General features: G+C 41.1%; 2 protein-coding genes across 2 annotated transcripts in view; one reads left to right on the forward strand and one right to left on the reverse strand.

The window, feature by feature from the left end:
- Positions 1 to 3,336: 3,336 nt before the first annotated feature.
- Positions 3,337 to 88,986, reverse strand: LOC108892788 (protein TANC2). Its single transcript, XM_018690507.2, has 8 exons — positions 88,875 to 88,986; positions 69,094 to 69,198; positions 40,298 to 40,369; positions 37,510 to 37,689; positions 15,817 to 15,933; positions 9,571 to 9,719; positions 4,668 to 4,851; positions 3,337 to 3,661 (listed from the first exon to the last, which is right to left on the reverse strand). The coding sequence occupies exons 2-8, from the start codon at positions 69,158 to 69,160 to the stop codon at positions 3,372 to 3,374; spliced, it is 1,059 nt and encodes a 352-aa protein (XP_018546023.1). The 5' UTR covers positions 69,161 to 69,198; positions 88,875 to 88,986; the 3' UTR covers positions 3,337 to 3,371.
- A 17,646-nt stretch (positions 88,987 to 106,632) lies between these two features.
- LOC108886868 (probable E3 ubiquitin-protein ligase MARCHF10) overlaps positions 106,633 to 126,115 on the forward strand; it is a 52,330-nt gene continuing 32,847 nt past the window's right edge. The window contains exon 1 of the mRNA XM_051066335.1: positions 106,633 to 106,653. The gene's annotated coding sequence lies outside the window, so the exon portion shown is untranslated. The remainder of the gene's footprint in view (positions 106,654 to 126,115) is intronic.

Consider the following 126,115-nt stretch of genomic DNA (forward strand, 5'->3'; position numbering starts at 1 on the left):
CACACACACACACACAAAGACCAGCTGGGCTGCCGTCCAGAGCCAGTCACAGTATCAGCCGGGGAGCCGACTAGTCATCTCAGATATGAGGTGGATGCTGGTGCTCTAAACGCTTCAGCATTCTTCTCACATCTACCCGAGAGATAACCTGAGATAATAAATAATGGAGGTCCTGGTATTTAAACAATAATATTTCCGGGTATTACACCAAGTATATAAGCAGAGGCGGGACCAGGAACAAAAAGGAAATCAGGAAAAGATGATAGAAAAGGAAATCAATGACACTTGTCCGCCCCCCAAAGTGAAAAATATCATCTCAGGTGAGCAGTTATCTTAATTTAGTGAATTCAGAGACGACAGGGTGAAAATCTCAGAGTGTCTTTTATATCCTTTAAGTCTTTGTATGAGTAGAGAGGAATCCCACAATCCCCAGGCAGTTACATAAGCTGGTGCATATAGATCCTCCAACATTACAATATCTTAAAGGGTCAGTTTACCCAAATTACACCCTCCCTCACTATCAGTGGTATTTTGACATTTAGTAGTTCAAGTATTTGCAGAGGCTGAGATATCAGTGTCTGATATTTGTAATACAATGGAGGAGTACTGAACTTCTCTGCCACCAGAAAGGGTCCCTACGAAAGCTATTAAAAGAGAGATTTATGGATTATCCACTGTACAAAAGTGCTGGAAAGACAGGTTTTCTCATAACAGTGAACATCGTAAAATCCAGATTTTCTGTTTATCTGTGTCAGGAGCAAAACACTCAGATGGATATTCTCAAACCTAGACAAATAAAACCATAACTGTTTACATAGCTAGACACGACTAGAATTTTGTTTTTTATTTGGGCGAAACAACCCTTTAAACGTAGCCAGTTTACAGCTCAGTACTGATGGTTGTGTTCGGAGTTGGCCTGGCTCATAATGTAATCACATCTCAACCAAGTGTTAATGCAATCTGTGTAGCATGACCATATGCTTAATAAAAAAAACTGCCCTGTGAGTAAAAACCTCTGCCTCTGACTGCAAGCGTCAGCAACCCCAGGAAAAACTATAAATTTTCCCCTGCAAAAAGTGATTAAACGGCTTATAAGTCAGGATACCTACTCAATATTACTTTTTAAGTCATCTTCCACGATTTCCCTAACTTAAACATTACATACATCTCTGGAGTACCCCTTTCTATTTCCATTTTTTAGGGATAATAGAACTATATAAGCCAGGTGAGCCTCTGCTCTTCTTGTACTTACTTGTTCACAATTTTTCACTGAATAAAAAAAATCTAATTCCTGATGGGCAATAAAGATTCATTTTTAAATTCTAGCACTATGAAGGCAGAGAGAAAAGAAATACTCTGTCTTGGTTACTGCTTCCTCCATATCCATCTTCAGCTCTACCAACGCACTGCCTTCATTAGGTAATAGAGTAGCCCCCCTCCCTGCTCGTTTTCCTCCCCAGTCGCCTTCTGCTCTCGCTCCATATCTTTCTCCCTCTCCCTCTCTCCCTCTCTCTCTCTCTCTCTCTCTGCACATCAAAGTGAGTCTCTCTGTCACTCTGGGGGATAGAAACGGTTAATGCCTGGGGCTTTGATGTTCCACTGCTGTGTGAGCCCAGCCAATCCTCAGCCTGTGCTTGCCTCCCATCCCTACATCATCTAATAATTCTTTGTGGAGGAGAGAGAGAGAGAGAGAGAGAGAGATTATGAAACTCTCTTTCACTCCTCTTCCACATATATCCATCTCCCTCTACTCAATATGGAATTCCTGTTCCTGACAAATACAAATACTGTCAGAAAAATCATCTTTTTCTTTTCTTTTTTTTGTAAATCGTTCTCTTGCTGCCTCTCCCTCTCCCTCTTTATTTTATTTTTTGCATCATCTGCAGCTTATAGTATGTCTTTTAAGCAGTCTCCAGCTCACTCACTCTCCTTTGAAGGTCTGGGTATTGAGGGGCGGAGATGAGATCGAGGGTGAGTCTCTAAACCCGGCAGAGTCGCTGCGCTGCCAGACAGCAGTGTCAAACAGAAGAACATGACCAGCATAAAGAGAGGGTCGTAGCTGCAGCGACGGGCCTTGTCTGGCATATTACAGTGTTTAGTGAAATATATATGCACGACTACAGTATGTGCACACACACTTTTTTCCAGTGGGAGTGGGAGAAGTGCATAATAGAGCTCATCGTCTGTAACAGCCTCTCTGATGATGAGAACAATAATACAATCAGGCCCATTAGGACTGCCTCAGTGTTATGAAACTGACATTTTTCCTGATATATTTACTGTTACTTTTGGGAGCGTTTTTGAGGCAGCTGCGGCCTACAATAACAAACACACATCAATGAGACCTCTGTCAGCAATACAAATGCCAGCTTTCCTATGTGATATTCTTCCAGCCGCAGTACGTTCTTCTGCTGAAGCTGTTTTTTCCCCCCCCAGACTGTATTATTCTGCTCTGTGGTTTTCATAGTTTAACAAAATACCACCGCGGATTTGCAGCTACCCCCAAAATTTCAACATAACCCCATGAAATTTAGAAAACAAGAGCTGTTTCCTCAGTAAATAATTAAAAACATGCTATAAAAAATTACAACAAACTGAATCAAATCAAACCACAACTGAGCTCTTTCCGAGACCACTTTCAGATTTTAGGAAGTTTAAGCTGATTTATCCCAGATTTGCAGGAGAAAATGTGGTCTGGAGCTTTGGGATCTGTGCTAATGTTTGTTCACAGAATATCCGGTAATATGAGCAGTTTGCAGATTAAATGTTTGCCTCCTGACATCCTAATAATTTACAAAAATATGCGATATTTGTAGGTAGAAATCTGAACAGTTATATCACTGCTAATCGCAAATGGGAGACAAGGAAAGGAGGGGGATTTTAATGTAGTGTCTGGAATGAAACAAAAGGGTACATGGGTTCTTTTGCCTCTCAGCATCTAAAAATAATCTATCAGCCTTATATGGCACACTTGTTGGTTCTTGCCCATAAACATTTTAACCCTGCAAAAGTCACTGTGCGTGAGGTTCGACTTGCTCTTCCAAAATACAAATATATTCCTCTGCTCTTTCCAAAAGTGTTTCATTGTTGCATTTGTGATCACGAGAGTAACACAAACGGACACAGTAGAATTCAAAGGGAGGGATCACAGTTCATCTGGGAAGAAAACAGGCAAGGAGAGAAAGCTTGAAAGGAGTGAAGAGGGAGCACTAAAGGAGTCAGAAATAGGGTGTAACATGACTGAACACGAGCAGTTCAATCCAATTTTGCCAGAAAAAGTACTCCATCTTGGCAGAATTTGTATACTGCATGCCCATGCACTGGAAAATAACCTTATTCCTGGCTCCCCAGACAAACTGTTGCATCCTTTTCTACTTTCGTGGGAGAGGGAGGGAGAGAGGAAGGGACTCACCAGCCACAGAGTTAGGGCGGGGCATGAGGTACAGAGGGATGGAGTGGGCAGAGTGGGAGGACATGCTCTCCAGGTTGCGCTCAGGGATTTTGTTGAGGCTGTAGGTGGAGGCTGTCATGTTTTCATCCACCCTGTACAGGAACGAATCCATGCCTGATTTCTGGGACTGCCACAGTTTGAGGTTCGCCCGGGAGCCCTCGCCGTATTTGCCGCCTCGCTCCATGTTCTCGGAATAGCTGGTCAGAGTGGCTGCAACAGAAAGAACGACACCGTCTTTATACACAACCGTAACACTGAACTCTCCTCCCATCACCTTACCCAACCCATCTGCTTTTACACCCTGTTTACTGTCATTCTGGATCAGTCTGGGGTTTGTTGATGTGCTGCTTCCCTCATCAAACTGCAGGCGTTCACCATTGTTGCCAGGAAACAATGAATGCACCTGTCTTTGACATAACGCGAAGAGCTTCATTTCAGTGAGCATCTTATCTCTCCTGTTCTCTCGCTAACAATCTGGGAAAGCCGCAGCTGATGTCAACATGACATGAGCACTTGAGTCATCTTCCATTGGGGGTACAGACTACTTGAAACTGATCACAGACCTAGTGGAGTGGAGTCAGGTACGGTTTTTGGTTCTCACCCAGGTTTGAAAAAAACTAATTTAAAAAAAGAAAAAAAACATTTAGCTTCACAATTATAGACACAAGATTTCAACTAAACAATGGCTCTCAGGTGTGGTCCGACTGACTGTCACACACTTTTATCCGTCAGGAATCCCAGACTTTGAAGCTGCCTGCTTAAGCAGGTTGACCACTTAGTGATTAAGATTTGTAAGCATGAATACAGGGTTCAAATGATGTAAATTAGATATGATAAAGTTAACATATTATTAAAAACACCTAAAAGTGTCATGTTCTTCAAGGCAGTTTGTGTCTGGTGATAGTCCTTTATCTTCCTTATTGTTAACAAATCACATGAAAAACCAACAAGCAACTGATCCCACTAACAGAAATTCACTGGAGCACCAAATGTGTATTAATCAGCGGCTGAACACAGTCCCCTGCGAATAAAATGTTTACTCCTGTTTGAGTAATGTTTGCTAAAAACAACAGTGGGTGCCACAGAGTCAGAAAGCATTGAGAAATGGAGTAAAACACTGCAGCTTTTGGTCTTTTCAGGAGAGATAACACCAGTCTTATCCTTTACAACTCTGTATCTTTACACGAAAGCATTCTTGGGTGTGTGCAGATCTCACCGATAATCCCGCTGTCCCTGCTCTCCAGTGTTGAGGTGGGACTGGTGACAGAACCGTAGGCACAGTCCTTGTTGCCGGCCTGGCCAGGCATGGCCGGGGGGAGGGTGGAGCAGGGGCTGCCTGCAGGGGGGGAGGCAGTGCTGCTGGTCAGGGTGGAGCACGGGCTGATCCTCTGGTTCTGGCCCTGGGACGGACAGACAGAAAGACAGACAGACAACTGATTTTTAAAAGCTTTGTTTGGTTCCAGCAGCTCAATTAGTACACATGGGTATAAATGGCAAAGTACAATGTTTGAACTTTTAATGTCTGAGTCATACACAAAGGAAAATGTCACTTCAATATTGCTTTTTTCAAAAGCTCAGCCCCCCTGCTGCCTTCACCACATGTACTCAGTCTTTCTTAGGACTGCATCACCCCCCCCACACACACACACACACAAACCCCATAATCATCATAATATCTAATAATTTGTGGCATTTTTATGAAATACATATTTCAAAGAGCTTCACATATTAGACAACGCTATACAGCTTAAGAAAAACACAAACGCGCCGTATATTTACAGTCACCGTTACGCTCAACAACTACTAAGACTACCTGTAATACCTACAGTCACTTTACAAATGGACCTTGAAGCACAGTTTACTGCAGCTGACGAATATTGCCACAACAAACTAAATGCCTGAGAGCTGGAATACATATCAGGGATGTGACCCAGAGCATGTAAATGCAGGAAAACAGTCATTTCCCTTTTCAGCAACAAAAGGGAGTGGCATTTCCAAAATCAGATTCTGTACAGTGTGCAAAGCCATAAATCTTTGTTGTGTGAAAATATCGTTTTAACATAAATAGAACTTAGAACTCTTGACTGCCATGACTACAGTTAAGGTTAAAAAAAGAACTCCCATATGGTGAATACATGCTCTTTGCAGTCCCAGCATTGTTCTGGAACCCTGCAGTGACCCTCTTCTGCGTCGGCTCAGGTTAGGAGACAAGAGACCACAGGGGACAAAATAAAAACACTCTGCTGCGTCTAATCTGCTGCTGCGAACACCCACAGATGCACTCTCACACAAAACACACAGGCACACATACCAAAAAGGAACGTGCATGATACATACAAAGGCGCGAGAAAAACGGGGACTCCACGTGATTAAGTGTGTGTATCAGACACCGAAACACACAAACACGTGGAGGTTTCGCCTTAACGGTGCTGTTGATGAGTTCAGGTCAACACCGAGGTGAACACACACTGAGAACAGGAGGGGGGTGAGGACGTGCTCGGGGCAAAATCTAGTCTGGTTTAATCTGCTGGAGGAAGACTGAAGGGACACACTAGGCTAATACACACACCCACACATGTTTACAGACAGGAGTAGGGCTGGAACTAATGATTATTTTCATCATTGATTGATCTGTCAATTATCTGTTGGGGCGTCTGCACCTCAGAAGATAGAACAGGTTGTCAATTAATCACAGGGTTAGTAGGTTGATGCCCAGCTCCTCCTGTCCTCATGTCAAAGTGTCCTTGAGCAAGACACCAATCCCCAATTGATCCTGACTGGCAAAGCCAACATGTCTCCACTGTCATTAATGTGTACATGTGTGTGTGTGTGTGTGTGTGTGTGTGTGTGGGTGGGTGAATTAAGGAGGAACAGTGTGAAGTTCTTCAGTATAAATAGCACTGCATTAATACAATTCGTTTACTTTTTATTTTTGCGAATAATTCTGATCAATCATTTGATAATTTCATCAATAAAATTCCAGAAAATAATAAGAAAAAATTTTTAAGTCACGTCTGACATGACAGACAGAAGAATAAATATAGCCCCGCTCTGTGAGGCTGGCACTGCTGGGACTGCAAAGCATAGCTACAGTTATGCTTTGAGCTAAAAGCTAATCTTCAAGCTAACATGATCAATGACAACCACAGTGATGTTTAGCAGGTATTATGTTTACCATGTTCACCATCTTTGTTTAGTGTTTGTGTGTTAGCATCTGTTAATTAGGACTAAAAACAAAATACCTCAGAGGTTAATGGAGGTGTCTTTAGTTTTACTAGATGAAAAGTGTAATTCATCCTAAGAGAAATGTAAATTTGAGATTTTGAGAATCTGAATACCACAATCAGTTCAGTAAGTTTTCACACATTTCACTTAAAACAAATGTAAATCTCATGGTGCCACTAGAGGGAAGGTCAGAGAAACACAAGGATTCAGGATTCATCTTCTGGGAACCATGAATATATCTGACCAAAATTTCACGGCAGTCCATCCAATAGTGTCTAAACCAAAGACATGATTGATCATCCTTAAAGCCTGGCTACAAGCAAAGCTAAAAATGATAAATGTCAAACAAAACTGCCAATAATCAAAAATCTAAACTGTTTTTCTCCTTTGTATTGATTGGCCAATCGATTAGCAATTTCCTGTTTCAGCACTAATAACAATTAAAATTCATATGACACAGCACACAACAAAGCAACTCGGACAACACATACAGTCCCTGACTGACACTGTCAGAGTGATGTTAATTTAACTATGTATTTATTTTGAAGGTCAGAGTTTACAGTGGTGTTGAACTGGACTGCATCATATTGAGAGTTGTCTCTATTGTTGTAAGCCCATTTAAAAACATGAGGGGGAAGAATATTAGAAACTCATTTTAATACAATGGATTCCAGTACAACACCACCACTGGCTACGACCTCAGTAATAAGCATGTAGTTGAATTAACAGCTCCCAGAGACAACAAAAACAAAAACATGCCATTAAAAGTTTTCTAACAGTCGAATATGTGGCTGAGTTGTTGTACTGGATTGGACTAGACTGTATAATATATCTAATAAAGTTACCAGGGAGTGTATGCTGCATAGTAGTAGTGGCTTAGTGGTCAAATTATAAGTGGTGACATCTGTAAACAGATCAACACAATGTACAATTTCTTCTAGCCCTTTGCAAAGTGTGTGTTTGTGTGTGTGACTGCGAAGCAGAAACAAGTCATCAGATTTGTTTGCTGCCCTCTGCTCTCTTCATGGGTGGGACCGCTCAAGTGTCATGTTTACAGGAGCCTGACCAAGACATAAAAATCAAACGCACACACGGAGGGATAAACCTTCAAAACCTCATGTGCGCCCGCAGCGACGCTGCAGCTCAATCTGCCGGGCTAATGAACCTCGCCTTGTGCAGGTCTGACCTTAAACACCGCACGGGAATTGGATTGAACTTGGAGCATTGCGCCTATTCAGGGAGCGAGAGCACGCGAGTATGAAAGGCAATTAACTGCACTCCCTGCGAGTTAAGGTCACCTTGTTCCATCAGCTGGAGAGGTCTCGCAGCAAAGACATCAGCTCTTGTAGGAATTTAACTATGTCAAATGGGATATGGTAGATAAGAGATGAAAAAAAGGAGTAGACCCTCAGCTTATGGCCACTGTTTCCCTTTTTAAGCAGGTTGATATCTGCCTCACTATTGGTTAACTACAGTGTAAAAAAGGCTAGTAACTCGGTTATGACAAACATTGAGAGAGTTTCAGTATTACTGGGGAATTAACAGTATTAGGTGGTGTGTGAGTCTACTTCTGTCCACTGAAAGCTAATAAATCCCGAGCAAATTTAAAAAATTACAGCAAAAGTCCACTCTCTTATTTGCTAACAGATAGTGTCTCAAGGCAATCCTTGTCTTTTTTGGTGGTTAATGAATCAAAGAAAATTGCAATCTGTAGAGCAGTATTTGGGGCAGATATGTGAAATAATAAGTTTCTACTGTGCGCACGATGCAACAGGGTGCTAGTATGAGTCACGTCTCTAAAAAGAGACGCTTGAATAAACCTCTCTCAATTTATACACCCCCACTGCTACAGCAGCGCTCACATCAAGCACAGGCAGGCCATCAGTCTAATCGCTTATCCACACTGCTTTAGTGCAAACCCATACCTCGGCCTGCCTGAAATGCTTCAGCAACAGGTTCGCCCCACCCCACCCCCACCCCCCAATTCCCCGTCTCGCCCTCCCCCTTCTCTCCGCCGCAACTGTTTTTCTCCCTTGGTTTGAGAAAATTCGTACCCGTCAAATCAGGTTTAGGTAGAGAAACCAGGGCATCTGCTGCAGAGCTTAGAGCAGGCTTGTGGTGCCAAGAGCTGTTTGTTGCACAACTGCCAAATTCACAAATAGAAAGGTTACGGTGCAGGAGAGAAACGTTAAGCCTAACCTGCCGCTTGTCAACTCAAGAAAACTTGGTTGCAGTGTGTAAAGTTTTAAGTACTTTGTAAAATAAATAATTGAGAGTATTTGTTATATAAAAATCTAATTAGACATGTAGATATCTGATGTTTGATGGAGAAGCGCTGATAAAGTCTGAATCCAACGCGCTGTGGTGTCTGGGGGCAATTTACAGACAAGCCTTTTGATCTGGCTACCCTGACTTCTAAACATCTGTCAAAACCAAGTGTAAACAAGGATATTATGAAGATAAATGTCAAAACAGATCGAATCAGACGATTACGTGTTTGTTCAAGTTCCCAAGCACAATCTCTCACAATAGAAATATGTTGAAATCATACACACGATAAGACAATTACAATAGGATAAAACATATCAATATCATGAAGTGTGATAAAAAATTAAACTAAAGGAAGCTGTTTTTTTTTCTTACACCAATCCTTTATCTGAAGGATTACACAACCCTAGACAACATCTTCCTCTGATTGTAGTGTTGGAGCTGCAGTGTCAGAAAAAAAACCCTGCAGTCTGTTGGGGGGGGGGGGGGTTTGTAAACAAAAGAGTTCTGTGAGAAAAGATTTTAAAAAAGAGAAACAAAAACTTATTTTCAAAGAAATTCAGAAAAAAAAGAGTCAGTCATGTCCTCAAAGCAGATTTGGCTCAGTTCATTAGCGAGACCATTACCTGTCTCGCCTCGGGTTCCTCCATGCTGTACTGGGTACCGGCTGGCCCCTCACTCACTTTGTCTCCCAGAAGGAAACCCAGGCGCGTCATCAATGTGTTGGCTGCCTCATCCACCGACGGAGGGGGGCCCAGCTCCTGGCTTGACTCCCCTGCAGAGGCAGAGAGACAGAAGGAGGAAGGAGGAGGGGAGGGAGAGGAGAGAAGACACAGAAGAGAGAAAGAATATGTGTCAGTGGTGGGCAGAAACAGAACAGCAGCTTATTTAGCCATTTTCACAGAAAAAATATCCTTTAAATTCCTCAGTTTTGTGCCCTCTTTACCTGGGAAATGCTAAACACACAGGGTATCTGCTACACTTGTTTTGCATAAACCACAGCAGTGACAACAGACCCGGACACAGGATACACAGCACCTGTGCTCAGGACAACGAAATGAAACACCCTACCTGAGTTTTGCCGTAGCTCAGAGCTGTGCATTACAGACACATTCCTCAGCTGCTGGATGTTTTTGGTTTAGGTGTCTTCTTACATAAACTCCAAAATCCCTTCAGCCACAACAAGAAGAATCCTTTCAAACTGTTTACAAAAACCCCTTTCCACGCTGGCTAACAAAAGCCTACTACACTGACGACAAGTCCTTCCGCACCACTCATCACCACTGCAGCTTGTGTGACGTAATGAGATACGCCCTTCACCTGTGTGTGTGTGTGTGTGTGTGTGTGTGTGTGTGTGTGTGTGTGTGTGTGTGTGTTAGAGAGAGAGAGAGCAACGGTGTGTGACTTTTCAAGACAAAGTGGGTGTGTATCCACCTCTTTATCCTGTTTACAGAGAGTACTGGCGCTAAAAAGAGAAAAGAAAACACCAGGGTGAGCCGGCTGCGTGATGATCAGATGATCAAAAACCACACACACAAACACACACATTCGTAGAGCTGAGGGATTTCAGTTGCTAACTTTGCACCAGGACCCAAAACAAAAAATCCCTTAATGACCTCATCTTTCCGCCCAGTTGCCTGGTTACTCTCTACCCATAACAAACCCTCATCGGTGGTGTCATGTTTTTCAATAATACCTGGCTATAATGCCCTAGAGGTGCCAACTGTATCAATTTCAATTCAATTTCACTCTATCCACTTGTGTGTCACTCTCGGAGCCGAAACTTTCAATAATCACTCTCTGCTGGTTGTAAAAAGAGTAACTACTGGCTAAATACAAACGGCCGTAACTGGATGTGTAAACCTCTGAATTGGCCCAGACATTAAAGACACTGAAGCCTACCACACGAGATATGTGTTGTTTAAATAAACAGCAGTGAGACAGACAGCTAGCGGCAGGGCCAGTTTTGTCTTTCTTCTCCTCTCCCCACTCGTTTTCCTGCAGGGCAGGTTGGACCAGACTGGCAGGTAGCTACGCTAAGTCCTGACTGACAACCATTAGACAGTCCCAGCTGCCACACCAACCTCTCTGAAGACAGACAGCTCGTCTAAAGCCTGTGGCCTCTCACTCGTCCACACAAAGAGCTACAGACAGACAGGCAATCTAAAGCCCAGGCTCCCCTCTCCATTTGCTCATGGACGGACAGGCAGGGCACTGTCAGGATCCTCATTAGATTTACTCCGAGTTTCTCCGAGCAAGTGAAGGAAGACGAGCATCTTCTGAGGGAGGGGAAAGGCTTTGAAGCAAATGGGGATGACACGCTGCTGCGCTTGAGTAAAAACACACACAGCAGCAACCAATAATGAGGTAATCACAGCACACATTAGGTCCAAAACAGCTAATTATGTATGAGCCTTGATGAGATGGATATGGCTGCTCAGTAATGCAGCTGGATACACTTTATATGGAGCAGAATACATTTATGAGGGCCTCCAAGGTCACTGAATCCCAGAGCATCCCTTGAGGAAGAGTGCAGTAATGGAGAAGATGTAGGTAGATGGAATTACTGTTCCACCTCCTTACAGCTAATATAACAGGGGGCAGCTGAGATTCACAGACATCAGTGGGAGAAAATTGCAGGCAAACAAAAGCAACACCACTTGCCAATCTGAACCATATATATGTATTCTCTGTGTGTGTTAACTGCAGTGTGTGTACATGCCTGCGTGTCTGGACATGGAGGCAATGAATGGTTCCCAGTTGACAGACTGGTAGTAGTAAGCAGTGAATACATTAGCACTGATTAGTCAACTGCTCCTGGGGGGTTTGCGGCTGTGACCGTGATCAAACAGGGGCTCTGTCTCTCTTTGCCTCTGCGTGAGTGTTTGTCTGCGTCCCTTACCCTCATCTCTTTGTCTACCTACCTCACTGTCTGCTTGTATCATATCTGTTTTAGTTCCTGTCTCTCTCTCTCTGTTCCCTTTTTGTCGCCTTTTACTACTGCTTCTCTGTCGCAGCCAGCCGTTGGACAACCCTGCGCAGTGGCGAGCAGTTTGTGTGCGTTTCTTTTGATGTGGGAGCAAAATCTGTAATCTGGATGCTGGAGCCCACAGTCACTCCCTTGAGCTAAACATAGACTATCCCTGTCTACATCCTTAAACTGTCACACTCCTAAAAACAAAAACCTATAACACAGTCAAAAACATGGCTATGTGGGCAACTATACTGTAATCATGGAGCTGCCAAATAAAATCAAAATCTAAATGTCTGATAGGGTGATATCAGAGCACTTCGTCAACATCATCTACATCTGTTTTTATACCTTCCTCTGAACGTAACCAATGCTAATGAGTTACTATTGAAGGGGAAACATACATTACAATCATGAATGTATTGATTTCTATGTGTTTAAAGCTGCACTTTTTGTTCTTTAAATACAGATTATGACAGTCACACTCGCGCTACCTCTTCCTGAAACCACTGAAGACAAACACCTAAATGTCTTCAAAGCTTCATGACAGCACTGAGAGGAACTTCAGGCGTTTCTTATCACAGTGACACCATGAGACCCTTAATGATCAAATATGAAAACTAATCTTAAAAAAAAAAACACACACACATAAAACAATCTTATTTTTTCTGAACCAGCCTCCCCTTTCCCCAACACACACGCACTCACACACATACATCCACGCGCTCTCCTCTCCATTGGATTCCTGAGCTGCGAAGGAGACAGATGGTTGCCATAGCAACTATCTTTGCGCACAGCTAGGAATGTGTTTCTGTGCAAGCGCATCTGTTTCTCCCTGGCCGTCCACAGATCTGCCCTCACGCGCCGAGAGGAGGGAGAGGGAAGCATGTGTGCTGCAAGCAGGGGACTGGACAGGACAGGAGATGGTATTAATAGGCCTAGACTGCAGGTAAGATAACACAAGACTGTACGGTGGCTCCTGTTTCACCTATAAGTGGGAATTTTAACTTGGTCCACACAGAGCAAATACATATTAACCAAAAGTAACCCAACCACATTGCTAGAAAGACAAAGGCTCAAAGAGAAGAAGGCGACATACACCTCGATCAAAAGGTGAAAATTAATTTGCGGGTTGGCTGTTGACAACTACAGGAAATGAAACAGAGGTAGATTCACACTTACTTTAGAGCTTCAGGTGAAAAGAAAAAAATGAATAACAACGAACATACAAGCATAGATAATGTTTGTGCGCACAGGCAAAGACATCACAGAGTAACCAGGGACCAGGGAGTGGAAGGCTGATCAAGAGATTAGAGGAGTGAATTTCACATTCCTCATGTGCACAGCCATGATCTTATCTACATAACAGCACTGCAATGTTTCAAACATGAAAGGATGCTAGGACACTAGGTCTGGGTTAAGAGTGGGTGATAGGATGATATTACATGTAGAGTATTTACCATACCGTTAAGCAGTGAGCAGTATTGCATTATAGTTGTATTGGATACTTGATATGACAGGTATTTCATTTGCTACATCAACCAAAAACATGCATTAGCATTGTCATTTCATCCATATAGAGTTTCATATTTGATTTTTCAGAAAATTTACTGATTTTATGGTTTTCATCATAATCATTTCTGCAAGTTGGCTAATTTTAATATGTTTAGGTCATCCAACTGTTGAACTGTAAATCTTCGGGTCTTTTATTGCTATCAGCTTATCTTTTATATCTATAATATCATGTGTATTTTAATATGTTTTGGGTTTTTTGGAATGCTCTGTTAAATCTTGCCCTGTCTCGCAGAGTCCAGCTGAAATTAAACTGCATGTCTTTTTCCTTCTACAGTATAAATATCTGCTCTTTAAATCACATGCTCACACCAAAGGGGAGACATTTTTTGTTCAATGATGGACCCCCAGTCTTTGCATTAATTTGTTGATTCCATACAGCCAGTCAAATCACATTCTAAACAGCTTGCAAATGTCCCAGTAAATATCCATTTAAATTGTGGTCCTTGCTTTTAAACATCACTAACATCACTGTCTGCCCATGGCTTGTAAGCTACAGTACAAGTTTGTTTACTTTTTCTGTTACTCCCCTGCTGGTTGCTCAACCTGCCAGCTGCTGTTAGCGCTCCTCCAGCGACTGAGACGAAAAGGAACATTTCTGATATTTCCCCAAAAACCTTTTGTTTTTCTTTCACTTAAAAATATTTTAAAAACAACTACAGACAAGATAATTGAAATGATTCTTATTAATAATTAAAAAAAGGTGATTTCAGTTCAACTCAAAGTTAGCTACTGTATATTTTTAACATAAAACTTAGAGGTTAGAGGATTTTATCTGTACGATTCACACCTACTCTGGGTATTCACTGTACAAAGGTTGAGCTCTAACATCATTAGGAAAGCTTTCACTCCATAATGTAAGGAGGATGGCTGGTGGTGAATTTTTACGAGCTATCTCACAAAATATTCACAAACCATATTTATGACCTCACAAATTTCTTTGTAGGCCATAACAATCAGCTGGTACCTGACTTCCTTCCAGGCAACAGACAGTGTCAGCAGCAGAGTGTGGACTGGCATGCGATCAGATGTTTAAGTCACTGCCCTGCTGCTACTCATGCCAGGGAGCCCTTGTTAAGAGCTAAGATGTCCATCTGTCCACCTCGGAGGTGCGAGTCCTCACCCCCCTTCCCTGAAAACTCATCTCAGCGCTCCCGGTTCCTCTTCAGCTCAAGATGTTATTGCGCAGACGGAGAATTCCTGTCTGTAATCAACTGTTTTCCTGCCTCGATGGCATCAGAGATTACCATTTCAACCCTGAAATGTCACATCTGCAAGAGCTTGCAGCAGCTCATCACAACTGATAGGTTATTCCACAGTCTGTTTCACAGGACTGATGCAAAAAACAAAGCTAGGGTCAACAGTTTTAGCATCCATGAGATTTAACAGAAATCCAGGCGCTAGAGCTAGAGGGTTTATCCTAAGGTACTACATACTATTCAAGCTTATACAGAAAGAAGAAATGCTATAAAAAATATATTCTAGTATGTTTCTATAGATAGATCACCTACTTAGAGCTCCCATTGAGCAGAGGCTCAGAAGCAGAGGCTGACAGACGGTGAAGGCCGGTAGCACTCTGTCAACCATTTTCCTCCTAAGTTAACGGTTAAGCCCTGAGACCCCCCATCATGTATTTCCTTCATGTCTTCATCCAGCTCTGGGGTGCTGCGACATTGTCCTGCCCTGCTGAGAAGTCCGGACAGCCACCAGAGGTCGAGCAAACAAGACAGGTCAGGAAGCTTACACTGCGTTTCTCAGTAGTAACAGGAAGAGGAGAGGCGAGATGAGAAAGCAGATATACTAGAACCAAATCTCAGCAGAGCGCGATCCGTGAGTGACCCGCTTTACCGTCCCCCCCTGTGCGAGGAGGGGAGGGACAAGGGAGTTCAGGGGGGGGGGGGGTGTCTGATGGGGATAGATGGTGGGGTAGAGGGAAATCTAGACTGTCCGCAGGATTACAGAGCAACCGCCGACTGTGAACAGAAAACAGCGGCGGCACCAAAACAAGCTCTGCGTTCGCAAAGCAGAGCTGAGTGAGAAATCAGCAGGGTGGGGGGGTGGATTAGAGAGACAGAGAGGGAGGAGGAAATGAGGATGGACACTGTAGGCACCAGCAAAGCTATTTCATTAATGACCTTAGTGCTGCTTTCGTCTTTACAGCAGCCGGCACAGTAACTGGCAAACCGATAAATTTTCCCCCATCGCTTTCTGCGTCTCTCTTTCTCTCTCTCTCTCTCTTTCCCTCTCTCTCTCTGTTGCATTCACAGACGGGAACCAACATGCAAAAAGTAACACAACGAAATGAGGGATGAGCTGGCCAAAAACTTACCAGGGCAGTACGTGTCCAGGTCTGGATTCTTGGCAGTGGTGGAGGTGTGTGTAGGGGAGCCAAGCTCTGATTGTGGAATGCGAGGGCTCTCCACAAACTTTGCTTTCCGCAGAGGGGCTGGGAGCAGAAAGCATACACACATATAGAGAAGGAGACAACATGTACACACACACACACAGAGACAGAAACACGCACACACACACACACACATACACACGCAGATCAGGGAGATGGAAGAGGACAAGAAAGAGAGGAGCGAACAGGGACAGGACAGAAAGGGAGGAAGACAGAGAGCTTATGAACTTGAAGCAGCACACTGATAAAATGAAGACATCCTTAAGGCTTCTGTTAGGCAGGTTTGTATTTGCTAAAGCATGAGTAAACAAGCAGCATGGGCTATTGGATACTGGGCTAGGGCAAACCAATACGCCAGAGGAACCTCAACACACCACTGAAATGTGAAAATATCACCACACTTCCTCTGTGAGGGCCTGCATTTAACGCACAAAGCAGCAAACAAGACGCACCTTTCCACTGAAAAGATGGAGCACACAAAATATGCTCGTCGTGTCTGTTTGCCTAATGTTATCACACCAAGAATGCAAATGAGATCCATTTTTGGACTGTCCTCGCGCCTGACTCAAGCACAAAGTCTGGGACATCAAATGAGTCCTTTTAACAAGAAGTTCAGAGAGAGAGAGAGAGGAGAGAGGAGAGGAGAGAGAGAGAGAGAGAGAGAGAGAGAGAGAGGGAGGGAGAGCGAGCGTTGAAAGCCGGGGGTGGTGGCTGTGACACGATGTCTTTCTGGGTGCTTGGACTCGGCACAGGGATTCAGAGCACTGTTACCCAGGCCAGCTTATAGTATCATGAGTGCATATAGTACATTGCGGCAGCAGTAGCAGACACGGGACAGACATCCACTCCACACTGCAGAGGAGTCTTTATGCAGATGTTGTGCACACAGGAAGAGAAGCCAAGCAAAACTTTCCCATCCGTTCAGCGTAAAATCCAGTGACTGTGTTAGAATCTTAATGCCACCATACTGCTTCCTACACCCAGTCTGTCTTTTAACATTTGATGACAAATATGAAAATGCCAAGCTTGCTTACACTGAAGATCTGGCTAGTACAGCAGAAAAATGAAAATAAATAAAAAAAATAAATCATCTACACAGGAATGACCACCTTGTCTATACTCATACAGCAGGAACCAGGACATGGAGTTGGACACAAGCCAAAGAAATTCAGCTCATATAAACTAAATCATGCCCAACACTTCTGTTTAATCTAATATTTTTTCTTTTTTGTACTTGTGGGGGTTTGGGATGGGCAGGAGCTAAGCACAGTTTGTTCTTAATTGACTAATCTGGTTAAATGAGGGTTTAAAATAGATTACGCACTGTATGCTGCAATGGTTAACCATTCGTATTATGGGTGAGTGCACATGTCTAAAGCCATCCTGTGCAGCAGCACTGTGCTGAACCAGAGTGGGGTGAGCAGGAAGTCATGAGCAGCAGATGAAACATATGTTCAAGAAACAGTGACTACAGAACAAGAACAGGCTCTTTACCACTTTTGTTTAAGCTTCATGTTACAGTTAATGCCAGTATAATGTACATGTGTGTGTGTGTGTGTGTCTATGTCTGTGTGGGAGTGTGTGGACAAAATGGGTGGAGAGCTGTTATCCCTCTGTCTATATACTGTACTTCTTAATTAATGTGGAGACAGACAAACAGGATGCTCCTTTGTTCTGTGAAAAACACAAATAAATAAAATATATGAATGGTATAAAAGGAAGTAAGAAGAAAGTACCAGGAGTTCATGCCTCCACTAAAGCTGCAAAAACCTCCAATCTTATTATTTTAAGAACAGATTTTAAAAAATCAATCTACATCTTTCCACATCTACATAAATTAGAGATACCATCACTATCCAAAGCCCACTGTCTTCAAAATGACAACTTTTCAGGAAGACAGTTCTGCTTCATACTCAGTGACAATGATTGTTTGTTCCTCAAACACTGGTACTTTAGTTGGTTTTAAAGAGCTTTATAATATATGTTAGTGGTAGCATATTTGAATCTCATATAGGACCGTGTAATCCTTCATTTTATGTGAACAAGACTAAGAATCTACAACCATGTTGGCTGCTCTGAGAGTGCTAGTGACAACACTAACACGTTGATGTTAAACAGGTATAATGTTTACCATTGGCACTATATTAGTATAGTGTGTTAGCATGCTAACAGTTTCCAACTAGCGATAAGCACAAAGACGAGCTGAGGCTGATGGGAATGTCCTGAGTTTTGCAGATATTTGTCCTGTAAATCTGAACCTGAATCTCTGCACCAAATTACTTTGTAAAACATCCAATATTTGCTGAAATTTTTCCATCAGGACCCAAGTGGTGAACCAGCCAACCAAGCGACACTGCCATCTCTAGAGCCACACCATTGGTGCGGCTAAAAATTCTCACCAAACAATAGACAGGGATCATATACTGACAGATAATATGATACAAGTGCCTGGTATTTCACAGTGTGACATTACATAAGAAAACAGCTGTAATGTTTAATAAAGTCCTGTTTTAAATCCTTAAAAAAGTCTGTTCCTTGATCCAAATCTGCACCTTCCTTGTCCTATGGTCTAACTTTCCACCAAATCACCGAAATCTGTTGTCAAGATTAACACTCAGTCAACAAATAATAACAAAATCTACTACCACACATACACTTACCTGCACTGTTCACTCTCTCACGTGCCAATATCTATCTATACCACTGCATGTATCTGCCATATAGCATATCCATATTCATTCTAATGTCTTCACTGTACATATCTGATCTATACACGTATTCATATCCAGTTGTTTATTCTGTATGCCTACAACTGGTATTACTTGTTCTTACATCTGCACTGTATATTTACACTCACGCTTATACTACCAAGTGCCAACTGTAGCTGGTGTACATGTTGTATATTCATTTCACTCTATTCATTCTGTTAATACTGTTTTATTAATATATCTCTATACATGTGTACATTACTTTTCTGATCCTTGTACTTCTGGTTAGAAGCTAAACTGCATTTTGTTGTCTCAGTACTTGTTCTCTGTGCAGTGACAATAAAGTTGAATCTAATCTAATCTAATCTACTTGGCAGAGGGAAGAAAGGACTCCGTCAGAGCTGTGTGCATGCGAGTGAAGTGGATGCGTTCACTTGCCACACACACAATGTTAATACTGTGTTGGTATGGTCTGGAGAGGACTCTGGTAATTGACCACATCTAGGAAGTGAGCCAGCACAGATGCCACAGTGAGAAACTACAACTGACAGCCAGGAGGAGGAAGGGACTGGAGTTATCCACGACTGGATCAACTGCCACGACAGAAACTCTGACAGAGACATGCTTAATATATTCTGCTTGACAAATGTGCTTAGAGGACACTCAGAGACCTTAAAAAAAACTAAAAAAAAAAAAACTAGTGATATATTTCATCCAGTGTTTTACAAGTTAAGATCTCCATCTTAACATTAATTCATCTTATGATGCAGCCTAAAACATGGTGATGTATGGAAGGTAGAGCTGAAGATGATTAAATTTACACTGAAAAAACATACATATTTATACAGTCAATATATAATTAATAATCATAAATGTACATTTTCATATTTACTCATATCAATGTATATTGATTAATTAATTACAGCTGGTGAATCCACATTGGATTTTTGCCTGGTCATCAAAAGAGCACTTGTCTGTTTGCTTAAGCAGGACTTCAGTCTTCTGTTCGGCATCATAATTAAACAATTGGGAAAAGCTGGCATATATTAGCCAGTGGATGGGAATTAGTCCCCCGACTGAACAAAAAACTCCAGGGCACACCCTGATTAATCACCACAACACACATCTTTAGCAGTGTTTCTCTGTTTTTGCTTTGCTTGCGAGTCCTGGAAGGTTCACATTAGGTCACTGAAAAAAGGGAGTGATACAGCAGTCTGTTCTGCAGTGGTCAGACATTCTTTGCCAAAATCAAGCAAAAAAAAAAAAAAAAAAAGGGCACAAAATTAGATTTCTCCATTTCTCCTCCACAGTCCTGCCCTGTTTTGATAAGCTGCTCTTACACCTGCACTGACAAGCTTGCAACAGCTTGTACCAGCTTGTAACAAGCTACAAGGAGAGTGTGATGGACTGAGCCTTTACGTGACAGTGTGTCTGCGAGAGCCTCAGCAAAGAGCTCCTTGTATGTATCAACAGTTTTAACATTTATATTGCAAAGGCACCCTGCTGAGCACCAGTTGAAAATGTCTGTGCTGAGAGACTAAAAGCCTTTTTTTTTAACCCCCCCCCCCTTCCCCAAATATCAATTTTTGGATAAAGTATGGTGAATAGGAGATTACTATTTCTTTAGTTTTTTGTCTCCCTGATCTCACCTCTATAAAATGGTGAAGTGAGACTGTCTATTGGAGTAAATCCCCTCTATTGCACTGGCTCCAGGAGACTAAATCCCAGGGACTTCTCTCCTGCAGTTCTGTTGTCAGTGTGTGCCAGGCTGAGGATGGGTGACAGCGTGATGGATGGTAGCAGGCAAATCCACTCCTCTAATGAGCTTATGAATAAATATATCTAGTCTGTGTGTGCAGATGCACGTGGCCGTGAAATAGATATTTGTTACATGCTCTGGATGTGAGGGTGTGAATATGAATATGCATGTGGCATGTATGCAAGTGTACATGTGAGATTAGAGTGAGGAAAGGGAGGGGGTGCAGAGAGAGACTGGTGACAATAAATAAGCTAAAAGACAATGCGAAAATTTTAAAAGCTGATCTCTATTCCCAAGACTGACAGTATACAAACACACAGACAGACACACACACACACACACACACACACATACACACACATACACTGCCTTTGGTGAAATTATCAACAGAAAAGAAAGCAAGTCAATACTGTGATTCAAATTCACAGGGTGTTGTGCATATGAAAGAGGGAAGCTTCTTTTCAACATGACAGTCCCTTCAGACACAACCTGGGTTTTCAACAAATAAATGAGAAGATCTGAATATGAATTGGAAACTCCAATATGCAACGCGCAGTTTTCTAATTTGCTGCAGGTAAGTGAATGATAAACAACTAAATGGAGGCATTTCTATGGCAATGAAGAACTGTCTGTACTGTCTCAGTTACATATGACCTCAGGCACCCACTCAGACAAAGACATAGGCGCCCACACATGCACACATTAACATACACACACATACAGAACAATAATGTGGGTGAGGACATACATTTCCCAGCTGTCTGCAACCCAAGCAGAGCTTTACGGAAACAGAGCACGCGGCCCTGGTCGCTATGGCAACAGCAGAGCACTGGGGAAACGACAAGTCTTGTCCACCTTTGCAAGGTGTTGGTGGTGGTGGTAGTAACGAAAGGGAAAGGGTGATTTCATCTGCACTAAAAGCTTCAAGGTCCAAACACATTTACTAAAAGGTAATCAAACAACTTCTCTGTATTGACAACTCTTAGCTGCTTTACAGGTCCAGGTCTTCCCCTTGTAAAATCAACTCAAGGACTTCAGCTTTCAAAGATGCAAGCTGCTGCAGCTGAGGCTCTGGTCCTTTGTGCTGTGGCTATTCTTCGCAGCTGAGCCTCAGAAAGAGCTGAAATGGTCGTTATCAAGTTTCTTTACAAATGTGAAGACAATGAAGAGGCTCTTACATCTGTCCGAGATCCTGCACATAATGTATTCTCCAACAGAGCTGGAAGATTAAGTCATTACCACATTGTTTTAAAAGATTATTTTTTCAATACTATGATATGGGAAACTTGTGAGTGTTTATAATTTGTTCAGAATAATTCATTTTCTTTTTATAAATAAATGATGGTGTGATTTAAAGAAGATCAGAACAGGTTCCACTGAAAGGTGATAAATGATAAGAATGATGTTGGTAATATCCACCAGCCAGATGTAAAATGTCTTCTTCAGAGCATTACACAGGTGTATGTGCTTTTTGCTTATTTAACATAGGAATGTTATGTTATCTAACACATTTTTATTTGACTATGTGGCATCTCTGAAAAGGTTAAGATTTGCCTTAATGTTAATCTTTCAGACAACAAAGGAGAGTGTCCACAAATAGGCTTCAAAAGAGATGCAACAAAAAATACTTTAAAAAGTCCAAGATTTTTGGTAAATTTAATAATAGCTTTTTTCATCTTTTTCATCCTTTGCAGCCCATTTAATACATAAATCAAAACACAGATGTGGCTGATAATTAGTCTGGATTTCATACTGATGACTCTAAATGTGTTGTTTCATATTCATTTCAGCAGTCTTTGTGTAAGACCCAGAGGCCTGTTCCCAGTGTGCAATAAAGTAATCCAGCTCAGAGACCTCAGATGATTTTGTGTGCTTGTGCTCATTGACTTGTTGAACAAAACAATGCAGACCAGATGTTGCTGTGCAACACAACGAGCTGTTCCTCCACAGCTTTAAAACAGAGGCTGCTGACAGTCAGCAGCAAGTGAAAGTCCATTAGCTAGGCTGCCTCTCCCTCTTTTATGCATGCAGGAGTGTCTGTGTGCGAGTGTGTCTGCACACACGCACATGTGTATCTATCATTACAGCCTTTGGAGGATTAGCCAAGCAAGGTGAGGCACATGCAGAATTTTAAAAGGGCGGAGGGAGGAGCTGATGCTCTAAGAACGGTCATTAGCCGAGCTCTCCCTTGCTCAAAAAGCTGTTAATTCAATGTTTCACCTAACCTTATTGGGCTTGGATTAGACCAGTAGCAGACAAATGATATCAAAGCTACTTCAAGAAATGAGCAGGTTAATCTGCAGGACCTGAATGTATGCAGGGAAAGATTTTGTAGTTGCTATTCTGCGCTGTTTATTCATCGAAGAGTATAAAATCACATGGATTTTACACAAAGTATGAATCTGTATGCAGAAGAGCATACAGATCTGAAATTTGTTTGGGTTTTAAAAGATTCTGAAAAGAACTTGACAGAGAAACATAGTTAGTAGTCCTCACACGGGGCCTTAAAGGCTGTTTTTAACTTCAGACTGAACTCGAAAGACCAAACATGACGTGGCTTTTTCCCATCTGGGCAAATAACACTGTGTAGCATCCTGTCTCAACAGTCAAGGCTAGAAAATCCAAAGAGATTTTACAATCATATTTTTACTGGTTACATTTTTTGTTGACCCACAGACTGTACTGTTAAGTGGTGATACTATTACTTTTTCTGTATCATTACATTGTTCATTTATAGCACTTTATAACATTGTTTATCAATCAGCCAATCAAGTGTGCTGTTTATAGTTATTAGTTGGAGCAGAGCCCTCCAGCTTGATGCTATTTCAAGGAGATTAATAGCGTGCTGTGCATTAAAATTTATTTGCTCTGAGCTCCTCTATTTTTACCAAACCATCTCTGGTCTAAATCTCTGTCATGTACATCCTCCTGATGCCCATACTGCAGGCATTCTGGGCAGCTGTCTACTCTCTTGAACAAACCCTTCATTCCTGAAGGACTCTGCCCTCATGACTCAGCTGTAGAAGCACAGCGGCTATTGTTAACACTGAGCAGTTTCGACACTGGTAACTTTCTTTTCATATGGTTTGGCTCCTTCAGTGGCAGTGTGACACAGAGGTGTGACTGAACTTTTCACATACCCTTACTCAGCAGGAGACCACAGAGGGCTGCTCTCCTGAGGCCTGGGGATACCAGCAAGCTGTAAAGTTACATATGACACCACTTTAAGAAAGTGAAAGTAGCGTAATTGCCAAGGACACCACTTGGTACAGTGGTCTAATAATAGCTATGCTGTCTTGACCTCTGTCCCAACTGGAGTTTAGCCCCGGGTGGAGATATTTATAACCTCCAGGCAACACCTACTTGACAACCGCACCCTCGTCATTGAGAAAATCAGGAGGAGCAGCATGTTTCTCTGCTGTGATTCGATTAAGAAATTCAATTAAATACTCAAAACAAGACAATAAATGAGGAAAAGCATTACACGACTGATTCTGAGGCTTCCGATTAAGCTTCTGATTAAGATGTTTCTGATAATCTGCCACTATCTTTAGCACGACATAAAATGAACATCAAAGTCTCCGAAATTTTATTTTCATGTCTGACATAAGTCTGTAATCAATTGTTGCTCTTATGTAATCCCATACACATAGTTAGCAGACCGATTTCAGCCACACAAAGTCAGAGCTGTGATCCAGACAAATGCCTCATAGCGGTTCAGCGCCCTGAAATGACTGAGCAAATAAGTTAACAGCAGACAGACAAGTGGTGAATGCTAATACTGAAGCTGGTGTCATTGTGCAGTCCTGTGCAGTAGTCTGTAAGGGTTTGGATACGCACGGACACACACACACACACACACACTAACACACTTCTTTGGGCCTCTTTGTGTATGTGTGTGTGTATCTCACAGAGAAATGTTTGCTCAGCTCTTCACCATCAGCATTCGCAGAAAGCAGTGAGGTGGTATATGTAACCCACTGCTCTGTTTTGTAAGCAAATCATTATCACTGCTATTAATAGCACACTGCGGGTTTCTCTTTTCCACTTTCTTTTCCAGAAGGTACTGCTAAATATCCAGATAAAGCTGAATGTAAGCAACAACCACACTGAGAGGTAGTGACACAGTAGTAGAAACTTAATTTGTAAAGCAGCTCTCAGGCAAACATGTAGCTCTTTGCTATGCTTCATTGTTTAGTATCAACAAAACAATGCAAATGTGTTCATTGTGATAAATTAATGAACACTCAGGGATTAAAGAGTAAAACCAAAAGAGAAACATGAAGGACACCACATTATTCTAAATTATAACCCAGAAAAATAAGGATTTTGGTATTTCAAATAAAAAACAGACAAAGCAAGTTTGTTATTCTAAGATCAAATGGCACATTATTCCACAAAAAGCAGCCTTGCTGGTATTACTGTGTGGAAAATGGGAATGTTTAAGATATAAAACGGGTAATCCTTGGTAAAAGGAGGTGGTAGGAGGTGGTAGGTCATTTCAAGATTTACAAAACAAGTAAAAAGAACCAGTTCAGCTAGTGAGGTGCCATAAACAGCAGGATAATGTGATCCTCTCTTGTTATTGCTTCAGCAAATGTTTTTATTCTAAAAAAAATAAAAATAAAATCATAATCTTATTCAAATTAATGAATTAATTCTTTTAATCATGATAAGCTTGATAGCTGAATATTTATTTAAGGCAATGGCAGAGGCCTGAGAAGAGTTCCTTGTGGAACACCAAAGTCTATATCACAAAAGAGTATGTTTATTATGAAGGAAACCAAATATGCACACTAATCAAAACTGTCAATCAAACTGTCTTAATCAGGTGTGTCAAACACTGTGCTAAGGATACCAAGAATGAGTCTTAGTGTCTGTATTACTTTTTGTAGAGCTATTTCAGTGCTGTCGTTGGTTTGATAATTACTCTAAAACTTCTGTAATATGCCGTTGTCATTTAGATGACTGGGTATGTGGTTAAAAACAGCTTTCTTTAGAAGTTTACCAAGGAAAGGGAGATTACAGATGGGCCTGTAATTGCTAAGGTCGGCACTGTCTGTGTTGCATTTCTTGAGCAGAAGGTATAACGGTGGCTGTTTTGAAAGCTTTTGGGGAAGATTTCTAATTGCAGGTTGTTACCTGGCATAGACACTAGAAGCTGACTTTAAAGAGCTTGGTCTGAGGAGGACCAAGAACACAAGAGGATGACTTCATCTTGCTAATGGCAACACTGACTGCATTTTCTCTCATCATAATAAAAGATAGTAATTCTAGATCCAAGGGAGATGTAGCAACATTGGCTCACCTGATGACTAATTCAAAAATTGACACAAATGCTGCCTGACGGGAAGGGAAAGAGAACTCTGTCATTTGTGGTAGGAAAAAAAATTAGGGTGAGAGTCGCTGGGTCACCTGATTGGCAGGGGATCATGGGGAACATGACACCCTCCAACTAGTTCTCAACAACTCCAGTATGCAGCTCATAATTAAATTTCACTCCTAGCCTTTTTCAAACAAAGTGAGGGACTTTAACGGACAGTGGTGTCGGCAGTGCTTGATTTATAGCCGAGACATCACGCTTAGCACATACTGTTTCCAGAGACCATACTGTCACTAAATGGTGAGATTGGCTTATAATTCACTGGTTAGCACATCACCACATTCATTTTCACAAGCACTGAATATTAGCCCAACCAGGCTCATTTTATATGCTGTGGGTCAGATTAAGCGATGCCTAAAAAGTGACCTGAGGAGGGTTGAATTTTAGATGGTGTGTCATATTTATTTCATAACTTATCTTAGGCTTACAAGCCATTTGTCTGACACAGGCTCAAGGGATTGCAAGGGAGGGAAATTGAGCAATTATACAAATCGATATCACTCTGAACCACTGCAGAGGCTATATGAGGTTTTATTTGGCTGATTTTCAGGTAAGTGGGGCACATCAATTGAGAAGCCTGCAACTCAAAGCCAGGTTTAACTGATTTGTCTTGTGAATAAACATTAGATAATGGGCATCGCAAGACACTTGAAGAACTCAGGTAGAAGTAGAAATGCAGAGTAACCTTGGGAGACTGCATACTGTACCAGCCACATCAATAGGTATATTGTGTCACACATTCACAAGTTCTACAACTGTCTCAAACAAGACTTGTCTGTGCCCTACCTATCTTTTGAGTTTCCTGGTATGATCACTTCTTGTCAGACAGTCATCATTCAGCTAAAATGTCCAGAGAAAGAGAGAGACATCTTTGTGTTAAAACTATGGAATGATGCTCTCTGATCACTGTGGACGAGGCCTCATTCACCCTGCTCCATCAGGTTCAAATAACTCCATGAAACCAGGAAATACTCTTCCACCATGATCACAATCAACAAGGCCATTAAGCCCACCTTCAAGTTAAAGTTCTTAGTGTCATTGCCTGACGCGTCCTGAATGACAGCTGACAAGCTAAGCTCATCAAAGCACTCTCCAGGTGGTGATACTAAGTGGTGCGAAAACCGGCTGTGGGCGCCTCATCAAAAACCATTCACCTGAGACCAGCAATAGCAGCTGCTGATGAGGTGCTTGTGTTTTGCTGGCAGACAGTGTTATTGAGACATTTTGTTCTGTTCACACACCAGCTAGCAGTCCCCTGGGAAAAGGCAGGGAGGCAGGCAGCCTGCAGCACTGGAACTGGAAGGAGGAACCACATCCCGGCACATGACAGGGTGATTCTGGTACACAACAACAAGCTGCTGCTGCTGCTGCCGCTGACAGCACGGTGTTGGGGAAAAACTATTCCCCACCAACTTCAACCCATTTACGCAACCATATGCTACAAATGACGTTGTGCTCTGGAAGGAAAAGTGAGACACACGACAACAAGAACAAGCACCATTAGCCACCCACAGCTTGTGCTTAGACACACACATTCCAACAGACATACACGTACACACACACACACACACACACTCAAAGACAATTGAATGCTCACCCACGCTGACGCATGAAACAGACCAGCTCTCCACAAAAAAACACTTACATTATCGCACTCTGGTTGATTCACAGGTCCTCAAGCCTACACTGTCATTAGAGTGCAGCCCTTTGACAAATGCATCATTTCATGGAAAGAAATTACTTTCCTGCACTCCTCCCATCAGCCCCATATCTGTGCAAACGTCATTCGAACCAGTGGCCGACACAGCCGCTCCAGCTGCCAGATCAGAGAGCAGACAGACCAGGGGAGCGGGCTCTGGCCGAGCAAAGGTGGAGCAGCAGGTGATGGTTTGGGGGTGGGGGTAGGGGGGGTGGGGGCAGTTTGCAGTCACAAATGGAGGAATGAAACAAGCAAAAGAGGGTGTGGCAGGGCTCACCATTCTCAAACCAGATCTCGCATTCCTGAAGGCTGGGATACGGCACCAGCTCCCCTCCTTCTCCCTCCAGCGACACAAGCAGTCCTTCCTCCCTGAGCGATGACCAGTTCATCAAAAATAAGAAAAGAAAAGAAAAAAGAAAACAGGAAAAGAAAAAAAAAATACACCTGCAGCAGATCAGGGGAGGATGAGTGCGGAGGAACAGAAGCTCTCCTTCTCTCTCCCCTCTTGTTTCCTTTCAGAGGAAATCTCCACAGGTTTCAGTGCTGATGCTGCCCGCTCAATTCAGTCGCAGTAAATGATACATAGCCAGGCAGATATGGCAGGGACGGGAGGAGCGAGAGGAGGAGGAGGAGGAGGAGGAGGAGGAGGAAAGAGAGGGAGAGGGTGGAAAAGGGAAGGAGGAAGGAAGAACGCAGCAGTCACTGTGTCACTGGGGAAAGAGGGGGACACAGAGGTGACACCTCTGCGATGGCAGCGCGTACCGAGGGCTGACAGGTGACCAAAACCTTCACCACCGTGAAAGAAATTTAAAAATAAAGGAAAAAAGAAAGCAAACAAACAGAACGGACGAGCTTTTCCTGCGAGGAGCCCGCGAGCAGAGACAGGAGAGAGCTCCTCATTCGCCTCCGTGACTGCATTAACGCTTAGCGTGTTATGTATAGATGTGAGAGGCGCACTCTCTCTCTCTACAGGAACAGGAGCCCAGGTCTCCAACAGATGAATGGTGCAGTGCTGCTGTTGTCATGGCAACCCCAGAGCAAAAGGAGGGGGAGGAGAAGGGTGGGTATTGAGGGAGGAAAGAAAATGGCATAAAAAAAAAAGGAGGAGGGAGGGAGGGAGGGAGGAAGGGAGGGTATTATTAAAGGGACGCAGTTTTTGCTGTTCGCGGACGGAGCTTTGGGGACACATCAGATCACAAGCCGGGAAAAAAGAGCAGTGGTATTATTTGATAGACACAAGGCTTTCAATAAAACCTACTCCATTTTCCTCTTGGGCTCAGGCATCCCTGTCTGTCCTTGTTTTACCCTTGAAACTGTATTTGTACAGCTGTAGCCAGGTTTTACAGCTATTTAGGGGTTCAAACCCACGGGGCTGAGAGTTTACTGTGTATCGTCTTTGCTTTCGTTGGGGTTCATATCCGTTAGGCTGTAAGCCCACTGTTTTCTGAGTGTTTTTTTTTTTCTTTTTATTAATCTCCTCCAGTCACACTTATTTCCCCAGAGTGACATCCCCAGCCACCTGCAAATGTTGCCAACAAGCCTTAAAGATGTCCTACAGTTACAGGTTAAAGTTTTTTAGTGCCATGTTACCTGCACCACCAGCCCTCTAAACCTATAAAACCTGGGTCTTTAATCCAACATCCCCTGCTGTCAAACATTGTCTCTGGACAATAAATTCTGCCGTATTTATTTTCTTGTGGGAAAAAATAACTTAACATTTACATCTTTGGCATGATACAAGTGGTGTGTATTGTAGGCTAGTCGCACACTGTCAACAAAATGCAACATAATCCAGTGAAATGACAAGTGGGGGTGGTTGATCACATGCCTGGCTTTAACTGTAAAACACTATTATCATTAAAATGAGCACAGATACACTTGCTCAAGGAGGTTGCGTAAGTATGTGAGAGATAAAAGCATCAGGAAACATTTATAACCAAGACTGTTGGTGACTGGTGTTTTCTGTCAATAAAGAAACCTGTAATCGGTTGGGGATTGATAGCAATCCAGTTCTGATATTTATATTTTTGTTTGGATCACACACTGTGCCTTTGCAGTGATAAACATCCTGTGAAAATGTATGTTGTCTTTATATTATCTTTAACCATCCTCACACAGCTCCTGACAGCTTAAAGCTAAAAAAATAAATCGTAATCTTTATTCGCACCGCCACAAAACACAGCTCTGTAGATATCATATGGTGTTTTGTCATTTTTACCATTCCTAGTTTATCTTCCCTTCACCTTTATCCTATATTTGCGTCACAGAGACAGTGGTAGACTCCCTCTTTACTTTTAAACATCATAAGTTGTGTCTTTTTTAACAGGCAACACTCTTTCCATCAGATGTATTATAACGGCAAATTAACACTTTGAAAATGTTTTCAAAAAACATTCTTGTGATAAACTATTTAAAGTAATTTCGGAAACTTTAATTTGTTCGTTGTAATATGGAAATCTTTTACTGCATATTGAAAAGCACTGCCTCTGAGCTTTATACGTATAAAATCAATTTTTGTTACATTCTTAAGGGAATGATCATTGATGTCTTTCTTTATTTGCCCTCCCATCTCTCCACATGATTATTATTTTTAATAACACAGCTATTTTCTTTGCAATTTTAATCAATACAAGTCCTTTAAGATAAAAACTGTCTGCGTCTTCAACACAATTTTGAAATTTCTTTCTTTTTTCCACATACAAACTAAACTGTGTAATTACAGTGTAACCCAACAAATAAACAGAGTAATCTTGAAATGTGCTCACAAAGAGAAGTTAAACTATTGTCTCACAAATTGTCTAATAAAGAGTTGTCTAGAGGTTATGGAGACACTTAAGTACTATTTGATCTTTGATATTCTTCTGGTTAAATGTGTCACAGAGACATAATCAAATTAATAAAACTCCAAGGTAAAGACTGTGCTTAGTGATATCAAGAGATTTTAAAGCAAAAGTCTGACATTTTGAGAAATATTCTTATTATTTTCTTTCTGGCAGAGAGTTAGATAAGAAGATTTATGCCACTCTTTTATGAGTAACAAAATCCACATCTCAGCACCTGCACAGTTTAATAATCTACATGTTATATATCATGTTTGTGTAATTCTTACAAAAACCAAAATGTAAAAGCAACATTTCAAACAATTTGAATTTGTGAGCCTCACAAGTGGTCATAGGTGGATTTTGTGACTATCAAGCAGAGCCACACTAGCTGATTTTCCTCGTTTCCAGTCTTTAAGCTAAACTAAGCTAACTGGCTACTTCATATTTACAGCACAGATATAAGACTGGTATCAGTGGTCTCATTTAACTTTAGGCAAGAAAGAGTATTTCCAAAATGTAAAACCTTCACTCATTTAGCTCAAATGTTATGATCTAGGAGATTCTGCATATTTAACTTTTGTAATTGAGTGTCCACACATAGATGAGATTACATTAAACTGATTTAATTCCTTATTCCTGAGATTTTCTTTAAATATTGACAGTGAATATATCAGTCCCTCTGTCTCTCAGCACTCTAACTTTTCCATCTTTTACTATTCTTCACGTGTGCTCACCATTCATGCCAGCAGAATTTAATAAACTGCAACAAATGTCAAATACAAAATGTATTAATTCCCTCATGTTACTTTACACTGACATATTGTAATACACAATATGTAAAAGAAATGATGTTTGCATTTAATGAAGAATGATGAAGCTCTGAGACGATATTTCACCACTAAAACTTCCAGACTATTCGGACGATGACTAAAATGTTTCAAGAATTTCTGCCACAGCACTTAATCCAAGTGGTTCTTTAGTGTTCCTCCTGAGGGCATCATACTTCCATTTCAATTATTCTTTTCTACATTTAACCTTCACTCTTTATTTTTCACCTGTGACAGTGGAGCTGAAAATGTCACATTTCCTTTCAGCGGAACAAATGATTTGGAGGGTCCATGGTGGCTGGGACAGTTGAAGCAAGAAATAATGGCAATAATTGGAGAGCGATTTTCTCAAGGTGCGACGCTGGGTAAGGAGGCGTGGAGATTGAGACGTCCCAAATGTCAGTGTTCATTTCAAAAATTCACAGAGGATACCAGATGTCGTATAAAACGCGAGGCTGACTAAGGAGGCGTGGAGAGAAGGAGATTGAGATGTCCCAAATGTCAGTGTTCCTTTTCAGAAAATACAGTGAGGGGACAAGATATCATAAAACGCTCGAGGCATGGCGCACTGCAGGTTGGTGTCAGATGACATCATGACTTAAAGGAAACGTCCATGTCACATGATGGTGTAACGAAACCATCCACTGATCCACTGATATTTAAAACGTAGAGGAGCAGAGTTACTCAGGACAGATGCATTTTCAAATAACTTTGTTCACATGATGTTGAGTGTTGGGCGTTTACATGTTGATGTTTACTTGCTCCTGGAGACAGTTTTAAGCCTGCAGCTAATAACAGTTTGCATTATTGATTAATTTGATGAGTATTTTCTTAATTATTTGTTCAGTCTATAAAATGTCCGTCACAATTTCATACCAAAGTTACGTAAACAAATTGCTTCTTTTGTCCAAACACTTCTACATAGACATATGACCAGTAGAGGAAAGTAACTAAGTACATTTACTCAAGTGCTGAACTTGAACAATTCTGAGGTACTTGTACTGCTACTACTTGAATACTTCAATTTTAGGCTACTTTAAACTTTTACTTCACTACATTTCAGATATTCATTTCTTTCTACTCCGTTACATTTATCTGAAAGCTTTAGTTACTAGTTACTTTACTCTAAGAGATTTTAAAGTAAAACCAAAAGTTTGAAACTGTAGGAAATACAACTATCAACTGATGAATATGCCAATAGTTTCTCTATGAATTGATTGGGGGGGGTTGTTTGTTTGTTTGTTTTTCAACAAATGCCGATCAAAATGTCCTGGAGACCAAGATGATGTCTTCAGGTGTCATCAGGAGATTTAATTTATTTCAATGAAAATCAGCAAATTCCCGTAACTGAGAAGCTTGAACCATGAGATTTTTGGCATTTTTCCTTGAAAATTTCTCAAAATAGTTGCAGAGTTATTTTCTTTTGAGCGACTTCTCGTTGCAGCTCCAGAAGAGATTCCCTACATTATGACAATCCCAAAATAATGTGCCTACACATGAATTTCAGCTGTGGGGGTTTAGACGGAATAAAATCTTATTATAGTCCATTGTATCTGTGCAAGAAATAGTGATCCTATCATCTCTATTTGGACACTTATCCTGAAAAATAAAAAAAAATATACCAAACAATAAAACATAGCAGAAATGCAGCATTCATCACAAGCAGCTAATTTAACAGAGCTCAGCTGTTTTCATGTGGGTCCTTTAAGACCACCCACATACTCAGCTGTAAAACCTGACTAAGCAGTTCTCCACACTGTGCATTGTTAATCCTGACCATCCACACTGCTACTGAGCATTTTTATACCTACACTACATCATGTGACCATTTAGAAGTTAGCTTACTGTAGTACATTGCCACTTATTCACATATTACTCTAATTACTGTAAGCACCAGAGAGACAATGGATTTTAGATATATTCATATTACTGTGATAATTGCAGCAAGAACGGGAGAAAAATTGGGTGGTATAATTAAATCAAGCCTTTTTCTCAGGTTTTAAGGCCAAATGCAATTTTCCACCTTTATGTGGCAATCCATGGGGAGGCTGTAATTGTATTGATTGCTGCCATTAATTAGGAGAAAGCAGTGTAATCTGGGTAGAGATGTTGAAATAATTCCCTTTAAATGTTTCAGAGCGGTGCAGGGCCAATCAATCAAGTGTATGGAGGGGGTGGGGGGGGGCTGGAGAGCCTGACACTTGAGTGAAATGTTTATTAAGGAACAAATAAGCAATCAGTGATCACAACTCATAACAATCAGCTGCTGAGATATCACTGTGAGAGTGAGTAATCATTGCTTCTCACAGTCGTAGACAACACTAAAAATAGACAACGTAAACACAGTGGTGGGGGAAACAATACATGAATATGAAGGAATGCTGTATATTTGAAACAAACCCTGGCAAGTATATTCAGTTAAGCAATGAACTTAAGGTACTTTGACTTGAGTAGTTGCTTTTCGTGACACTATTATCAGCATGCAAAGTAGTTAAAATGAGCAGCAATGCTTTATTTCCTCATAATTTTAAAGGAATTTTCTGGAAAGATTTATGTAATTCAGTACAAATTATATGTCTCAGTGTTCTGAGACAGTTCTTTGTGTATAATTAGCTGTATTGGGTCATTGATTTGTGGAGAAATCTCCATGAAGGAAGGACTAAAATGTTAATGACTTACTATAAGACTATCTGGGTAACATTAAAAATTCATTGGAATTAATTAATTAGAATTGTACCAATTGAACAGTCTGTACATGTTTCTTATAATTAGCACTGAATTACATAATTCTTTCCAGGAACCTTCAGATAAAACAGCTGTTACATGTAATTTATTTTCTAGGAAATCATAGGAATCTATGGGACCTGTAAGATAAACAAGCTACATCTCAACAAACTACAAAAGTAAAATGCAACTCACACATTCAGGCACTCATGTTTGTCTGTATTGTACTTCAAGTTTTGATACTTTGGGTATATTTTTTTGATTATACTACAATATAACAGTGCTATCTTTACTTAAGTAAAGAATGTGAATAATTCCTCCACTGCTGGACCGTGGTAAGAACATATTGTATGTTCACATGACAGCAGGAGACAGACAAGCCTCACATCATGACTTTGCTCTAAAAACGTTGCATGAAATGAGCATTTTTCCTTGAGAAAGTCAAAAGGCTTGTAATTATGTCAAATCACAATGTTTAAAGTCACTTTTCTCCCAGCAGCAGCGTTCAGCCAGACACTGCCCTGACCATGCAGACTGACCTTTCTGGAAGGCAGGAGGATTAAAAAGAACTTTTCCCTTGAAGGTTTAATAAAGTATAAAATTACTACTGTTAGTTCAGTTGGATTAAAGTGACTTCAGTTGTTTTTATTAAATCATTTTGTATAATTTATTTTGCAGGCCGATGTTGGGTCATGGCAAATACTGAGATCTTTTATTCAAGTAAAAGAAACACTATTAAAAAACTTAAGTATAAGTACTAGTATTCACTGAACATACTTTCAGCAGCAGACAGCTATATAATTATTATTACTGATGATTAGTTGAGGTGGAGCTAATTAGGCTACAACTACTCTACATGCTGTTGGGTACTGTACCTAATATAGTTACTTTTATGATGGGCTAACTTGTATCACCCAAAATGGGAAAAACATAGTATGATATCACAATAAAGTTAATTGTTAACTGTAAAGTGTCTTTATTCAGACATATCTTTCTCCCAAAATGTTGCTGATTATCACCCAGTAAACTGTTGCCACTGTCGACCAGTATCACTTGTGCTCTACAAAGTATCTCCTTCCTCTTGTAATAAATAGATGCAGTAACTGCATTTACATTATTTAATGTTAATAGAAAATCAGGAGTGACCACCATTACAAAAATCTGAAATGAGTACACTGTGATGGTACAGTGCTGTATGATTCCTGCCTGCCTCAACAATTTGTTTCACAAGTCGACCCCTCAAGCATCTGAAGGCCCCCTTGAGAGTCTTCACGCAGGCAGAGGGGATTAAATCAGAAACTCAATGATTCTCTAAAAAGGTCAGCGCTTTCATAGCGTTTTCATTCTATCAGAGCCTTGAGATTGAATAAGTCAAGTCCTCACCATCATCACCAGTCTGCCTCCCTAAGGCCAATCAGGGGCTGTACACGGGGGGCAGAGAGAGGGTGCGGTTGGTGGAGGCCACTGAGGGTGATCAAAGTGCTGCTGCCTTTAGACCTGCTGCTGTTTGCTCTCTAATGTACTCCTCTGCCACCACTCTTCTCCACTCTGCATCTCTGGCATGGAAGGGTTCTGGCGTCTGATGGCAGCACACACACACACACACACACGCACACACAGGCTTGGTACTGTCAAGCTGTGCAGGAAGTGGTGCTGAGTTGAATTAATTAAAGGGTGAGAAAGCCGGGGTGGATGAGACCTAACAATCTGGTGCTTGATGCCACTTGAAGGACACAGGGCACCTCAAGGCACTTGAAGGCTTTTGTGCGTGTTGTCATAGAGTGAAGCGTGCTGATGCTAGAGCACTTTACCTCCTATAAGGTCATGTTGACATGTGATCTGAAAAAAAAAAGCCTGGTTGGGAAGGTTTCTCACATACAAAATCAATTTACCTTTTATGATTTCAGCCCTGCGATGCTACATCTGACACACTGTACAAAATCATACAGTTTATATTTTTTTCAGTGCCTTCGTTATTACAACACACTACAGTATAGCACACAATAGGTGTTGTGACAGAGACACAAATCTGGAAGGATTAACACAGTGAAGGGCTAATCCTGCCAAAATGATATCTCTCCCTGTCATGCACACAAACACACGTGAACACTTAAGATGACTAGTGTAAGTGGGCTAATTATGCAAAGGTAAAACAAATCACACAAAGCTGAACTGCAGAGGAAGCGCACAGCTGAGACATGCCACATATTTAAAATAAGAGAATTCTTGATTCCCTGGCTAAAATCTAAAAATACAAAGTAGCCGTCACAACCAGCAGCACCTGACTGGTGTAATATATCAAGCCAAGTGACGACATGCGTGATAATACTGCAAAGAGACCTCTCCATACGTCAAATGTGGAATAAGAATAGTACAAATGAGACAGCGATGCACATCATTAATCAAGCTATTCTTAAACAACACTCCCCTCTGTGACAGCCATCAAGATAACAACACAAACACACATTTATTTACAGATTCACATAAACTGACAATCAAAAAATTTACTTTGATTCACACAGTCATCAAATCAAGCTGAATCTGCCAGCAAAGCACCAGAGCAGCAAAGAGAAAAAGACTGATAAGATTGGCTTGGTCTCAAATCTAATTCTCAACTCCTGATGCCCCCTCCAAAAACAGCCTCTGCTGAATCCTGGCTCACACAGAGCCCTTTACTATAGTGTGACACACCCAGTTAGAATGAGAGAAAATCAGTTTAAGCATGTTTCGTCTTTAAAACCCACAGCCTGGGTGACCCGGGAGAGAGCATAAATCATTCTGTATGATGTAAAAATCATGGTCCCCCTGGCATATCAGAAATGGTTAATGATCTGAGGTAGTTGAGAGGCTGGTGCACCCTAGTGGTGACTGCTGAATCAAGCTTTAAAGTCCTTCACACCCACTCTTACTTCAGTGTGGAGGCTGCACTGATATTAGGCGGAGCTGCAATGTCAATATATATTTCATTTCTCATTTTGAAACCCAGCACAGCAATAAAGCCTCGGATGTCCAGGCTGCCCCGTGTACCAAACCACAGCTTCCTCATCATAATGGCAGAGGGAACATGACACAGACTCATAATCCAGTTAATGGGGAGACAGAGGGGAGGTGATTTTCCACATTCTCTGAATGTCAGAGATGAGTGTGGAAGGAAACGATTAGTGGTGGGAGATAAAGAGCAATAAAGGAAGGCAGAGCCAGCCACAGCTCACGGTCCATCAGCTGTTCTTGGCACTGTCAATTAGATAGGACTTTGGTGATTACAAGAATTGGAAATTGCAGTGTTTGCCGCAGGCCAGAGCTCGGCCTTGCTTTATGTTTCTTCTCAGAATTAGTGGGTAAGTAATACAGTAAGTGATTACTGCTTATCAGCAAGCATTAGGGTGAAAAATCATTCCTCTCTTCTTCACTTTGTCTCATAAAATCTGCTTTGATTCACTGTGTGTGATTCTTTGATTAGATACGCTGCCTACAGTCGCACAGTGAAGGGTTAAGGGAGGCTGTATTAGCACAATGAGTCCATGGGGGAGGACAGCTACAGGCAAGGATGTGCGTACAAGACAAATTTGAACCAGATTTAGCCCACATCTCTGTGGTTTTCTTCCCAAAACCAGGTTTTAAACAATGTGACGACCCTGCTTAACTAATTCATATGGTGCACTCTGTGTGAATCCTCTGTAACTGCAGTGTCTTTACCTGTGAGCTTCTTCACAGGCTGTAGCCTGACACTGATGGTCTGGTGGGTGAGCAGTGGGGAGGAGGGCAGCGAGCGTGACACGCCCTCCATTATACGAATATGCTGCATGCCCTCGGTCATAGAGAGCGGGGGCACAGCGTAGTCTCCTTCAAAGGCACAGTCGCTGTCTATGCTGCCACCTGCAGGATGGGAGGGAACACAAAGTGGTATGAGACGCTTTTCTCTCCTTTGAAAAGCACATTACAATTTAATGACATCCTAACACTCTTGGGACAAATGCAGAGTCAGTTTCTGCATAGACAGCAAAGAGACTTCATAGGAGAACATGTGCAACTGTGGAGAAAACTGTGATAAAAATAACATTTGAGTTGATTTTCACTGATGTAATCTTCATAAATGACATGGTCTCTGGTGTATTTGTGGATACATTACTGAATGGACATTTTTTTTACTTAATTCGATAGAAATGCTTTAATAATGCAATCCAGCATGGTTCATATCCTCGCTGAAGCAGTCTTGACAAAAGTAAAACACCCTTAAGATACACAGTGGTGGTGTTCTGGGTTTAAATTATCAATCATTTGCATTTGAAATTTGTTTTCTGGTCATATTTTTTCAATTAACTGACTTAACAACCAGCAAAGGTTTATCATTTTGCTTGATGAAATTAACTGATAATCTAAACATAGACAATTTCTGTCAACCCACTAGTGGTTTTAGCTCGAGTTGCTCTAGGGCCACTGTGTTGGATTGCATTAGACTGTACTGGTGTTCCTGTTTGTTCACACCCTATAGAAATGGTATGGCATATAGACATGAGTACTCTGAGAGTACCGCCCGCCTGGTGCCTGGACTCTGATATCAGTGCAACACCAGTATTGAACTTAACAAGATCGGTGTGACCCAGAAGAGAGAGCAGCCCTGCAGGCAACACGTGCCATTTACATTCAGTGTTACAAACTACAGGCTGCCTGACCTCTGTGGAGCCATGGAAACACAATACCCCACAATTCTAATATAATAAAGGAGGATTTTCTAACCATCTGAAATGTGTTTAAACAAACCAAAAAAAGGGCACAGTCATGATCACGAGAGAGCATTTTATTTACAAAAAAAGCCTCTCACAATGAGCAGTAATTACAGACAGAGCATAAACAACTACTCTCCATCACTCTCCCACCCTCTTTTCCTCTCTTGCTTCAAAAACCACAAATTATGACAACTTAGAGTTTCTTTTTTCTTTTTTTCGAAACTTCACACACTCCCATTCCCCAGTGATGGAAAAACCAGCCAGCTGTCTGTAAACACAACATCCATTTTGTGAATCAGTTCTAGGCTCAGGCTGCCCGTTTCCCCGCAGAAAAAGCTGTAAAAAAAAAAAACCAACTGGTCAAGCAACAGTCTCACATCAGATAGCAGCCGCCACAGTGAGACATGAAGCCATTATCAGTACCAGTCCGTGACAAGTCCCACAGGAAGCCTGCATGACGGCTCGGGACGGAGGAGGGGGGCACAATTCTGCTGCTGTAATGCAAATACAGGAGTAAAGAAACACTTGCACACATGGAAGAAATAACAAACACACACGTCTCTCTGTGGCTCCAGCAGTGCTGGAGACAGTCCATCCATTCACTGGGGAATGTCACTGCAAAAGCAGAGCCAGACAGCCAGAGCAGCGGTTACATCCCTCCCCATGGAAATTCTCCTCATGTATGCAGAAGATGGTGTGAATACCAAGGAGGGGCTTGATATTCTGGTAGCAATTATTGGAGGTCAAGATTCAAATCAATTTTAATACATTCCAATATTGGAATCTATGAATATTCTCTCAGATTCAGAAATTAGTGACATTTTACATAAAGATAATCATCAACAGTGATCCCAGAAGGTGTAGATTTTTACAATTTTTGTTACACAGTTTCAACACCCTGTAAATTTCTTTTCCAAACAGTGTTGCGCAAGCTGTAATATGCTGAAGTAGAAATCAAAAGGTGTGATTTAGGGCAAAGACTGAAAGGGTGGAGAGGGAGGGGAAAGCCGCACTCCAGCAGTAAAATCCAGAAAACAAAAGCATTGAGAGGGAAATGATGGTGTTTTATTTTCGACTGTGATGAGAGACATGTTTAAGGGCCACTCACATGCCTCGAAATAAACACAAACACCTACTCATCGGGGTGTTCGGCTCCAAACATGCACAAGGAGGGGTGGGGTGGTAGGGGATATGAAATTATAATTGGCCAAAACATTTTCCGCCATGCACTGACATTCCTGTCGCTGATCTGCCGTTGTACTGAACACAGTCTATTTCCCCTGAAGTAACACAGATTTACAGACAAAATTACAAGAATATAAAATTCATACAGTTCTCTCCCTGTAAATATAACTTCATTTCCAGTAGTCATAAACTTTTCTGCTATAAAGTCAAATAAAATACAGTCCGGGAAACAAGGCCTCCATCGGTTCCCACTGTGAAAACATTAAGGGAGAAGAAATGGAGTCTGGAAAGAGACCGCCTAGAGAGAAGTATTACAGGAAATGAGAAGGTAAAGGTGGGAAAAGATTCTGCGTGGTTTTTCTCAGTGACTCGGCCTCACATTCCCTCACATAATGCACATTCACGGCTGGGTGCAGCCCAGTACACTCCATAATAAGCAACAGAAGAGAAGACAAGCTGCTCAGATTATACAGGCAAAAATGTACTTCATGAAACTGAGAGGTCAAGGCTCCACACTCCTCTCTTATTTAAGAGGAAGCGAAAACAGATTTGGGAAACAACTGTTAGCTTACCTTGGCCGACGTGGCTCAGGTGAGGGTCTAGACTGGGCGAGCGGGGGTCTGCCAAGTCCTCGCTCCCACCATCTGCAGAGGAGGAGCAGAGAGAGAAAGACAGGGAGTGAGCTCGGTGGTGCGGGTTGCATTGAGAGGAGGTGCGGGCCAGCAGCAAGGCCACCTCCTCCTCTCCTATCAGCCAGGTGTGGGAGCGGAGGACCCCTAGCAGGCTGCTCACACACAGGCCCTCCACGCCCTTCCTCCTGGGGCCCAGGCGGCCCCTTATGGTTGCGAAGGGGGACCGCGCTGCCAAGCTCCACTTTTTCCGCCTCCCCATGGTTAGACTAAACAGTCAGCCAGCCTATCTGTGGGGCCTGCCTATGCAGATAACAAAGTAGTTTACATTACAGCCATTGTTGCATGAAGAAAGTGCAGTGTCAGAGCCACAATCACAGAGCTCACTGGGCTCTATGGTTCAATGAGTGAGGACTAGCAGTAAAAGAGTGGGCGTTTCCCAAGATAGATCCACATACGTTAATGATATGAGGATCAATTACGCCCAGGGGAGCAGGCAGGCAGAATTAGCCACAGTGGATGGAGTTGGAAAGAGCGGGGGGGTGAGGGGGGGGGCAGCATCACTGGGCAGCACAGTCAGTGTCACTGGGGGATTGTTTCATAATCCTGTTCAAGTGTGGATGGATCTACTGTAAAGCACGACAGGCCAGCAGAGGAGGTTTAGAACAAATGATTTATACTCAGAAAAAATTCATCCCACTGGAATGCAATGGGCTATTAATAAAATCTAAACTAAGCCAATGGATTTTCTATGTGTAGCTAGATCAAAGATTGTCGCATTAAGCAGAAAAGCAAGAGGTCCTTTTATCGCATTTGTATATTTTGGCAAGCCCTGCATTGTGTTTCAATCACGGAACTCACCACCAGCACAGAAAACCCAAACAAATACTCGAGTATTATCTCTCCCATCGCAGGTTCACACACTGTGTGCCAGTAGCCACACAGCAGGCTAGATTGGCTCGCTGGTGGAAAGATCAAGCTTGTCGATGGACAGATAGAATAAGCCGTGGGGCATGATTGTGTGAGAACTGGGCCAGCCTGAGATTGACACTGATTGTGGAAGGAAGTCTTCTGCAGAGGATTTTCAGCGCTCGCTCCCTGACCCGAGCCACCACGTCGAGATGACTCCTAACCGTCAAATTAATAGGTATACCAACAAAATGTGAAATGTGACACAAGCAAAACATAAAACTTGGGAATGATTTTGACAAATTTTAGCAATGCAACCGTTTTACTCATGCATCCTGCTGCAAACACTTCCTGCTAACACCCCCATTTCTTGCATGTTTTTCAGACCAAAAATAGCTTCTCACCTCGTACACCTGATGAGCCATATCGTTGTGTAAAATCAATGTCGTGAAAATCAATACAGCCTTTGAAGATGATATGCGCTAGCTACGAGCATTGCTTGCACAGTGAGCCGTGAAAGCACACACATGCACACGCAAGCAAGAGTGTGATCTTGTGAGTGGAAAGCTCAGCAATACACAGTAATAGATTCTGCACACTTGCCATGCTCCTGTGGCGGATCTGATTAGCACCTCAGGTGACGTTCTGAGCAACTTGCCTGTCATCAGATGAGTTCAGTAGCTCGAAATGTCATGTCTGAGGCGTTAATAATTTAAATTAACACAAGACAATAAGCTGTACAATCAGATGCAACAAATGACAAATTCATTGAGGCTTTTTTTCTTCAGATGTGTGGTTCTAATGTTTTATTTTAAAAACTGAAGCAGCACTCCTGGTTGTAATACATACAGCTTTGGTGTAAAAAAAGAGCTGCGGGCTTCGCTGGAAATGAAACAGTTTTTATTCTGGTACAATTACATTCCACCCACTAAATGACAAATCTATGTTAAACCTGCAATTTAAATTACTTTGTTACTGTGGTTTTGGAGAAATTCCACACAGCACAAATGTGGCTTTACCTCTTTACTGCAGTCTCCTTTCTCTCAACTACAATTTCTTTTTAGGCTTGAGAAACACATCTTTGTAGTCCATTTATTCAAGAGAAAGCTTCTATTCTTCTGTGCAGATTGCTCTCTTGTTACCAGTGATCACAGTATATTGTCCTGCCACACAGATCAATGGCATATTAAGTAGAGAACATGGAAGGGGAGGACCTATGGTTGACAGAAGACAGAGACGTGTTTTCTTTCCAACCGCAGAGACAAACAGTGGACATCAGTCTGGTTCTTTACAGAACATCTGTCAACCACTTGTGAGAATACAGCTCAATACAGCTCAGTATCCGATTCAAAGTCAGAAAAGGCGGTTTGTACTCTGTAGCCACATCCTATTCAGCTGTAAAATCAAAGCTTTACTCTCTCTGAAAGTAACAGATCATCTCCTAAACAGAAGAAATAATGGTGCACTTATTCTGTTGGCTGTTCTTTGCGGCTGAGATGCCACGGTGCAGTGTTAGGATGTCAAAGGAGAAAGCCAATTTCGCACTTGGACAAAGAGTCATTATGGGAATAGTGAGCGTGACATCTGATAGTGATCCCATGGAGCATGGCGGAGAGCTCGGCTATCATTATCGCTCAGGCTGACTTTGATGAACCTGCACAGCATTCAATGTGACCTCTGCCTTCTTTCCCATGGTTCTGTCTGAGGGTGACTACTACAAATTCTGATCTTTTGTGTGCTCTCCTTTGACTAAAAGATGAACTTAAAAGATGAGAGTAAACGAAGTTCAAGTTAAACATGAGAGGTTTTGATCCGTACGCCGGACATCCAAAAACTCTGAATAACTGGAGGGAGAGTAGGTGGAACAAATCAAGATCTGAAATGGATTTGGTTCTTTTTCTGTGACTGATCAATCATGTCACACAGAAAAGGAACCAATAGACTCGCCCCCCAAAAATGCAATCGATGTCCGTCTTTCAACTGACGGACCCTCCAGAATAACCGACAATAAGAAGAGAAAAAGAGATTGCAACTGAGCCGTGTAACTGAGACACATCCCGGATATTAGGAGGCCAGGGAATTACATCCTTCAGCTCAATGATTTCACTCAGTGACAGCACAGTGATTCAGTGAGAGGCTCAGTTCCTTTCTGCCTTATTTCTTACCTTTGCTTATTGTCTCCATGGGGCCTCCATTGTCAATCCCCCAGTTTCTTACCAGGAATCAAAGTAGCACCCTAATTAAACACCAGTTACTTTCCTTGTCAAAGCAAATTTTTCTCGCCATTCATCAAAATAATAGTCCAGGTTAGAGATATTTTTCATCCTATTTCATCACAGTGTCTTTGTCATGCATCACACAGGTACAGAAAGCCTTTTTGTACTTTGCATTTTGTACTTTGCATACCTTAAAAGCATGGCGTCTACTAAGACAGAATAATAAATGTGTACGTTTGGTGCAAGAAATACAAAATTTCTAATTAAGCGCATGCCGTCATTGCATAATCCAGGTATCCTATTATACACTTCATTCTCAAGTGAGCTACGATAATAAAACATGCTGACATTTATTCAAGTAACCCACACACAAATACAAACAAATGTGCATGCCATATATCACAGGGAGCTGTCGAGTGTGAGTGGATGCACCATGGGTAATTTACCAAAATAGACATTGATTTAAAGAGTGTTAAAAAGAAAAGTTCAGATTTGGAAAAGGTAAATGCCAAGGAGTGAATCAGTGCTGTGTGCTGATTCCTTCAGAGAGAAATAATCGGTGCAGCCAAATTGCAGCTGATGATGTCACTGGAGAAGAGGCTGGGATTTTTACTACTTGTGTGCTTTTGAGCAGGGCTATAAACTTCAAGTCTATTGTGTTTTAGGAAGTCAACATTGTCAGGTTTATCCTGAAAATTAGAAAGCTTCAGACATTTATCTATGCATAACTGCTACAAGTAAATATTCTTTTGATTATTTATTACATCACTATTTTTTTATTAAAAGATTAATCATTTGCTCTATAAATGTTAGAAAGTAGTGAAAAATCCTCAAGGTAAGGCCTTTATATTACTAGTTTTGCTTGGCAAACCCAAAGATATTCAGTTTATATTGACGTAAAACAGAGAAAAGCTAAAAAACACTTGCCACTTATGCTTGATATAATACTCAATTATCAAACTTGTTGTATGTAAGTTTCTGTCAAATCAATTAATCAATAAACCATTTACCTCTGAGTGTCAAAACATTTTGCCAGCAGACATAGAGACCAGCACCAATATTACCATACTGTTCCTGCTGTCGATCAACTTTCAAACAAAAACTTTGCTCCTCTGGTTTGACATTCACTTAAGCTGGATTTAATCAGATTCACAACAAAGTGGAGCATCTTAATGAATCACAACACCACAGTGTGCTGCACTGAGCCGTATGAGAGCGCAGACATCTGCTCAGTTGTAAAGTTGGCAGACAGCTTCATTAGCATCAGCCTCGGCGTACGCTAACACAAAAATTCATGCACAGGGTGATGAACACACGCACGAATCTTCTGTGAGCGAGCGTGTCAAGTGTTGTCTCTCCACTGCTGCACTGAGCCAGCCCTGGTCTACCACAGGAAGTGGAGGGGTCTGACATCCTGCCAATGTAAAACAATAGGGAACCACTTTCATCCAAACCACAAGACACACACACAGATTTGCGCACACACACATACTGTATATACATACACACATGTCCATACAAGAACAGGGATGCTGTGCTGAGATGAGACCAAATATTCTTTGCAGATTTCAGCAGGGACTCCATGAGAAGGTTCTACTGTTTCACTCCCCCCAACAATTATAAAGACAAATTATGTGGTTATTTCATATCTAACTACAAATTTCATACCTGCAAAACATCATTAAAAGTAGATCTGTGGTGTAATGTAATCCACTTTAGGTCACAGACTTTAGCATGGTTGGGAGTCCACCTCAGGTTTGGAAGCAGCTATTCAGACTTTTGTTTTGACAAATCACAGATGGAAGAAGGAAGTGGTGACACACCAAAACCACAAAAATCACAGATCTAGAAAAAATAAAAATACACCAGTAATCCACCAGCAGCCAGGCACGGGGGTTTAAAGTCTTAGGTATTTCTCTACATTAAATGTTCATTACTAAATGCACAACAGTTTAAATCAGGGATGCTCTTACATAAGCACACTCTTACAACTCTCATGATACAATGCTAATTCCTGATTGGAGCACATAAACGTGCGTGACATCATCTTTTTTCCAACAGCAAAAAGAGCGCAGACAAGCAACAAACTACAGAAATCTCTTGTGACATAACCTAAACTGTTCACATTTTGGCCAAAGAATCCAAGTACTTAGAAAAAGCTGTTTAAGATGAGAGGTTTTGCTATTTGCTGGAGTAAAAATTTTACAGCTGCAACAGTTAATCAATTAGTCGATCAACAGAAAATTAATCAGCAACTATTCTGATAATTGTTTAAGCATGTGAGGGATATAAACACTATTCTGGCCCGGCTGCTCAGCACTTCAATCATGGCGATCTTAAAGCGATACCAAAGGAGGGCTGAGACTGAGAGCAAGGTATGCCAGCTGTTTGTCACTGGCTGCATTACCTGCAGTGACAGGCCAAAAGACAATCCCGTCAACTCTTAAGCAATCTTAGATTGAGGGAGGACAAACTGCACCAGTTATGAGAGCTCCCAGTAGAGGCAAGATACTGTTATGGACCTTTGTAGTTGTGAGTCTGTGGGGACAGCATAATGCAGGTGTGCTGAGCCGAGTAGCAGGAAAGAGACGTGGGAGGGGGGAGGACCAGCCGAGCCAGCAGCTTCACAAGCTGTTAACTGCGTTTAGGACAATGCCCATATCAGTTTTGATTTAATGTGTGTATTCTACTCTTTTACAAGTTAGAAGGCCAGGAAAAAAAACAGCCAGCCAGCATGCAAGCAAAGAAACCAGTGTACTGTGTGGGTAGCAGACACTTCTGAATGTTTCGAATGCCTACTGCCTACTGAAGAGTACAATAATGCAGCAAAAAACTGAATTCAAAAACACACTACCTACACAGTCTTAATCCTGAGTGCACAGACTGGATTTGGACTGACTTTGGACTTTTAGTATTTAAACCTAAGTCTGTTTATTAGGGCAAGTGCATGGTAAGCGTCTTTACAGTCTGGTCCATCTAGTCAGGGTACCATGTAAATTAAGGTATGCTTCTGGGACATTTCCACTACAGGAAAACTGTAACCTGGAGCTTCCCATAGCGTGACCCTGGAAGCACCATGAAACATGCATTTAGTGTCACCTCCTGAGAATTGCCATAACTGCAGTTCAGGAGTGGAGAAGGCTATCTATTAGTTAAAAGCTCCTTTTCCAGAGAAAACAGGAGGATAAATCAGAGGAACAACAGTGTTTCCATTTATATTTTCCTCCAAGAACTAGAAGACTGTAATGCATCATGATTAGAAGGTCTCTATTTAAATTGAGAAAACAAGATGTCATATTACACCTGCAAATTCAAAAAGCTGATACGCACAACCATATGGTACAATTTATACTATTTTGCCTTATTTGCATGTATCCTTAAAACAAATCCAAGCCGAACCAGTACATTCTTTACCTCTAATTTGGGGAAAATACCTCTTTAAACAGAAAAACACCCAAGTCACAACCTAAACAGAGTATTTCATTTCTCTCAACTTTCACTTTTATGGTTTTCCAACATAACAGCCCTCGAGCGTCATAATGTACAAAAATATGTAGTTACACGTGCCAGATCAGCCCATCCCTTCATCCCTCTGTCCCACCCACCCCTTGCCCCCAAAGCCCATCCCCCATTCGGCCACATACATACCTAACCACCCACCCACAGCACTGCAAATAATTTTGATCAATTTCATCTTTCATATTGGTTTACATGCCTAAAGCAAACTATAAATCAGTGGCATCTTCCAGTTTACCAACAACAGCGGATGCAATAAAGCAAGAGACAAGCTGGGAACACAGCATTGACATATTATCACCTTTCAAGTTGCAAACTTGCTAGCAAACAGTTATTCACAAATCTAGCAGCACCATTCAGTTTGGAGTTGAGATTCAATGTGTGATAATTGCAGACTTAGGTTAATCACCATGACGACCATTTTAGACATTGTTATTACAAAGAATATGGATCATCACTGTTTTAAGTAAAGAAAAGCTATATCAATAAATCAGCTTTTCCCATATATAATATCAACTTGGGCAGCCCACCCTAGTAGATAAATCTTAGATTAGAACACCTTGTTTCACTTTTCAAACTCATTAATTTTTGACCACACACCAGGTCTGATTGCATGTGCTGCAGTAACTAAGTGGAGACTAGAAACTTCTCCGTGTGTAGCCTGCCTACCTAGCATCTACCGCATGAGGCGTTTAGGGAACATCTATAATTTTAGCAACAGAAATGACCCAACAAAGTTAACACTCCAAGTCACCCTCTAAACTGCACAAATCTCTGCATACAAAGTCACATGCCATGCCACACACCACCACAAGTACATTCTACACCTGTGGGAAAGACTGATAAATGTGCCCAGTTGATATATTGGCTGATATTAGCTTTGCTGATAGCACATACTGTATAAGTACTGACATATACATCAACTGATAAGCATGAAGAAATCACTGTACAAAAATGCAAACAATGTGAGGTAATTTAGAGTCAGTGTTTCCATTACATAGTTGTACAATTTGTCAGAGAGTTTAAACTGAGTTTAAAATTGAACTCTAATCTAACAAATCCTTATCCTTACATGGATCCCTATAAAAATGTTTGTTTATGGTAAGTGTTTATTGAAAAAATATTGCTCAGCATATAATCAGATTTCAGAATCAATATTGGTACTGATGTCAAATAACAGTAATGATCGAGCTACAGTAAAAAAAGCTAGTTTTTTCCTGATATATCTTCAATATGTCTACCTGTGTGGTGGTGTACTTGCCCCAACCATGACCTATGATTTTCTCAGACCAAAAAAATGACACGTTTCCTTGGCTTCAAATTACATCATCATCCTCCCCCCATCCCCTAGAAAAGCCCAGAGCCCATGACCCTGGCCACTGAGGTATATCTGGAGGAGAGTGACCAGCACGGTGGTGGCGGTGGGCCAGAGAGGTGACGCATATGTGAGTGGCTGAGTGCGTCAGGCTCTGGCTGACAGCACCACGACTCAGCAGTGTCCTGGATGGATGGAGGTGTTATGATGGAGGAAGTAGGGAGAGATAGTGAATGTGTGTGTGTGTGTGTGTGTAGCAGAGAGAAAGACAGAGAGAGGGAAAAAAAGAAAGAAAAGAGTGATATGCCCTGACTCCCACACTGCCATCCGATGCTGAAAAAAGCTGTGTCGCAGCACTGAGTGGGTGGGCTTCATTTAAAAAAAAAAAAAGAAAAGAAAAAAAAGCTAGTGAATAAGAGTCTGGAAAACAAAGAGAGGCTGCATCAAACATCTCCTACCTTCAGTCTGACACACCACTGGGGTTACATCACAGAGCGGAGAAGTGAAAAGCATGCAGCAAAAATAACCAAACGGAAATGGAAGTGTTACAAGGATTTTGCTTCGGCTGCCTTGAGACTCAGAGAAAGAGTACGAACATGAGAAGAGAAATAAAAAGCTGGTATGGCTCCTGGTCTTCCTCCAGGCGTTCCAGTAAATAATCATGCTTTTGTTTCTATCCATTTTTAAATCCCTGACAATGACACACAGAGGGACCACAAAAACTGTGAAAGGCAGACATCCCACCTGTCCCGTCTCCCTTCGTATTTCCCCCTCTTACATGGTCTCTCCGTCACTAATGCTGGAACAGGGACAATTTAAACCTCTCTTTGAACATTAACAGGTTCGAGTCAATCTGCCGAGTATTTTTCCCAATCAATTATTTAGTCTATAAAATGTCAGGAAATACAAGAAAAATGTACATTGCTTTTTCCCAGAGCCCAAGGTGATGTTCCCAGCATGCTTGTTATGTCTGACCAACAGTCCAAACTCAAAAGATATGAAATTTACAACGATATGAAACAGAGAAAACCACTAAATCGAAATAACTGAGAAGTTGGATGGACAATTCATGAGTAATCACTTGTCTGTTTGTTAAACCCCATCCCTAAGCAGCGATTGTCCAATTATTGTATACAGTATTTCCCCAAGGAGTGCACAGAGCCAGATCCATATTTATGTGTTATAGATAGGGTCATTCCTGTTTGCCTTAGCGTGTGTGTGTGTGTGTGTGTGTGTGTGTGTGTGTGTGTATGAGTGTGTGTATGTGTGTTTGTGTGAATATACTGGGAGCTTTTGACACTTGAAGTGCTCTGGAGGCAGTAATGGCTGTAGTATTAAATACTGAAGAATGCCTCAACACAGAAAATTAGTTCCACAAATTTAACATAAATAGAAATAGATGATATCAAGCTAATGAGCTAGACTTTCAGACTCATCTGAAAAATCTCATGTAATTTGACTATAAGATAAGTGTGAAGGACAAAGTTGCTCCAGTTTAGCACAGTGGACACCCCCTATAATAATGGCATTTTGATTTATTTGTGCATCATTTGTGCAGACAAAATAAAAGTTATGCTTAAAAAAAACCCCAGAAACATTACATGTTTTAGCAAAGGTCTCAGCACCCCATTCACATCTAAATGACTCTAAACTGGTGACTCAGTCATTTGCACATCGTTTGTGCTATGAGCATTACACGTCAAATAAATAAATTGTGATAATTGTGATAATGAAGCACAGATGTTTGTTTTGTTTCCACAAATGTGCACAAACAACACACGGCGACATGTACGAAGCCCCAGTCAGCTGCGCTGGTGACACATGAATATTAATGGACCATGTGAAATTTCAGCCACTGTTGCCTATGAGGAAACACTCATATAGCCATGAAAGCATGGGAGCTATCTCAGCTGAGTTAATTACAACCCAAAGTAGTTGGAAAATTACTCCTGAAGCTTAGGGAGCATGTCATTAACAAACATTAGATTGTCAGGTTATGACACAAAAATCTCATTAACAACTTTGTTAACTTAGTGTGTAGTTTTTTCCCTGTGGTGTAGTCAATGACACAATCAGAGTTTAGGCTAATGTTAGCAGCTCTGTCCTGCCATCAACCCAGCCACTGTTACCTGAGATAGCATTACATTAACCAAACAAACTGGTTAGACCTCATCCTAACAGCTTTTACTCTTGTAGGCCCCACGTTAAAAGTGACAGGATCCTGTTTGAACATACAAGTAAGCAAAGTAGAAAAACAAGGTTATGTTAGAACAACATACTACTTCATTTCCAGGTCTTCTATATGGATCATCACCTGTTGAGCATGCTAACCTTTTGCCATCAACTACAAAGCTTTAGCTTCAGTCTTTTAGTACAACATCGTGTATGTAGCTGTCAATTGCATATTTAAGGATGCTTTTTGGCTCATTTTCAACCGAGTCATGGCGTGAATGGGCTCAATCAGCACAGTAGCGACAGTTGTCATTTCAGTCAGCAAAATCATCAGTTGCTGGTTAGAAATAAGAAGTCTGAAATAAATGACGATGAACGGTTATTCTGTTACCTTGTTTCAGTTAATCTACAAATCACAGTCTGCAGCACAAGCGCAGCATCACCCTCTAGTTCCCTTTGACCTCAGGCCGTCTACATTGAGAGGAAGGACGTGCGTGCGACTCCTGCTAAGGCTGCAGATGCCGCTCTCTCTGCACCGAAGAAGAGTGTTTAATGAGAAAAGGTTGGAATCCTGATAAATTCACACAGGGAGGCTGAGGAGAGGAGCTCCTGCTGCAGTCTGTGCTTGTTCATTATGGTGGAAGATATTTACTGCCTTTCAAATTACTGCCTCAATGAATGACAGTCAGTGCTATTACCATACAGGAGCTTACAGACGAATGCAGGTAAATTTGATCCTTTTCGCTGTTGCTTAGGGGCTCCTCTGTACCGTGGGGATTTGTAAGCTCCACAACAAAACCAGAAATGTGGAAGGAGAAGTTTGTACCACACCCTAATCTCGCCTCTGCCAGCTCCGCTGAGGATGAATTAGCTCTCGGAAGATCAAGTACATCAAGAATGATATTCAAGGGATTAAGAAATGTTTGCTTCAAAATCAACGACTCTTCTTCACAAAACACTGGAACCTACGAATAACATACCAAACTAGGAGAAGCTGTCACTGCTGTTCTATTAGCAACCCTGCAACCATCACTTGCTGCAAAATTATGCATTAGTTTGCTCCCTATAACAATGCCAGCAGCAACAATTATTTTCCCTGTTTACCTCTGCCTTTCACACAGAAAATGAGATTTTAACAACTTGATGGTTTGAGAAACAGACTGCTATATCTTCTTTGAAAACAGGGCATCTCAAAATTATACGCTGTGTTAAAATGCAAAGGTGATTTGACTTGTGTTAAATGTACAAAGCTCAGTTTTGGTAATGAATTCAGACAAACAATCCGCAAGGGCAGGTCTGTATTCAGTGTCAATGACACATCTCCAGGCTGTGGATTAGTGTATGATGCCACATTTAAAGTCTAAATCCTCTCTTGCAGGTTCAGAGAGAAGTCAATTTAACTTTCTGTGTACTTTCTGCAAGCTGTATGACTAATGTAAATCACCTTGTTGAGTGGCCATTTGGTGATATTTATTTTGAAGAGCAATAACTCTGAAATGAGTCATGATTTGATAGGATTCCACCTAATTTAGGAGGGACTCCTACCACCACAGAGAGACTCAAGAATATCAACAAACACATACACAGAGTCCACAAAAGCTCTTTATTTAATCTATTTATATAATGATTTAATGCTTGGTACCGTTTTAAATGGGCCAGAGCCACAGAGTGCAGCTCTCCTTGTGGAACACCAGCTAAATGCCAAACAACAGGAGATAAAAAAGCCCAGCATACAGTGTCTCCAAAATAGCCATGAGCAGAAAAACACAACCGTAAAGAGGGTGTTTGATGTTGGATAGAAAAAGGCCAGTGGCAGCCGGGCGAAGTGTCATTTTGTTTTTCTCCTCATTCCAGTCAAAGTGCAAAGCTTTCAACCTGCCAAGGGGTGGAGGGTGACAATTAGGGAGACAAGGAGAAGGAGAGGAAGAGAGGGAGAAACAAAAAGAGAGGTGGCCATTGACTGTGGCCATAGTAACAGATGAAGCATGGAGGACGGAGAGAGGTGAAACAGAAGGATGACAGAGGCTGTCCTTGGTACTGCGCCCTCTTTCATTGCGCTCTGTTATTCTTATCCTTTGCTTGCCCACAGCAATGCAATAATTCACTCTGTTCTCAGTGTCACTGTGACGATAGGAGAGGGGGGGAGAAAAAAAAACTACATACGCACACAGACCATCTCAGCTGCAATGGAGATGGGCCTACAACAAGAAGGCTTGAATAATGAAATGCACATTAAATATAAAATAGACTGGGGGATTGTAGAGCCTGCCGTGCCACAGCAGATACCAACACTTACACATGGAGCAGAAAAAGTAGGCTACTGTACATAGCTGGATATATTTCATCATTAATGTGACAGCTACATCCTATATTACAGTATGTGTGATATGTAGATATATTTAGAAATGTTATGAAGTATGCAAATGCCCTATTCTATCAAACTAAACAACTAGAATATTATATTTCAGATGTTGTATTTGTAAAGATGGATGCACTAGAACAGAATTTAAATAATTGTAGGACCAGCTCAACTTCAGAAACAAACTGATGTCAAGTCAGGTTTATACAAAAAGCACCTTTAATACAAAGATTCAAAAGATTCAAGTGTTGCTGAGTATAGAAAACTTACAAATGGGTGAAAAAAAAAAACAAGGTCACAAACGCCAGGATATGGGTCAGAGTGTGCATGTGTGTGTTTGTGTTTAAGGCATAGACGAGTATTGTTTTTGGCAGATTCAGTGTGCTGGTCTTACATGAATTTTTCATGTGTTGTTTTCAGCTGGGTACTTATACTGTTTGGGTGCAGGTCTCATCGTTTGGCACTAATCTCATACTGGTACAAACCTGGCAGGACATTTTTGAAACTGGAGAAGCATTTTAATTAGTTTTGATTATTTTGCTTTTACAAAAAAATGGGAATTTGTGGCTGCAACTACTGCTTATTTTCAGTGTCAGTTTCATCTATCAATTATTTTCTCAATCTATTGTTTCATTCAGAAGATTGTGAAAAATTCTCATGACAGATTCCTAGAGCCCAAAGTGAAGTCAAACTCTTCAGTCCAACCAACAGTCCAAAACCTAAAGATATTTAACCCACAACGAATTAAAACATAAAACCATCAAATCTTCATATCTAAGTTGAAACCTTGTTTGACAAGTGACTGAAATGGATTATCACAATATGAAGTTTCTATTGAATTATGTGACTGTTTTGCCTCCTTAAATTACATGAAGAGCCAAAATACACTATAAATTTGCATGTAGTCTGGTCTCATTTAACATTATTTTTTTCAGTTTCATCAGTGACAAACAACAAGAAACAAAGGTAGACAGGGAATAACTATAACAAGAATGGTCCTACCTATCTTATTCTGTTTTTGAATGGCTTATGGGGTAGGTAGCTGGACAGTGTGTTAGTTGATTCCTTTTTTTATATAATTGATTAATCATTTAGTGTATAAAACACAAAAAAATGCACATCACAGGTTCCCAGATTTGAAGGTTATGGCTTTGAATTGTTTGTTTTGTCTCACCAACTGTCCAAAAAGCCAAAGAAATTCAATTTGAAATGATTCAATAACAGAGAAAAACATCAAATCCTGACATTTGAGAAGCTGGAACCACTCAATGTTTGATATTTTTGTTGAATAAATCACTTATGCAAAATCAGAATTCCCCCAAAAATGTTCAAAATCTCTTTCAATCACCTAATCAGACTAACCGTTTTAGTACAAACAGGGATGCACCTACAATATATGCGTCTGCATGTGTGTACTTATGCTTACATATGTGTGGCACCATCATCAGACATGTCAAACCAGATAAATTGATCCGGAGGCCAAATAAATCCTGTCCTTCCAGTGAGCATCAGCAGGAATTACAGCTATTGAGAGTGGCAAACATGGCTGCCACAGACCAGAGAGGAGGAGGATGAAGAGGAGGAGGGGGACACCAGACAGTCAGACAAGTACAGACATAAACAGACTGTAGGTTTGGATTTGGAGATGCCATGATAACTGCCATCAAACTCAGACAGCCGAGGAGACGCATTTGGACACACAGCTGGCGTGGGTTGGGTCCACGCCTTGCTGTTGTGGTCCTCACAATTGCAGCTCTTGTGGAGCAAACCAACGCCGCCGTTCACTTATGCAAGGCTGGGTTCTGCTGCCTTTATCATGCAGTGCAAAGCAACACAATATCCCTCAGTATGCTCAGCTAGCAAGGGCACTTCCTGCTATTCAAAGGCACACAGCGTTGAGCAGCAATAATGAGCCCATCCACATCAAGAGCCACAATGAAAGCCCAGTTTCCCGACTGGCAGAAACAACAGGAAGCCGCTGCAGAAGGGGGGCTGATAAGTCCTGCATGGCATCAAAAATTTAAATGGCCCACCACCATGCTATTTCATATTTCTCACAGCCAAATGCACAATCCAGCATGGCGGTTTTGTTTATGGAGGATTTGGGGTCTATATATGTGTGGTGCGCCAGGGAAAAAGATATGTGCAGTGAAAAAATAGTGGTGAAATAAAACAGGTTGATGTCTTTAGAAAAATAAGACTGAAATAAAAACAAACAGTTTAAAAAAAATGATGGCAAATGGTTAGCACCTGTAATAATGAGAATAAATAGATGATGAATGGGTGGAATGAGCAGGGCCTGACAAAAAAGGAAGATGAGGGGGAGGAAGAAAATAACCGCTCCAGAAGGAAAGTAAAAGAAAAGAGGAACAGAAGCATGGATGTAAAAAGAAGCTGTGATGAAAATGTTAGGAGCGTATGGACTGATGAAAAGGGATGGAGGAGGAGGAACAGAAGCAGTGGTGATGAATGGAGCACCTTTAAGGAGTAAGGTGGACAAATTTGGTTATAAGATGATGTGGATAAATGGAGACAGAGGAACTTGAAAAAAAAGGAGGAGGAAGAGAGGGGATGGAGTGGTGAAGACTCATTAGCCTACGCAAGGCTGGTATAAGCCTTCCCTGCTCTGCCGTTTCATCTCCCTCTCTTCTCTCTCCTTTTGTTCTCCAGAAATATCTGAGTGGGTGGGAGAGAGAGTAACAGAGTGTGAGAAAGAAGGAAGAGTTACAGTAAGTGAAATGATGACAGCATGAGGGGGAGAGAGAAGGAACAAGAGTGACAGAGGAAGTAGATGACTAGTGAGCTGGCCTGATATCTTTAGAAATCTTCAGATGCAATACCAATAGTGCCAATAGGATACCTGATTTTCAGTTCAGGAACAGTTATTTTTTGATACTTGGCTGACGATAAACAGGCTGCTTTTTACACAAAAAACAATGTTTAAGGTTATTGTAACAAAAATAAGAGATTAAAGAGAATAACTAAATCAGTCCAAATTAAAAGATAAATCTGGAGGATCACTGTGCCTCACCTGGAATACAGAGTGCTGTCACTAACAGCAACAGAAGGAACATGTTTGTGAAATATTAGATTTAGAAAATAAACAAACCCTGAATCACACAGCAAAGGTCAAATATTTAATGAGTGAAGTGATTGTTTAACCTATCATCAGTTTTAAAAGGTAGAGTATCCAGGTTACACAAGCTTATTTGGAGAAGAAAATGAAGGTAAACACTGTAATTACTGCCCAAACTCCCTGTAGTAAATGAACCTGAAAACATTAGTCAGTTAATGGATAAGCTGATCAACAGAAAATGAATCAGTCTGTTTTGATATTCAATTAATACTTCTAAGATACCTTTCAAGCAAAAAAGCCAAATATTTGTGAGAATGTGCGGCTGTCGCTATAATTTGCGATATATCGTACATCAAAGGATCAATCAACGAATTGAGAAAATAATCGGGCAGAACATTCCTGTCTACATGCACAATGAGGAATTACTAACAGCATTTAAGGCATGCTCACTATCAATTTTACCTTAATATGAAGTCATTTAAATGATCTGCATAAATATTTGGCTTGTTTACAACCTGTCTGGCTGTCTGACTGCTTGTGTTTCTAACCCTGTCTGACTTATTTTTAGTGATAACGCCATGTTCCCAGCTCTCAGGAATTAGCCAATTGACTGCAATGTTTTCACAACAATAGAAAAATGGCTAAAACTATGACAACAGGATTCAGGTTCTGATATAGTGAAAAAAAAAAAATCTATATTCAAATTCTGATTTATATCAGGAAATATCTGATTAAAAGAACAAAGAAACAAGATTAATGATGTGACACAGCATTTGGGACCAATTTTGGGAACACAAAAATATTAATGTTTGATAACCAGTTTCTATCAATTAGAAGCTGTGAAAGTGTTTTGTAATTGATGAGCAGAAAGACATATTGTCTAGAACTGGCCAAATTGTGATTGAAATTTGGAATTATCTGATCAAATAATGAGTGAACAAGATTACACATCTGACCAGGCTTCAATGCCAGCTTCGATTTGATACCCAGCCCTACAGGGGCAGATGAAGCAGTAGAGAGGAAAGATGGAGAGAGAGGTGACATAATTTTGAGGAAACCAATCATCAAGAGAAAGCAGAGAGACTTGGTGTGTTATTAATAAACTTGAAGACTTAAAAGGCGACAGATATTACACAAAGAACAGAGTGAATCACCATCAAGATACACTTGATCTTTCATTTCTCCCTCACACAATTTTACCTTCTAATGGCCATCTGTCAGACACCATGGCCTCCAGATTTATTTTCAGCCTCTATCTACAGTAACACTCACACACACACACACACACAGTGTCCACACTCAAGGTGTGGCATGATGCCGGCAAGCCACCGTTTGCTGAGAAAGCCCACTACCTGGGTCAAGGTGACACCAAGCCCAGTAGCCAGAACAGAGCAAACAAATCAGTCTGAGAGAGGCTTTGACACATGCTGCTGACACCAGTCAAAAAACAAGACACTCAACACTGCTCTTAAATCACATACTTGAACCCTTCACCTTTCAAAGTACACACTGAGACGCCTACACGGTGCCTTTCTGAAATCAAGAGCTGCTCAGATGCACTGACTACTACACGACTAAAATATCATGACAAACAATTAACAGCTGAATCTTGATGGACAGTGGCTCTTTCCAAAGGCACCACCACTCCCCATATTCACAACAGAATTCAGATATCCATGCATTTACATCCTTGCAATCCCCCCATCCATCCATCCATCCATCCATCCACTCTCCCGCCCCAATTCATCCGGCTCACCTTTGTCAGTCGAGCGCCTCGTCCACCCAGGCAATAAAAATCCTGCACCATAGTAAGGGAGATCTTAAACAAAAGGAGGAGACTGTAGGGGCACGGAGAGGAAAAAAACAACACGGGAAAAAAGGCAGAGAGAAGAGGACAAAAGATAGAGGGTGGGAATAGAAGGGAAAAGAGGGAGAGAGAGGTAAAGAATGGCCCAGACAGGCAGAGAGCTCTCCACAATGTGAGCAGCGAGGAAGGGCGAGCGCCAGGTGTCAGTACGCATACACTCACTGAGCCGCGCATGCACACACTCTCTCACACACACACACAGACACACACACACACTCAGGCAGACAGGCAACTCTTTCTCGCTCTCATTCCCTCCTCCTCCACCTCCTCCTCTGGCTCTCTGGCAGCAATAACTCTCCCTCATCCTCCTCCTCTCTCTCTCTCTTCTTTCAGCTACGATAGAATTCCTTAACTCTTTCAAAGCCAGTGATCTCTAGGGCTGAACAACTAATTGTTTTTGTATCAAAATCGCGATTTGATATAATGGCAAAAGCACCAGTTGTACACCTGCATTACCAAAATATTTTGGCCACTTGGGGGCAGCAGAAACAAACTGTAAACAAAACACTGACATATACAGTAGTGCATTCATGTGGTGACGTAAATATTGTACAAATTAGTTCTCAACTGGGAAAATTCAGGCGAACGCCCTCCTCAAGTCGTAATTCGGAAATTCGGTGGAAATTTTGGCAGAAGACTTGCCAAGCTGTTAACATCATATACACCAAAACATGTGAGACTATAGCAATGTTTGAGTGGTTTCAGTATCTAACAGCTATCAACATGTGGTTTAAACACTGACCATTTACATACAACACATCTTTGTAGTGCCAAGTCAGAAAAATGACCTCCAGACTCTGGCAATGGGACTGTGAACGCAGCAATATTATATCATCTCATAAAGCTGACATGGTAAATTTGTTAGCAAACAGCTGTCGTTCGATGTAATCATATTTCTGGCCACCAGTGAATGTAGGTCTAATAGACACCTTTTAGCTCACGTTTTGGTCTCTACCAACTCCTAAGGCAAGTAGTATTATTAACTGTTTGCCAGTATTACTGGCCAAATGTGAAGCAATTACCAATAACTGTAAAGCCAATATCAAATGCCATGACTACAACTGTCAATGTTGCATATACCTATAAAGTCATATCTAAATAAATGTGTTTTTTATTTATCAAGACTAGCAAAGTTCACTAAGAAGTTGACTTCTCTTTGACTAATACAACTGATGTAAGACCATTATTTTCGCTGAGTCTATCCATGTAGAAACAAGATAAATTTGTGATAATGTTTGATAAAAATTGTATCTTGTTTGATACAATGTAGACCACAAACACAGGACTGGAGCTGTTAAATTGCAATTTTGGTCAGAAAATCACAATTATACATTTCCCTCAAATGCTACAGTCCTTATACTTGAAAACAGCGGGTAAAACGTGAACATTTACAGGCAGCAGTGAGTATAAATATACAATAATTCCTATGACTGCATTATACAATAATGGTGAGAGTGCAAGAGAGAAATGAAGGGAAGCAGGTTTATGCACCACCATATAGATGTATTCTCCTGAGTCCACATTCAATACACCATGTCTCAAATTGCCTCTTCACTTTGTTCTATTTTAGTCATACAGAAGAGACTGCTTTAAGTCTACGTGTCCCTCTATATACACATAAGGACTACATCGATATAGGCGACATCATAAAAGATCCAATATCACAGAGAAATAATGCACCAGGGGGCTCAATGCCCACTGGGGGGGTTACAACTGAAATATATCTGTGTGAAGATTCATGAAATTGTCCTGTCTGTTGGGACACAGAGTGGGGACTTATGGTTAACGGAAGCTCTTGGAAGTTTGCAGAGATCCTTACATACATACCTTAAAAATCTCAATTACATGTCAAGTGTGACTTCTGTCCTGAGGAAGAGAGTTTCCCCTAGCACTGGGAAAATGCTTGAGTTTTAAATGCATTTTATCATGCAATTTTATCATACAGTGTACTAAAATTGATCATTCTTTTTTGCTAATACTTTTGTAACTACTGCTACTAGAAGCAAAGAACCAGTTTGTGAGAGCACAAGGTTATTATCACCATGGATGAGAATACATTTTTGTTCCCATTTGTTCTTCTTGTTAGCAGGACAAAAAACGTGAATGAAATCTAACAGAAAGTTAGGTGCATTTTGATTATTAAAGTAACAAATTTGGACTTGGCAGAGGTTCATGTATTTGCTCTCTGAGTGCTTTGATGCTTTTATTAATTTCTTTAATTAATATGATTAGTATTAACTGATCTAAAGCTATAGTAACAAAAATTCTGATAATTAACTGGTTTCAGTCATTTCTTTAAAAAAGGCTGTTTTCTTAACCATCTATGGTAGTTAGTTCAACATCTTTGGGTTTTGGATAAGACAAGACATTTGAAGACGTCACCATGACACCATGTTACAGAAACAAGTTGGATTATCATTCAAAACGCAGCAATCTCATGCATGAATGGTCTCACGTATTTAAGGCTTATCACTTTCCATGACCATAAAACACTGTCAACATTATCCGGCTCAGTTGCCACCTAAGAAAGGACGCCATATCTAGGTCACAGTAACACCAACTGCTAAATATCAGTCACACTTCAGCCGTGAACACGTCCCTTTAATCAAGCTGTCACAGTGAACAGAGAGTAGAGAGCTGACACAGATCCAATCTAGAGATGCAACAAACACTCTCACATTACAATGCGCCATCGAAGTCTACTCTCTGTATAATTTTCTGCTCAGGAAACTTGCTGTAAGGAAATCGAAAAAGAGGAAAAGGCCATAGAGGGATGGCAGGAAAGTGAGTAGAGCGGGAGGTAAGGGAAGTGAAATGGACACATGGAGACAGAGTGAACAGGAGTTAGAGTTCCCACTATTGACGTTGTGATCAGAGAGTGGAGGAGAGGTTAGACCAACGCTTCTTTACCCACGCATCGTGCTGCCCACTCCCTACTGCTAGAACTGGAGAGCACAGTTCCCTTTACAAAAGAACTGCATGAGAGACACACAGCCACAGACTCCATTTAAATGTCACTGTATTTCTACACAGCGAGTGAAATTACTCAGAACACTGTGTGAACAGCCGTCAAACCGCCGCCAATGTCGGCATCAGTGGGGATATTCAGGACCCTGCTGAGGGCAGTCTCAGGCCTGATGGTACACGTCTAACACTCACTGTACTGATTTTAGACATGCATCAGGCCTTTCATAATACAGATTTATGATGGCAATCAATCCAGAACTGCTGAATATGGAAGGCAGACTGAGGGCTTGACACACTGAGACACGATTCATGCCATCTTTCGCACATCAGAGTGTACTATAGCAAAAAGCCATAAGAGGAGGTGCTTCACTGCGATTATTGCCACAATGGTGAAACAAAAGGAACAATGTGCAGCTGAGTACCATTGGCAGCAATGAGTGCCAGCTATTACTGAGAATGCACTTGACTATTGTGTTTTTTTATTCAGCAGTTAGCGATGACTGTATACTGTCTTTAAAGCTTTTCTTTACAGTAGTGCATGTACTGTATTAGAGCAAGGAGAACAAACTGAAGGAAAAACCTAATACATTTCCCTTTTTCACTATGGACATTTTGATACATCATAGTAAGAAAAGCACACGTTAACGTTACTAAAAACGTTAATGATGTCTCAGTTGTGTTCAAGTATCACAGTAAGTCATGACAGTAGCAAGGCTTTTAATCTAAATGTAGCTCAAATTTTAACCATATTTCCTGGAAAATATGCAAAGGAAAAAGTGATACACATTTCTACCCACTAATGGTATGTGACTATTAGGAGCTGATTCATTGAGATAAACAGCTGGCGGCACTAATTCTCCAGTCGGATGCCATTAAACATAGGCTATGTTTGTTTTTCTTTCTCTCTGCTGTGCTCAGGTTTCTCTTCATTGCAAAAGAAGTCTTGATCTCAATGAGATTACCTGAAGGTTATATGAGTTCAAAGAAGGCAGTGTCCCAGATCTTTTTATGTGTGTGACACAGCACTGCTTGATTTTCTGTGGAAAAAGCCAAAGAGCCACTGTTACAATGAACACTATAGACTGAGACCAGAATCAATTCGTGTTAATGTATAATCTATTGACTGAAGTGGATTTAGACTTGAGTTACTCTTTAATATCATGTTGCTGATTTTAACCATGTCCATCCTGCCCTAACCATGACCCTCAATAAAGATCTGAGAAGAGGTTTCAGGCCATCTCATTCTTGAGCCTGAAGGACTTTATTCAGCTGAGCCACATGGGTGGCTGTGACAAGGGCGGTATGTGCATCAAGTAGCACCACTGAGCCATACTGATGGGCTCATAAGTGCCTCCCACACTCCACAAGATAGGAGAGTGCCACTGCTGACACTTCGGGCACTGCATCTCTCAGCCCACAGCCCTCTTGAAGGTTCGTCTCAATTGCCTTTGACCTTCAGCACACTTTCGTTTTGCTACAGCTTTGTCACCATGGTTACCCAGTGATGAGGCCACAGGTGCCGGCTGATGAGGTTGGCAGCTTCTTGGTGGCCGTGTCAGCCCCAACTTATCGGCACTGGCTACTGACCCCACGCAAGGAGACGCCACCCGCCTGTTCTTGTTGTTTTGGGAGAAGGCTGATGAGGCCACAGTCAAGGAAGTGCTGAGGTCTTTGTACTGAGGGCTCTTCATGTCGCCTCTCATGAAACCTTTACAGACCAAGTCCACACTGACTTTTCAAACAGAATTTATAAAGGATAATGAGCTTCCTAGAGAGAAGAGGAAAATATATGAAACAATCCTCAGGGGAAACTGAAGAGCCAAAAACAAGCACTTTCTGACAGTTTCGTAAACACTTCATTTCTTGAGCTCTGACGAGGAAAACAGATTATACTCACGCATATATCTACATAACAAGGCATCTCACAAAATGGAACAGACTCTTGATTCAGCAACTTTACTCTGGCAGACACAGTTGCTCAGTCACCACTGCATAAAGGCACCTATGAAATCTAACTATAAATGGAGGAATCTCTCTCTGTCTTTTCAATTTTCTCGACAATAGTTCATCCGACTGACTTCAAACTTTGGGGATATATCACTGAGGACACAAGGAAGTGCGGTGTCAACTGTGAAGTTTTTTGCATGAGCAGTTCTCAAAAATTGTTCTTCTACACGTTAACCGACATGAGGACAAAGGCGGAGCTACACAGCGAAGGCAGAGCAGCACTCAGACAATTCATAGCATGCACATGTCAGGGTTTTAGGAGAGGTGGAGCTAAACTCCAGCACACAACAAAGACTGACTAACAAAGACTGACTGACCGAGCTGGATCAGCGCAGGCCAAGCAATCAGCCCCTTCCGACAGGCACATTTTGAACCAGCACTGCACCAGGACTGTAAATGTCAAAAGCTGAAAGAAGAAGGCTAAACGACACACTGCAGTGAAGCTCAAGGATGATGTAGACATCAGGCTGTTGTCCTTAGTAACCAAAGGTCAGACCTTCTCTCGACAGCTGTGCACCATATTGATTTACAGATTCACTGTCTGCTTTGCCGGTTACAATTTGTGTTTACACAGCATCTTAATGTTCACATTTAAAGGGAATTAAGACATACGGAGGTTACTAATACACAGTGTGAGATAAAGAGGAGTTTACAAATGAATGTACGCTCTACAATAGCCAGAAAGCAGCAGAATGATACAACAGAAAAACATAAACCTCAGCTGAGTACAAATCAAGTAGAGCTGAAATGATTTGTCGATGAATTACAACAGTCTTGATGACTGCCTGACTGTAAGCTAATGTTCTGTTTCAGTCTTTCCAGGGTTTTCTATCATTGCACTCTTGGCCGTACCAAACAAGACATCTACAGACTCTCTGATGGGTTTTTGTCACAACTTTCAGGCATTTTCAGACCAAATGAATTGATTGATTCAAGAAAATAATCAGCAGATGAATGGATAATGAAAACAATCATTAAAATTACAGAATTAATACAGAAATTATCTACAATATATGTATTATTTGGGTCTACAACCACAGTAACATTAACATTATGTAGTCTGGAGTGACCATGGCAAATGAGAGGCTAAATATGATATCCCTCTGTAGGAGTACATTGTTCCTGCATGTTAACAGGACCTGGTCTACTGAAATCTCTCCATTCATTTTTTTTCTCCTGGGTTCATTAATACAGGAAGGAAGGGGACATTCTGTGGAGCAGTAGGTGCCAATCTGTCGCACTGTGGAGATTGGCCAGAATCAGCACATGTTAAGCTGCTGCTGCTGCTCTTCCTGAGGCCTTTTACATCTATCTGATAATATTCTACAAGGTGGAGTGATTCATTTCTACGCAGTCAGTGCAGCCACTAATGTTCCCCAGATATTCCATAGCTTTCTTTGCATGTAAGTAGCAATATATATGTAAATTTGCAACATCTGCATATACATTATTTTCCATTGCATTTATTTGATTTTAAAGTACACAGACTACTCAACAGATAAAACCAATAATGCATACGTAAACTAAATAATGGGTGCAAGGAGGTACGCAAATGGTTCATTAAGTCCACATGTCCTCAGTATTAGTTTTTTCATAGATAATAGATATCTATCCACCGTACAGAATGTGACTGAATTCAGTGGTTTCCTCTCATGCTGATCAACACTAATGACGTGAGGGAAACACGGTAACTGACAAATTAAGCACACAGCCATCCGTACTACTGCTCAGAAAATGCTCTTTAGTGTTAAATATATATAATACATGGTAAGATACTTTAAATCTAGCAGCATGCAGTATCTAAAAGTCACAGCTCTGAGACAAAACGTGTTATCTGACTTCAGTAGAATTGCCCAGTGGAAGTGTGCTTATCCGCAGTTTGAGATTGACAATAATTGCTTTTACACTGCATTAGGCCTGGCTGTTGTGTCACTCCTCGTGCCTTAGAGCTCGAAGCATGTTTGCTGATCTGATGATCTCTAATTAGATTTCTCCACCACTGTGGAAAATGAGCCATCAATTAGAGTGCTGTGATTAGGGGGAACGATTTGATTCCTGTCAAGCACCTGCTGCCTTCAGACTTGTCGAGCTACTGGAACCTTCCACGTCTGACTGAAATGAGCGACATGGATGTATCCCTGCTGCAGACTGAAAGAAAAGGGCCTTTATTTAAAATTTTAAAAAAGGTGGTATTAAGTTGGTATTGCCGTTCCTTTTTTTAATGCTCTGAACCAACACATAGTCTCATTCTTCTCTGCAGAGGAACAGAACAAGAACAGGTCAGTAAGAGTGCCCTCTTCAATCTACAGAGGTCAGTTTGAATCAATCAATTGAAGAACCATCAATCTTGCAAGCATCTCAGTGCATCAACGGCACAGCACAAAAAGGCAGCACTGTGATAGCTGTAAGTATGCATTTAGGACATGGAAAAAAAGGATAGGTGCAGATATATGATTCGAACATGAATTCAAAGGCTAAATTACTGTTAAATGTATCTGCTGAACTGTAAAAAAGTGACTTCATGATCTGTATAAAATATGGCCTTTATTTGTACAAGACATTTTTGTAACCGTGATAACGTGTGTGAACAGGAGTCAAAGCAGATGTGTACTAAGTTTGTGTCCAACTCTGTACTTCAGCAGTCCCCCAATAAAAAGTGAGTGAAATGCAGGAACCACATGGTCCCGTATTATTATGGTACAAGAGGTCTCTTTTAGTCGTGTTTCTGTCTGTTTGACACCATTTATGACACAGCGAGGCCCAGGTACAGTCTGGACTGTTAATGCTCAGAATCAGTTATTTTTTCCTGCTCTTTTTGTGAACAGCAGCAGAGATAAATAAAAAATAAGGTGCAGTGAAGTGCAGCATGACTTGCATTTCTATTTGATTTCCCCAAGTGGGTCCACGTAGCACTGACAATGCCAGATGAAAGTTGCTAAAACTGACACGTGTAAAATGTTTCTCATAGGACAAAACGGTGGACAAAAGTACAAAAGCAGCTTATTATATCTTTATTCCATTATATCTTTAAAACACTTTGACTATCACTACCATTTCCTGGTGAGCAAAAAAATCTAAATCCTGTTCTAAATCCAAATTCATTTCAACTCCTGGTGAGCCTGTGCACGTGTGTGTAAACTACATCTTATGTTGTCAGCTGCCACGCTTGAACACATGTCAGTGCTTATTAGTCATGCAGCAGCTCTCCGTCCAGACGCCCCAACCTCTCAACCCCATTTCTCATTTTCCAATCAGCCAGTGCCATAAACTGTAATTGCAGTGTCAGGCTGTTGACTTTGTTTCAAGTCTGGACCCATTTTTCCGTCCCCTCCAAAATTTTTACCACCACAAAAATGAACTCAATGCCTACACACCCCTCCATTTCAAAGCTAGAAAGTCAGTGTAATATCTGAGACCATGAGGGGACATTTTCCTTCTTGTTCACATTTTGGCTTTCCAGGCGGGTACACTTGTACATGAAACCGCCGCGGGCAACAGTAACAGTGGGCCGCTTTGTCAGAGAGAAAGCCTTACATTACATACACACACTGGTTGAAGTCTGATCTGCGTCTTAACGAAAAGACTCAGAGCATATCTGATATCTAAACACTGCTGCGGCAACTCCAAGACATTTGTCCTTTTTGTTTAAACAGCCTGGATCTCAGGCTGTGAGATTATACGCACTCTCAAGTGAACATTCACTTCAGATCTTGAATGGCGTCTGATTAATCGAGGAGTAGCTGGACTGAGAAGAATGGCAGCAAGTTATAGACTGACTCAACTATTAATGATCGCGTCTGAGGACAAAACAGGCAATACAATGTAGTTTCCCAAAAGATAACACCCTATTCCCTGAGTGTACTGTGGCAGAGATTTGTACATGTCTACATCATTGCAATCAGTGCAGCTTATCTGTGTTATTCAATTTAAAAAATGCCATTCACCAGCTTAGTAACTTGGGGCTCAAACAATTTCTCCAGCGCAGATCAAGGGACAGCTGGCTCATCTGTTGTCTTCAGATTAGTGCATCTATTCCCCTTTGGAGCTCTGGCATTCCTGAAGCCAAAAGCCCACTTTTAACTGCCTCAAACACAGGGGATGATCATCTTATCTCACAATCTTACATCTGAACCACAGACCAATTTCAGCAGCTAATGCAATCATATATAGGGAGGCAGTTTTTAGAGTTCTCCCTTTGAGTCGAGTGCTCCTCCCACAGTGGCAGCAGACGGATGTGGCTTTCTAGCACTCCCTGTCTGTCGTAAGCTGATAAGTCAGGGTTGCTAGAACCAGTCCTTCGGATGTCCTTGGAAGGAATTGAGCAGCTAAGTGAAAACATGCTTGTGTGTATTTAATTCTGGGTCTCATAACTCTTCACAAAAGTGTAAATTTTTTGTTTAAAGGTTAAAAATGGCATAGGTGGTGGCAGTGTGCACATGTGTCTGTTCGAGCGTGTACTGTACATATGTAGGAAACAGCGGGATACAGATGTTTCAGTGGGGGAACTGCATTGTGAGAGCAGCACTTGTCTGCTGGGAAGAGTGGATTCCCTGCAAAGTGACAGCAACAGATATCAATACACTGGAGGGTACTCCAGTCATGCGCTACTGCTCAGTATACTCTCCACTTCACACATAAATACACAATCACACTGAAGGCAGAGAGGTGGTAGGTTTTGTTAGCAGCAAGTTCACTTCAGCATCGAAAGTCAGTCAAGGACATCACTATATGTGTGTGTGTGTGTGTGTGTGTGTGTATATATACATGAAAAATGTAATTTCACTGAGAATTAACAATTAAAAATCATCTTCAATTTTGGTTACCTGTGCTCCCTGAGTATAAAAGAGTTTCAGTCAAGCAAGACAGATAACAAGACACGAAGTCAGAGGGATTTTTCAAAAACTGAAAAAGTGAAAGCTGCTGAATGTCATTAACGCAACATCTCAAGGTTGCCATAGAAATCAAACGCTTTTTAATCACGATATAACAACCAGTTAAGTGACACAGATATCTCTAAACTTATTGCATTTCTGCAAAACATCTAGTCCAACAAGTCACTGGTGAAATTCACTGTATCAATGCAACAAAACAAAAGCCTCCCAAACCCATACAAAAAAGTTTCAACACTGACTTCTCATAAACACACGCACTGAAGTGGTGAAATTGAAGGGAGAAGCAGTGACATAATGTACTGTGGGATATTTCAGGCTATACAAAATTAATTCATCTGTGCAAATCGAGTGGGCGGCTGGACGAAAGCCCTTAGAAGGCACATTTTCACACCGTAATAAAGACCCTATCCTGGGGAGACAGTTAAGAGAGTGAAGGCTGTTACACTGCCCTGGCAATAACATGAAACTTATTAGATTCAAATAAGAACGACTGTACTGTTCCAAAACGAGCGGTCAAAGCTCTCCCAAGTGTTGCTTTTGGCTGGGATTATACCACATCAAAGGCCCTGTTCCTCTAAGTGAGAGCTTTATAAGGGTTGAGTGACAGTAATGCATGTGTAGGAACAAAAGGTTTCATGTGGTTTTCCCAAGGACCTCGGAGTAACATGGTTACTGCTTTTTAATAGCTCTTTCACCTGACTGTGGAAAAAGGGAGATGCACAGAGAAATGGTTTTAATTTAGCTGTCTGCAATGTGTAGTAGTCAATACTAAGAAGATCTGCAATAAATTTAAGACATTTTAAGACGTTTTAATACCACATACAATAAAATGTAATATCTGACCACAATAATCATAAATCAAAATTTTTGAGTATCATATAAAAACACCCCATAATCAGACATAATACCTTCTTTTTGCAAGGCTTTCTAAGACCTGCAGATACCCAGTGTACTGTAACATGCAAGATAAAACTATGTTCAAATACAACAAGAACAGAGATGTATGGTTAGACCTTGACAGCTTGATCTGTTGAGTGATTTCAGGTTCACTCAAACTGCAAAGAGTATTTTCACTGTTGGGAGGCTTTTACTGTGAAAGAGCAGCAGGAAGTGTTGAGTTTGCTTTGAAAGTAGATCAACATGGCTTTATTTAAGCTCAAAGCATGCTTCAAGTGCCAGTGTGAAACCGGTGTTAAGTTCTCACAACAGGAGGCACAGCTATTCAAGCAACAGAACTGATGAGTAAGTTTGGACCTATTTTAAGCAGAGAATAGGTTTGATGGGGTCTTCAGGAGTCGCAGATTACTCTTTAAGAAGCAAAATACATCTTCTGAGCTGTGTTCCTGCTTCCTAAAAATACACCCACAGAACTTGTGAACACCTTCTGTGTGCTGACAGGCTGACGCGTCATTGTTTGTGGCTGGCATGAGAAGACAGACTCACCACTGCTGCGACTCTTGCGGTTGGCCTTCCCCCCCGTCAGCAGCATCTTCAAGCTGTTCCTAAACATGACTGCAGCAGATGCCCTGGACCAGACTACAGAAAAATCTGTCGGAGGGGAAAGAAAAGACAATACATATTAATATTTGTGAGAGCACAAGCAGTATGACCAACTGTCTGCTGCGAGAGCTTACATTGTCAACAACAGAATTCTTTAGTTAAAAGCAGCGTCAGGAATATTAGACCAATGCAACAAAATTAGATTGTCAAGCCAGGGAAAAAAAAACAACCTTCAAAAGAAATTAATGCAGAGTTATGTGTCAGAAAACTCTAAAATGGGGGAAATGAGGGAAATCCTTTTCATCAAAATGCAAGATCAAAGACTTCCTCATAATTAGGGCAAAACACAGGGAAGTACCAGAGCTTTTACTACTACTGCCTAACAAAAACCTTTTTTTGTACATTCAGTTGTCAATGCAAACTGCTTACACTACATTCATGTAGCACTTTTATTAAAATTCACCCATTCACACACACCCATGCTGTTGAGAGCAATTGGGTTTAGTGTCTTTCTCAAGGACACTGACATGCGGATAGAGGAGGTCAAGGATCAAACCGCCGACCCTGCAATTAATGGTCCACCCACTCTACCTGCTGACACACAGTGGGCCTGTTCTTTTCTATTTAATCATTGTTATAGTACATACTATTATTATTAGCTGTTTTGTTTTTCTGTCATTTCCAATTAGCTTCCATCAAAACACATATACTGTGGATAAAGAAAAAACATAGAAGATACACCTAAACCAGATTCATATACCAATTCCTGTTATCTATATAGTGATACAAAGTTTTGGTGTGGAAGAGCATCAAAAAAGCTATATATTTGTTTGTATTGTGTTGTGTTGTTTTACAAGTTTGGATCAAAATGATCATACCCATGAAAAGCTTCCCAGTGCTATGAGTTTGCAAGTTAAAAATGTTTAGTCTTAAGCAAATGATCTCATAGGTGTAGGAAAAGACAAGCAGAAAAAGTCAGCAGCTAGAGCTAATGTCTGTAAAGTTGGTCACATTACATTGGTTTTTTGTGGTGATTTTTTGCAATTAAGGTGGCAAAAAAATGCTATGCAATCAGAGGCTCCATTATATTCAACAGAGCAGACATTTGGTACAGATAATACAAAGCATATACTGTTCAGTGTCATAAGACTGCAGACAATAGAGGCTGGGAGTGACACGGATGACAGATAACACCTTAAACCATAAGACAGTCTTCATTTCTTGACTGCAGCTTGCTCTGTCCCACTAATTCCTCCTCTCCGTCTCCCCATCTTCCGATCTCCCCCCTCTCCCCTCCCCGTGCAGACGCACATATCTCTGCTGAGTCCTGGTGGTAAAAAGCATGGCAGCAGATGGTCTCCATTAGGTCGCAGTGACTCGGCAAAGCCCCACAGACAAGCTCCAGCTGAGAAGCCAGCTTTGGGCCCCAAACAATAATAATAATTTTATATATATATATATATATATATATACTGTATATATGTGTGTGTGTCTTTTTTTAAAAAGAGGATGACATGGAAAAGCTCTAAAAAAAAACCTCCACAAACCCAGTGTTTTTCACACACTCCCAAACTTAAGAGGGGGTCTAAAAGGCTTCTAGGATCACAGTAGTACAGACAGTGCGAGGGACACTGGTGAAATAGCAATGACAGTGAGACAATGCCTATTATTATAGTCAGGTTGGAACTGAGACATGCAACATCTGTTTGTCTTTACTGATTAATTCAGGACTTTCTTCTCTTTTTTTCTGTGTTTTTGAGAGCTTCTTGGGAAGAATGCTCTCTGGACCCATGGTGTCTGTAGACTAGTTGGAGTAGGTCTAAGACACTTGACTATACGTGCAGATTATCTTTAATTTTGATGAGGTTGAACCTTTGACTCCAGCCCTGAACACTTTTTTAAAAAACATGTTTGATTTCACCAGGCTGTGTCTGTCTGCCTTTTTGCTGAAGTTTTCTACAATAAGTCTCAACAAGATTGAAAACTGAGAGCAGCACTGGCAGTTGCCCATTTTGAGTTTAGCTCAAGTGCAAAGAAAAAATTGAGAAAGAACTGAAGGAGAAGTCAATTTGAACAACAACAGCAACAAAAACTATACCACAGGAAAATTGAGGGGAGCTACTGTAGCTGCCAAAATGAGACCAGACCCAGCCTCATATCACTTCAGATGCTTTCTGGAAATTATTCCAGCTGTGTTTGTTGTTTTTTTGGAAAGATTGTGAGTGTTGATACACCAACCCTTTGACCATTCAGATTTTTTTTTTTTTTTTGGGGGGGGGGGGGGGGTTCAAAGGCAGGAGGCTGAGAGAATCAGGCACTGTGTGACTGTAGTAGTGTTTACTCACTGATCACTGTGTTAGATTAGACTGAGGATATAAGAGGCTTCCCAGATGTTGCTTCAATTGTTGTCCACTGTGACACAGTACCACATACAACACTTCTTCCTGATGCTCTACATCTGTTAGCTATTCTCAGGTCCATATCATGAAGCCTTATCGCCACATACACCACAACATAGCCTACAAAATGAATTAATTATTCATAATAATTAATGAATTAATTATTTTATACTCCCTGTTATCAATATTTAACTTCAAATACTTACATCTAACTCTAACTATATGCAGTATCATGTATCTCTTTTACACTCAGATTAGATAAGTGCTCACTGTTTACAGCCAGACCATTCTACTGTTGTTTCTGCACAAACCATGGCCTATTACAGCTGCTTCACATTTTGTATATCATTTTGTTTACTTTGTTTATGTCATAGTTGCATCCTTTCTATCACCCATTGGTCTATATTCATTATGTACAGTTACATCTGGTAAGATACTAAACTACATTTCACTGTGCTGGTATTTACTGTGTACAATGACAATAAAGTTGAACCTAATCAAAATTATTAACATTTCAGAGTGAAACACATGTACTACATGTACTACCTCTGTACTACATGTGTACAGAGGAAAGCACATGTAGTATTATTACTACAATTCATAAGGTAAATCACTGTTTTTGTCAATGGAGTCTGGTAGTGATATATAGAGATGTTTATGGTCAAACAAAAAGGATCTTACTCCTTAATAAAAGAGTCTATCTCTGTAGGAATCCTATCCATAATGTTGTCAGTCACTTACAATAACAATCTGAACCTGGCAGTGGCAAAAACAAGCACTTTAGTGGATGCAATTTGACACAGACAAATTCCCAGTTGGATAACATTGAAGCAGCTGCTGCTTGCTGGTTCTTGGTCAATACTACGTCAGTATGTCCAAAGATGTTTGTCCCTGTCAATCATTTACGCCCCAGTACATTTGAAAAAAACTTCCCAGCTCCAAAAATACCAGACTTATCCTTTAAGTTTGTATCACAGGATGATAATTCCACTGCTCATAAAAACACTCTCTGATTTAGAGGAATCACTGACAATAGATATGAATATTTTTGACCTCATTTGCCGAGCAGTGCGGTGTCACCCAGCCACAGTGACGGGTTCCTCTAAATAAAAAATGAGTTCTCATGTGAATGAATGGACCTTCGAAGAAAGCCTGACATTTTTCTCTGTAATGTTTGCCTCAGACCCTGATGCAACCATTCTCTGGTGAAGTTTAAAGAACCTTAAGAGTGCGTGAGATTGTGTTAAGAGCCTCCTACAGGGCTGTCTTTTATAAATGTGTTATCAGCATCTGATATGATTGTCTTGGAAACTCAGCTGAGGCAGTGAGTTAACTGATGCTACAGGCAGATATACCCTCAAAAGATATGAAATTTCTCTAATTTAGGGATTTTTGGCATAATTATCCGTACTAAATTACATGTGCCACAAAGGGCAGAAGATGTAATAATTCCATAATCATATAACAAGGCAGGAACGTGGCCTCTTGTCTCTTATTAACAATGAAATATCATCCTGCAAATACTAAAGGTTAATTTCCTGCTGTTTTCCCACATTTGCTAGTGTTAAGTATGACAATTATATGGTACTAGAATAAATAACTGACATTAAGAAATTATTTGGTCATGTCAGTCCAAATACTAAATGATTGGAAATAAAGGGGTTGGTAGCACTAACAGCAAAGGCTGATGCAAACCTCAGCATGTGGAGGATTGCCATTTGTCCCTTTTTCTAAGAATCCTCACATCATTTTTGTGCCACCTGTGCAATGTTCATGACTGTAAATGTATCTGTATGACGTGCAATAAAAGGTCTTTGTTCTACAGTCAGCCTCAGTTGCATTAATCTGGTCTCCCCAGCTGTGGGAAAGAATGAGTTAAAAGGCAGATTAATCATAGCAGTCATCACAGCTGCTTTATGATACAGTGACACAAGTGATCTTTACACCTACCAGAGGGATAGATGAAAAGCATGAGTCACATCAAAAGCAGCAGTTCTAGTTCAAGGTGGCTGAGCAGTGACACATGCCATGAACGGCTACAGCGTGATGTTGGCTGACTGGAATAACCCAGACTTCTTACAATCAAAGCTTATTTATTAAGAGCTAATTCACACGGTTCATTACCATCAACAAAGAATTAAGGATATTTGAGAGTAATACTTCTCAACCACTCCCCTCCCCTTTCCATAGCTTGAATAAGCACTCTAGTAATGAGGAGTGGTTTTATCATGTAGAACCACACAAGCCCTTCCCTCTGTCTGAAATCCACTCATTGGTATGAATCATGTGCTTTCCTATGACAAGATGTAGACAGTGGTGAGAGGAGTGTAAGGTGGCAAAGGGTCAGATCTATTAGCATGCAAGCTCATCTCCAGAGATACAGCCAAGGCCGTGCAGGGGCATCTACGCAAGAATCCACAACTCACCGCAACGTCACCTCAGCATAAAATATGAGTGAGGAGCAGCTTATTATGTCTGGTCTGGTTGGCCTACAGGCCAGAAGGTATTCTGTGATTATAATACTAAATCAAAATCTTAAAAAGCCATGACTCAGTAAGTACATACTGTAGCTTCGTGTCAGCTCTCCATTGTGCAGCTAAAAAGGACTAGGGATGAAATCCGGAGGACTTCACAGTCTAGTCCAATAAATCTGTGTCCGTACGTATAGCAGTGAGCTAACCAGGCAAGGCTGTAGCTGTTTACTCACTGCAAGAGCAGAAAATAGGGAGAGATACTGCTGTCTGTTTCTAGAGGAGGCAATCAATGTTCGAAATCTTAGAGGACAGGATACTGAGTAGGCAAGTAAGCACACACACACATACAGACTCGCAGGTCGCCACAGAGAGACAGGCACGCACACAAAAATGTACCCGTATGCACACAGCTGAAGCAATGTTTCATCTGAGGGTGTAAGCACACACATCGCTGATTCCCACTCTCTCTGACCCTGTGTACCGGCCTTTGTGAAGGGAAGCCAAGAAGCAGCATGCTCTCACAGATAATGTGCGTAAGCGGATGCAGCCCATCTCAGGCTCTTCCACAGCTCGGGCATAATGCTCCTCCAGTGTGTTAAAAACCACTTAAAGGCACATTCACCAGCCCTGCACGATGAGCCACTTTCATCTGCTCTGGTCACCCGAAGCGGCGCACTTGTTTGTTCTGACGAAAAATACAACACAGACACAGCTTGGTTCATTCCTAAGCATGGCTCATAAAGGCTGAATTAACAAAAAAGGTCTCCAGTTTGGCTTTTGAGCTAGACAGATACCAGTGTGAAAGGCTTAGCCATTAAATATGTAGGTTTAGCTATAAGCTTTGCTTGAAGAATTGCTTTGTCATGGCATTATGTTGAGAAACCAGAGTTATGATTATTAGAGGATTATAGCTTAGTTCTCCTCATATTGCTCTCCTCCTGTAGGATGAATTTAATTTTTAATCACTAAGCCACATCTAAATTTTTAAACATGAAAAACATCCAAGTGGTAGCAGGTGCAGACGTCGTCCCCCCCCCCCCGAGTCTAAGCCTGGACTCAGACCCATCATGAAACTCCATTAATTACAAAGCTTATTTACAATCAATAAAGTATCCTTTAATGGGGGCAGCGATGGCAGAGGCCAGTGTTGCAGGTCATGCAATAGGATTTATCTCATGTTACCCTTGGGCTCCAAATTAAAACTCATCTGAGAGGAAACCACACAGACACAATCATAAAATTAGAGGGGACACACATATCCCACAGGAGTGCTCTTACTGTGATTACTTATAACACAGAGGTTACAGCAGTCGCAAAGCAGAGGGATCTCCATCTTAAATTGAGATGGAGCAAATGGTGCTTTTTTTCCCAAACAGGGCAGATATTAAATCTTTCAGGGAGGTGAATGACTAAGGAAATTTCTGGGTAAAATCAAATTTGTCCTAAAAGATATCATAAGACTCTGTCTCAAAATGGGTAATTAGGAGTCACATATGAAAGAAATACAGCTCAATTTTGCTGTTGCAAGAGTGAAAATCCCACAGCAGCCAGAGCACAATGAAGCATCAACAGTTTGAAAATGACAAATGGACTTTGCCCTGAGGGACCCGCGTTTCTTGGAGCAATTATGGTAGAACCCGGCAGTCTGACTGGGAAACATGAATGTCAGACCTTAATCAAATAAGAACAGTGGCAGAGAAAGCACTGCAGTATGACTGAGGCTGAGTCATCCACAATCCATTGATTTCCTCCATTTGTTTCTATACACATTCTTCCTTCCAGGGTTCAGGGAGAAAAGAGCAAGGTGAAGAGGGTGGTGGGTGCATGGATCTATTCATTAAAATAAAAAAAATCTATAAACACTGCAGACAAAATATTCACTTAAAAATTAAAGCAGGACTCAAGCTGGAGGCTCATTCAGTCAGAGCCTCCTCCCTCATCTTGCCAGCAGTAGACACCCTGCAGCATCAGACAGGAATAAATCACACTCCCATCCCCAGTTTGAGGATGGCCGGGGGAGCAGAGTTCCATAAATCACACTGATATCAATAAGGGGAAGTGTCAGGGCCCGGCTCACAAGGTGAGAGTTGCGCAGGGCAATGCAGAAACCACTTAAGGTTGCTGGTAACAAAGTTTTACTCCAGCCCTGCGGTAGATTATTTATTAATCTAGATTAATGCCGCCGCATTCATCGCTTTGCAGGGTGGTGATATCTGTATCACGATGCACCATACAAGGGTATGATCAGTCACAGATGAGACAGCTGGTCCCAGGGAGGCCAAGATTGCTGTCTGACACCTCCTCAGCTCATAATTACGAATTCTTCATGGAACATAAGGTATGTTCAAGTCATACTTAAGAGGAATGTCACATACCGAAGTATAAATGCTTAATTTTTCAAAGAATGGAAATATATCCAAGTTTTCACTATAAAGATATCCTCAACTTCACTCAATGTTCACACATAAATAGAGTCCATAAATACTAAAATACCTTCAGAAAAAGCTGTTATGGACAAGTAGCTAATAAGAGGTGCAAATCAGAGAGCTACCAAATTCAAAACCATTTGTTGTTGCAACTGGGAAACAAGAACCATGCCACATTAGCATAATTCATCCAACACTGGCCCAGAATTTGAAAGTGAACTCATTTAAACTCCTGAATGTTCCTGCAAAGTGAAATCTTTAGTTACTGCTGGCCATTAGAGTGTGGATAATTCTCACTAACATGCACCTTGGGAGTCATAGTAAACTTTCTCTCCTTACCTTTTTTTTTTTTTTTGGTCTCCTGATATTGTCTCTGCAGAAAATGAATGAGACTTTTACTTATTGAACCCTGGACTCCTGAAGTAACTCCTCCTGCTTTGCAACTTTCACACAGTGAATACTGCTCAGATTACGTGAACTGTCACAGACCGCTCTGCTCTCCATTGACACATGAGCTGTCAGCACACCATCTGTGACCCCAAGCCCTAAGAGTTCAATGCTAAAGAGCAAAGTCGACATTTGGCACAAGCTTCAGGTTCCCAAGAGCCCCTGAAAGTGACATGTTCACATGTGTAGGCTCCATGTCTTTGCTTTTGGCTGATACTGCAGAGCTTACCTGATCTTTTGAAGTAATGTTATAGAGCAAGTTCTCCTAAGGTCCAGGCTTAATGCATTTTTTCTCCAACACACTGACATGGCCTACTTGTAGCTAAGTGCATTATTATGTGCTTTGGTTGTGTCATCTCCCTGTAGGGAAACAGAAGTCCTCCTACACAGGCCAACTGGCACGCACTTTCATTACCAAATCTATGCCCAGTTTAAACCAGCTTAAGACCTCTCTCGCCCTCTCGCTCAAATCTATTCAAAGGAAGCAACTGAAATAGCATGTCAACCTTTATCAGACTCAAAGAGAGCCAAATGAAGGAGGACATAATTCATTGGCTTTATTTTCCCCTGTTTGTTTTAGAGGTTGTCTCGGCAAGACCAAATAATGGGATGAAATACTGTGAGCCATGTAGGCAGGTGTAGAAAATTCCCCTAGCCAGACCGAGGAAGGAAATAAATCATCTAAATGCATAAAACCTATTTATTTTCTCAGAGCTGCATGACCACAGTTTTTTAAAGTTGAGTTTGCACGTCTTCTTCGTAATCTCTTCAATAGCAGACAGTGTGGAAGCAGGCCTTCGTCAGTGATTAATGAAAAAGCATTTTTCCCTGCAGACATCAAAATGACAAGAGCAGCAGAGCTCTGATTCTAATATGTTGTGAATGTGCTACTTTACTGCTCCCTCGCTCTTGTTTGGTTGCTGCTGTGAACAATAACACAAGACTGTGTGGATGAGCAGCAGTGAATGTGTAGCGTAAAGCTCACCAAATGTTGCCACAGGGGAGGTAGAGAGAGAAACACATGGGAGGACGGATGAGATGCTCAGCATCTTCCTAAATGCAATATTAAAGTAGTGGAACTATTCTACTGATATGGCATCATCTTACAAGGTTAAGACATATTGGAGGATTCGTAAAGGTTTACTATTCACCAACAAATGAAGCTAAATGATGGTGCTAAAGGTCAAACACTGTGTTAAATATTGGATTCACCTAGAGAGAAGGATGGTTAAATGAGACAGTTCAATTAATCCCACTGACTGCTGCCTCCAATCCTCCCTCCACTCCTCTTCTTTATGGCTGCCTCTTCATTCATAGACCTCACTGCTACACCTGCTGGCCATTTGGAAGTGCTGCTGCACCATCCGCACTGACACACTGAGCAGAGGTGGCAAAGAGTTACATTAATGAAATGATAAATCTAAACCTAATCTAAATTATAGCCTTTCATCTTTGTTGCTGACATATGACACAGAGATGTCCATCATCTAGTCTGTCAAACACACAGGAAATTTTGTTTTGCATAAATCATCTCAGAGGTTCCTATTTGTATGCCTCCGGTGCCCTGATCCTGTTCAAACAGATAGACCAGAGTCTCAGGAAGAAGAATAGTTCAATGTTTGACAGGCAGCTTAAAGGGGCAAATACAGTCGTGACATGAGGAGGGAAGGTCATTCTGCCAGAAGGCCGCTAACGGCAGGTAATCAACATTGGCAGATCGCACATTTGCATTGAGATAGAGACATTTAAAATCAGCTGGCGTCTCTCTGGTCTGGGCAGGCGCTGAAAATTAATTCTCAGAATTAAACAGGCTGCATTTCCTGGTCTCATTCACTCCTCATTTGCTTGTTAATTGTGGCTTATATCTATGTCAGACTATAGGATCTCCTTGTGTACTGTAAGTGGCATTAAATAGATGCAATGTGGGATTGTTTTCACTGTAATCACACTCCAGGGTAACAGGATAAAAAGTGGTTAGGTTCCATGCAAAAGGCCATCTAATATTGAAGTACAATGTCTAGACAAATACATTCACCCCTGATGTCTTGTTATATTGATTAATAGCAGTAAATCACAGTCAATGTAATTGAGCTGAATCTGACACTGATAAACAAAATTCTAACCCACCAGTGCAGAGACCCTGGATTTGATTAATAGTAGCAATAACTCTGCATTGTGTTTGTCAGAAGACATAGACAACTGGGCAGTGGGAAATCAGCAGGGGATGACATCCTTCTTGTTGCAGAACTGACTCCTACAGACTAGTGAGGGTGCCTGCAAGAAGGGTGTTGGGACTTACATAGTAGGCAACTGCCCCACAGCCCAGAACATCAGGGGCCCCCAAAGCTCCAGACCTACTTTGTCAACTGCTTTGTGCCAAGTACACAAAAAATTTGTCTGGGGATCTGAGCCACTAAAACACAATAACAACTGACATGGTAAGGAACTTAAGGTGGGTCCTGCTTTGTGACCTAATCCTGAAACCATTTCTTGGCAAAGTCTAGTTTTTAGACTGACATCATTTCTTTTTTATGCTTATACTGTATGTTACCTATTGTTAAACTAATGTGTTTAATACAATTACTAAACAATTAAGAACTGTAGAGTAGGGAAATTTCACACTCCAAATTGAGTTAAGAACAACAAACATATTGCTGATTACTGTCAAGTGACCCGACTCATATCTACTGTGATTCAATGTTGTAACAGAATAAAAACATAAAAAGGAGTAACATCTGTGCCTTTGAAGGCATTTCAAATTAAAAGCATAAAGTGGCTGTGATAAGTTCTCATAACATCCCCACACATCTTGTCCCAGCTCAGCTGTCACATGGATCCAGTGCAAGCCTGAAGCCGGTTTCACACAGAATTGTAACTGCCACTCCCTCCTCTGTGCTCTGTCAGTTCCCTCTGCCTGACATAACTAGCCCTCAGATGATACTCAAATGGGTTGATTTGGCCACTTCAAGGGAATAACTAAACAACCAAATAGCATAGGCTCCCACTGGCTCTTAGTTAAGTTGATGTGAGTGTCCCAGTTAAATTCATTTCCTTAAAATGCTTGACCACACGTTACTGAGCAGGAGGCCTGCTGAGGGCTTGTAGTAACTTTGTATCTCAGAGCAGCAGAGCCATAGAGAGTGTTGGACTTCCTTGCCTGAGGCTAATGTGTATTAAGTGCAGCTGAGTGGTTGATAGGCTTAACATGGCTTCTAAGTGAAGTGAAGCTACAGGGGTACTCCAGGGTTGGTTTCCTTGGTGAATCCTTAGAGTTACAAAAGTGTTCATCTGAAATTAACTCAAACCAAAGTGTACTAGAGCAGAGATACTGCAGCTGTACAGAATAATGTTCAACCGTTTGTATCGACATTTGCAACAGAAATGCATTACAGGCCACAAGTCAAAGCTTCAACCATCATTTTAAAAAAATGCTTGGCACACCACTTTGATTTGCAAAGCTCAGCTGCTTCGACTTGCACTGCTGCTTGTGGCTACAAAATAAAGATATTTTCTAATGTTGCACTGCAGCAATGCAACTAGCCAATCACAGCTGACCATGAAGAAAAATGGCATGTTGGTTTTTTCCCAATGCCATATTCCACAGATTTGCCTCAGCCCTGCCGATTCTGTAAAAGCCCAGATTTCTTTGAATGGCCAGTGCCACTGGGCAGGAATTTTTGCAAGGAAGATGACAGCTCTTTAATTTTCTCTGGAAGCTATCAGTAGCTTTCCCCAGATAGTGGTAATGGAAGACAGTGATACAACCAGGGTACCTGTGGAAATTCTACCCAGCAATGATGCAAAGAAGATGGACATTCACTCAGTGGAGAAAGCCATGGTTGGACTAGGACAGAAATTCAGCCCTAGACTTATTCTCTGGGACAAACCCTTTGGATTTTTAATGGCAAACCGTGATTAGTCCCTATGGCCTATGGTCTGACTATGGAGAGAGCTTCGGGACTTGAGAAGGTTCAAAACAGACAGTCAATAACAAAACCTGCCTACCTATATTAATATAACCAGGTGTTATAATCTGCTTTTATCAACGAACTGTGATCAAATTTCTTACAGTTGTTTCTTGCTTTGGACAGTGGCCAGACTGTTAGCAGCATCCATGTTGCTAGGAGCCTGAAACAAATACACGATTCATTGTCCATTTGATAATCTAAACAAATAACACATTTCCTGGCCTGTGCCTGATCTGAAATGAGCAATAGTGAAACTTTTTTATATTATTCTTTGCGACAGTGGTGCCAACATTACTACCACTTGGAAATGCTAGCAGGGAAAGATGTCTGTTGCCACCTTAGGGTAGGGTTAGGGCACTTGGTAGAGGTTAGGGAAATATCTTGGTTACAGTTACTAAAAAGGAGAACTTAATTGCAGTTCTGTGACAGAAGCACTACACTTCTACCCACACTATAATTTTTGCTTCGCTACATAAAGGGCACACTACTTCATTCAATAGCACTGGGCATGAATCATGAGCTGCAACATCGTCTGATATGGACGGAAATTCTTAGAGATACTGAGGTGACATGTTTACATCTTGTCTCTTTATCTAGGTGTAAGAAATACTTGTCTCTGGCAGGCAGTCGGGTGAAGGTGAAATGAGTCTCAAATAGGTTATGTGTCGATGCTTTCTATTTATGACATCTACAGATAGTGCCGGTGACGTCAAGAAAACCCACAAGGCGTCCATGTACCCAGCACATCCAAAATGGGCAGAGAGTCATCAGACATTCAGAGGGTGGGTACAGTTTCAAAACCACAAGACGAGAACAGAACGGATCAATACAGTACTGCCATCCAACCAAACAGGAGGAGTGAAAGAGAGAAAGAAACAGAGTAGCTTGGGTATGCCAAAAGGGCAGCCATAACGACATCTGTTGCTGGCCAAATGAGTTTCTCCCCTCAGCTGGGCCTACCCGCACTTAAATAAGACAGAAAAACAGGTCCAATTGTCAAAAGTGATTGTTGACAGCAGCCTTGGTTTTGTTCATATCTGGGGAAATAAGTTGGTGAATTACACTGGCATGGATATAAACGTGGTTTCACTGGAACAGAGGCACACTGACTGAGATAGGAGATGAATCTGTTTCTCGATGAATTATGCATTGTTCCCAGTCCTGTATTACCATATACACCACCATCATGTTCACATCCACTCTGTGAAGAACTTCTTTGTCCACTGTGAATTAGCAGCACCTCTCTAATCTCCTTTCGTCTCATCCACAGATACTTTCTGTGGGAGATGTGTATGCCTTTAGCATGCAAATGACTTAATATAACGCTGAAAAAGAGGCGATGACAGGTTCCAGGGATGTACTGTACTACTGCTTTTTATGTAATCAGTCTTGCTTGTGGAACGCAAAAATAGGATTTAGGTCTACAACCAACTGCAGCTTTGTCATTACAAATGGGATGTGTGCCTTAAATTCATTTTTTCCTCACATGTATCTCAAGATTTAGAAATGTACTTTTCTTTTTTTTTTTCCCACCCAGACTCACTATTTATTCCAAAGCCAGCAACACAACACCACAGAGAAAAAACACATTAGTGTGCCTCACAAGGGCAATGATACCTCCAGGGTTGCTATTTGTGATTATGAATCGGGATCTTAGAAGACAGTACAAAGGATAGAATGGAGCGCGGGCGGAAGAGAAAACATCTTAAATTACTTGTTCTTCCAGTTCAGCCCACCACCAGATTGCTGTCAGGCTGGACTGATGTTTGATTGAAAGCGTAGACAAGACCACGGGATACCGAGACCCAATTAGCGTGTTAGCTGGCCACTGACCTCTGATGGCAATTTGATGACCACCAATAAATGTCGGTTGGACTCCCAGACACCATCGCACCATGTGTCAATCAACTGGCTTGGGCACAGAGAGACGGGGCTGTGGTTTACTCCTGCACTCACATGAGCTTGGATTGAAAGGAATTAGGTAACAAAGTGTGGTGATGTGTGCAGAGATGTTGGCACTCATCCATGCCATTTTCACTTCAACAGCAATGCATTTTAGTGGCTTTTAATTGAGAGATACTTATCATAAGTCATTTCGTTAAATGACTTTGATTGTTTTCATGTCACATTACAATTATTTGTCCTGTGTTATTATGAGTAATCCAGAGTGTTGGGTTGATGAGGCTCCGCTGTGAAAATTAATGAGCTATACATACAAGAAAGGGCATCTTCATTCTGTCTAGTCCTTATTGATTTCCCTTAAACCAGGCAGAGTATTCTTAATAGGAACACAGCACCCTCTCTTTAGTGATTATGTCTGCAGAACATCAGTCACACACAGCAGCCACTATGTATCTTCAAGAAGGCACGTGTCTGTGTGTGCACATGTGTGCCCGAGTCTCCTCACACACAAGATGAAGACATGTGAACCTGAGCGTCAGATAGAAGATGATTAAGGTGGCAAACAGAGGTTGCTAGGTGAGGGTGCAAAGACATTACGTATGTAGATGGAAACATGCGGGTTCACCTCTAGTCCTTCCCCCTCTGCTGAAGGTCACAGGCTGACAGATGAGCACGCCTTTCATCAGGCCTTATGCCATCCACATTAGCAGGCTGAGCCAGGCCTTGCCAACATCAGCAAAAGAAAAAGACTAGGTTCTATTGCCCTCTTGAGATAGAGCACGTCAGCGTTACACACACTACCTCCCATGGATGTATATAGTGCGAAAACAGTGTGACCGTGGGGAGGGATTGTGGAGATGGAATGGAATAAGCGCGGAGAAATAACGTTCTAAAAATCCATCAATTGCCGTGTTGGATCGAACTACTGGTGCACAATCATGCATATTTAATTAATTGCAGCCAAGTGTAATCGACAGCATGGAATAGCCAGTGGGGTTTAGACTGTAGGTCAGTGGCAGGTGACATAAAATTACCACTATCTTTTTGTTATGCCTATCTGTTTTGGTTACACTTAATAGCAGCTGCATATATCCATAAACAGAAATAAATTTCAAGTGCACACAAACACCAGTCACTAATAATGCCTTTGAAACTTGTCTACAGAAGGTCTGAATAAAAGGTACAACATGTAATCTTACTTAAACTAAGGCAAACGAGGGGAAAAGTTATGGGTTTGGTTTCATTACTGAATTTCACAGAGGCAAGCTGCCCAGGAGAGAATGCCTTCATAATGGACCCCTGCCAGGCACTTCGTCTGCCAATTAATTGGCAGTGGCCGCCACATGTATGTCTGCTGTGTGTGTGTGTGTGGGTGGCTTTAGAAGTCATGTGTGTCACTGAGGTGATCAGCTTTGGCTAACTGAATATCACAGAAGTCTGGATGTCTCTAACGTCTGGACTCAAAGTCAATCTTGGCCCGCTGACAAAATCAGCCCCTTTTTTCACTATCATCATCTTCATCATCCTCATCAGGTGATCATCTGCTTTAGTTTATCTCATTATTTGTTGTTTTTCATTTTTGCTGCTTTATTTTATTTAAGATTAAAACTTTCCTTTGGACAGTGAGAATTTAACACAGTCAATCTTCACCTTGTGAACCTGTCCAAGAGGGACCACCCACAAATTCACTGTGGCTTTACAAAATAATTTGCTCTCCTACAAGGCAGCTCTTTTTGTTTTTTAATATATTAGATTCTGGGGGAGGGGGAGGCAGCTGTTAGCTGGGCCCAGCTGTCAATGACGGCTGGCAGAGATGAGAGGGGAGGAGCTGATTTTGAACAAACCTGTGCATACACGGTCCCAAAGGAGCATCACTTTAAAGAATTCCCTCAAAAGCCCAGATGATAACTTGATGTCTCTGTTTACCTCTGCATCTGCACCATATGTACGATCCCATGCGCACATTAATTATGGTAAATACTGTGATAGAGATGAGGAAAATATGATTGACTTGGCAGAATACAGCTCAACATGAAATGCCTTATTGGTTTGGTGCACATTCAGTTGGATAAATTAAGAAAAACCCACAAGATGCTGTGGTTCTTGTTGCATGATGTCCAAACACAATTTACACAGGACATACTCAGGTGGGGCTAGGCCGTGATTCTTGCGAGGAATGGTGGAAATGTTGTCCCAGTTTTGACAGAATGAAAATTAATTCACAACAGTTTTGCTGGGCCATATCTTCTACCCCCACAATTATTATGCATGAAGTGAAATGAGAATAAAATGTGAAGGAAATTGTGATACAGCTCAGTCTAGACTACAATGCAGAGTGGCTTTTCATGCTGTTCATGTTGTATCATTTCTCAGACCATACATTAGCACAGACCGTGTTGGAGCCTGGAGAGTGTGTGAACTGGACGCCGGACACCATTACGCTTAATGACACGGCTTTAAGATAGACAACTGAAGTCTTTTGTGAAACTGAATGCTTCTATCTACACTAGCTTGGATTTTCCTGAGAAAATGACTGAATGAATTCAGTCATGACTGAATGACTGCAAGTATTAGCAATGGCGAAAATTATGGAAGTACCGCATGTTCTTATTTGAAAAGGTGAATATCAAAGACTATTCTTACCCTTTAACACACTGACATGTGCCTATTGCAGCTTCTGTCATTTGGACTCTGACTGGAAAAATATATATGCAAGGCTCTATTGACAAGACAAATATGGAATTTCTCACAGTGCAAATGGCATAAAAAGCCTCTTGAAGCCCTTTCATGTACATCTTTCACTATTTCACCCTGAATGAGCGATTCTCTGCTCAAAGCCAGGGCAGCTGCCTCCCATCTCAATCCACGGAGTCCAGAGCTAACCAGTGTGTCCAGCTTCAAAGCCACCAGCGTGAAATGTGTTAATGAGCTGCATGGGAATTAGACTACTTCTTTTGTCACCTGTCAGATATTTTACAGGCAGGTTTAGGTTATCCTGAAAGTTTTGTACTCCTCACGCCACACACAAGGAGTCATAAGTTCAGTGACAAGAAAATAATCCCCTCACTTACTTAAACTGCCAGCAGCATTAACTGGAAGGAATGACTAATACAGAGGTTTCTGTGGGTGAGAGTTTTGGCCATGTGTCACCCATGTATCCAAGATCTGTCTGAGTGTTTTACATTAGACACGACAGAGGCACATGCATGTCACATGGTGCATGAGCCCATCTGCACAATCAAACTACAAAGGCTTGTAAGCATGCCTCAGTCTTTATCCATCTATCTTGGGCCATTGAATGATCCAGAGTCTGTGGTGTCTGTGTAATGTTTAAGAAAAAGTAACAATGCGACGTTACCTGCATCATGTTCCTTGAACATTCCTGCTACTTGGAAAAATAAACTCTTTCCTAATCTGCTCTAAATCTTTGGCGGGTTTGTGATGACAAGTCCCAACAGACCCCAAAGAGAAGTTAGCCAACCTACCACCATACAAGGATGACTAAAAACCTTAAGCAGCAACAGCAAGCCAGGGAGGACAGCTCCCCCACAATTCAAACAGAATTTATTTTGCCTGTAAATTGGTTTTCGTCACAACTTGCTGTCAGTGTTGGCGTTTGTGGGTTTCGGCGTGTCAGATTTGACACAGCTCCCCTTCAGTAGCTGTGGGCTGTAGCTTAACACCCACTCACCCCACTGGGGAGAAACCGTCTTCTTCAGATGCCGCTCACCAACTTGACAACGCTGATCATTCTCATCATCGTCCCCTCAAGCGCTCACCAGAGATTCCCTGCCTAAAGCATCTGATTGGTCAAAGTGTGACTATTACTACTAGAAGAAGGCCTATAAATGCAGTTGCTTTACTGTAACAGGCACCTGAGGCATGCAGAAATTAGTAACTACAGCTTCTCTGTGTTGAAAAATACACTGCAAACTACCACCAGCAAACGTTTCTAGAGGTTAACAGCACATCACATTTGATGACATGCTCAATTGAAGGACTGGAAGCCAGTGCTTCTTGTGCCCAGAGACACTGTCATATTTCTGCATCTCCGCACCAGTGACCTACACAGGAGCCACGCCACGTCAATCACAAACTGACAGATCCTCGCTGCAGGCCAAAAGGGACAAGGCAGCCTTTCTCTGCTCCAGGACACATGCAAATTACAGGATTTGTATCTTTGAATAAAAGTCGAAGAACAAACTGTATATGTGAAACTGTTAAACAAGAGGAAGCTTGACAGGAAACTCATTTGTTTCCCAGGATATGCAATGTGCAGGAAATTAGAAATGAAAGGTTTTGAACGCACATAAAACCAATTAACTGCTCAAACAAAGACATTCCTTCCTCACCCTCTAAAATGTGAGTAATGCAGACCTTTGCGCCAGTTTATGGTATGATTATAATTTATGCCATCTCCCAAGCAGCACATGCAAGACTGTGTCTCTTTTGTGTAGCCCAGGCTTTACAGCCGTGGAATCTCAGAGGAAGAAAAGAGCCAGTGTCATGCGGTCAGAAGGCATTTTAGTCAGACAGAAATTTGTGTCAGCACTTTCTGCCAAGGAGTGAGAGGCCAGCATTCAGAGCTGTTAGCCTCTTTCTCAGAGGAGAGCCAGGGTTTAATGGGACTACTCTTCCACTCCATTTGCCAGCCCGCATCTTACAGGCCACAGCTGCATACATGTAAGCCAGCAACTGCCACTCTGCGTACCTCTCTGCAGCCTGGGAGCTCAACACTGCCTTTAACAGCTGACAGAAGTTGTTCATCTTCAGACACACACTTGAAAAACTAAGCAGACTACAGACATAATGTGTAAGAATAAGACAACTTTAAGGCCTGGTAATCAGACCGCAGAGGTCACTGGCAGATGCGTTTTTTTTTTTTTTGTTTGTTTGTTTGTTTTTTTCTAAACTCCTTATCCTTACTTATTGGCCGAGCAATTCCTGGTGCTGCCATGGTCATATTCATTTGGACTATGGCAGCACCAGAAGGCCTTGCTCTAAAAAACTTCTTATGAAATGACTTTGGATCTATTTCAGAGCCAAACAACAATTTCATGGCTGGCCAGTCACAGAGTAATTACATAGGGGCCCAAGCCGACACATCGATCAGTACTCGGGACACTTCTTAAAAAATAAGACTATTTTTGACAGGCAGCTTCTTGAAGAGATGACAGCACCTCCAGCACACTTATAGTAAGAATGCACAATGAAAACGGATGCAGGCAACATGAATCTATTCCCTGATAATAGATAAAGTTTTCCTGGATAAACAGCAGAGTTATTCCACAGTACTCTCCCAAAAAGACGCGTCACTACTAAGCACGTACGGCTGACTACCTAGTGGATTGTCAGAACATTAGCTGAGCAGTCTGTTTAGAGAAAATACTCTTTTAAATTCTGCAGCGCTGCCGATAAGCATTTAAATAAGTTTCTTAATTATACTGAATAATGAAAAAGCCTCAGCTTAAATTAATTTAGGAAAACAGCAAATGGAAAAGTAAACGTTATTTCTGGCCCATTTTTTGCCATCATGTTAATAGCGTTCTCTGTCTGATGACATGTCATATTTTAACAAGGGATGAAGCATCAAGTGGGTGTATGTAAGACAAGTCCGCTAAGTTCACCTGTGCACAACTTGCTTCGCATGACATGTTTGAACAAGTTGAAGGCCCACAAATGTTTTCCTAAAGTATAAGATAAGATGGCAAGATGGAGTTAACCAATAACGCACCTTACTTAAAAAGGTTATAACCAGTCATTTTAAAAGGTTATCATCCAGATTTTTTTGTGAATTTCAAGGGTTAAAAAAGAAAGGCATAGTACACATAGTAAAACAAAAAGTCTTGCAAGTTTACCAAAGCATCCGTTGGAGTAACCATACAAACAACAAATTTGCTCACAGTACATGTGTCTGCTTCAAAAGGCAGAGAAATGTACATGTGTTCTTGTCCTTGGCCTGCATGCAAAAGAAATGCTTAACAATGGAGCTACTGTTCTGTGAATGTTACTCCATGATGATGACCTTGGTGTCATGCATCAGTAGGTGTAAAGATGTCAAAACAGTATACACGGGTTCAAGTGCCTTCAACTTGAGAGATGACTCACCATGAGTAGACAGCAGGCAGGTCTCCAAATCCGGCTTTGAGGGCAGCGAGGCGCTACATTTCGCTGCGCTGATCCACAGTCCCGATCCCTCTCCAGAGGGGACACCCAACAGTTCTCTACAAAGGCAACCACAGTGAAATAAAAAACTTTAACTCAAGGCGAGCAACTGACTGAAAGAGCCCTATATTGACACGCAGCAGAAACAACAGACGAAATTTCACATCCTGCTCAGTGGCGTGGTACGTCCATGCGGTGGATGGCCTGTCACTGTTCACTCTGTTGATGATCTTTTTCCAACAGAGAACACAAACAGTGGTTAGTGAAGTAAACAGCTCTGTCTGGGGTGGCTACAAGGGCCAGTTGTCAAAGGGCAGACTGGGACAGTACACAGTTGTCACTCTCTTCAGGGGGTGTATCTGACATAAAGTGCTGCATTCAGAAGCCGTGATGTCGAGCAACGCTGTCCCTAAGCACTCTGACCAAATGTATCATTATGTCATCAAGTGGCAAGTTGAGGACGTGGGAGAGGGGTACTGAAATTTCTGTGCAGGAGACATAAGCATGATGAAAGACTCTAAAATGAGGGAGAAATGAAACTGAAATATTTCATGTGTGTTTGCTTCCTCTTAAACTACGTTTATCAAAAGATTTTAGACCTTAAAGGTGCTATATGTGAGCATTTTAGTTTAAAACATTCAAAAAATTAACTGAAAATATCAACAGAATGTGAAGAAAAAACAATATTGGTATTCTGTCAACAATGTCTATGTATTGTTCTATATGTATATATTATTGCAGAGATATTTACTGAACTTAGCATGCTAACTAGCTAGCCCTAGCCTGTCCGGTGTTTGTACCCCAAGAGAGGCGCTAGTGAGTCACTGTAGCGTTCAGTCTGCCCTCAGTCCAACATGAGAGGATGAAGAGGTAGTGCTGCCCAGAGGACGTATTCTAACCTCTCATCAATCATGTTTAAAATGGAGCAGTAAAAGCAACGATGGCTGAAGGTCTTGGCAAGTGACCATTATCACCAATCACCACTATCTCCCACTCCCAGTAAGAACCCACATTCTGTGGCAGAGAAAAGAAGCGATAGAAACAGAAACCAAACTACAGTTTACATTGGTGCTGCATTCTACCACTGGAGAGTTTGATGCTGAACTTGCAAAGTTTCTTGTAGACTGGTAAGTTAACAGCTGTTAATGCTAATGTTAGCTATGAAGCAACAACAAAAACTTACATATAGCACCTTTAAGCATCTAATTTAGTATCTTAACTCATCACAAAACATAAGGACATTTAGCCTTTGATATTTATCTCTCATATTCTTTCTCTTACAGTTATAAACTGTGCAATAAAACAAATTATGCCAAAAAATAATCTTTAAAAGACTGATCAGTTAAAGCTTCATCAGCCCACAGAAACATATGCTCAGGTCACCAGGCAATTACATAAACAGTAATGGAAGTTAGGTTTCTCCACAGAGAATTAATTAGCCCACACTTTTGCACTTTTGGAGAGAGAACATTAATTGGTTTAAAATTAAGTTATGAGAAGAATGCTCCAGTAGTTATTAAACAAACAATTTCTTAAGCTGCTAACAACAAAACAAAGCATCTCCCAATGAAATTCAGCAAATTCATTCCAGCTTCACAGAGTCCCTGTTTCAACCCTCAGTTCTGCCTCTGCAATATCCTCCAGTGGCAATGCAGTTGACTTCCTTTCCTTCATAAAGGACAACTAAGACATAGATTTTGAAAGGAAGCAGAATGTCATTTCTGCACAAAAGAAGTCGTCAGACAAACTGCAAAACCATAATCGAGTTTCCTCCAGGGTGTCACATGGACTTTGAATACTTTTTTTTCATTTTCTAATTATAGTTTGCACATTGCTCTCTGTAGGGAACACTTTACAAGACTTAATCTGAATTTTACACTGTGTTGCCAACACAGTAATTAAGTAAACCAGCCAATGGGAGTCTAAATAAGTTACAGCAATAATAATGAGAAACAGTAAGAGAGTCATATCTCCATCACCCTCAGTTTTTTTTTTGGAAACATTTTTGTTCTGGGCTTTGAATCCTTGGAGGGGGAATTTAATTGGCTTCTGTTGGGTAACATTTGGCTTTTTTAATTTAAAGCAAAGATAAAATGTTTGTGAAATCCATCATAGTGATCTTTTAATAAAACGCCATTCTAGATTTTCTTTGAATTTCTTTCTTGATTTGCTCAAACGTCTCTGAGAGGGTTTGTTTTAATGTGTGAGTGAATGAGTTTTACTGGAGAAGATAGTTAATGGTTTGGGGGTTAAAGAAATATGGCAGAGGCCGCAGAAAAACACAGAGCATTCTCCAAGTTCAACTCCCCTTGTCACTTAAAGCTAGCAGGGTCACAAAGGCCGGGCAGCTGTCCCCTTCAGTAGATGATGATTAGAAGAGAAGCAGGAGCAAGACACGTCCCTGTGCTACGCGTCTGGTTTACAACGATATGGGCTGTTGGAGCAAAATCTGGCATATAATATGAAAAAACATCCACAGAAATCTCAATCCCACAGAAAGCCCATTCAAATCTCAATCATGTGACAGAATGCCTAATTCCCCTTTGTCCACTGGGTGTCTGTATTATTAACTGAAAAGGCCAGAAATTAGATCAAAACAAATTATGCGACCAACACTCCCAAATCCCCATTTCACTGATAAATATGGCATTTAAGCTTCGCCTCTCATCTCCTTCTCAGAGGCCAAGAGTATTTAAGCTTTCATGTAATACAAATGCCTCTGTGTAAAGTCTAGCAGTCCATGTTTGCCTTTTAATCACTGGCTAAAGTGAACTGCTTCACATCATGAAGGAACCACTGCTCTATAAGACTCTTTCTGCCAGTTAGAGAAATAGGCACTCAGACAAATTGGCCCGCTTAGACCAGACTCCACGCTCACAACAAGGTGTCTGAGTTCTCCCCTGGCCATATTTTCTATTTGCCAAAGGTCTAAGAAATAAAACACAGGGCACCGCGGACCAATTACTTACACTGGAAAAAAAAGGAAAGAAAAATCGCCTACCATTGTTATCACCTCTTAATTGCATTGCACTGTAAAAGACAGCAGATGAAGAAAACAAGCTGTGGTGAATTCATAACAAATAAGGTGACTCATGTAACAGTGTATTGTGGACTAAATTGAGAGTAAAATCAATACTGTCTTTATTCTTCTTTATTACTGTCTCCGACTGAAGTCGTATAAATGGCTTTAAATTGTACAATGAAATTAAATGAACTTTTAAACATTTCCATCATGAAAATGCTTTTCTGTAAAGTACAAGTTAGAAACAGAAACCAACCAGAGGACAGGAGTCAAGCTGTAAAATAGGGAATTTAGTTGCCTTCTAATTAAATCTTTTTCTTACAGAAGTGTTAATATAAAAAAACAAAACAAATATCATATCAGAAATGGCCTCAAAACTCAAAATGGTCCCATTCCAATTTATTCCACATCGCAAGTCTGTGTGTTGACATGACATAACGGAACAAAACTGTTAAAGACAGGAGATAGTATATTACATTAAACCAGTTCTCATCATCACTGTGTCCTTGCTTATTGGCAAACAATGTGTAAATTAAACAACCTTTTTGTTACTATCTGTCATGTTAAATACAAGGGACAAGCAAAGACGGAATTCCAGAGACTTTAGACTTTCATTAAACAATAAATTTCTCCAGAGACATGTATTCACATCAGGTTCAGACTAAACTTCCTCACCCCACCACTGCTTCATTTTCCCTTTGCCAATTTTTCAGCTTAACACTTCAGAGCTTCCAGGTGAATTTTGCCATCATTTGCATAAAGTTAATTAACATTTTTACACTTTTTTTGCAATGCAAAGTTTTCTGAGAGGCAATTCACACAGGTCCTATAGAAAATGAATACCAAACTTTGCGATTTTGTAGGTCTACACTGTTACATTGTAGGAAGTGTACTTTAACACCTGTTCACATTCAGCACATTGGAAATGAATGTAGCAGAGGTGACACTGCCTGCTACGTGTCACAGCCAATTAGTCTATCAGCTACAACTTCTAAGAGAGAGCCACTCATCAGCGGACACAAGACACGTCCGACACACAAGTGCTCTTGAGTCGCTTTCCCCATTACTGTTCCACGACCACAGTGAAATTTCTAATGTGACCCTCACCCCTAAACCAATACAACAGTCCTATTCACCTACTCCAGCATCCATGTGCTCCAGCAAAGAAAGGCTGAAAAGCACTCTGTGGTACCCAAACACAGAGGTTTTGGACAGCCTTTTAAGAAGAGCCACAGCTAAGAAAATCAGTATAAGCTGTTGAACAATACAAGAAAAACACAACCACCTCCAACATCTACTTACAATTTAAGAAACCAAAAATGTGCTTACCATTTTATCATAAGAAACAAAATGGAACATCTGAGCAGCAGCCTAGCAGGTGTCAGTGCTTTAAGTGGCAGGTACAGGTTTGAATGACAATGTGTCGAGCCATAATCTGAGCACAATGCATTAACAGGGATCAACTTTAAACAAACCCTCTTAACAAACACATACCATCTGTCGGTCTACACCCAACCGAGCATAAAAAGTCCGCAGATGCTTTATAGCCACTGCTATTTTGAGCACAAGCTTGATCTTATTCAGTGTTGATCAAGATGAATGAAACATTTAGGCAAACACAGTCTGAAAGCTGTGCTGGCAGACGGGGCTGGAGCCTTTAAAGCGTTGAGAATGGGATATGGTTAGGGAGCTGGTTAAAGCATTGCCTAAGATTAGCCCCTTTCTTAAAATCCATCTTATTGCAGCAGTTGCGTCTCATAAAAGAGTGGGAGATGATGGGAATATTGCTCAGCCCTTAATACTGAAAATAACATGGTGGACCTCAAGTGGGATGTGTTTCTCCCTCTCTTTCTCTTTAGGTCTAGATCTCAGACATACGGTCAGATGGGCCATAAAACCTATGACTGACCAAAGCAAGAAAATATTAAGGAAAGAGCATGGTCCAAGTTAATTTAATTTTCTCCTGTGTTCAATGGCTGGTCTAACATCAAAATAATATGTATAAATGTGTGTGTTTGTGTTATCCATCTGTGCTAACCAACCTCTGTGTCATTACCGCTCATTACCTCTGTGACTCCATGTAAAAAATGTATGTCTCAGGGCCTCTTACGTCTTGTTGGCTAAATGAAGAGGGGACATAATATAGTTTCCTTGGAACTGGCATTAACACTCTGCGGGGTTTTCAGCTGGAAATCAATTAGAGGCTCATTAGGCATTTAGAGATGGCAGTCCCTCCAGCTTCCTGTCGCCCACTGTGTAACTGGCTGACCCTGACCTTGGAGGGGGGAAGCTTGCACTGTGTCTTTTCAACCCTGGGATAAGAGGTATCAAGAAAAACTGTATCAGGCATTCTTCCTTCAAATCTTACACTTCGGAAAACATATTGTTCGGAAAAATATAAAAAAAGATACTTGGGGCCATGAGATCTAAAGAGAATAAGGGCATAAATCACATAGGTCTTGGCTTAAGATCCCATAACTTTTATTAAAAGATGATACAATAGCACACTCTCCAGACTTAGTGTATCTCTGAGGCTCCAATAAGCCTGAATTCAATGATGGAGGAAATAGATCTTCTACTAAAGTAAAAGAAGCAATATCACACTATAAAAGATGCTCTGTTACACATAAAAGTCATGAATTCATAATCTTAAAGTACAGGTAAAAATAGTATCAGCAAGATTATAATTACTGATGTGTTAATTTAGAAGCATCACTTTTATGTTGCAGCTGCAAAAGGTGGACCTATATAAACTACCATATATACTTCGAGTTGGCATCCTTTATTTGCTTATTATTATTGCTTATTATTTTTTAACGTATTATCTACAAATTAACTAATAGCTATAGCTGTCACATAAATTTAGCAGAGTAAAACTACATTTACCTGTGCAATGTTATGGAGTACAAAAATTCAACTTGAGCCAACTTGAGTAAATGTTCTTAGTTACCTTCCAATGCTGTCTGAATTAAGAGCTTAGTCTGTCTTTTATGCTTTCTCTCTTACAGATGGAATTGCAGAGAAATGCATCTAGCTCTGTGTGTGTGTGTGTGTGTGTGTGCTGCATGTTTGTATGTTTACTCACCCAGCCTCATGTAGCTCTTCTTTATTCCTGCCCCTTGGTGGGTAGTATGGGGCAGAGGTGGTATGGAGTATTTTTAGACAGACTCAGAGGGGACTCTGTGTTCTGAATGCTAACACAATGAACTCTCGTGTCTGAACAAGGGCATATTTTGGTGACTGGAGGCTAAGCAGTAGACCACTCCCCTACCTTCAAAACAAGCCACTGTTGAAGAAGGCCACTTAATGGAACTAGCCCTAGTGCTGTATATAGGCTCTGTCAACAAGGTTATTTATCTTTTCATATCATAGAAAACTGGCTAATCCTTAAAAAATGTTACCACCGTGGGGTAGAGTACTGAAGATCCCACAGTCAAGCTACAGTGGAGCCTTTTCATCTGCAAAGGACAAGCCCACACAGCTGCAAGCATTGTGGTCAATAATCTGACATTTGGTTGAACTGAGAAAACTGAGCACATCTTTTTGATCTGCATGCGCTTTCCCTTTTGAATTTTACAAGTGTGGTGGCCTGAGTAAAACCATCTTGGCCTCAGCAAAACACAAAAGTGTGGCTAAAAGGAGTCTTAAAATAGCTTGCACACTGTGCCACGTAGCATTACAGGGTTCCACACAGACAGTATGCAGAGCAAGGGCCACTTCACTCAGCTGTGATTTATTTAATCAAATTCTGTTGTTTGTGGGGACTGTATTCAGTATGTTTGGTAAAGCACTGTCAGTGTGTAATGTTACTTTGTTGCAAAGTTGTATCTTTATCATTCTGCTTCTTTACTTAACTCTCAAAATAGAGAAAATACTGTATATGTCTTGAAATTCTACTTTGTGTTCATGCTACCAGCAAATATTACTTGTTTGGCTTATTAAAAGCTTAAAGGTGCTATATGTAAGTTTTTGTTGATGCTACATAGCCAATGTTAGCATTAACAGCAGCTTACTTAACAAGAGTTTAAGTCGTTATTGCACTTATAAGACAAGAGGTTCTTTCCTCTCATGTTGGACTGAGTGCAAATTGCAAAGTGGCATTACAAAATAGGATGGGCTGGGGTTAGCTGGTTAGCATGCTAACTTCAGTATAAAAAAAGAAGTGTTTCCACCTCTGGAAACAGCTCTTGGTGAGAAAAGGAATGAAGTTTGATACTGGATTTGCAATGTTTCTTCTAGACTGGTAAGTAAACAGCTGTTAATGCTAACAATGGCTATGTAGCAATAGCAAAAACTCACCTTGAAGGATCTAGTTTAATATCTTAAATAGTCACAAAACACTAGGATATTTAGTCTTTGATGTTGATCTTTAAACGAAGCAAGGAACATAACTTTAATGAAGAGGCTAAAACTAATGATTACTTTTGACACTGATTAATGTGTGGATTATTTTTGATTGATTATTACTTAAAATGTCACAAAATACAGACAAATGTCCACAGCAAGGCTGTAAAGCTAAACCATGAAAGGGATTCGAAGGGATTCAATTTCAGTATAATGATACAGAGAAAAACTGAACACCCTCTAAATACAAAAAGAGTGCAGAGTCATTCAAGTTAGTTTCCCATTTAGATTAGTCCAAGTACCTTAGGGTGCTAGTGAAGATCTATACTTTATTAATCCGCAAGGGAAATTCACAAAAACCATCATAAAAAGAAGAGGTGTTTTACCAGTGATCAGTGATAATCAATAACCCTCTACTGACCACAGTGTTTTGACTGGCACTGGCGTCACAATTTTTTCTCTCCGTGAAACATCTCATATGAGATCAGTTCATATTAGCATAGAGATGTAGAACTATGCAGATGGAATGAAAACCTGCAGACTCTTTATCCATGGTGATGATAAGATAAGGATGGAATATCAAAAACATAATGATAAAACACGAGAATTCCCTTCTGAAGACCGATAAGAAAATAATGTCATCAGCTCACAGGAATGTGCAAACAAAACTGTGAATATTTTCAACAATGGTGGTAAACTGCCCAACTTAGCTTAGTCTGCCTGACCGCACTATAAACTGGCCCCTCACTGGCTATTACTTCACTCCTCAAGAGATGCAAGATCATACATTTTGAGAACATAGTAGTAGCTGACAAAACAAACAAGCTAGAAAGTGGATCTTGTGGTGAGGTCGTTTCATCAGCCACATCAAACATGTTTGATATTGTTGTAGCAGCTGAGATTTGTTTGCAACTTAAGAAGGTTAATGTTGGATCAGTGTCCTCTCCAGTTGTTGGAACGGACTCCTCTCCTTAAATCTTCGGCACTGTGATTTACAACTATTTGTGCATTCTTGTTCCTTAACACAAAGGGTATCATTGAAAACAGTGCTGGCCCAGACTCAAAACAATGTTACTTTTCATAAAATCCTTTTCTCCTACACTCCTACACTCATCGTCACACCCTGTTTTATCACACAAAGCCAATGGAAGCAGCTATATTAACAACAACGTGCTCACTATGTTCTACAGACACAGAAATGCCTGGCAAATTATAATGAAGTTAACCCACTAATGGCGCTTCACATCACAGAGCGGAGGCCCATCTCCCACTGCTAGCACCACGCACAGATGAACAGTGGAGCTATTTAGATATGACAGAGCACTAGTGTTTCATTGACAACTTCACACCAGCCTACAGATCACATTACAAAGCCTTGGCAGCAGTAGTGTCAGTGTACAGGCATTAAGTAGGTGACATGGTGGTAACCCTATTTATCTTATGCTGAACCTATTATAGAAAACAGTTAGAATGCACAGCTTTCAATATGGATGGCAAAGTCTGTGATAATCTGCTAATAGTGACACCAGATGTTGTGATTGAGAAGAACAGTTGGATGATGATGCTTCTGGTATGTACAGGAGACAGACTTAAGAAACTATGTGGTGGGTGTAAAACTATGCACTTTCACCATAAAAATTGATGGAGAGGAGTCACGGAGGTCACGGTCGCTTCCAGCAACATCTCAAAATGAGGCTTGTTGGTATCATAGCTGTTGTTCCAGCTATGAGACACAGCTTTCAAACCTGATGAATACTCTGCCATTCATCTGCCATCAGCAGCTGGGGTCGGCTCAAGCAGCTGCCTAATAGGCTAACAGGGATCTTTGGCTCCCAGGAGGAAAGTTTGAGTGGCAGACTGATTGGATACAGCCGCAGCCAATCTTTGTTATCCAACAGCCCAGCCATCTTGGCAGAATCAGGTAATGTCATGTAACTTAAGAGGTAGCACATATAAAATAATGCATGTAACACTTCCGCTTGTCTAGAGAGAAGTGATTAACTTGATTTCATTAAAGCTGCAATGCAGCAACACAGTCTCCAGTCACAGCAGTAACTGCCAGTATGAAATATATCTGTGCAAACTATGGGGAAATGGCTAGAAATGACTTCCCACACATCCCAGACCTAGCTTGAACAAGCTTCTGGTCTCTGGCCACGTTCACACAAATACATCAGTTTAAACGTGTTGTTGCATGTCAGCATCGTTCAGCCCTTATTAGCTTTTTAAAGATAATTTTCTACATCCAGACTGAGATGCCAAAACAACAGCACACCACTTAAATTTCTTCTGCAGGGCATTCACAGGCCACTTGAGCCAGCAGCTGTGCTCCATTTACACCAAGTGGCTTTCGACTGTTTTCAAAGCCTTGTTTATTGTTTATAGCCCAGAACACAGTGTGCCAGCGAGTCAATTCTGATTATGATGTAGACTGTGATTATTAGTAGTAGTTTTGTTAATTCTGATGTTTGGCTTGCACAGGTAATTCGTGCATTTGTTTATTTTCATGTGACTAAGTCCAAATCCTGTGCATGCTTCACAAATCAGATGCAAGTTTTAATCTTGCAGTGCAGGTAAGTGCAGCTATCAGCCTTTTATCCATTCTGATTTGAAACAGCAGATCTTATTACACACCTTCTCTTCTGGGACATATAAATAGTTACCACACTACTTAGCGATCTGTAAGCAACGGCTCACAGCAACTGAACACATGCTTCCGCCAGACATACAAAATACAATTCTGTGTAGGAGACGGACTAAAATATGAAGTAAAAAAAACATAAACCTCAAGTGATAATAAATTGATGCAGTGCTCCCATCTATTGTTATGAAACCATAACTAGGCCTACATATCATAATAGCCTCCCTTGTACAAAGCAGACGAAAACACTAAAGCACTTTGATCCTGTGCTGTATTTTTGGTTGAGCTGTTGGATTCTTTTTTAAGGTGTATATCCAACTCCTTTGAAGAGAAACAGGCAACAACATGTACAAGAAATACAAAACAGTCTCACCAGCACCGTTCTTCGAATCTATTCTCTTTTTTTTTTTTTTTTTTTAAATCACAGACCTCTCCCATACAAACTCCACATATTCAAAATACTGCTGCACTGTTGTCATGGTTTTGTTGAAAGCACTCTTCTGCAATAACAAAACCAGAGAAAGCTATGTGAAGTGGTATATGTGACAAATAATACCCCAGAACAACCTCAATTGTCTGAGACTGAACTGCAGCCACAGAGGGATGATCCCTAATACAAACTTCAAGATGTTAGTCTATTCAAAGACTCGGTGGTACAAGTAGGTGAGAAACAGAGTCAAAATGTATCAGAACTCAATGAATGTCTCTGACTCCCTCCCAGCAGTACAGGAGACAAAAGGGTAGCAACAGCTAACCATGGCATTATCCTTCTGACAGAGGTGCCGGAAAGCCAAGATGAAATGGCCCGGCTTACCTCAAGAGTCCGCTCGCTAACAAGAAAGAATGAAGCGCTAAGTCGCTGCCTTTTCCGCATCATTATTACACAATCAAAGGGCCACACCGAAAATGAGGGACATGCCTGGGGAGAATCTTCTTCTTCTAGAAAGAAACATATTTTAGACCAGTGCACCTAGGTTTTACTATACTGCCTTTCACTAAATCTATAGAGCACCCCCCACCCCTGCCCACCCCAACCCCCTTTACATTTCTAATATGACTGCCACTCTTGGGGCTTGAATTGAGTTACTGGCTAAGAAGGAAATAAATTATGACCAAAATATCAATTTTAATTCCCTTTACACTGCATTTTTTCTAAACTGATGATCACGCTGTTCATACTGCAGTCCACACATACATGCACAATCATGTACATGCAAAACTGAAAAGCCTAGCATTTTTTCCCAGTAGGCTTTTCCTGGTTTCCCTGACTGCCTTTCCTGATTAAAACAGCATAAAAAGAGTGCCATTTGCCTCAGTGCTCAGGGAAATGAATCAAAACATCCCTGAGGACGACACCTTTATTCCCCATGCAGGAAACAAACTCACATTTTCAGAGCTGATAAGACTCAGAGAGCGACACCCAACGCTGTCTGGCTCGGTCGTGGATGAACACCAAAAGAGCCATTTTACCTCATTAAAAAACAGACCTTTTCATATCTGAAGGAGCAGTCAAACACTCTTGTGTGGTTAGAAGTCTCTTAATTAACTCCAACCACTTTAAAGAATACAAAATGCAGTGTCAGATAAAGATTTGTTACGAGTATAAGTTGTATAAAACTGACTATAAAAAGCTGCTGGTGACTCTTCAAAGGAGAACTTGAGAGTTTAAACTTTATTAAACAACATTACACAATATCAGTCTGTAATTTTATGTATTATTTTGTGATAAAGTGCTGTAATTTGCCTTTTTGATGTACCAAGTTTGCCGCAGCTGGCCTCATCCACTCCTGATTCAATCAGTGATTTTCTACATTTGTAAAAATGAAAAACCACTGAACAGGAACATGCTTGAACATTTTGGCGGATGATGGCAATGCTAAAATAAGATTATTTTTGGTCAAGAAAAAGTGAGTTTCAACCTGTCTCCTTTCCTGTGGTTGCATTACATTATGATTTATCTAGACTATTGTTGGTGGAGAAACTGGTAATTCAGTGTCTTCTACTAAAGATCACCTACGTCTAACAACAAGTTCTCTAAATTAAACAACAAAAGAAGCATTTTCTGGTCTGACATCAATACGTTACAAATCTCTGTTTACAAGTAAATCGATTTTATAATGACAAAGTTTTGTTTGGTTTATGACTTGGTTAGATTTTGGGAAAGGCCACAGTTGGATCTATATTTAGATAAGGGAAAAATCTTGGTTTGGTTTAAAATGACAACTAGAATCACTGTTACAAGTGCTGCATAACGTTTAACAATGACAAGCTCCAAATCCACAAAACCAGACAGAAAAATGACAGGATGATTGCATAAGAGTCTATGGAGCACAGCCAGGTAGTTGTGGGACCCCAGTAAGAGCTGGCCAATAATATGCCAGTCTGTATTCAAGGGGCGGGACTTAGGGAAGAGTCAATTAATAAGGCCTGGTGTAAAATGGCAAGTGACATAAGATGTCATTTGTTCTGTAGAAACACAACATTATAAACAATAATTTCTACATCTACCTAACAGAGCATAAGAGAAATATGCCAATCAACAATATGGGCTAAATGCTAAATGTCCCAAGTAGCTGATTTTTGTGGCATTAAGAGGTTTAGTGCTTTAGGGAGAACATTTCTGTTAAGGACTGGCCACTGAGACACTCACAAAGTGAGATTTCATGTGCTTTGTAAACTGAATTTCTGAACAATTGTACTCAATCAGGGCTGCATAATAACTCATATAATAACTGCGATAATGATTTTGCTCTCAAAATTAAATGATATTTGATCTGCTGCAGTGCTGCCACAGAGAGTTAAGAGTGGCTACATTTTGAGTCAGTTTGTATTCAAAGATTTGAGGCATGTTTTATTTATACTGTAGGTTTCTTAAGTACAGTGTGAGACTGAAGGCTGTTTTCTGTCAACTTGAGTTTCTGAGAAATCCTTCGCCCATTTGCTCCAGAAGAATCTTTTTTATTTTAACCTTTGGCCTGTCAGTGAGCGTGACAGGAGGGACTGTGTTGGCTCGGGCTGTGGAAAACAAGGCCTTGTCATTACCCCCCCTTGAGCAGAGAGAGAGATAAAGCACTGAAAGACAAAAAGTTTAGGGCTGGTGGACTAAAAAAAGAAAAACATCATGATCTCATAATGGAAAACCTCCACACTGTGAACTCACAGATGTGTGTCAGGACTGGGGTAGCAAGAGAGAAGCAAAACTAGCGCATGTCATTGATGTGATGAGAGAGAGCTTTGAGGATGGCTGTCTTTTATCTGTGCCGAGCCGAGCTGACAACCAAGAACTTGTTAAAAGTACAGCGAGACAGCAGGCATCTCCAGCCTCATACAAAAACCATGAGTACTGGAACCCAAATCTTACCAGTCTACAGACCTATTTTTCTGATAAATGCTTTATCACAGCAGTTCTCTGGATGCCATAAAGGCATAGCTCGTGTTAGTGAGAGTGTGTGTGTAAACTATGCCCTAAAAATGACATTTTCCTCAGTGTAGATTTTGTGATTTTTCAAACCCGCACCATGTCAAATCCCAACAATATAACTGAGCAACATAAAACATCTACAAACAACTGCTAAGGTTTTCACATCTCATAACATTCCCCATCCAAAGCAGAATTATATTCCACCATATCAAGTGCTGAGTGGTGATCGTAGGGAAATAAGCGTTTTCCTTTGCAAACAACAGGCATTACACAGATTAACAGCCTTTTGTTGAAACATACTATTACCACATAAGTCCCTGTCGAGAAGGACCAGATGTCAGATAATAGGCTATGCTGAGTGAGGTAGGTGCTGGCCTGAAGCCATAGAACAAGTAAGAACAGCTTCTTCCATATAAACCTCTTCACTTTATGGACAGTTTTGTTGTCTGGGTGGGCAACCCCCTTCTACCTTCAGATGGTATATGTTGAATATAGGTTACACAGAGAGGGAAAGCATAAGTACTCTATATGTGTATCCTACAGTATATTCACCATACAAGGTGTTACTATGTTTCTGTGTAGAGATTAGTACATAGTAATCTTAATATCCATTCACCTTGTTGAGATACAGCAAGGCCTCTGTTGTAAAATCGTCTGCACATTCTGTGGCATCCTCTCTGGTCTTTAGAGGTAATTAAATATAGCTGAATGACTATCACCGATAAACAATATAATGTTAGAGGAAAAACACACAACAGTGTGTTGCATCGCTCTTATACAAAAGTCGTGAAAATACATTACACTAGTTGCAGTCTGCTGTTATTAAAAAAAAACGGCTTGTTATTGTGTACAAAGGAGCAGTTAAGTCTATCTCATTAAACACTACTGGGGGTGTTTATTGGCTTAGCTGGCTGGCTGGGCTTTGCCTATGAGCAGCAGCAAGACTATAAGCATTATAGGTTATAGATTGGCTGCTGCAAGAGCCTGACACCTCAAACACAAACATGTCAGTAAAGGTATTATCAAATAAAGTTTAACATGAAAACAGGCGCAGCGGAGAAACAGGAGAAGTTGTTGTTCAGAGGAGAGACAGATTACCTTTCCTAGACTTGAACCTTTGTTTTTCTGGTCAGCTTTGGCATCACATTCGTGCCTTCTCCTCTGCTGCTGCTGCTGCTGCTGCTGCTGCTCCGGTACCGTGTCTGCTGCAGCGCTCCGTGCGGCTCCTCAATCCAAATTACCCGACCAGCCTGCACGTTTCCAATCGGTCCGAAATAGCTTGAGCGAGTGACTCTGAAAATAACTGCACTCGATCAAAGCGGCTACATGCAGTCCAAACGCAGGAGACGGTCACAGTAGCGACACCCATGGGTGTACGCGGTGCAAGCTCGGTCTGCAGCAGGTAGCAGTGCCCGGACTAACGGTGACTTCTCGCCCGCCAAACGTGCCAAGTATCGTGGCCATTCACAACATGTGAGCGTGGTGCAGTCGGAGCCAGCGGGTGCCCAATGCCACGCAGCGCCGCAACATGGAGCGCTGACCTGCCTATCACAGAATCAAGTCGGTTAAATCCATCAAATGCAACCCTTCCGGTGCAGTTTTTCAAAATAAAACCCCCAACAGTTGCAGTGTTCGCAAAGCGCGCAGACCTCAATCAACACACACTTTTAAAAATGCATCAAGATAACAAAAATAAATGTCATTTCATTCCGTTTTTCTGGGGATTATCACCGCCATATTTCCGGTATTAATCGGTTTTTCTCTGAGCCGCTTGACGCAGTTGAAATCCCAGGCGAACAGACGGAGCTCAGGAGCAAACATACAGTGGGGGTGGAAGCCAGGTCTATAATGAATTATTTATGACGAAAGGAGGAACTAATACCTAAATCATTCATAATTATTCAAGAGAAACAAGGTCGATGCCAATCAAACTTCAATTCCTCTCCCCTGCAGACCATGGCATTTGCCATTTGAAATGATAGATGGAGAAGAGGTTAGTCGGTGTCAGACATTATCCTGACCTCTTCCTCAGCCAGTCAATAAAATTACAGGCCTATCAGGCAGAATCACAATCAGGGAAGTAACTACACACAGTGAGGCAGCAATGTACTGTATCACAATTAAACTACAATGTTTGCTGAAAAGATTAACTAAAGGAAAAAAAATTAATTATATTTTGTGAATAATTTATGCTGATTATATTTGTTGTTGTTGTTCTAATGGTTAAAGTTTAAACACTTTTTATTTACCTCCATGTTAAGTGCTGATTCGTACATACTATTAAGTGAGTGATAATGTACTTATCTGGCATTAGCTATAATCTCCTTATTCTCTCATCATGTGATTAATTCGAAACCAGTATTCAGCACACTGCTTCTGCACACATCTACAGTGTGGCCATTTCTTTTTCAGTGAGCACTGAGTATATTTACTTAGTTGCACCACTGATTTGTAGACAACACCCTCTCCAACACCTTATCAACACATAGTGAATAAACATCTGTAGGATCAACAGTTTTGTGACCTTTGTCCTTTCAAGTGTGAGCTTCACAGTAAGAACAAATCACCAAAGTCTTCTTATTCCCATTGAGTCAACAACTGCTTTTCCAGTTTTGTTTTTGTTGTGTACATGGGCTATATGTTTATTTTTATCTTAACTGCTCAGTTATCATTTAATAAAGATGAATCCTTTCATAATCATTTGACTAATAAAAGTATATCTTTAAAAAGCAAATATGTTGTGCACTATATCATAAAAACTGATTAAACAGTCTCTAAGAAAGAAGATGCTGCCATATATGACATTTGCCAGATTAGGGCATGCCAACATCATACATCTCAGCTTGTATGCACTGTACCTAAATATATCATTCAGTTGGCAGACGTAACAAACCTGCCAAAGGGCATATTTGTACTTAAAAGGGTCCCCTCTCTGCAAATGGTAATGAGAAATACCTGAGGGAGGCCCTGGAAACTGGCTGTGGTGCAGGGGCTCTGACACAGTGTGTGCATGTGTGTGGGTATGTGTGTCTGTGTGAGTGTGATGGACGAGGTGGTCCATAATGGCTGAGAGGTAAACCCCCACCACCACCACCTCTGGAAACACTTGAATCAAATCCTATCACAGCCTTTTCTCTTTCTTTGTCTTCCCCTGTACTGTCCCTCTGTCTGAATATAAAGAATGAAAACAGCAAAGGTGAGCGCAAAGACCAATCTCCCGTTAACCGACTGCAAGGGGAGGTGAGATTAATGGGGGCTAACACAAGATTGCAGGGAGATCAGCAGAGTCGTGGGGAGCTAGAGGGGTAAGAGAGTGACTCTGGCCCTGGATCTTCTACTAATCTACTAGAGCTCTAGCTCCTCTGTGTGTGATGCCAGTAGGTGTCTTTTAAACTACTCGCAGATGTTATGCTAATGTGCGACTAAAAGATCACAGGGTCTGTGCTTTTATCAGCGATATGTGGTTGTGTGTCATGAGGGAGCAGAGGTCCAGACAGAAATCTGTGCTGTTGAATATTTTCAAATGTGAACAAAAATATTAAATGTGTGTCTGATATGGCAATAACCTATACATAATACCAGATCACATCATATCCACCATGTAAAATGCCTACACCTGTATCATTTTCAGGTGCTTCCATTACTCACTACTCCACTGCAATTCAGAGGGAAATACTGTACTTTTTACTCCACTACATTTATTTGCAAACTTAGTTACTTTACAGATTCAAACTAATAACACAAATATGATATAACAAATGAATTATGGTGTATTATTACAGCTTCAGATAAGACATTAATTAATCCAAAAGGAGGAATTCACAACTCAAACATTATATAATGTAATTAAAATTAGCCCCACCTTTACCTGCTGCAACATTAAAGTGATGTATATGTAACATGCGTTATTCGAAAATCAGTTACTCGGCATAATGGGTACTTTCACTTTTAGTACTTTAAATATATTTTAATGCTTTTTTTTATACCAAAACTGCTAATACAACAATATGGCGACTAATAAAAACTGTAACCGGAGGCTCAATTATTTAAAAAAAAAAAAAAAACAAACAAAAAAAAAAAAAAAAACTAAGTGACAAGTAACGTCGAATTCACGTTCAACGTAATGCAACCAATTGTAAAGTTGTTCTACACATCTCTATAGAGGGCATCTATCTAAAACAGGCACGGAATCTCCATGGAAACGTGTCATTTGAACAGAAATACACGAGGGTGTTTTCAGCGGTAAACTTCACATCACCCTGTGATTCATGTCTCACATCCATCCGTCTAAAGAGTGAGTCTAAAGTGTTTTATACGCCATTAGCCTATATTTATATATGTTGTGGTGTTGCATATTTGTAGTGATTTATCATATCTACAGTATTTAATACATCTGGCATATGTACAGGCAACGCTCTTCTGTATTTCGTTTTAAAAATGTTTTTTTTTTAAGTGCTAATCTTTTACAGATGTAATTTTGATTTAAAGTGGTTATATTAAAATTTTATTTTCAACAAAGTAATAATGCATTTTCAATGTTAGGATCCAAATATTAATCTAAATTGTATATCGATATAAAAGGGTAAAAAAAAAAAAAAAAAAAAAAAATTAACATTCACAAATGTCTATTTTTCAAAAGGATACCCAGATTTAGTATTTTCCTCACACACATAAAAACAAACCAATTATTTGCACAATTAAATCTTTACATTTTTGCATTTTTCTTTTTATACCTGTCAATTTATGTTATGATAAATGGAAATATATTCAGATTATAAATGTTATATAGTCTATGGTATCACGGGCAGTGTTTCCCCTCATAACAACTTGTTGATAATAGTGCAAGTCTGAGGTTGTAACATTACCTTGGCTTTGAGGCTGCAGAGTACTGTAACAGCCTATGACACACAGTTAATACACCTGGCAGTGGAAACAGGTGTTTTCACCACAGTCATGCCTTCTCGAAGATTATTTCACACCTGATGATATCTGAGCCTGCAAATGTTCTTCCACACTAGCTGACTGACATCTGTTATAATTAAAGCTGCGAGCAGCGTTGAACGGGCCCTCGCACCCGGCGCCCGTCGGGGGAGCGGCGACCGCGGGACCCCGGCAACCGCGGGGTCAACGCAGGTCGCAGGGCACACGCTGGCGTAACAGTTCACACTTCCCAGATGTAAAAATTTTAAATAAAAGCTTTTACGCTAATTATTTTCTGTGATAATATTTTTCAGAGCTCATCATCTGTGACAGCTCTTGGCTCTCCTGACTGTAACCTCTCTGTGGCAGCTTCTCACAGACTCAATCAACTCCTCTTCCCCTCCCCCCTCAAACACAAACACAAACACACCCACACACACACACAAACACACAGAGAAATACCCCCTCCCAAAAGGAGATAAAACTCAGTTTTAACTTGAGTTTACAAGCTTTGAGCTTTGAGCAAAAGCATTTTTTTAAGTTCTGTTATTGGGTGCATATATAAATCATTTATGCTTAAACAAGGCTTATAATGAAGTTATTTGAACAGTGAATATCTCATCTGCCTAAAGTCAGGGCGAAGCCACTAACCAGCTGTAGGGATGGGTATCATTAGGATTTTATCTTTATCCATACAGACCCCTATCAGTCCAGCTCAGACTGTTACTGGTTTAAGAGAGTGAAGTTTATAGCAATTTGCAAAATTTTGAGATTAGTGACAAACTAACCAGTTAGACTATATACAGACAAGCTTTCATTTTAGCTGTTAGTAACGGTTTGCCATGAGCTTAATCAGCGTGCTGTGCTTCATGTTAAACATGTCATGAGACTGTGGACAACGCTGAAAATATTACTTTACTAACTACTGGCCAAACAGGTGCTTTGACAAAGAAAAGGTAAAGGCCAGCAGCTTTTACTTTTCAATGCACTTGTCGTCAACTTGAGTGGCTTATATTCAGCTGGTTAACCTCGACGCCGGTGGACCTAGTGCACTTTTCCTGTCGCCGTACACTGAGTAACACGAAAAAATCAGCTGACCCTTTGTGAAATTTCCTAACTGATCAAAACCAAACTGTAAAGACAGCATCAATCCACGCTCAGCTTTGTTCAAGGGGAGACATATGGGAGAAGATGAGTAGAGAGATAGAAAGAAACAGAAAGGGTGATGGAGAAAGATTACATCAATTCAAAATAACCTAGAATTCCTTAAAATTAATTTGAAGCCAGTTTAATTTTTTGAGCCAGCTTTGACATCTACAGATATGAGTTTCTGAAGAGGGGCCTGCTGAGGTTAGATGTGCTGAATAATATCCATTTTCATATCAGAAAAAACACTGCATTAAACATTGTCTTAGCTCACTGAGCTGAGGTCAACAGGTAATATAACCAACCTGTGAGGTGGCTCACCCCCGTAAGATAAACACATAAATGATCCCTGATAGAACCGATAATTAAAGGCACATCAGTGACAGGGAATGCTATTAAAACTAAACTATAAACTGGTGACATTAACTGCAAAAGAAGATTTTTATTGATACATTTCAGGTAGAATTTAGTTTTCAATAAGGGAAACAGTGTAAGAAACCTGAATTTGTTGCAACAAATTTAAAATAAAAGCTTTTATGCTAATTATTTTCTGTGATAATATTTTTCAGAGCTCATCATCTGTGACAGCTCATGGCTCTCTTGACTGTAACCTCTCTGTGGCAGCTTCTCACAGACTCAATCAACTCCTCTTCCCCTCCCCCCTCAAACACACACACACAGACACACACACACACAGAGACCCCCTTCCAAAAACCCATCAAAGAGTAATACAATGGCTCCATCTGTAGGATAAAGTAGAGAGTCGCAACAGGAAGTTACCCCAAAATCTGAGGTTTCAAACAGGAAGTTGGGTTTCCGAACTTTGACGGGCCAGAACCGGCACACGCTTCGACCCAAACTCACAATTTTCGGAGCCAGTCTTCCAAAAATTGTCAAGGAGGGGCTGACAACATTTGAAGTGAATCTGGTCACCCGTCTAGAAACTGGACATCACACTATAAAATATGTCATTTCCTGCTATAAATAGGTGGCGCTACAACAATTGTATGAATATTGACATATGGATGTGTGCAGATAGGTACCATTAACAATCCTGTAAAGTTTGATGCAGTTTGGACAAAGTATGGCCGAAATATAGCAAAAATAAAGCAACTTCCTGTTTCGTGGCGAGTAATCGAACTTTGAGGGGCCATAACTTCCACGCCCTTCAACAAAAACTCAAAATCTGCCGCAATTTAACATCGTCTATGTCTTAAGAACATACTATTAAGTTTTGAAGTCAATCGGATAATGCGTCTAGGACTAGTTCGCGTTCAAGCGACCCCTGGAAATGGCCAAAAACACACAATTTTTTCACCTTCCGGTCAAAATAAAAATACTTTCTGTTGGGTTTAGAATATGGCTCCAAGAGACTTTTTGGTGCGTCATGGGATGTTACATATGTGTGCAGATTTTCAGATTTTTAGGCGCAACGGGCTTGAGGGGCTGTTCCGTTTAAAAATGTAGGTGGCGCTACCGAGGGCATTTTACCACGCCCATGCTCAAGACCCCTAAATTATTAAATTTTTCGCCGTGCCTGACGCGTCTGCAAATTTTGGTAAGTTTTCACACATGTTAAGGCCCTCAAAAAGCCGATCTAAGAGGCGGAAAAAGAAGAAAAAAAATAATAATAATAATAATTAAAGCTGCGAGCAGCGTTGAACGGGCCCTCGCACCCGGCGCCCGTCGGGGGAGCGGCGACCGCGGGACCCCGGCAACCGCGGGGTCAACGCAGGTCGCAGGGCACACGCTGGCGTAACAGTTCACACTTCCGAGATGTAAAAATTTTAAATAAAAGCTTTTACGCTAATTATTTTCTGTGATAATATTTTTCAGAGCTCATCATCTGTGACAGCTCTTGGCTCTCTTGACTGTAACCTCCCTGTGGCAGCTTCTCACAGACTCAATCAACTCCTCTTCCCCTCCCCCCTCAAACACAAACACAAACACACACACACACACACACACACACACACACACACAGATACCCCCTCCCAAAAGGAGATAAAACTCAGTTTTAACTTGAGTTTAAAAGCTTTGAGCTTTGAGCAAAAGCATTTTTTTAAGTTCTGTTATTGGGTGCATATATAAATCATTTATGCTTAAACAAGGCTTATAATGAAGTTATTTGAACAGTGAATATCTCATCTGCCTAAAGTCAGGGCGAAGCCACTAACCAGCTGTAGGGATGGGTATCATTAGGATTTTATCTTTATCCATACAGACCCCTATCAGTCCAGCTCAGACTGTTACTGGTTTAAGAGAGTGAAGTTTATAGCAATTTGCAAAATTTGGAGATTAGTGACAAACTAACCAGTTAGACTACATACAGACAAGCTTTCATTTTAGCTGTTAGTAACAGTTTGCCATGAGCTTAACCAGCGTGCTGTGCTTCCTGTTAAACATGTTATGAGACTGTGGACAAGGCTGAAAATATTACTTTACTAACTACTTGCCGAACAGGCGCTTTGACAAAGAAAAGGTAAAGGCCAGCAGCTTTTACTTTTCAATGCACTTGTCGTCAACTTGAGTGGCTTATATTCAGCTGGTTCACCTCGACGCCCGTGGACCTAGTGCACTTTTCCTGTCGCCGTACACTGAGTAACACGAAAAAATCAGCTGACCCCGTGTGAAATTTCCTAACTGATCAAAACCAAACTGTAAAGACAGCATCAATCCACGCTCAGCTTTGGTCAAGGGGAGACATATGGGAGAAGATGAGTAGAGAGATGGAAAGAAACAGAAAGGGTGATGGAGAAAGATTACATGAATTCAAAATAACCTACAATTCCTTAAAATTAATTTGAAGCCAGTTTAATTTTTTGAGCCAGCTTTGACATCTGCAGATATGAGTTTCTGAAGAGGGGCCTGCTGAGGTTAGATGTGCTGAATAATATCCATTTTCATATCAGAAAAAACACTGCATTAAACATTGTCTTAGCTCACTGAGATGAGGTCAACAGGTAATATAACCAACCTGTGAGGTGGCTCACCCCCGTAAGATAAACACATAAATGATCCCTGATAGAACCGATAATTAAAGGCACATCAGTGACAGGGAATGCTATTAAAACTAAACTATAAACTGGTGACATTAACTGCAAAAGAAGATTTTTATTGATACATTTCAGGTAGAATTTAGTTTTCAATAAGGAAAATGCTGTAAGAAACCTGAATTTGTTGCAACAAATTTAAAATAAAAGCTTTTATGCTAATTATTTTCTGTGATAATATTTTTCAGAACTCATCATCTGTGACAGCTCATGGCTCTCTTGACTGTAACCTCCCTGTGGCAGCTTCTCACAGACTCAATCAACTCCTCTTCCCCTCCCCCCTCAAACACACACACACAGACACACACACACAGAGACCCCCTTCCAAAAACCCATCAAAGAGTAATACAATGGCTCCATCTGTAGGATAAAGTAGAGAGTCGCAACAGGAAGTTACCCCAAAATCTGAGGTTTCAAACAGGAAGTTGGGTTTCCGAACTTTGACGGGCCAGAACCGGCACACGCTTCGACCCAAACTCACAATTTTCGGAGCCAGTCTTCCAAAAATTGTCAAGGAGGGGCTGACAACATTTGAAGTGAATCTGGTCACCCGTCTAGAAACTGGACATCACACTATAAAATATGTCATTTCCTGCTATAAATAGGTGGCGCTACAACAATTGTATGAATATTGACATATGGATGTGTGCAGATAGGTACCATTAACAATCCTGTAAAGTTTGATGCAGTTTGGACAAAGTATGGCCGAAATATAGCAAAAATAAAGCAACTTCCTGTTTCGTGGCGAGTAATCGAACTTTGAGGGGCCATAACTTCCACGCCCTTCAACAAAAACTCAAAATCTGCCGCAATTTAACATCGTCTATGTCTTAAGAACATACTATTAAGTTTTGAAGTCAATCGGATAATGCGTCTAGGACTAGTTCGCGTTCAAGCGACCCCTGGAAATGGCCAAAAACACACAATTTTTTCACCTTCCGGTCAAAATAAAAATACTTTCTGTTGGGTTTAGAATATGGCTCCAAGAGACTTTTTGGTGCGTCATGGGATGTTACATATGTGTGCAGATTTTCAGATTTTTAGGCGCAACGGGCTTGAGGGGCTGTTCCGTTTAAAAATGTAGGTGGCGCTACCGAGGGCATTTTACCACGCCCATGCTCAAGACCCCTAAATTATTAAATTTTTCGCCGTGCCTGACGCGTCTGCAAATTTTGGTAAGTTTTCACGCATGTTAAGGCCCTCAAAAAGCCGATCTAAGAGGCGGAAAAAGAAGAAAAAAAATAATAATAATAATAATTAAAGCTGCGAGCAGCGTTGAACGGGCCCTCGCACCCGGCGCCCGTCGGGGGAGCGGCGACCGCGGGACCCCGGCAACCGCGGGGTCAACGCAGGTCGCAGGGCACACGCTGGCGTAACAGTTCACACTTCCGAGATGTAAAAATTTTAAATAAAAGCTTTTACGCTAATTATTTTCTGTGATAATATTTTTCAGAGCTCATCATCTGTGACAGCTCTTGGCTCTCTTGACTGTAACCTCCCTGTGGCAGCTTCTCACAGACTCAATCAACTCCTCTTCCCCTCCCCCCTCAAACACAAACACAAACACACACACACACACACACACACACACACACACACAGATACCCCCTCCCAAAAGGAGATAAAACTCAGTTTTAACTTGAGTTTAAAAGCTTTGAGCTTTGAGCAAAAGCATTTTTTTAAGTTCTGTTATTGGGTGCATATATAAATCATTTATGCTTAAACAAGGCTTATAATGAAGTTATTTGAACAGTGAATATCTCATCTGCCTAAAGTCAGGGCGAAGCCACTAACCAGCTGTAGGGATGGGTATCATTAGGATTTTATCTTTATCCATACAGACCCCTATCAGTCCAGCTCAGACTGTTACTGGTTTAAGAGAGTGAAGTTTATAGCAATTTGCAAAATTTGGAGATTAGTGACAAACTAACCAGTTAGACTACATACAGACAAGCTTTCATTTTAGCTGTTAGTAACAGTTTGCCATGAGCTTAACCAGCGTGCTGTGCTTCCTGTTAAACATGTTATGAGACTGTGGACAAGGCTGAAAATATTACTTTACTAACTACTTGCCGAACAGGCGCTTTGACAAAGAAAAGGTAAAGGCCAGCAGCTTTTACTTTTCAATGGCACTTGTCGTCAACTTGAGTGGCTTATATTCAGCTGGTTCACCTCGACGCCCGTGGACCTAGTGCACTTTTCCTGTCGCCGTACACTGAGTAACACGAAAAAATCAGCTGACCCCGTGTGAAATTTCCTAACTGATCAAAACCAAACTGTAAAGACAGCATCAATCCACGCTCAGCTTTGGTCAAGGGGAGACATATGGGAGAAGATGAGTAGAGAGATGGAAAGGAAACAGAAAGGGTGATGGAGAAAGATTACATGAATTCAAATAACCTACAATTCCTTAAAATTAATTTGAAGCCAGTTTAATTTTTTGAGCCAGCTTTGACATCTGCAGATATGAGTTTCTGAAGAGGGGCCTGCTGAGGTTAGATGTGCTGAATAATATCCATTTTCATATCAGAAAAAACACTGCATTAAACATTGTCTTAGCTCACTGAGCTGAGGTCAACAGGTAATATAACCAACCTGTGAGGTGGCTCACCCCCGTAAGATAAACACATAAATGATCCCTGATAGAACCGATAATTAAAGGCACATCAGTGACAGGGAATGCTATTAAAACTAAACTATAAACTGGTGACATTAACTGCAAAAGAAGATTTTTATTGATACATTTCAGGTAGAATTTAGTTTTCAATAAGGAAAATGCTGTAAGAAACCTGAATTTTGCAACAAATTTAAAATAAAAGCTTTTATGCTAATTATTTTCTGTGATAATATTTTTCAGACTCATCATCTGTGACAGCTCATGGCTCTCTGACTGTAACCTCCCTGTGGCAGCTTCTCACAGACTCAATCAACTCCTCTTCCCCTCCCCCTCAAACACACACACACACAGACACACACACACAGAGACCCCCTTCCAAAAACCCATCAAAGAGTAATACAATGGCTCCATCTGTAGGATAAAGTAGAGAGTCGCAACAGGAAGTTACCCCAAAATCTGAGGTTTCAAACAGGAAGTTGGGTTTCCGAACTTTGACGGGCCAGAACCGGCACACGCTTCGACCCAAACTCACAATTTTCGGAGCCAGTCTTCCAAAAATTGTCAAGGAGGGGCTGACAACATTTGAAGTGAATCTGGTCACCCGTCTAGAAACTGGACATCACACTATAAAATATGTCATTTCCTGCTATAAATAGGTGGCGCTACAACAATTGTATGAATATTGACATATGGATGTGTGCAGATAGGTACCATTAACAATCCTGTAAAGTTTGATGCAGTTTGGACAAAGTATGGCCGAAATATAGCAAAAATAAAGCAACTTCCTGTTTCGTGGCGAGTAATCGAACTTTGAGGGGCCATAACTTCCACGCCCTTCAACAAAAACTCAAAATCTGCCGCAATTTAACATCGTCTATGTCTTAAGAACATACTATTAAGTTTTGAAGTCAATCGGATAATGCGTCTAGGACTAGTTCGCGTTCAAGCGACCCCTGGAAATGGCCAAAAACACACAATTTTTTCACCTTCCGGTCAAAATAAAAATACTTTCTGTTGGGTTTAGAATATGGCTCCAAGAGACTTTTTGGTGCGTCATGGGATGTTACATATGTGTGCAGATTTTCAGATTTTTAGGCGCAACGGGCTTGAGGGGCTGTTCCGTTTAAAAATGTAGGTGGCGCTACCGAGGGCATTTTACCACGCCCATGCTCAAGACCCCTAAATTATTAAATTTTTCGCCGTGCCTGACGCGTCTGCAAATTTTGGTAAGTTTTCACGCATGTTAAGGCCCTCAAAAAGCCGATCTAAGAGGCGGAAAAAGAAGAAAAAAAATAATAATAATAATAATTAAAGCTGCGAGCAGCGTTGAACGGGCCCTCGCACCCGGCGCCCGTCGGGGGGAGCGGCGACGCGGGACCCCGGCAACCGCGGGGTCAACGCAGGTCGCAGGGCACACGCTGGCGTAACAGTTCACACTTCCGAGATGTAAAAATTTTAAATAAAAGCTTTTATGCTAATTATTTTCTGTGATAATATTTTTCAGAGCTCATCATCTGTGACAGCTCTTGGCTCTCCTGACTGTAACCTCTCTGTGGCAGCTTCTCACAGACTCAATCAACTCCTCTTCCCTCCCCCCTCAAACACAAACACAAACACACACACACACACACACACACAGATACCCCCTCCCAAAAGGAGATAAAACTCAGTTTTAACTTGAGTTTAAAAGCTTTGAGCTTTGAGCAAAAGCATTTTTTTTAAGTTCTGTTATTGGGTGCATATATAAATCATTTATGCTTAAACAAGGCTTATAATGAAGTTATTTGAACAGTGAATATCTCATCTGCCTAAAGTCAGGGCGAAGCCACTAACCAGCTGTAGGGATGGGTATCATTAGGATTTTATCTTTATCCATACAGACCCCTATCAGTCCAGCTCAGACTGTTACTGGTTTAAGAGAGTGAAGTTTATAGCAATTTGCAAAATTTGGAGATTAGTGACAAACTAACCAGTTAGACTACATACAGACAAGCTTTCATTTTAGCTGTTAGTAACAGTTTGCCATGAGCTTAACCAGCGTGCTGTGCTTCCTGTTAAACATGTCATGAGACTGTGGACAACGCTGAAAATATTACTTTACTAACTACTGGCCGAACAGGCGCTTTGACAAAGAAAAGGTAAAGGCCAGCAGCTTTTACTTTTCAATGCACTTGTCGTCAACTTGAGTGGCTTATATTCAGCTGGTTCACCTCGACGCCTGGACCTAGTGCACTTTTCCTGTCGCCGTACACTGAGTAACACGAAAAAATCAGCTGACCCCGTGTGAAATTTCCTAACTGATCAAAACCAAACTGTAAAGACAGCATCAATCCACGCTCAGCTTTGGTCAAGGGAGACATATGGTAAGATTACATGAATTCAAAATAACCTACAATTCCTTCAAATTAATTTGAAGCCAGTTTAATTTTTGAGCCAGCTTTGACATCTGCAGATATGAGTTTCTGAAGAGGGCCTGCTGAGGTTAGATGTGCTGAATAATATCCATTTTCATATCAGAAAAAACACTGCATTAAACATTGTCTTAGCTCACTGAGCTGAGGTCAACAGGTAATATAACCAACCTGTGAGGTGGCTCACCCCCGTAAGATAAACACATAAATGATCCCTGATAGAACCGATAATTAAAGGCACATCAGTGACAGGGAATGCTATTAAAACTAAACTATAAACTGGTGACATTAACTGCAAAAGAAGATTTTTTTGATACATTTCAGGTAGAATTTAGTTTTCAATAAGGAAAATAAGAAACCTGAATTTGTTGCAACAAATTTAAAATAAAAGCTTTTATGCTAATTATTTTCTGTGATAATATTTTTCAGACTCATCATCTGTGACAGCTCTTGGCTCTCTTGACTGTAACCTCCCTGTGGCAGCTTCTCACAGACTCAATCAACTCCTCTTCCCCTCCCCCCTCAAACACACACACACACACACACACACACACACACACACACACACACAGAGACCCCCTTCCAAAAACCCATCAAAGAGTAATACAATGGCTCCATCTGTAGGATAAAGTAGAGAGTCGCAACAGGAAGTTACCCCAAAATCTGAGGTTTCAAACAGGAAGTTGGGTTTCCGAACTTTGACGGGCCAGAACCGGCACACGCTTCGACCAAACTCACAATTTTCGGAGCCAGTCTTCCAAAAATTGTCAAGGAGGGCTGACAACATTTGAAGTGAATCTGGTCACCCGTCTAGAAACTGGACATCACACTATAAAATATGTCATTTCCTGCTATAAATAGGTGGCGCTACAACAATTGTATGAATATTGACATATGGATGTGTGCAGATAGGTACCATTAACAATCCTGTAAAGTTTGATGCAGTTTGGACAAAGTATGGCCGAAATATAGCAAAATAAAGCAACTTCCTGTTTGTGGCGAGTAATCGAACTTTGAGGGGCCATAACTTCCACGCCCTTCAACAAAAACTCAAAACTTTTGCAATTTAACATCGTCTATGTCTTAAGAACAAATTATTAAATTTTGAAGTCAATCGGATAATGCGTCTAGGACTAGTTCGCGTTCAAGCGACCCCTGGAAATGGCCAAAAACACACAATTTTTTCACCTTCCGGTCAAAATAAAAATACTTTCTGTTGGGTTTAGAATATGGCTCCAAGAGACTTTTTGGTGCGTCATGGGATGTTACATATGTGTGCAGATTTTCAGATTTTTAGGCGCAACGGGCTTGAGGGGCTGTTCCGTTTAAAAATGTAGGTGGCGCTACCGAGGCATTTTACCACACCCATGCTCAAGACCCCTAAATTATTAAATTTTTCGCCGTGCCTGACGCGTCTGCAAATTTTGGTTTTCACGCAAGGTTCGCCCTAAAATAACTAAGAGGGGCAAATAAGTAATAATAATAATAATTAAAGCTGCGAGCAGCGTTGAACGGGCCCTCGCACCCGGCGCCGTCGGGGGAGCGGCGACCGCGGGACCCCGGCAACCGCGGGGTCAACGCAGGTCGCAGGGCACACGCTGGCGTAACAGTTCACACTTCCGAGATGTAAAAATTTTAAATAAAAGCTTTTACGCTAATTATTTTCTGTGATAATATTTTTCAGAGCTCATCATCTGTGACAGCTCTTGGCTCTCCTGACTGTAACCTCTCTGTGGCAGCTTCTCACAGACTCAATCAACTCCTCTTCCCCTCCCCCCTCAAACACAAACACAAACACACACACACACACACAGATACCCCCTCCCAAAAGGAGATAAAACTCAGTTTTAACTTGAGTTTACAAGCTTTGAGCTTTGAGCAAAAGCATTTTTTTAAGTTCTGTTATTGGGTGCATATATAAATCATTTATGCTTAAACAAGGCTTATAATGAAGTTATTTGAACAGTGAATATCTCATCTGCCTAAAGTCAGGGCGAAGCCACTAACCAGCTGTAGGGATGGGTATCATTAGGATTTTATCTTTATCCATACAGACCCCTATCAGTCCAGCTCAGACTGTTACTGGTTTAAGAGAGTGAAGTTTATAGCAATTTGCAAAATTTGGAGATTAGTGACTAACCAGTTAGACTACATACAGACAAGCTTTCATTTTAGCTGTTAGTAACAGTTTGCCATGAGCTTAACCAGCGTGCTGTGCTTCCTGTTAAACATGTCATGAGACTGTGGACAACGCTGAAAATATTACTTTACTAACTACTGGCCGAACAGGCGCTTTGACAAAGAAAAGGTAAAGGCCAGCAGCTTTTACTTTTCAATGCACTTGTCGTCAACTTGAGTGGCTTATATTCAGCTGGTTCACCTCGACGCCTGGACCTAGTGCACTTTTCCTGTCGCCGTACACTGAGTAACACGAAAAAATCAGCTGACCCCGTGTGAAATTTCCTAACTGATCAAAACCAAACTGTAAAGACAGCATCAATCCACGCTCAGCTTTGGTCAAGGGGAGACATATGGTAAGATTACATGAATTCATGTAATTCTTTGATACAATTTCAGACTTAACTAAGTCATTCACTAGTGTCTTGGCAGCGTTTATGGGTTCTTTAGACAGTCTCTAACTTTTCTTTCCAGGGTCATTGAAAACTTTGGCTTCCTACCTCTGCCATGCACAGTGTGGCTCTCCTTGAAACTCTCATTTGAGTTCTTGACGCTTGGAAATGCTGTTATAACTTTGTATATCCTTCTCCTGCTTCCTGCATCGACAATTCTTCAAGTCTACAGTGATTTCCTTAGTTTTTGGCATGATGCTTTCTCAAGTGACAGCTCAATCTTAACTGAAGTTTTTATATCAGCTCTTGGCTCTCCTGACTGTAACCTCCTGTGGCAGCTTCTCACAGACTCAATCAACTCCTCTTCCCCTCCCCCTCAACACAAACACACACACACACACACACACACACACACAGAGACCCCCTTCCAAAAACCCATCAAAGAGTAATACAATGGCTCCATCTGTAGGATAAAGTAGAGAGTCGCAACAGGAAGTTACCCCAAAATCTGAGGTTTCAAACAGGAAGTTGGGTTTCCGAACTTTGACGGGCCAGAACCGGCACACGCTTCGACCAAAACTCACAATTTTCGGAGCCAGTCTTCCAAAAATTGTCAAGGAGGGGCTGACAACATTTGAAGTGAATCTGGTCACCCGTCTAGAAACTGGACATCACACTATAAAATATGTCATTTCCTGCTATAAATAGGTGGCGCTACAACAATTGTATGAATATTGACATATGGATGTGTGCAGATAGGTACCATTAACAATCCTGTAAAGTTTGATGCAGTTTGGACAAAGTATGGCCGAAATATAGCAAAAATAAAGCAACTTCCTGTTTCGTGGCGAGTAATCGAACTTTGAGGGGCCATAACTTCCACGCCCTTCAAAAAACTCAAAATCTGCCGCAATTTAACATCGTCTATGTCTTAAGAACATACTATTAAATTTTGAAGTCAATCGGATAATGCGTCTAGGACTAGTTCGCGTTCAAGCGACCCCTGGAAATGGCCAAAAACACACAATTTTTTCACCTTCCGGTCAAAATAAAAATACTTTCTGTTGGGTTTAGAATATGGCTCCAAGAGACTTTTTGGTGCGTCATGGGATGTTACATATGTGTGCAGATTTTCAGATTTTTAGGCGCAACGGGCTTGAGGGGCTGTTCCGTTTAAAAATGTAGGTGGCGCTACCGAGGCCATTTTACCACACCCATGCTCAAGACCCCTAAATTAAATTTTTCGCCGTGCCTGACGCGTCTGCAAATTTTGGTAAGTTTTCACGCATGTTAAGGCCCTCAAAAAGCCGATCAAAGAGGCGGAAAAAGAAGAAAAAAATAATAATAATAATAATTAAAGGCGAGCAGCGTTGAACGGGCCCTCGCACCGGCGCCCCCCGGGGAGCGGCGACCGCGGGACCCCGGCAACCGCGGGGTCAACGCAGGTCGCAGGGCACACGCTGGCGTAACAGTTCACACTTCCAGATGTAAAAATTTTAAATAAAAGCTTTTACGCTAATTATTTTCTGTGATAATATTTTTCAGAGCTCATCATCTGTGACAGCTCTTGGCTCTCCTGACTGTAACCTCTCTGTGGCAGCTTCTCACAGACTCAATCAACTCCTCTTCCCCTCCCCCTCAAACACAAACACAAACACAACACACACACACACACACAGATACCCCTCCCAAAAGGAGATAAAACTCAGTTTTAACTTGAGTTTACAAGCTTTGAGCTTTGAGCAAAAGCATTTTTTTAAGTTCTGTTATTGGGTGCATATATAAATCATTTATGCTTAAACAAGGCTTATAATGAAGTTATTTGAACAGTGAATATCTCATCTGCCTAAAGTCAGGGCGAAGCCACTAACCAGCTGTAGGGATGGGTATCATTAGGATTTTATCTTTATCCATACAGACCCCTATCAGTCCAGCTCAGACTGTTACTGGTTTAAGAGAGTGAAGTTTATAGCAATTTGCAAAATTTGGAGATTAGTGACAAACTAACCAGTTAGACTACATACAGACAAGCTTTCATTTTAGCTGTTAGTAACAGTTTGCCATGAGCTTAACCAGCGTGCTGTGCTTCTGTTAAACATGTCATGAGACTGTGGACAACGCTGAAAATATTACTTTACTAACTACTGGCCGAACAGGCGCTTTGACAAAGAAAAGGTAAAGGCCAGCAGCTTTTACTTTTCAATGCACTTGTCGTCAACTTGAGTGGCTTATATTCAGCTGGTTCACCTCGACGCCAGTGCACTTTTCCTGTCGCCGTACACTGAGTAACACGAAAAATCAGCTGACCCCGTGTGAAATTTCCTAACTGATCAAAACCAAACAGCTTTGGTCAAGGGGAGACATATGGTAAGATTACATGAATTCAAAATAACCTACAATCCTTAAATTAATTTGAAGCCAGTTTAATTTTTTGAGCCAGCTTTGACATCTGCAGATATGAGTTTCTGAAGAGGGGCCTGCTGAGGTTAGATGTGCTGAATAATATCCATTTTCATATCAGAAAAAACACTGCATTAAACATTGTCTTAGCTCACTGAGCTGAGGTCAACAGGTAATATAACCAACCTGTGAGGTGGCTCACCCCCGTAAGAAACACATAAATGATCCCTGATAGAACCGATAATTAAAGGCACATCAGTGACAGGGAATGCTATTAAAACTAAACTATAAACTGGTGACATTAACTGCAAAAGAAGATTTTTATTGATACATTTCAGGTAGAATTTAGTTTTCAATAAGGAAATGCTGTAAGAAACCTGAATTTGTTGCAACAAATTTAAAATAAAAGCTTTTATGCTAATTATTTTCTGTGATAATATTTTTCAGAGCTCATCATCTGTGACAGCTCTTGGCTCTCCTGACTGTAACCTCCTGTGGCAGCTTCTCACAGACTCAATCAACTCCTCTTCCCCTCCCCCCTCAAACACACACACACAGACACACACACACAGAGACCCCCTTCCAAAAACCCATCAAAGAGTAATACAATGGCTCCATCTGTAGGATAAAGTAGAGAGTCGCAACAGGAAGTTACCCCAAAATCTGAGGTTTCAAACAGGAAGTTGGGTTTCCGAACTTTGACGGGCCAGAACCGGCACACGCTTCGACCCAAACTCACAATTTTCGGAGCCAGTCTTCCAAAAATTGTCAAGGAGGGGCTGACAACATTTGAAGTGAATCTGGTCACCCGTCTAGAAACTGGACATCACACTATAAAATATGTCATTTCCTGCTATAAATAGGTGGCGCTACAACAATTGTATGAATATTGACATATGGATGTGTGCAGATAGGTACCATTAACAATCCTGTAAAGTTTGATGCAGTTTGGACAAAGTATGGCCGAAATATAGCAAAAATAAAGCAACTTCCTGTTTCGTGGCGAGTAATCGAACTTTGAGGGGCCATAACTTCCACGCCCTTCAACAAAAACTCAAAATCTGCCGCAATTTAACATCGTCTATGTCTTAAGAACATACTATTAAGTTTTGAAGTCAATCGGATAATGCGTCTAGGACTAGTTCGCGTTCAAGCGACCCCTGGAAATGGCCAAAAACACACAATTTTTTCACCTTCCGGTCAAAATAAAAATACTTTCTGTTGGGTTTAGAATATGGCTCCAAGAGACTTTTTGGTGCGTCATGGGATGTTACATATGTGTGCAGATTTTCAGATTTTTAGGCGCAACGGGCTTGAGGGGCTGTTCCGTTTAAAAATGTAGGTGGCGCTACCGAGGCCATTTTACCACGCCCATGCTCAAGACCCCTAAATTATTAAATTTTTCGCCGTGCCTGACGCGTCTGCAAATTTTTGGTAAGTTTTCACGCATGTTAAGGCCCTCAAAAAGCCGATCTAAGAGGCATAAAAAAAAATAATAATAATAGATGCAAAACGCAAATAATTAAAGCTGCGAGCAGCGTTGAACGGGCCCTCGCACCCGGCGCCCGTCGGGGAGCGGCGACCGCGGGACCCCGGCAACCGCGGGGTCAACGCAGGTCGCAGGGCACACGCTGGCGTAACAGTTCACACTTCCCAGATGTAAAAATTTTAAATAAAAGCTTTTACGCTAATTATTTTCTGTGATAATATTTTTCAGAGCTCATCATCTGTGACAGCTCTTGGCTCTCCTGACTGTAACCTCTCTGTGGCAGCTTCTCACAGACTCAATCAACTCCTCTTCCCCTCCCCCTCAAACACAAACACAAACACACACACACACACACACACACAGATACCCCCTCCCAAAAGGAGATAAAACTCAGTTTTAACTTGAGTTTACAAGCTTTGAGCTTTGAGCAAAAGCATTTTTTTTAAGTTCTGTTATTGGGTGCATATATAAATCATTTATGCTTAAACAAGGCTTATAATGAAGTTATTTGAACAGTGAATATCTCATCTGCCTAAAGTCAGGGCGAAGCCACTAACCAGCTGTAGGGATGGGTATCATTAGGATTTTATCTTTATCCATACAGACCCCTATCAGTCCAGCTCAGACTGTTACTGGTTTAAGAGAGTGAAGTTTATAGCAATTTGCAAAATTTGGAGATTAGTGACAAACTAACCAGTTAGACTACATACAGACAAGCTTTCATTTTAGCTGTTAGTAACAGTTTGCCATGAGCTTAACCAGCGTGCTGTGCTTCTGTTAAACATGTCATGAGACTGTGGACAACGCTGAAAATATTACTTTACTAACTACTGGCCGAACAGGCGCTTTGACAAAGAAAAGGTAAAGGCCAGCAGCTTTTACTTTTCAATGCACTTGTCGTCAACTTGAGTGGCTTATATTCAGCTGGTTCACCTCGACGCCGGTGGATAGTGCACTTTTCCTGTCGCCGTACACTGAGTAACACGAAAAAATCAGCTGACCCCTTGTGAAATTTCCTAACTGATCAAAACCAAACTGTAAAGATCAAGGGGAGACATATGGTAAGATTACATGAATTCAAAATAACCTACAATTCCTTCAAATTAATTTGAAGCCAGTTTAATTTTTGAGCCAGCTTTGACATCTGCAGATATGAGTTTCTGAAGAGGGGCCTGCTGAGGTTAGATGTGCTGAATAATATCCATTTTCATATCAGAAAAAACACTGCATTAAACATTGTCTTAGCTCACTGAGCTGAGGTCAACAGGTAATATAACCAACCTGTGAGGTGGCTCACCCCCGTAAGATAAACACATAAATGATCCCTGATAGAACCGATAATTAAAGGCACATCAGTGACAGGGAATGCTATTAAAACTAAACTATAAACTGGTGACATTAACTGCAAAGAAGATTTTTATTGATACATTTCAGGTAGAATTTAGTTTTCAATAAGGAAAACTGTAAGAAACCTGAATTTGTTGCAACAAATTTAAAATAAAAGCTTTTATGCTAATTATTTTCTGTGATAATATTTTTCAGAACTCATCATCTGTGACAGCTCATGGCTCTCTTGACTGTAACCTCCCTGTGGCAGCTTCTCACAGACTCAATCAACTCCTCTTCCCCTCCCCCTCAAACACACACACACACAGACACACACACACACAGAGACCCCCTTCCAAAAACCCATCAAAGAGTAATACAATGGCTCCATCTGTAGGATAAAGTAGAGAGTCGCAACAGGAAGTTACCCCAAAATCTGAGGTTTCAAACAGGAAGTTGGGTTTCCGAACTTTGACGGGCCAGAACCGGCACACGCTTCGACCAAACTCACAATTTTCGGAGCCAGTCTTCCAAAAATTGTCAAGGAGGGGCTGACAACATTTGAAGTGAATCTGGTCACCCGTCTAGAAACTGGACATCACACTATAAAATATGTCATTTCCTGCTATAAATAGGTGGCGCTACAACAATTGTATGAATATTGACATATGGATGTGTGCAGATAGGTACCATTAACAATCCTGTAAAGTTTGATGCAGTTTGGACAAAGTATGGCCGAAATATAGCAAAAATAAAGCAACTTCCTGTTTCGTGGCGAGTAATCGAACTTTGAGGGGCCATAACTTCCACGCCCTTCAACAAAAACTCAAAATCTGCCGCAATTTAACATCGTCTATGTCTTAAGAACATACTATTAAGTTTTGAAGTCAATCGGATAATGCGTCTAGGACTAGTTCGCGTTCAAGCGACCCCTGGAAATGGCCAAAAACACACAATTTTTTCACCTTCCGGTCAAAATAAAAATACTTTCTGTTGGGTTTAGAATATGGCTCCAAGAGACTTTTTGGTGCGTCATGGGATGTTACATATGTGTGCAGATTTTCAGATTTTTAGGCGCAACGGCTTGAGGGGCTGTTCCGTTTAAAAATGTAGGTGGCGCTACCGAGGGCATTTTACCACGCCCATGCTCAAGACCCCTAAATTATTAAATTTTTCGCCGTGCCTGACGCGTCTGCAAATTTTTGGTAAGTTTTCACGCATGTTAAGGCCCTCAAAAAGCCGATCTAAGAGGCGGAAAAAGAAGAAAAAAAAAAAAATAATAATAATAATAATAATTAAAGCTGCGAGCAGCGTTGAACGGGCCCTCGCACCCGGCGCCCGTCGGGGGGAGCGGCGACGCGCGGGACCCCGGCAACCGCGGGTCAACGCAGGTCGCAGGGCACACGCTGGCGTAACAGTTCACACTTCCCGAGATGTAAAATTTTAAATAAAAGCTTTTATGCTAATTATTTTCTGTGATAATATTTTTCAGAGCTCATCATCTGTGACAGCTCTTGGCTCTCTTGACTGTAACCTCTCTGTGGCAGCTTCTCACAGACTCAATCAACTCCTCTTCCCCTCCCCCCTCAAACACAAACACAAACACAAACACACACACACACACACACACACACAGAGATACCCCCTCCCAAAAGGAGATAAAACTCAGTTTTAACTTGAGTTTACAAGCTTTGAGCTTTGAGCAAAAGCATTTTTTTAAGTTCTGTTATTGGGTGCATATATAAATCATTTATGCTTAAACAAGGTTATAATGAAGTTATTTGAACAGTGAATATCTCATCTGCCTAAAGTCAGGGCGAAGCC

This window comes from Lates calcarifer, linkage group LG23 (assembly GCF_001640805.2).
Source record: "Lates calcarifer isolate ASB-BC8 linkage group LG23, TLL_Latcal_v3, whole genome shotgun sequence".
NCBI classification, from domain to species: domain Eukaryota; kingdom Metazoa; phylum Chordata; class Actinopteri; family Centropomidae; genus Lates; species Lates calcarifer.

Bases quoted from the DNA above. Each gene is read 5' to 3' on its own strand.
- LOC108892788 (XM_018690507.2), bottom strand. From the start codon at position 69,160: ATGTTTAGGAACAGCTTGAAGATGCTGCTGACGGGGGGGAAGGCCAAC. The intron at 37,690-40,297 runs GTAAGCTAACAG...CCCATCCTGCAG, and splicing joins CCTGAGCCACGTCGGCCAAG to GTGGCAGCATAGACAGCGAC. The intron at 4,852-9,570 runs GTAATGGTCTCG...TGTCCGTCCCAG, and splicing joins AGGAACCCGAGGCGAGACAG to GGCCAGAACCAGAGGATCAG.